Raw genomic sequence first — 139,541 nt, 5'->3', positions numbered from 1 at the left:
TAAAACAAAAATGAAGCGATATAATTTTGCTCACTCACAGAACTCAATAAAATGGAATTCAGAGCCAAAGTTCCTCCATGACACAGATGTTTATTTGCCTCAAGTTCAATGAAGGCAACTAAATGTGGATGTTTGTGCAGGAATCCCTACTTTACCCTGGGATATTCCTTTTTTATGAAAAGTATAGCAATGTACTAATAATGGAAGCTGTAAGAGTGGCCTAGTATCAGAGGGCTGACTCAAAGGGGAACTTGGACATACAAAGTTAATGAAAATTTTCAATGTGCATTTCAGTTTGATTAGGCTGACATAATCTATAAATCAAGTATTCCTGAAAGGTCTTCAGGTACTTATTTTCCAGATGAACTGTGACTCTAACCATCATGGTGAAGAATATTATTTTTCAGCAAGACAAGATACTGCCGTTCATTTGTCTGCACTTTCAGATTTATGATTCTTCAGCAAAGAATGGAGAAAAGTTCCCAACAAGACACCTCCTAAGACCCCAGTTCCAATGCCTACCAGAAACATCAGCAATGCTCTCTGTCGCCAGGAGTAATGCTGCCACTTGAGAAGAGCAATGGTTGTATTTTGTTGGGTTTTGTTCTTCTCAGCTTCTGATTTCTCTTCCAGAGCCAAGGATTTTTCAAAGTTGAGATCCACCAAGTTACCAGGGATCACCCGAAGCCCAAAATAGATTCTCTTGACTAACTTATAGTTTTTCATGAACTGCACATCACATCTATAGGTCCCTGCATCATATTCTTCAGCTGAAGAAAGCTCAATGACATAGCTGGGAGCCTTGAAAGGCACAAAAATAGCATCGTCTGTGGTGATTATACCTCTGGCCAGCCTCCAGGTATAGCTGAAGCTCTGAGTCTCAGGGCCAATCTCCTCAGAGGTCAGGCAACTGAGCTTAAATGGCTTACCGACAAGGACAGTGAAGTGCCGCACTCCACAAAGCCAGTTGGTCAAGCATTCAGATCGCCGTAGGGTGCAATATCTTCTTTTACCATCAGCTCCAATGTCACATACTTCCTCTACTTTATAGCCCAGGCCACAGGTGACACTACAGCTTGTGGAACTGACTGAAAGCCTAGCTGTAGCTGTGCTCATCTGTTTGGGGATGGTTACTGACTCCATAGAAGCTATTGATAGTGGCACAAAGAAGGCAAGCACCAGTGTTCCAAGGGTCAAGTGTGTTTCTGTGTTCATCATGCTTGAAGAGTCCTTTTAGAATCCCTTTTGTAGCCTGGTTAAATATCCTAACTGCCATTCTGCCATATTCTAAAAACTTGACATTTACAGTTGATCATTCTTCTTGCACCAGTTTCCTAGATGTGAGAAATCTTCAGAAAGCAAAGTTGGCTTCAAGTTATATACTGCTAAAGAAAAGGCAATTCAATAAGCAGGCAACTTAAGACTATGCAGGGGTGTGCTATTAGCATTTCATATTAAGCAATACTTTATTTGACAGTTCTGTTTGAGGCAATATATAAAGGTTTGCACCCTACCAACACAGATATCCTTGCATAATGAAAATAATAGATTGAATCCAAAGATGATTTTCTGCTGGCACAATGGCATTTCCACTGGCAGAGGAAGGGGCAATTGCTGCTGATTCTTGCCTTGCATTATAGACTTCTACTTCATTCCCTTCCCATACTGTTCATGGCTCCAAGGAGCAGAATTTCTAAGGTTCAGTGGGATGCAGTGGATGAAGGAAGAAACAAGAAAACTCCATTCTGTGGGCTTTGCTCTATTTGCAGCAATGGAATTTATTTAAGTAAATTTAGCCTTCCATTTTTGTATATCTACACAGTCCCAAATTTAACTATTCAACATGAGCCTTGATTGTTCTCTAATCATGTAGTAACTGTGACTTGAGATAACAAAGGGATAACCAGTAGGAGGGCAGATTGCTACTCAAAGTTCAGCACAAAACTCCCTGTATCATTCCTTTACTATGGCTGCACTCAGATGCCATGATACAATTCTGTAAGGAATATCAGTCTAGGCGGTTGACATACTTGTGTGTTCCCTCCATCCTCCCCAAATATAACAATAAACTTTCTGGTCCTGGAATCCTTCAGTCAATCTCCAATCTGCCATGACATTCCAATGCGGGTACTTGGGCAAATAATAGTTCCATTTGTTCTTCACAAACTGGGATTCTGTGGTTTAGAAACAAACTGCCATGGCACCCACATTTGGAGAACATGCCAAAATGCCTTCACTCAAAAGCTTTAAAAAACAGGAAGCTATAGACCCAAGAAAAGAGAAAACCCTGGTATAGAACAGCACAAAAATTACCATTTTGGTCAGGCTCAAAGAACTTTACTTAATTGTTCAAGGAAATAAAATTAATGTTTTCTCTCAGACTGCCAACACTGACTCATGTATACATTTATTTAGGAGATTTGTATGTCACCTTGCCAGACTCCTGTACAAGGCAGAATACAAATAAAATAAATTATCAATATAAAATAGAACAGGCCATTTTTTAAAAACAAGCCAGGGACATAAAAATAGCAACTATTCATAAATCAGACAACCAGCAGCAGACCACAAGACAGCTAAAAAGATAAAACCCCTAAAGCCTGGGTAGAAAGATGTATTTTAGCCAGGCACCCAAAGACAATAAGGCAGGCAACAGGTGAGCCTCAAGGGAAGAGCATCCAAAGGTGAAAATGTCCTGTCTCTATCCCTTTCCCCACCTCAGGCACAGACAACAAGGCTTGAGAGGCAGATCTTAATTTAGGGGGCTGGACAGTAGGGGAGGAGACAGTCCTTCCAGTGACTTAGCAGGCTGTGGAATCCATGAGCCCCTCAAGTCTACCAGGTGTCATACCCAGCAGACTGGGAAGTTCATGGCTCATTGAGATCATTCTGTAGTATGGAATCAAGATGACTGGCTCCTGTTGGGTAATCAAAACCTATTCTTATATAACAGAGAGCTGTCAATCAATCAAGTAACCTCCTTCAGTAATCAGTAATGATAAAGCCATGTCCAGGCACAGAATTAGCATAGCTCTCTCATTGAGGCAATCTTTGCCCAGTCCTCTTAAATCACATGACTCAGAAATTTCACAGGTATATAGAGATGCTTTTTATCCCAGATTTGTTCCCTCCCTCCAAGAACTGCCTTGCCCCACCTAGCTGCTGCACTTGGGGAAGAGCACATTGAAGATTCTAGATGTGCATGACTCACCTGCAACACCCCTCTTGTCTACTCACTCATGCCTCACCCCTCTGCCCTTTTCTGAGCAACAACCACAAGTCTCTTGGCTGACTTCCACTTCTCCAGTCTCTGCAGTCTAATTCACAAATCATGAGGTCCATGTGGCAGACATGAGAACTGTCAACAGCTATTCTGCTATTGGGAACTCAGTTCCTAGGTGTGTAGGGGATCTGGCCTTAAACTTGGTGTACTGGGATAATAGGATTCATTATCTCCCCCACCTCCCAGTTCTTCTGACCTGAACCATCCCTGTGTATTGTTATTTGCTCCACTGAGAAAACTTACAAGTAGCCCATCAGTATGCTGAAGTTTTCCCATCAGAGAAAATACCTGCCCTGGGCCATTTCAGGATAGGAAAGCAAAGGGGTAGCCTTAAACCCCTCCTCCTCATGTGCCATAATCTCATTCTCAATCAGGCTTTTGGGTGTTTGTTTTACCAGCATAGAATTCCAGGCAGTCTCAGCCCTGCCCTAATTTTTCCTTTCAGTCCTGGCTATGACAAAATGCTGCTGCATTTCCCCTCCCTTATTCTATGCCAAAGGCCTCCCCCAATGAAGGTTTTACTGCTCCCTTTACCTTAAAGCCCATTGTTTTTATCAAGTTGGGGACACTTTTCATTTAACCACGTAAGCACGGGGGGGGGGGGGAGAATTATCAAGCTCCTCATGACAGCAAGTTTTTTCTTGGGCAGGTTACCCAGTTTGGTGTAGTGGTTAAGTGTGCAGACTCTTATCTGGGAGAACAGGGTTTGATTCCCCACTCCTCCACCTGCACCTGTAAATGTCCTTGGGTTAGCCATGGCTTTTGCAAGAGTTGTTCTTGAAAGGGCAGCTTCTGTGAGAGCTCTCTCAGCCCTACCCACCTCACAGGGTGTCTGTTGTGGGGGAGGAAGATATGACAGATTGTAAACCACTCTAGTCTCTCTGATTCAGAGAGAAGGGCAGGGTATAAATATGCAATTTCCTTCTGCTTACATACAGAACTGTTTTTGCTTGCGATGCATTTAAAATTTTGCTTTCCTCTGTAGTCTAATGAAGCAGACTTCTTTCTCCAACACTGCTTCTAAACATGCTTGTGTATATATGAAGAACAAGAGTTGGTTTATACATCCTGCTTTCCACTATCTTAAGGATTCTCAACGTGGCTTATAATCACCTTTGTTTATTCTCCCAACAGGCACCTTGTGAGGTAGGTGGTCTGAGAGAGTTCTGAGAGCACTGTTACTGGCCCAAGGTCACCCAGCAGACTTCAAATGGAAGAGTGAGGAATGAAACCTGGTTCTCCAGATTAGAGTCCACCACTTTTAACTACTACACCATGCTAGCCCTCCTCAGTAATCCATAAACTAGAGGAGAGCCCACCAATATACTTCCCAGACTCCTCAACCCAGGATTCCATTGTGCTGTGTTGCAAGGAGAAAGGGAAAAATGCTTGCAAATATGTCAACAAACCCGATTAACAGTTACAAAGGGCTTTTGTAATGCCTGAATGCAGCATATAACATAACACAAGAATTATCAATCAACACAAAGCTTGGTTTGACTATGTATGTAAAAAGCCTCCAGTAGTTCTGCCACGACAGCATTGTTCCAGTTAAAACAGCTTATGGTAGTAGATATATGTAAATGGAAGTTCAGAAGGGTTAGAAGCATAAGCTTTTTAATTCCTAGAAAAAAATTTAAAAGTTGCCTGTTTCTCTTCTGAAAGTGTGTCTTAAGGTTGAAAAATAATTTCCCAATTATAGTGTCCAGATCACATGAAGTGATGGTATCGCTTTACTCTGCTCTGGTAAGACCTCACCTGGAGTATTGTGTTCAGTTTTGGGCATCACATTCTAAGAAGAATATAGACAAGCTGGAATGTGTCCAGAGGAGGGCAACAAAGATGGTGAGGGGTCTGGAGACCATCCTATAAGGAAAGGTTGAAGAAGCTGGGGATGTTTAGCCTGGAGAGGAAGTGGCTGAGAGGTGATATGATCACCATCTTTAAGTACTTGAAGGGCTGTCACATAGAGGCTGGTGTGGAATTGTTTTGTGGCCCCGGAAGGTACTTGAAGGGCTGTCACATAGAGGATGGTGTGGAATTGTTTTGTGGCTCCGGAAGGTAGGCCCAGAACCAATGGGTTGAAATTAAATCAAAAGAGTTTCCAGCTCAACATTAGGAAGAACTTCCTGACCGTTAGAGCGATTCCTCAGTGGAACAGGCTTCCTCGGGAGGTGGTGGGCTCTCCTTCCTTGGAGGTTTTTAAACAGAGGCTAGATGGCCATCTGACAGCAATGAAGATCCTGTGAATTTAGGGGGAGGTGTTTGTGTTTCCTGCATTGTGCAGGGGGTTGGACTAGATGACCCTAGAGGTCCCTTCCAACTCTATGATTCTATATTTGATACAATTCTACTAATTCCAATTGTATAGTTTTTTGTATCTGTGACCTTCCCTGAGCCTGCTTACAGGATACAAATTGAAATGAATAAATAAAATACAACACAATCCAAAGCAGAGTTGACTTCAATAGACTTAGAAGGGTGTAATTGTTTAGGATCACACTGTTAGATTATTGAAGTACAGGACAGGCAACCACAAAATATATTTTTTCATCTAGCAGAACATCCTGTAGAAGTCAAAATCAACTTTTGCTACATTTAAGAATAAGACCCCTGAACAAACTCATCTTTTTGTGAGATACCAGAGAAATAAGAGGGAAGTGATACTTACACAGCACTGTCTTCACCAATCTGGCTTGTCATTTAAAGAACTTCCAATTACCAAGGCTTGACAAAAACTAGAGTCAAAAGTTTGCAGTAAACAAGTAGCATAGGAAGCACATAAGATGGGGAATTTCTTTTTCTCCAAGGTAACACTACACATTAAGAGAGATTCTACTTCTTATCCCTGTTCTCTCTTCCATGGTGTTAACTCAAGTCACTTACGCCTCTGCGCAACTGATGCATTATCATCAAATTGTGATGTCACAAACCAGGCTTCTGCAGCTGAGCTGTAGCATTACACTGATAAGCCAACATATTACATTCATGTCAGTGTTTGGACATAGTCTTACCTGACACGGCCTTCATCCTGCACTATCACAATGTTGGCATTAAGGAAAACATTCATTAGGAATCTAGGGATAAATTCACTAAAAATTTCACTATTAAGTACCAGGCATGGGATGTAAGTCAGCCACTTCATATCCATGGCCCAATCTTTTAGCAGACCATCCACCAGAAGAAGGAATCCCACATCTACTACTGGGGCCCAGCCATGATGGAGGAACTGAATAACATACTCTGGCCACCTGAGATCCAGCTACTGCAGGGAGCCAACTTCCACCTCCTCCTCCCTCCTAGGGATAATGTCCCCCAGCAGGGTTGCCCACTACAGCTTTTATTCAGTCACACTCATGGCATAGTAGCTAGAATTCACAAGGACAAATGTCCACCTGGGAGTCAAAGTCTCCCATTGCCAAACACTTAGTGCAAAGTGGCCTGGGGTGGCAGTGATGTGCATTCCCCTCCCTCCCATGTATGCAATCCTTGCAGAAACCAGCAAGCAACCCACAGGAAAATGTGTAGAAGTGGAACTGAGACACAATGTCAGGGTAGTGGAGGGAGGAAGTAGGCAGTTGTGCTTTATGCTTGGAGAAAAAAAAAACTGGCTGTGAAAATATTGGCTTCTCAGGGTGAGGATTTGGAGCCAGCTTCCAGCAGGAACAGGCTCTGAGATCTCATGCAGCTCTCTCAGCCAGAGTTGATGGAGAGGGAGGCTGCCTGCTCTCTTGGACCTTGTGTTGAATGGGGGCGGAAAAGTAATGTCATAAATGTTGTGATTTGTAACACTGACAATCACCATGCAATGGAATTCAAAAGACAAACTTCCTCTGCTTGAAACATCTACACCATTTTTGAGTTGGGCATAGACCTCTTTTAACCTTGACTTGAAATGGAGAAAGGGAGTAACAAGTTGAGGTAGATGACTAAAGCTGTCTTTTCTCTTCCCTGTATATTTTCTCTTTCCAGACTTCTCTCTCTCTCATGCCCACACCCCCCTGCCATTCAATTCAGGAGGTAAAGAAAACTAAAATTTCCTAGGAATGGGAGTAGGCACCTAAGTGCTGTTTTTTTTCACACACCACGGTACATTTTGCTAGGACCCCCTTTGATTACTCATGAATGCCTGCCTACTCAGCATTTCCAAGCATTTAGCAGGCACTCACAAAAAAATTCTATGCAACTTTGGGCCAAGCATGCAGATGTTTGCCTATCAGTTATATTCCTGGCTGGTACTGGGTGCTTTGTATGGGCAGTTGCTAAGAAAGTTATCTGTGAGCATCCTCCTCACTAGAAGGTAGTAGTGGGCATTTGGGCCTGTTGATTTTTCATTTAATGTTACTGGAGGTTGCTGAATTGTTGTAGAGTAAGCAAAGGGTACTGATTTGGCTAGCACTAGAGCAACCTGCCATCTTAACATGAGCTTGCTGTTTCAATATGCAGCTTTGGCTCAGTTACATCTGAAATCACTTTAATCTTTAGTGGACATATTTTAGCCATTTCATTTTGCTTTTCTTAGCACTTTACATTAACCTCAATATTTTTGGTATTATTTATACCCCACTTTTCTAAACTACAATTTCTTCAAAGTGGCTAATGAAGTCCAACCAAAGCAACAATTTACAAATTAATTAGAAAATTGCTGTCCAATATATGGCAATAAAACTGGCAGCAGGTAAATGGTATATCACAGCAATCCTAACAAACAGCAAAAGAGAGCACGGTAGGTAGCTCAAACAAAAATTATGGAAAGGTCTTTACCCATTAACTAAACAACAACGGCAAAGCAGCCAGGTGAAGAAAGATGTAATGCCACATTCTTCAAAGCCCTCTCTCTGTTCCTGGCCTACCACAGCATGTTAGCAATGAAAGGGAAGGTTCATACAGGAGTGTCACATGAACTCTACACTCAACTCTACACTATTCATGCTAAACATTCTGCAGGCATTTTCATTCTCAGTTCTGAAGCTTTTTTGTATGTCAACATGAAACAATTAATTCACACTTAACACTGGGTACACCTGAATTTAACCTCCCTCCAAAGGTCTTATAATCTTTATTACAAGTAGAGACCAAACCTCGCCCTCCCCTCCAGGTTTGCAGAAATATCTTTGTCTACATGGTCTCCATCTGCAGATTTAATTATCTACATATAGCGCTATATGTCTATTAGCAATATGGATTATCACCATCATTAACAACTATTAAGCTTTTAATGTTTACTGTTTGCTAAAGCAAAACATTTCTTCAGCTATTTGAGTCAAAGAGATTCCTAAAACAATTGGCCCTATAAAAAAGGACGAATGTGTTTAAGAAATAAAACATACCTCTTTATTTACAAACACAGAAGCTAACATCACAGCACCACTTTACAAATAACTAGCAGGCAATGGTCATCTGTATGGTTTTTGTACAAAATATTGCATTATCTAAATAATTTTTAAAATGTGTAAGAAAATAAACCATGGAAAATGAGGTGGAGAATCTTGTGGAAGAAGGCTGGAGTCCATCTCCCTCCCCCTGTAGAACAGCAGCCTTCAGGTCTTTGGGTGAATTGTCAGACTGTGGGTGGCAGGACTAGATCAAGGCAGGCTGAAGTTGGGGATATCATTAAATTTATAATGTTAGGTTTCAGTGGAGGAAGAGAGGCCTTGAGGCACAACATGCAGAAAGGAAAAGCACTAGAATTAAAACACTTATTTGCAGCTGGAAATTAAGTACCCATTCTTCAACATTTAAACCTCCTCTAGCCCTTGGGAGCTCTTAAGGAAGAAATTTTTCTGGATTTTGTTAGATTATTTTCTACACCTGGGGAAAGGAGCTTTTACTCTTCTATTCTGAAGGGGAAATTATTTTCACAAATTAGGAAATGGCTACAACTTTGTACGAAACAACAAACAGCAGAAAATGAAGATGCATAGGCCAGTGCTTTCTTGCATAGGCCAAGTGATAGAAGTCAAATGCACAAGAAAAGGGTAACTCGTACCTTCTATGGCCATGCTTCAATGTCTCATCTGCACTCTAGAGGTACTCTTATCTCTTGTAGATAGATCTCAAAGTGTGAGGTGACCAAGCATCTCCCTATAGGAGATGTGTTCATTTCTATGGTGTGCATGAGATGCAAAAAGCATGGTGAAAAGTACAAGTCACTTGTGCTTTGGCTGCATGCCACATCCAAGGCCCTCCCTGCTCTATCTAGATTTATGGCTGCTTATCACTCTCTCCCCCACTCCTCAGTTCTTGCAGTGAATACCCATTCCCTGAAAAACCCTTGTGTAATCTGGTCATTCTCTGCAGGCTTCTTGATCCCAACTGTCTATTCCAAATGCATACAAATGGAAGGGCAACTTGGAAGGCAATCCCCCTTCAAAGTTATACAAAGGGAATCTCAGCATTAACAGCATATCTACCAACTACTGCAAGCCAGAGTGTGTAACAGATAAAATAATGAGGCACGCAATAATCCACTTCAATTAGCGACAACACGGTAGAAATGTACTCAGGATCCACAGCACTGTGACAGGTATTTGTGGAAACAAAATATCTGGATTAATCTTCTTCATACAGATTATGTAAAAGAAACATAATGAAAGACAGCATAGTGATTTCCTTGTCCTGTGTTGGGACTCTTTACAATTAGGAAGCTTCAAGCTGAAAGCAGTTCCACCAGGTTCTATACAAACCTTCTTTCCTGAGAGTCAGCACCTTCTTTCATGGTTAGCAAGAGGAGAGGTTCAGAGGGAGCAAATTTTCCTCTTCCACAATTTGCATCTTTTTTAAAAAAAGTCGTTCCCTGTATCCATAGGCAGCATGGTTCCTTGTCCCTACCATATTAACTTAAGGTCAGTTCACTATTATGACAGACCATCTTGATTTTAATCCACATTATGGTACCAAGACAAAAAATGAAAAGGTAGGTAGGGTAGAGGATGTCTTCATAAGAGTTCTGAGATCCCACCACCTGCTGGAAAAAAAGATCAAGCATGGATGACAATATTTTCAATAGAGCTCAAGCAATTATTTCCATTTGCAGAATCTAGACACCACAGAAATACTGACAGCAAATGCAGAGAGGCTGGGGAGATTTTTCTCCAACAGGCTGTAGGTTTCATGCTTATATAGTCCTTCAAAGATTTTAATCAACAGCAAGGAGAAATCAGAAATTGCTTAAAGCCTTAAGAAATTCTGAACTTTCTCTTGGATGGAGTTTCTGCAAACTTCCCAGGCTTAAGCACAGGAAATAAGTGAATTTGGACTGTGCAGACAGTCAGCACACCCAGCTTGTATTGGGAAGGGTCTGTTGGGATGAGGATGTTAGACAAATGACAAAGTGAGTAGGAAAGGATTTCAGCCAAGGGTAAATATAGTATCTGTGCTGTCCTAATTAGAGGAAAGCAGAACTGGGACATACACTCTGCACAAAATGAAGCATACCTGCCATACACAGATACACCCACTTAATTTTATTTACTTCATTTATAGTCTACAGTTCTGGCTGATACTCAAGGTAGATTATATGATGTGCTCAGAAGGGATTAAACCATTTATGCTTGTCCACTCCTCTGCATGTACATATATATAGGGAAGGGACGATGGCTCAGTGGCAGAGCATCTGCTTGGGAAGCAGAAGGTCCCAGGTTCAATCCCTGACATCTCCACTAAAAAAGGATCCAGGCAAATAGGCATGAAAAACCTCAGCTTGAGACCCTGGAGAGCCGCTGCCAGTCTGAGTAGACAATACTGACTTTGATGGACCGAGGGTCTGATTCAGTATAAGGCAGCTTCATATGTTCATATATTTGGGGCAGTAACCCTAATTCTCTCACAGACTCCCACATATGGTCTACATAATTTCCCCAGTACCTCCTGGTTGTAATAGCTGTATGTAGAGGTACCTTTTTGGATCCCTGACTGAATGCTCCATTGGTACCATAAAACAACAACAACCCTTTGTGAACGCAGTGAGGTAATCACATAGATAACTACATTCTGATGCATGGTGATATAATTGATGGCAATGAAGCAAAGGTGAAGTGCACTGGCTTTATTTGCTCTCAATGAGGCTGCAGAGATCAATTTCATTGGCTGATTATATCAGTTCCCTCAAAGAGGAGACAGTTTTTAAAAAAAAAAGCGGCACCAATATTTCTTTAATGAAGAAAGCGGCACCAGTTCATTGTAAAGTAAAGCCTGTTTTGATATTGAAAATGTTCACAACCACATTTTCAACACAGCCTTCATAGTGAGCAGGGAAGCAGAATGTTAGCCCTCGCAATAAAAAAGTTTATTTTTTTAAGAACTGAAGCACAAATTAAATACTGTTTTATATGAGGGAGTCTTGATAGATTTCTTACAACTATATGCAGAAAATGAAGCTTTGTTTACACTTAAAGCATTATTTACAGCTAAAGCATTGTTTGTTGCTTGAGTCAAGAAAATATGAATATCACATTGTCATCTGAGATGCAAACAAGCATGTTCAGAGAGGTGCCCAACAAATAATTTCCTCCTGGGAGGAAAAGATGCTCTGAGGGATTGAAGTCAATCAAGGAGAATGAGTCATAGCTATAAACCCCCAGAGACCGGAAAGCCAGCATGATGAAGTGGTTAATGTTGAACTCAGAACTGGGAGACTAAGGATCAAATGTCCACTTTACCATAGCAGCTTTCTGGGTATCCCTGAACCAGTCAAACTAACCTACCTCACAGGGTTGTTGTGAGGATAAAATGGAGGAGAAGAAAATGGTTATGGTTACCCCATTGGGGAGAACGGCAGAGTATAAACGAAGTAAGTACATAAGAAAATACTTTTCAAGGTGAAGGCTAGGATTCAAAATGGAACTTGAGAGGATTATACATAATTTTGCGGTACAGATCAGCTGCTTCATTGATGACTGGACAGCCCAAAGGATCAATTTGACTATAAAGTGACATCAGGAAGAAGGCTCTCCTCCAGCACTCCAACTGCCACAGAGAGGCTCCCAATCTTGCACAGGGATCTGATTGCATAATTCTATATAGCTCTCTAATTAAGTCACATAGACTTCACAGCAATCAACATTTAAGCAAATCAAGAAAATTAAGTAAAATGTGCTTGGCAATTAACCTGACTCTGCCCAAGGTCAAGTATGTACGTAAGCATTAAATGTTGTTGTAGTTGCTATTAGCCTCACTTGTAGGCTGCTTTTCTCACTGGGACTCAAAGAAGATTGAAAATATTAATAAAATTCAGTCAATCAGCTATTCAGTCAATCAGCAAGCAAATTACAAAGTATGATGAGAACATCTAAATCTGCCAAAGATTCCTAGTAAATATGCATTGCAATAACCACAAAAAATATTACTGGAAGAACTGGCAAGGGCAGAGGAAATGATATTTCTACATGGTAACTCAATTTACTTTGAGAGCAACCATAAAGGTCTACTGAGAAGTAAGCTCCATTTTATTAAATGGCGCTTACTGTCACGAAAGAGTTAGAATCACAGCCTTTAAGACTTTAGGGACATGTATGATACCATTCAATCCCTGAAGCACTTCTACAGAACCCTGAAGATTTGTGCTGTCTTCTTTTTTAACAAGCAAAATACAAATGGGAATAATGGTTAAATGGTATGAGAGACAGCAAGAACACTGTGAAACAAACTAACTTACTACATAATACATATGTTATAATAAAACAATTTAATCCAACACACTGTGAGTTAATTATTGGAATTCAATAGAATACAATGGAATGCATGCTGAAGTCCTCGTATAAAATGCAGAATCACCGGGAAATCTTCTGTGATATTTAGAGCAGAAACTTGTCATCAGCTGAGTAAATCCCGATGGAAATGTGATAAAAGACCATTTCAAGAAGACCCTTTTTCAAGAGCTCCCAGCCTTCTATAAAAGTTGTCAGATATCGCTTATTGGATATATTAAATGATGGAATGTCACTGCCTCCTATCACTCCCAAATGGTCTGCTTCGTATTTCAACTGGGCGTATGTTGATGCTGATCGCTTTTTGGTCTGCTTGTGTCTTGTAAAATATTCCTTGATATATTCTACCTTATATGATTAAGAATTGCTATGCATTCTATTGTATTCTACTGAATCCCAATAATTCTCACAACATATTGAATTAAACTGCTTTATTATAACATATATAATATATTGTAAGCTAGTTTCATGGTGTTTTTGCTGTTTCTTATTCTTTTTTAACATGGCATTCCACGACCCTCAATACATTTACTGCAGTTTAAGAAGTTGCAACATATTAAATTAACTATACACAACACAGCAAACAGGTTTCGTCTGAGAAGGCTGACACTGTATTAGTTGTAAGCAAAACCCCCAAGTGCTGATGAATACTCTAAAAGCAACACAACAGGAGCAGAGCAGGAAGGACAATGAGCAAGGTGGGTAACAGGACCAGCAGTGAGGGGAAAGAAAGGATTTTTAAAAAAAATTTCAATTCTGGCAACTAAATATTCACAGCAAAAGCTACTAAGCTTCAAGGACATACAAAATTTTGCATGTGTACCACATTAGAATGTATTAGGTCTGGTTCCTAGGTTTCTCCTGCATCTCTGAACTTTTTCAAGGCATCAAGAAGGAAGCCATTTTGCATTTTACAACAGAATATTAGAGAATTAAAAACTGGATGTAGTCCAACCGGTATGACACCCATGAGACTACATGTGTGCATGCACACATGGAACACGCACAAGAACCAGTAACATGATCAGGATGATGGAGGAATGGTTATAATTTACTAACAAGCAATAACCCTTAACTCACTTAGACTATGTAAGACAACAGCAAACGTTTTATCTTTAGCAATGCACTTTTCAAATGAAACTAGTCAATGTGCATCAAAGTGGGCATTCAAAGAAAGATCACTGTCAGGAAGTACTCTAGCATTTCTTTAAAGTAAAGTTTACAGGAACTTACTCTGTGAAGCAATATATATAAGTGTATTCTGGCCTATTTGTAAACAGGCTAACTTTGATGCAAAACAAAGCCACAATAAAAAGGGAACACATTTCACAAGGGGATATTTTCATGCATCAACAGAATATGCATGTCTGGAGGTAGCCTATGAATATTTAGCCATTCTAAGACACTGCAGTTTCCAGTTCAGTTTAAATGCCCACTGAATGTGATTTGCATGGGAAGGATGGCATTACAAATTCCATATTTAGAAGCAAGAGGAATTTTCAAATATGTATTGCCAGCAAAATGTCCATCACAACAGATGGTAAGGTAAGATTTTGTATTTCAAGAACTCTGGAGGAATGCAGAGTCTCTCTGCCAACTTCAAACACTTGTACTGTTCTTTCTGTGGATCCTGACAAAAAGGAGCAATCCACTCAAGTGTCAGACAGGAAGGTAAGATTTTGCACTCAGTCACCACATGTAGCATCTTACTTTGCCATACATTTAGGTGAGAAACAGTAAAAGAAGGCACCCTGGGACACTACTGAAGGTGGAGGCTAAACCTTTCCACAGCCCCTGAAAATTGAGGCTGCTCTTGTCTTCATAGCTCCAGTCTTCATTCTGGTTTCTTAGTCACACTGAATAGCGACAGAATGTCAAGAAATGGCTGATATATATTTCAAATGGGTAGATGCCACAGTTACAAAGGCAAGTATGAACTAAAACAGGGATATGGAGTTTCACATTACCACATATTTTTACAAGCAATGCAGCCTAACAATTACTGGGAGGTAGCTCCCCTCCATGTTTTTAATATACTCATAATGATCCACAGAACCTGGTTTTTTGCTTCAGCATGCCCCTTGACACTTTATTTTTCTGTATTTGACCCAGAACACCTTTCTTGACTCCAAATTTGTGTGCAGTCCCAAGTAGTAAGCTACTGAGAAGTATCAACAGTTTTATTGCTCTCTAATACAGCAAAATTATCATTTAAAATATTTGCTATATGTGCAGCACCAAATACCAATGGCTATATTAAGGAGGCTAAACAGGACAATTCTCAGAAGAAAAATAAAATATGCTATATGTGCAGCACCAAGTACCAATGGCTATATTAAGGAGGCTAAACAGGACAATTCTCAGAAGAAAAATAAAATATGCTATATGTGCAGCACCAAGTACCAATGGCTATATTAAGGAGGCTAAACAGGACAATTCTCAGAAGAAAAATTTTGTCCATCCTTGAGAGCAGCAGAGCAGCCAAACACTTAGCAAGCAACTGCCATTTGGAGAACTAAAATGCTAAGACTATGCCATGTCTGTATGAAGCAAGGTCACCAAGCAAGCAGACGCTCACGCTGGGTCCTTACCTGGCAAGGGCTGTCCCAGCTCCGCCTGCACTTTACCCTTCGCTGCTCCTTCCAGAGGTAAAGAACCTCTGTCCCCTTTGTAGAGTTTCGGTTTAAATGGAGAATCTTTCTCTTTACCTTTTGATCCTTTAGGCCTGCCTGCTTGCTTCTTCTTGGATTTACCATCTCCCTTCACACCCAGCAGCGGATGGACTTCTGTGAAGGAAGAGGCATGTTTGGAAAAGTAACTTCAAATCTGCAGTTTTATATAAAACAAAACAGCAAATTCACTCCCCTGTCTACTTTGCAACTCTCTGGTGCTCTTGCCATGACAAGGGAAAGGGGAAACCCATTATTTGGTCTCTCTCTCTCTCCCTTTTTTTTAGGAACGAGAAAACAAAACAGTAGTTTGAGCCAAGTAAGAATAGTGGGATGAGCCAGGAGTTGTGATAAAGTGAGTTAACCAGCTGTTCATTATTTTGAATCACAGGTATGAACTTACTGGGTCACTCAGATCAAGAGAGCACCTGGTCCAGATGCTTTAAAGGAAATGCATAATATCAAATATTACTAAACACACACTTCATCTCATTTGAGATATTTGCTATCAAGTGTTCTCAGCCTGGCAAACTCCTTCCTTTTCTTAGAAATGCAGCTAGATAAACATTCCAAACATCTGGGGAGAGCACTAGTATTCTGCTAGCTTCAAAACAGACAGGGACAAGCAGGGGACCTGAAAGGACTTGCAAGGGAAATCTCATTTTCCCCTCCCCCATTATTTCCTCTTTCCTTCTTTGAAAGCCCCCAAGCCTCTCCCTTTTTCCTGCTTCCTTCTCTGCTCTCCACCAAACAGGCAGACTACCTTTATCTGCCCCTTCCCAGCTTCAGCTATCCCTCATTCCCTCCCCCTGGCAGCCTCTACTCAGAGATGCTGGCCACAGGGCTGGGGCCAGTTGCCCAGAGAAGAACCAGCAAGGACTTTGGGGGGATCTCACTTTCCCCTTTTACCCCTCCCCACACTATTTCCTCTTTCCTCTCCCTGGAAATCTCCATATTCTCACCTTTCCCTGCTTCCTTCTCCTTTCCACCCATCAACCAACCTATTGTTTCCCTGCCTCCCAACTTTAGCTATATTCATTTACTTCAGTTATATCCCACCTTTCTCCACAATAGGGACCCAAAACAGTTTACATCATTCTCCTTCACTCCATTTTATTCTCACAAAACACCTGTAAGATAGGTCAGGCTGAGAATGAAAATGTGTAACTGGCCAAAATCACCTTGTGAGCTTCCACGGCAGAGTGGTGATTCTTACCTGGGTTTCCCAGCTCCTAGTTTGAAACTCAAACCACTACAACCATCTGGGTTTCATGAGGAGGCTGCTGTTCAACAGTAGCAAGTAGCCAGGCTTGGGTAAATCAGCCTAGCCCGATAAGTCCTCCCACAAAGGCTATAAAAGCCAAAATAGCCCTGGAAAGGACCCTGCCCTCTATCCCTTAGTTTCACTGATAGAACCCAAGGACTGGAAAACTGGAAATACTGTTATGGTTGCCTAGTAACCCCCACAATGGCCACTGCGTTTTTCAACATTATAAATGCTAGTTCTATTGGGGGGGGGGGGTTAAATCCTCTTTGTATTTTTTTTAAAGATTTCAGATTTTTCTGCAAACCTGGGGCAAGTTTGTAGAAAGAGCTGCCTCATCTGTTTGTGACTCCAGTCTCTGGCTTTAAGTGTTCACTGACTGGGCCATACTGAGAATTATAGATACTGAATATGATTATGAGAGCTGAGCAAAAAAACTTAGGGATCTTATTTGGTTAACCAGTTTCTCAAACAGTCAGGCATAGTGGTATAAGCTGTTTGTTCCTGGGAACTCATGGCCTGCCATGTCAATATTGCAGTATTCTGGAATACGCATCCTCTCTACATGTTCTGTTATACAATCACAGGATAGGGCAGAGAAATGGTGGGGTCTACGGGCAGTTCCTTTACTAGATCTAAAAGTTTTAAAGCCATTGTAATCTCTGATAGACATAGGTAACAGAGTCAGGGCTTTTTTTCTGGGGAAATGTGGTGGAATGGAGTTCCAGAACCTTTTTGTGGAAACAAAATTCTCAAAAAATGTTTAGAAATTCATGAGGGGCACCTGTTTCTCCTTCATTTCCCTCATGAGAGTTCTGGCACCTTTCTCTCTCTCTTCTCTTTTTTGTTAAAAAAAGCTCTGAACAGAATTATAACAAGCTATTCCAGTCCAACTGCTTCAGAAACAGAGCACTGTAGGATGAATTAGACCTACCATGGTTATCAGACGCTCTTAAAAGCAGTTCTCTGGCAGAGCGCCTGGCATGGCAAACTTACTAACCAACTGCAATAATCCTGTGCACAGGCTAGTGGGTACAGCAGAATGAAATAATAGAATAGGCCGTGCCACTTAAGGTTGTAGGTGGGGAGAGTCACAATTTTAATGCTTTCCTGGGTAAAAACTCCCTGTACATGAAAATTGAGTACCTCAGGATGAAAGAATCTAGTCTAGCCCTTCACTTGGATTAGCTTTCCATTTACAGGGAGTCATTAATGTAAAAGAGGATCAACAAACAACACACATGCACAAAAATATGAATGGGTGCAATCTATTCTATGTCCTCAGCACACTGCCATCTCATTCTGCTGCATTTGTAGACCAGACTTTATATTTGTGAAGATCTATAGAGAGGATTAATTAAATTCCTACATTAAAATTATTTATTTATATTTATTTTATTCAACTTATATCCCACCTTTCCCACAAAGCAGGCTCAGGGCGGGTTCCATCAAAGAATCAAACAAATAAAACAGTTAAAAATAAATTAAAATGACAGTATAAACAGCTAAAAATGCAAACTAAACTAAGAGAAACTCTGCCTCTATAGTAGTGACCTTTCAGTCCAAATGTCCATCAGATCCCAAGTAGCTGGAATGAGAGGAAAGGCCTAATAACAGGTGACGTCCTCCGCCTCAACTGAAAGCCTGGCAGAAGCGCTCTGTTTTGCAGGCCGTGCAGAATTGGAGCAGGATCCACAGGGCCTGGATTGCCAAGGGAAGCTCATTCCACCCGGCAGGTTGGATACTGGATGTCTCTGGGGCCAGGGGCCAGCAGAAGGTGTTGGGTTGCTGATCTTTGTGACCTGCGGGGCTCATACGGGGAGAGGCGGTCTCAAGCAACATTTTAAAAAATATCAAACAGAACTAGTGTTCCTGCCCGTTCTTCAGTCTATAAACATGTCAGATGATCCCAGCATGAGCAAAAGGATGGCAGTTCCCACTCACCATCATTAGGTACTCCCTGTAGTTCTATATTGGTTGTTTTGGGTTTCTTCTTTGGTGGCTGAGGTCCATCAGACAGTGACTGTCTCTTCTTTTCAGAGCCTATTCCCTCATCAGGTATGGCAGTCTGAACTGCATCTGGTGGAGGGCCATAAGGGTTTTCTTCTGGGTCTTCCACTTCAGGAGCAATAGGCAAATACAACAAAGCTTTGGAGTCTTCCAGTTCTTCATCACTGGTAAGGAAATAATATTTTCAATATAATAATATATATTGAATATATATATATATTTTCAATATAATAATATTTTCAATATAATATTGAAGTATGGGCAACCCATGCTATAAGATACCTTTCCCCATTCATCTCATATTTGGTTCTTACCACAGTTTGAAAAAGAAGTATCATAGCCACAGAAATGAACCTCATGGGCACATACTACAGGCCCATTTCACACATTACATAGATGGAAATCCAAGTTCATCACTTAGTGTACATTTACAGAGAGCTGCAGAGAATCACAGCTAACTGATAAATATACTAACACATCTTACTCCTTCTGAATTGACATTTTTTGTGCATAATATGGACCATGGTTACCCAGCATAAAAATAAACACTCTCTGCCAACAAGACTGAAAAAGCAACTGAAAGCTTTGTGAAGAAAAGACAACTTAACTACAGGTTGGAACAACATGCCATATATCTATCAAAACCCCCAAACTGAGTGTCATATGGAGAGAGATATACCAAAATAAATTAATTTTTTAAAGTTTGGGAAGAATCAGTTATGCACCACTCAAGAACAATCTATTCTGAGAACCTGAAAAGGAAAGAATGGAATAGAGCCATAACAATATTTTAAAAGCAAACTACAGTGGTTCCTAAGCAGTGACACCTTCCTAAACCCATTGACTATGGACTTAGAAAGGTTCAACTCTGCTTAGGATTGCACTGTCAGAGTCTAAACTTCCACAATATAACATCCTATATATTTTGGACTGGGGAAGGCAATGGCAAACCACCCTGTAAAAGTCTGCCGTGAAAATGTTGTGAAAGCAACATCACCCCAGAGTTGGAAACGACTTGTGCTTGCACAGGGGACTACCTTTACCTTTTCTTAAAGACCCTTCAGTTCAGGGAACTCCTCTTACAAAATTAGAAATCAGGTACAGAATACTGCCTTGAGGAGAGAATGCTTATCACACAGAAATCACAATGATACATTTATGTTAGGGCTATAAAATGTTGTGGACAAGATGGTTAGATTGTTTAATATGTTTTGATTTAATGTGTTTCAACCATGTCTTTAACTAACTGGCCAGTCTACTCTTAAAAGCTTCAATATTTTTCACACCAATATGTAGAAAATCCATTGGTGGGGGGGCATCAGAAAAAGGCATCACTCCTTTTTCATCACTCAGGAAAGAATATCTATTCTAAGAGCTTGCTTGTTGCAACATGCATGCATCATCAACAAACTTTAATTAACAGCTTGATTAAAATCCTATAATCAACCAAGGTTTCTTTAACTGGGTTAAAAAGCAATTTAAAGGTATTTGCATGATTAGCAGATAAAGCTAAAGGTAGTCCCCTGTGCAAGCACCAGTTGTTTCTGACTCTGGGGTGACGTTGCACCATGACGTTTTCACAGCAGACTTTTTATGGGGTGATCTGCCATTGCCTTCCCCAGTCATCTAAACTTTACCCCCAGCAAGCTGGGGACCCATTTTACCAGCCTCAGAAGGATGGAAGGCTGAGTCAACCTTGAGCCAGCTTCCTAAATCCAGCTTCCACCGGGATCGAACTCAGGTCATGAGCAGAGCTTGGACTGCAATCCTGCGGTTTACCACTCTGCGCCATGGGGCTCTTATTAGATTAGCAAATATATATCCTTTTAGCATCTTCCTGTCGTCATGTTTACCTGCTACAGAAAGCAGCTATGGGGTCTACACTGGTTACATCCACTTCCTCATCCTCTGCTGCATCAGCACCTGCCAAGCAGAGAAAGTTTAAATCTCAAATTAGGGAGAACAGAAGCATCCCCTTGGCAAACTAGAGACTGAACAATAAACATGAATAAGGTCAACATGAGCACTAATGTACAGAATTACACACATGCCATAAATATTTAACCATCAAGCAATGACCATTTCTGAAATGGATGAGGATCTCTTCTCTCTAAGAAGTCAGAATCTTTAGGTAGCAGTTATAATGTTAACTTTGGCTTTATCTAGCGCACCTTCTACTGGGTTGGGCAACAGCCAAATCAGAGATGACATAAGAGATCCCAAAATCTTTTTGACTGAAAAACAGATTCAGGATATTCCAGATGAAACGGAAGCAATGGCAGATAAGGAGTGCAATTAAACCCTTCTCTGATATTGTTTCCCAAAAGTTGCTATTATAGCAAAACAAACACACTTTAGCAGTACTGGAGGAAAGGGGTTCCCCCCCTTATTTGTAGTCCTCCTCTGTCACCAAGACACAGCAGATTAAATGCTATAAAAACAACACAATCTGACATCCAATGAACAATGCAATAGCATTACAGAATTAAAAACAGCATGATTAACAAACTAAGGCAAGCTATATCATAAACAATGCTGACAGTGGATTTCAAAGGAAAAAGACAATGCAGTTAAAATAAGATAATGCCTACAATAAACACTGCCATAGACTACATTGCAGAAGCAAACCACCCATCTCTTATATTAGATTATGCAAATTTGTATTAATGCACACAATTTTATTTTTTTTAGAGATTACCTGTCTGTTCTGGTTCACTCTTATCTTCATCTTCTATATCAAACTCAGATTCCCGCTCTTCATACTCTACATTTTCATCCAGTTCCTTAAAATCAGGAGCGAAGGCACTCCAGTTTTCCTAAAACACAAATCCAAAGAACATTATACTCATTAAATAGCACCAAGGCAATCATATCTTAGCTCTGCACCAAAGATCTCTAACCACATGCAAAATCACAGGACAATTCCATCTTTGAAATTCTAGGTCACAAGGCCTGCTAAATAAGTGGACTCATTAGTTATGCTGGGTTCTCTTTCAAAGCCACACAGGAAAAAAATACTGAAAGGAATGAAACAGAGTCTCATAACTACCTCTCTGGCTATTAGCAATTAATTTTTCCAGTAGACTGGAGTGAAATGCACACTTGATCTTTTAACACACTTATCTTTAGAAGGATGTTTCTTCTTCTGTGAAAAAAGATTACTGAAAGAGTACTGATTCACAATAATGAAAAGGGAGTCATTCAAGGAAATGGAAAATTTTAAAATGGCAAGAAAATACATCGCTATCACCACCTACCACTTGATTTTGAGCCCAAATGGATACCACGCCACTGGAAATGGAAGCAATGATAGGTCGGACAGGATGCCACTAGAAGATACAGAGTAAATAGGGTGAGACAGAAGAAAAGTAATTAAAAACAGATTAAGTCAACTGGTTCTGACAAAATTAATCCACTGAGAATAAGTAAAAGAAACACTCACTGCTACATCCAACAACAGCTCCCCTCTAGTGCCATGAAGGATTTTCACTAGGTTTCCAATGCTCTTCTCCCAGATGTATAAAGCATGCTGACGTGCTGATCCTGCAACAATATATTCCCCATCACCAGAGAAACAGCATTTCTTCCAAGGTGTTCTGCAGACAAAGCAATCCACAAAATAAGTTAGCTTGCTACATTGTGCACTAATGAGAAGAAAGGATTTCTAGGTAAGAGTCAAAATTGGCAACTGTAGAAAGATGCTTTTAGTGTAATGAGTGGCCAGATATGCCAAAGCAAGAAAGAGCATTTTATGCAACTAAATTACTCAAATGGGTTAGTAGGATGTATTTTCTTAATTTCAGTAAATGTATTTGAAAACTTGAAAAAAAATATTTTGAATAACAAGCAATACATAGCTTATATTAACATAATAATAAAGAATAGCTAACCGAATTAACAATTAGTAGGAGAATAAACATGCCATGTCTTTGTAGTATCTACCTGAGCAGGACTTTTTTTGTAGAAAAAGTCCAGCAGGAACTCATTTGCACATTAAGCCATACCTCCTGACAGCACCATTGTTTCACACAGGGCTTTTTTGAAGAAGAAAAAATGCAGCAGGAACTCATTTGCATATCAGGCCACACCCCTAACACCAAAGAAGCTGGAACTGTGTTCCTGCTAAAAAAAAGCCAGCCCTGCACCTGAGACAGAAACTTGCATGAAATCTCATAGTACTAGCACTTTTAATGGATAAGAGTGGTGAAAAAGTGAATCACTGTTTGCAATAAATTCTATTACGGGGTACCATAGTTCAATAAAGTGATATAGGGGCTACTATTAATTTGTGACTGTTGATCTAATATTTTTTTCCATTATGCAATAATCCCAAACACACTGATACCAAGCCACAATCGCTGGAGGTTTAATATTTTTCCATGAAGTGGCTATTACTGACCTTGTGATTGTGTATAAAGAAGCTATCAGACCTATTACCTTCCATTTCATTACATTTTTGCAGACTTGGTGTTCAATTTGTTAGAGCCAGTTTGGTGTAATAGTTAAGTGTGCGGACTCTTATCTGAGAGAACTGGGTTTGATTTCCCACTCCTCCAACCTGCACCTGCTGGAATGGCCTTGGGTCAGCCATAGCTCTGGCAGAGGTTGTCCTTGAAAGGGCAGCTGTTGTGAGAGTCCTCTCAGCCCCACCCACCTCACAGGGTGTCTGTTGTGGGGGGGGGGGAAATAAAGGAGATTGTGAGCAGCTCTGAGACTCTGAGATTCGGAGTGCAGGGCAGGATATAAATCCAAAATCATCATCATCAATTTCCTTATGTTGCAGACCAGGGCATAAATAAATTTACAGAAAAGTATAAGGAGAGAAAGAATGGGCCAGTCGGGGCAAAGGGAGGAACTGTGCTAGAAGTGAAGAAGTTTCATCATCACAGTAATACCGATACCGTTTCAGGATTGTCTGCTAGAGACCATATCCAGCACTTCAGTACAAACATAGCCAGGAAGACAGGGTAGGCCTGGAGAGCCAGGAAGCCATTTCACCTGTATGATCATTCTGGAGTCCACACCTCTGGAATGACATATTTAAGTTTTTGGAGGCAGAAGACCTATAGAATATTTTTCTCTTTCAAGGCTTGCAAAGCAACAACTTACTTCAGAGGACCTACTGAAGGATCCTGTTTTGTAGTGAAGTTGGAACCTGCAAAACAAAACATGCCACTCTCAAGACAGTTCTTTCTTCATTATCCCACCTGTTCACTAAGTCCTGAAGTTTCTGCATTGGCTCTGGTTCTCCATCTCTACCACAGGTCAAAATTTCCCGACCATCATAGACTCTGATTATTCGATCAGCTGTATTTATTAGAAAGCAACTGAGGAATAGAAAGGTACATAAAATCTTGTAAAACATACATAAAATTATACATAAGATACATTAAATCTTGCACTCCTCTATCTTACACAAGCAAGAGAAAAGAGACATGTCATTTCCCCCTTCAAACATCAGCTCCTTAGATCATAACACAAACTACTTTTGAAAGACCTTTCCTTTTAAAAAGCTATTTTCTGCAAAGCACTGAGACTGCTTTTTGAGAAAGCTTGAGTACACAGGTCAATGGACCCCCGCCAGAGTCCTTATTCCTCTGAGTTATAATACAGCCATTTCTCAAATTTTTCAAAACTATGTTTAGGACTTTAACATTCTGCTCTGTCATATTCCAAGAGCCTGGTACTTTTCTACATCTTGTGCAAGCAACAAAGGACATTAAAATTGATAAGCCTGTTTGGAAGCATTTCTGAAGAGCCTGAACACAGCACCTGACTTAAAATAAATGCATCTTGAGCAAGAATAACATTCCAGCACAATCCTAACATAAGCACCTTTTATTCCAAGATTCCCAGTGCCAGAAGGAGAAAGATGATTTTAAAGGCAAACAGAAAAACAAACTCCACCCATAACATGGGCAATTAGCAACCCCAGGAAACGCAGTTGTTTGTGCTCTATTGCTTTCAGTGTCAATTAGGGAACTAGAAGCATTGGGAAAACTCACTTAAAGGGAAAAACCTTATATTTGTGCTCTATCAGTTGTTCTCCAACTCACCTTCCTTTCCGTGCAAATTCTATGGATTTAATGGCCGTAGTGTTGCTGGTGCCTGTGGTTACTCTGAAAGAGGCAACAAGGTCCTGAGTGTCCGTCTTTAAGACCAAAATCTAGAGGGAGAGGGGAAGGGGGGAGGGAGAGGGGGAGAGGGAGGGGGGAGAGAGAGAAAGAAAGAGAGAGAGAGAGAAAGAGAGAAAGAAAAAGAAAGAGAGAGAAAGAGAGAGAGAAAAAAAGAGAAAAAGAGAGAGAGAAAGAGAGAGAGAGAAAGAGAGAGAGAGAGAAAGAGAGAGAGAAAGAGAGAGAGAGAGAGAGAGAGAGAGAGAGAAAGAAAGAAAGAAAGAAAGAAAGAAAGAAAGAAAGAAAGAAAGAAAGAAAGAAAGAAAGGAAGGAAGGAAGGAAGGAAGGAAGGAAGGAAGGAAGGAAGGAAGGAAGGAAGGAAGGAAGGAAGAAAGAAAGAAAGAAAGAAAGAAAGAAAGAAAGAAAGAAAGAAAGAAAGAAAGAAAGAAAGAAAGAAAGAAAGAAAGAAAGAAAGAAAGAAAGAAAGAAAGAAAGAAAGAAAGAAAGAAAGAAAGAAAGAAAGAAAGTTAAAATCCTTTGCTGAGGAACAGTGAGGAAAAGCAGTGAAAAACTGCACAGACCTCAAACATATTACCGGCAATGATTTCTGGGACACTGAACAAAGGACATAACTATCTCTATTAGGGATGGGCACAGACCAGAAAATGCTGGTTCGGTTCCCGAACAGAACTAGTCCAGTTTTTAAAAAGCCCCACACAGGACTTCGAGGCTCCAAAATGGCAGGTTGTCTCCAGATCACTCTCTTCAATGTACGTACCAAGTTTGGTCCACATTGGACTTTGGGGGCTGCATTACAGACCCCTAAAAAAGGTCATTCAGTGCAATGCTTTTCAAAGGGATGTCACCTCTGCTGGTTCAGGAGTAACAAAAACTGACTTGGGTGAGCTAGAGGCCTTCAACGCGCACAATTCCTCCCTGGGGTGATCCTCCACATGGCCCACATGTTACATGCATGTCAGATTTTGGGGGGATCCAAGTAGCAGACCACCAAGCAAGGTGTCCCCAGGAAACTGTTTTGGGGGGAGTTGTCCTGCGCCATTTTGAGATACTACAGTGTGGACCTGGTTAAGCTACAGGCATCAGACTCCCAGAGTACCTCCCCAGGGACCACCCACATGGCTGCAGGGGGCTGTCTCTTCCTGGGACCAGCCACCCAGCCCTGGCAACATGACAACTGATTGGGGCCAAGCCTTCCATCCTACCTGGTAAGGTGACAGGAACAACCAAGCCTGGCAACTGGGACTCACTGCACAGCTGTGGAAGGGGGCACTGGTGGACTAGCTAAGGGAATGTGTGGGAATATGTGGCAGAGGAGAAAGGATGCTTTTTTGAAGGAGCAGAAAGGTGACCCCACAGCCAGGGAAGAGGGCAGTTAGCCAAGCCCCCGAGAAATCTGTAGATAGTTTGGGTGCCTGAGTGGGAGAGGAGAGAGGAAATCTCCCAGGCAGAGACTCAAGCAATGCAGGAAGAAATGAGATGCTTTGTGGAGGAGCAGAAAGGGAGCCCCACAGTCAGGGAAGAGGGCAGTTAGCCAAGCCGCACAGAAATATGTAAGTAGTTTGGGTGCCTGAGTGGGAGAGGAGAGAAGATGGCCCCCAGGCAAAGACTCAAGCAACACAGGAAGAACTGGGGTGCTTTTAGAGGAGCAGAAAGGGGACCCCACAGCCAGCATGCAGAGAAAGGGAGGTTTTCAGAACCCACAAAAGTAAACAGTCTACCCCCAAATCAAATCAAAAACATGTTTTAAAAGAAAAAATCTATCTATGTTTCCCACTCCTCACAGCAAAGAAAAAGGCGGGGGGGGGGGGAATGTAGCTCTGAATGCAAGGAAAGGAGAAAAAAGAGAGGTAATGCTTTTACTCTATAGAGGCCAGGAGATTCAACAGATTTCTCCACTCACCCCAGTAATTCCACCCCCTCCATCCACCAAAAGATATTCTTTCATGTGCAAGGATTTGCAAAACAAGATTTGCAAAAACCAGATGCAAACAGAGGACAGGAATTCACCCCCAATGATTATATATATCCCCCCCCCCCATCCTGAGGAAGTCAGATCGATGCCTGTCACTGGATATTAGACTTGCCTGTCAGCTTCAGACTGACACTACTGGTCCCTCGATGGCCGGAAATATCCCACCCATACCCACTTTTCAGCACCAAACTCCATGGGTGGAGTTTCTTTGCCAATAGTGCACAAGAGGTTATGAACTGAGCAGAAAATTCAGAGACTTCCTGGTCCGAACATGTGACTTTCGAACCGAACTGTCCGAACCTCAAACAAGGTAAAGTCTGGGCCAGATTTTGTTTGGTGTTCAGGTCTGTGCCCATCCCTAATCTCTATCTTCATCTGCTCGCTCTCTCTCATCCATTAAAATATTTAGTGGCAACAGTGTCAATTTACGAACTCTGATTCAAGCAGACATGAAATTAGAAGAGGAAGGAAATGATCAGAATCTCAATCTCTGTAGTCAACTTCATGCAATTCATACAGAAACCAATAATTTTCAAATTGCCTATAATGACATCTTTCATACCACTGAGCACCTGCCCCTAATAATTTGTTTATTTACTTAATCTTGGATATTTCCATCCCACCTCATCAATATCCTGCTCTAGGTGGCTTACAATTAAAATCACAACAATCCCTTTGAGCAGGACTCCACCCCCACCTCCAAAGAGGGTTGTTAAAATCTTGTGATTACATTTTTTTAAATTAGGATTTTAAAATCCCTGTCACTCTTTCCCCCCAAGTGCTTAAAATTTTCTGCAAACTTGGCTTTTCCCTCAGGTTTGTAGGATGATTTTCCTTCTCTATACATAGCTCTGATCTATAGATCTAACAATCCACATCTAGGACCATACTCATTATTATATAAAATGAAACCCATACTTCGCTATGGTATTTAATTACTTTTAATCCAGTTATAGTAGTTCTGGGAATATATTTGTGTGTGTTTTAGGAAGGGTGTTTTGGTTTTGGAATTGGTTTGGTAATATAATAACAGTAGGAATAAGGGGAAATACAACGGGCTCTAGAAAGAGGTTCTGGGCAACTGCCCCCCCCCCTGTTGTTTTCCCACCCACTCACCCAAGTGAAGGCATTCACTCCCCATAACCTTCATATCTTCCCACCCACCCAGGGCACCTGTTTTCTGTAGGGGACTTCAGCTTTCCATATCCCCACCTCTGCACCCTCTATCTAGGAAAAGTACATTCTTTCTGCACAGTGTGGACCAAAGCAGCTTACATAAGTCTCCTCTCCCCCTTTTGATTTTAACAACAACCATGTGAGGTAGGTTAGGTTGAATGTCTGTGACTGGTCTGAAATCACAGTGTGGACCAAAGCAGGAGGGAAGCAAACTCAGCAGGGTATAATGGCACAGCGCTCACCCTGCAAAGCTGCCATTTTCTCCAGGGGGGCTGATCTCTGTCATTTTGAGAGCAGTTGTAATTCTGAGTGATCTCCAGCCCAAACCTGGAGAGTGGCAACAATGGTTCCCCAGAAGGAAGTGGCTGTTTTGGAGGGTGAAGTGAATGGCATTACACTTGTCTGAGATCCCACCCCTCTTCAAAGCCCACCCTCTCCATGCTCCACCCCTCAAATCTCCAGGAATTTCCCAACCTGGGGTTGGCAACCCTATCTCCTCTCCAGTCAACCATCAACCAGCCAACCATGGAAGGAATGCACACCCCAAATTTTGAGTCCAGTGGCAGCCAGGACACCTGGTTCAACTATCTGCAGTCTCTGTTAACTGATTTTCATCTCAGAATACAGGGCTCCACAGCTGACCAATCAGAGAGAAGGGTGTGGAAGCAGGCTGCCAGGCACACAGCAAAGTTTTACTCCATTGAGAAAACATATTTTACCCCTTTTCACCCTCTTAGGAGTGGAATTTCTAAAAATCCCTTAAGAGTGGGAGTTTTCAGAGATGTCAAACTCATTTGTTATGAAGGCTGGATTTGACATAAATGAGACCTTGTCAGGCCGGGCCATGTGTGTCATAAAATGTAATGCCAGATAGCAGAGAGATAAACTTTATAAAGGACACACACAAACACAGTTAAAGCTTTTTTAAAAAACCTGTAAACATGTTTAAAGGATTAGGAGTCTTGCAATATTTTGTTTATTTAACAAGTCTCTGATAACTGACACCTGAATAACTGGAGACAATGTCTGTGCTGTAGCAATCTTGAGTATGCTGTTCAATCTTGTGTATGTGTAAGGTGCAAACCTACTTTTGATTTACTGACATTCATTGCAGAAATCTCATGGTCAATGCTTTGAGCCTAAGACCCAGATGAAAACATGAAATGTTTGGGAATTGTGAGCTTTGTGCATAAGTTGCTTCATGTGCTGGTTAGGCAATGGAGAAAATTTGCTCTGTAGCTCTTGTGTGATTGAGCAAGCCTGGCAAAGCAAGCTGTGATGCAGACAGAAGTAAGAGAAAAAAGGAAGCAGATGACAATGAGGTGCTTGCAGGCTTGATAAGAGTCCTCCAGGGGCCTGATCTGGCCCTCGGGCCACATGTTTGACATTGACACCCCTGGTATACATAATGGAAGGAATGCACTCCCTGAATTCTGGGTTTCTAGGGCAGGAGATTCAGGCTGGGCACTGATGAGTCAGTCAGGACACTTGTTTTTATATATACAGATGATCCTATTAAAAGGTAGTATTCAAGAGAAGCCATGTATAAGACAGTTAAACAGACCACCCACTTAAGATAAACTCAGTGACTTCTTACCTTCCCTTTGGCATTTCCTGTATAAATATATTCTCCTCGCCGGTCAAAAGAAGCCACCACATTTAGATCAGAATCATCATCCACTGGCAGGATGACATGTTTTGAATCAGACAATGTTAGCATGACTGGAGCTGACTTCATTGGACATACCAACACCCTGTTCCTATAAGAACAAGAGAGACATTTTGTTTTTAAAAAAGAAAAATTTGAATATTGCTCTTTTCTTACCTGATCTCCAGAATAATATTCAGAATATTTAAATACTGCCATTGCATTCTGAGTTAGGATTAGACAAGAAAACTGCACAACTGCCAACATACAAAGATTTCTATTCTTTCCCATTTAACTTGTCTTTCCTCATGTTGTCTTTCTAACAACATGACTGATGTTTGTTTACTGAAAAACATAACCTGGAATATGGGGTTAGATGAGAAAAAAACCCTGAAAGTGCTTGAACAATGGACAATGAAAGATCAGGGTGGGGGAAGATTTCCATGCAAATATATACAGGTAATAGAATTTTGCTTTTCTTTGAGTTCCTACATCTTGGTTTGACTCAAATTCAGCCTGTTTAATTTCATTCACGTCTCCAACAGTTTTATAACCAATTGCTGCTGGGTGCTGAATTAATCTAAAACTCTGCATCATCATACTGATTACTGTCAACCCAGTTCTGCTTATTTCTTCTGGTAGTCTCATATAAAAGTTAGCCTTAGTGATAACGCAGATCCATAAAAACCTATTTTCAGGGGGCTGAAAAATGACATCATTGAACAGAACTCTGCATATAATCACAGGGCGGTTGCTGGTTTATCATACTCCACTACTCTACCTCCACCACTCTACAGGAACACTAAGGGGAGGGATGGTGGCTCAGTGGTAGAGCATCTGCTTGGTAAGCAGAAGGTCCCAGGTTCAATCCCCGGCATCTTCAACTAAAAAGGGTCCAGGCAAATAGGTGTGAAAAACATCAGCTTGAGACTCTGGAGAGCTGCTGCCAGTTTGAGTAGACAATACTGACTTTGATGGACTGAGGGTCTGATTCAGTATAAGGTAGCTTCATATGTTCATTAGCCAATTCAAATAGTAACTTGCAGTATAAAATACAAACACGTCCCCTGTATTTAACGATACTGGCTCTGAAATGCTACTAGGATACTCTAGAAGTCATTCAGATTCCAAAACTTCTCTACGAAAAGGGTTTAAAAAATAGCAATGTTACTCACTGATCTCGGGGATGGTACTGGACCTTTAGGATAGGGGAAGGAAACCGAAACCTCTGGTCACAGTCACCAGTCAGAACATCCCACTGAGATACCATATTATCAGTTGATGCACTCACCAATTTGTGACCATCTCGACTCCAACTAGGAAAGAAATATTACAATAGAGATCATGATTTACAGAAGAAAATGTTTTGTGACTTTCCCATTTAAAATTTTACAGAATCCACAGAAATATTTGATACATCATAAGGTTTTTTTCATTTACTGAGACAACATAAAATGTTCAAAAACTATAAGATGAGTAGCTATTACAAAACTGTACAAATGAACATAATGGGTGCTGGAAATGAAAGTCTGAAAATGACCATGGAAGCCAAAGGAGGAACTTTAGACTTTTTCTGAGCTACTGTGCCATCTGCAATCTGCAAGACTGGGTCTCAAATGAAGTCCCTTCAGTGTGCAAAACAAAAGCATGCACTTGGAAGAACAGGATCTTTACTGTAGTGAAACAGTGGCAAGGTGTTTTTGAAATTAATCTGTGGTATGCCACTTTTTGGTCACAGAGGAAAAATTAAATGTTCTAGTGAGCTAAACAAGACAATTCAGTTGCAGAAAGAAAGAAAAATCAATGAAAGCACTGATAAGTATGCATAATTCACTTGAACATTTATGTAGTTTCCTGGATTGTAGAAATAAACAGATTTATCATCTATGATAAAACCAAAAGTTTTGACTCGTGAAAATGGTGTACCATATACATAGAAAATATCCTGTTTCCCACTCAAGCTTCAGACCATAGTTGGGGAATGGACATAGTCAGTGGAAGAGAACACATTTTGGTCTCAGGCACACAGGTCCTCATCAAAGGATCTCAGGTAGCAGTGTAGCAAAAGATCTTTCTCACCTAAATCCTGGAGAGCCTATGACAATCAGAGTAGACAATAAGCTAGAGGGACCAATGTCCTGACTCAGTTTCATTTTTGATCATGGTCAGACAGGCTAGCTATAAATCACATTCAATCTGTGTTAAGATAATTCCTTACCATAATGAACAGACTGGATGGATGTGGGCACTTATGATTTTTGCTATGCCTCTGGTCAAGAAGTCCCAGATGACAATTCGTCCATCATTACATCCCACTGCTAGAAGAGTGCCCCACCTGTTAAAAGTACAGGTAAGGGCCATACTAATACAGTCCAATGTGCCATCAGCTTCCTGAAAACAAAGAATGACCCATTTAGGTCTTCCCTATGTAACATTTTAAATAAGAGGGCATAAATAAACTCAAGGCACAATGTTTACAGGATATAAGATATATAAAAGACATTTACCTCTGGATAATTCTGCCCAAAGGATTCTGAAAATAGAAGCAAAAACAAAAAACAGAAATAATTGTACAATGTTACTTTCTTTGTGTCACAGAATACCTAAGTGCCGAAGCCTGATCCTATAAGCCATGCTGTACATTAGAGGGGGAAGCAAACCCAACTGAGAAGAAAAATCTAAGAAGAGACAGCCATGTTAATATTCTTACCTGGCATGTCAGAAGAAAAAAAAAGTAACTAACAAAATATTGTTGAGAACTTCTCGAATAGCAGAATGCAACAAAAACAGAAACAAGTCACAACAAACCTTATTTGAATACTGCAAATTCCAAAGCACTACAAAAATCCTCTTAAAAATCACTACCATGTCACCTCTTGCAACGATGTCAGGGACATCAGAACCATGGCCTAGCATATTTGATGTGTAGGCAGTGTCCTGAAGAGTCATATAGTAGGTGATGTAAAAGATCTCTACCTTTCACCTTGACAAGCACAGCTGCTGTCAGCCAGAGCAGACAATACTGGCCTTGACAGAAAAATGGTCTGACGCTCTATAAGTTAGCCTCATGTGTTCAAAAAGTTCCCCCCTCTCTCAAGGCATCAGTGTTTGCCACACTAAGAAACTACCATTAAACTGGAGGGACTGTTCATAATCTGATTTACACAGGAGACTAGATAGATGGGAATATAGAATCAGGGCCTCCGCTATACCCAATAGGGTCCTTTTGGAACACACTTGATTATATGAGAAAAGACTGAAGGCCTCAGAGGAATTTATTCCTCTACTTATGTTTTTTTTTTACCCAGTCTTTTCTTTAAGGCACCTTACAGTCAATAAAAAAATGCGTAAATTAGTAAAATATATGAATAAGCAACAGCACACATATTTTTTACAATTAACTTGTGTTTCACAATGTTTTATGATTACCATTTATATTTGTTGAAAGCAATCTAAAACCTGTACCTAGAAAAGGGCAGCAAAATTGAAAAGAAAAATACAGCTATCCCCACCACAATATTCCTTTGGTGAGAATGTGGCTACAATTACATGGCCACATTCCAGGGAGTAAACCCACTGAATAACATGGGACTTACTTTAGAGTAGACCTGATTAGAATTTCTACTTACATTTTGATCACATTTGGAGGGCAGATCAATTGGACTTTCCACTATGTCAAATAGGCTACACTTTTTGGAGGTTTTGCTGTGCACTGATCACTTGCTTAAGTTTTCAATAGCCGGCTGCTCACTAAGCCTCTTTCCACCTTACAAACTAATATGTGACTAGAAGATGGGTGGTCTTGCCTCTAGAGAAGGCAATCCCACTAGGTTATTTTATTCTTCCTAGCAACACAATCACTTAAGTTCCTACCCACAGCTGGGAACAAATGAACGAAATCATTTCAGAAATAAACATTTACCCAAAAAATCAGTTACAGCACAGGCCCCGGAGCCCCCAACCGGCGACGTTCTCTCCCTGCCTCTGCGACAGCCTCTGCCACAGCGATCCAAATCGCGCGGGAGAGGCTGCAGAAGCAGCCGCCGGCCTCCCCGCGCCGTTTAAAGGCCCCGCCGACTAGCTGGTCTTTAGATGGCGCGGGGAGGCCGGCGGCTGCTTCCGTCGGTCCTCCCGCATGATTTGGATGGCTGGCGGGGCGGCTCTTAAGCCGCGGCCAGGAGGGAGTAGGGGGCATAGAATTTTTTAGATGGGAGGAGGCTTTTTAGAAATTCAGGTGCTCCCCGGGATTTTTTAAAAGCCCCCTTAAAAATCCCAGCTATGTCCTTGCTCCCCAGGACGCCTCTGCTTGAATAAAGAGGAGTCCCTCCAGCAGAGCCCCCTCCGTTAAAGTTCATAGGATGGACGCCACCGCTCTTGGACCCCTCCCCGACCACGCCCCCTCCCGCGTTGCCCCCGCCCCACTCCGTCCGCCGCTCCTCTCTGCCGGGGCTCTCCCGCCTCGACCCCACCCCCACTTGCGAAGCTCTGAGAAGGAAACATCAAAGGAACGACCCAACCTACCGAGCAGCTCCAGGTTCATCTCGGCCACTCTCTCCCTCTTTCCGAGCCCGCTCCAGAACGAAGGACCCAGAGGTCCTCACTCCAAAGAGGGCGTCCCATTCCTGCCTGACAAAATACTTGACAATTGCTATCATATTCTCTCATATTTGTCAGTGTGATCCTCGGTGCTTGCCCTCGAAATTCTTGAAAGGCGGCGAGGAAGATTGTGGAAGAAAATTTCTAAGTCATGATAAAGAAACAGGCAGAGCTGTGGACACCCCGATTTGTGGCACCTACATTAATGAAACCCGACTTGAAACAAGGAGATGTGCGAGCAAGGTTCCGCGTCGGAGTGGCGGATGCAGCGTAAAGAACTAGTTCGGAATACGGAAAGGTAGAGTGGATAATCACAGTAATAGCGAAGAAGCGGGTAAGAAGGGAAGCCTACTAAATCAAAGGACCAGTTGGTCGTATGGTATTACGATTGACAGAAGGTTCTGGAATTTCTGGACCAAGAAAGACTACCCCGCTTTTCCTGGGATTAATTTTTGGGTACCCCTCGTTCATCCACACCTGGAGATAAATGCGAGAGAATACAGACGAGAGGAAAGATATTACACAAACTTGTAATATCTTGGCCCTCTACTGTCGCATTCAAAGCAAGGATACCCTCTCTTGCCTGTATTCCTTGGATTCTGTAGAGGTGGCATACGCTTTAAACTGACGCTATTATTTCTCGGATCATATCAGAAGTGAGCTTTGTTTTACGAAAGTTTATACTGGAATAAATGTTGTTAGTCTTTAAGGTGCCATATGACTTCTATTTTGTTTTGGTGCAGTGGACTAACACCACTCTTCTGGACCTGGGGGCTGCAGCTGAAGATCTCATAAGAAGAAGAAGAGAAGCCCTGTTGGATCAGGCCAGTGGCCCATCCAGTCCAACACTGTGTCACACATTGGCCAAAAATCAGGTGCCATTAGGAGGTTCACCAGCAGGCCCAGGGTGCAGAAGCCCTTCTACTGTTGGCTCCCAAACATTTCCCACTATTACAATTGATCTCCAGACAATCAAGATCAGTTCCCCTGGAGAAAATGGCTGCTTTGGAGGGTGGGCTGTATGCAGTTGTGGGATTCAAATAAATTAACAACAGGTTCTATGTCCTAATGACCATTTTAACTATACCAAAAGATATACCGAAAGGTAGTTTAATAATTCAAGCATTAAATACTGATCCGCGGGTATCTGGGGCTCTGGGGGGGGGGCTGTTTTGGGGGGCAGAGGCACCAAATTTTCAGTATAACATCTAGTGCCTCTCCCCCAAATACCCCCCAAGTTTCAAAACGATTGGACCAGGGGGTCCAATTTTATGAGCCCCAAAAGAAGGTGCCCCTATCCTTCATAATTTCCTATGGAAGGAAGACATTTAAAAAGGTGTGCTGTCTCCTTAAATGTGATGGCCAGAACTCCCTTGGAGTTCAATTATGCTTGTCACACCCTTGTTCCTGGCTCTGCCCCAATGTCTCCTGGCTCCACCCCCAAAGTCTCTTGGCTCCACCCCCAAAGTCCCCAGATATTTCTTGAATTGGACTTGGCAACCCTACTCAGGGTTGAGGGGGGGCATGATCTATCTAGGTCACCCAGCCCTATGTTTTGCATTATAACCCAACCTGCCATAAAATTAATCAAACTGAAAGAAAAGACAACTTAAAACTTTCTGAGCCATAGGAGAAAATTGCAATTCAGTTTGGGGCCATGACTGCGAATTGAGAGGGCATCATCTTTTCTCGACAGCACCAACAACAGCTAACAAATTGTCAGGATTGGGGGGTGAGGAGAGAGCTGGGGAAGCCAAAATACTATTTTCTAACTAACATTTTAAAGAAAATATAACAAGCTAAAAAAAAAACCAAAAGGAACCTTCTGAAGGGAAAGAGCTTCGTCCGCTTTTGAGAAGTTCTCCAAGCCCCGGCAGCGAAGCCTCGGTCGGTCTCCCTGGAAATCAGCTGCAGAGGAGGGCTCCTGACTCTGAGGACGGCGAAGGTGATGCACGCACACGGCACGCTGCTTTTAGAAGGCACACAGAAGCCCCGCCCCCTGCAAGCGCGCCAAAAGCGCGCTAGATTGCCTGCTCTCTACTCCACGCCGCGATGCGGCGGGCTGCTGGAGGCTTTGTGAACAAACAAGTCGTTTTTCATGTTGAGGGTCATCTTGCAGACCTCGCAGTGGAAACATGCTTTTGAGGCAGTTGTTCACCTTCTCCGTGGGGTAAACGATCTTGCCGCAACAGGCTCAGCTGGGGTTCATGGCTGCCGGAGCGGAGGGGGCTGCTGCTGCCGCCGTGCTGGTGGAGTGGAAGGGAAAGGAAGCGAGGAAGGCGGCGGCGAGAAAAATGTGAGCACCTGCGGGGGTTAAGGAGGCGAAGAAAAAGGGGGAAGGAAGGAGCCACCCCGGCAACGTCTGGCAGCGACTGAGAGGAGGAAGCGAAGGGCTTCCCTCGCAGTGGAAACATGCCGCGCTGGTGGAGTGGAAGGGAAAGGATCAACAGAGCTTTTCAGTTAGAGTGTTATTTTCAAGAACATGTGATGATGGTTCACAGAAGTCATGTGGAGAGAGCCTAATCTGGCGCACACACACACCCGGCCCGCCGCCCTAGGCAAATGCATAGGTCCAGGGCTTTTTTGTAGAAAAAGCCCAGCAGGAACTCAGTAGCGTATTAGACCACATCCCCTAATATTAGCATATTAGGCCACACCATCTGGGATAATCAAGTGCAAACTGAACTATGACAGTAACTTTTCCAGGCCCCACAGCAATTCTGGTCAGCCAGCCAGGCCCCAGGGAGGCTGCTGCACAGTACATCTGGGCCCTGTTAGCCAGGCCCCAGGGAGGCTGCCACATGGCTCGGTTCAGCCCAGCAATCCCCAAGGGCCACACCAAGTGACCCCACCCCTGTTTTAAATTGTGATGTTAAAACACAAGAAAATGGTGGATTACTTACTTTTAGCAGAAACTTTTTATCAATAATTATGGGAAATTGACTGAAACTAGTATACTAGTTAATCATAAACAGAAGCCACTTCTTGACATTACTCTCAAAGACTGAAGAAATCCTCCCCTGAGGGATTAAGCAAGTGCTAAAGAAAGTGCCTTCTTGCATCCTCTGCTAATATTGTGGGGCTTGAAGCCACTTCTTGGCATTACTCAAAGACTGAAGAAATCCTCCCCTGAGGAATTAAGGAAGTGCTAAAGAAACAGGCAGAGCTGTAGACACCCCGACTTGGGGTACCTGGATTAATGAAACCCGACTTGAAACAAGGAGATGTGCGAGCAAGGTTCCGCGTCGGAGTGGCGGATGCAGCGTAAAGAACTAGTTCGGAACACAGAAAGGTAGAGTGGGTAGTCACAGTAATAGCGAAGAAGCAGTAAGAAGGGGAGCCTACTAAATCAAAGGAAATTTGATTTGCTTGACATAACTCTCAAAGACTGAAGAAATCCTCCCCTGAGGGATTAAGCAAGTGCCTTCTTGCATCCTCTGCTAATATTGTGGGGCTTGAGGACAGGAAGAAAAAGCTTGTTTCCCATTCCATCCTTTGTTTTGATTGCTTCTGGGCTGTACTGAATTCTGCACTCTTGAGCTGTATTGAAGTAAAGATTTATTACAAATAAGGATTGTATAGCATATCTTGGATCTCTAATGCATTCAAGATTTTCCCAAATCTAACCAACTTCTTTTCTCGTCAAGCCTAACCCATAGGCTTCCCAATCCCCAGGTCCCAGAGGGGGATCCCCCGGTTTTACAGGCTTCCCCCCTCCCCCAGCCAGCTGGCTGGCGGGGGAAGCCCCACCCCCACAGCCATCATGCACCTCCATGAACGATTCCCATAGGGAATGATGGGGAATTGAGCCGTGGGTATCGGGGGCTCTGGGGAGGCTATTTTTTGAGATAGAGGCACCAAATTTTCAGTATAGCATCTAGTGCCTCTCCCCAAAATACCTCCAAAGTTTCAAAAAGATTGGACCAGGGGGTCCAATTCTATGAGCCCCAAAAGAAGGTTCCCCTATCCTTCATTATTTCCTATGGAAGGAAGGCATTTAAAAAGATGTGCAGTCCCTTTAAATGTGATGGCCAGAACTCCCTTGAAGTTCAATTATGCTTGTCACACCCTTGCTCTTGGCTCCACCCCAATGTCTCCTGGCTCCATCCCCAAAGTCCCCAGATATTTCTTAAATTGGACTTGGCAACCCTACTAACCCACAAACATTTTTCTGTTCAATCCTGGCCCAACAAACATCTTTTTGAGACCCGAGGTAGTAACTTGTTTCATTCTCTCCACAGTGTTTCTCAGAAGCAACACAATACTATTTTTTTAAAAAAATTAACAGGTACATTTAAACAACTGTGGATGCCAAAAATACAATCCTATTTCATAGCACCACATGAAACACAGGAGGAGGGTGAATGGAAAAAGGTAACCTGCAGAAGCAGGGCAATCGGGAGACATTCTGAGCCTTTGTTGCTAAGCAATCAGTTCCAGGATCTCCCCATAGATACTGATTCTGGACCACTGGAACAAGGGAGTTTTCCTCAGCCTCCATGAAGCTTGAAGGAAATTTCTCAGGCCCCCATGGATGAGAGGATTGAGCTTCTGCTCCCCAATAACGGAGAAGGTGTGTACTGGTGATTGGGGATTCCCTACTGAGAAGGGGAGAGGCTTAAGTGTGCCAACCAGACTTGTCTTATTTTATTAATTTATTTCTTCACATTTCTATCCCACCCTTCCCATACGGGCTCAGGCAGGTCATGTCAAAATAAACCAACTGCATAATTCTAAACAACTAGATAAAACATAAAATCAAACAAATCAATTAGCTAATTAAATAATTAGTTACAGATGCCATCCACAGATGCCCTGGCTGAACACAAATGCCCTGCCATTCTTGTAAGCCGCCCTGAGCCTGCCTTGGCGGGGAGGGCGGGGTATAAATAAAATTTTATTATTATTATTATTATTATTATAAATAGATGAATAGATAATAATGATCAAAAACGGTCACTAATCCTAATTGGGTCAGTACGTGGCAGGGAGGCCATATTAATGGTGCTGCCCACCACCTCAACTAAAAGCCCGGCAGAACAGCTCTGTTTTACAGGCCCTGAGGAATTGCAGAAGGCTTCACAGGGCCCGGATCTCTAGTGGGAGCTTGTTCCACCAGGCGGGGTCAGGATAGAGAAGGACCTGGCCCTAGATGAGGCTAGGTGGACATCCTTTGGGCCGGAAACAACCAGAAGATGTTGCTCAGCAGAGCATGAGGTTCTCTGGGGGGGTATATAGGAAGTAGCAATCTTGAGATATATGCTGTCTACTGGGTGCGCGCATCCAGGACATGACTGAAAGAATAGAAAGACTCAAGCTCATGGATTGTTATCCTTTCTTGCTGATTCATGTGGGAACAAATGCTACTGCCCATCACAGCCCAGAACATATTGAAAGAGACATTGTGACTCTGGGTGAAAAGGTGAAGGACCTGGGAGTATAGATTGTATTTTCATCAGTTCTTCCTGTCAAAGGCTGTGGCTTAGGATGGGAAAGAAGAATACTGCAAATAAATGACTGGCTACATAGATGGTGTCATTAGGAAAGGTTTGAATTTCTGGACCATGGATTACACTTTCAAGATGAAGTTCTTCTAGTGGGAGATGGTTTGCACCTCATGAGGGTAGGAAAAATGTGTTAGGCAAGAGCCTTGCGAACCTAATAAGGAGGGCTTTGAAGTAAATCGTATGGAGGAGTGAGACAAAAAATCAAAACCTAGTACAATGCCAATATGGAGATAAGAATGCTAAACCCAGGGGAATGCTGTAAACACAGTTTATATGGGAATGGGAAACCCAGGGGAATTTTTAAACACAGTTTATCTTCAATAAGGCTTTTGATAAGGTTCCACATAATATTGTTGATAAGTTGGTGAAATGTGGTTTGGATCTTATTACTGTTAGGTGGATCTGTAACTGGTTGACAGATCACACCCCAAGAGTGCTTGTTAATGGTTCCTCATCCTCTTGGAGAGGAATGACAAGTGGAGTGCCTCAAGGATCTGTCCTGGGGCCTGTTTTAATATCCTTATAAATAATTTGGATGAAAGAATAGAGGGAAGGCTTATTAAATTTGCAGATCTGGATGGGTTGCAAATACAGTAAAAGACAGAATCAAGCTACAGGATGATCTTGACAGGCTAAAACAAATAAAATGAATTTTAACAGGGATAAATGTAAAGTTCTGCATTTAGGTAGGAAGAATTCAATGCATAATTATAGGATGGAGGAGACTTGTCTTGGCAGTACTATGTATGAAAAGGAAATTATGGTGAGGAGTCTGGAGACCAAGTCCTATGAGGAAAGGGTGAAGGAGCTGGGTATGTTTTGCTTGATGAGGAGACAACTGAGAGGATATGGTACCTTATCTTCAAGTACTTGAAGAGCTGTTACACAGAGCATGGTGTGGAGCTGTTTTCTGTGGCCCCAGAAGGTGAGACTGGAATCAACAGGTCGAAATCAGAAGAGTTTTTCAACTAAATATTAGGAGTTAATATTTAACTTCCTGACAGAGTGGTTCCTTAGTGGAACAGGCTTCCTCAGGAGGTGGTGGGCTCTCCTTCTTTGGAGGTTTTTAAATGGAGACTAGATGGCCATCTGACAGCAATGCTGATTCTGTGAAAATAGGCAGATCATGAGAAGGAAGGCAGAAAGGGTTGCATCAGTGCTTAGTTCTTGTCCTTTTTTACATGTCCAGGGAAATGTTGATTGCCACTATGAGGTCAGGCAGCAATTTTTCTCCAGGCCAGTTTGGCAAGGGATCCTGGAGAGGGTTTTTTGCCATCTTTTGGACTTGGAGCAGGTGTCACTGGGTGTGTGTGTAGGGGGGAGGTAGTTGTGATTTTTTTCTGCATTGTGCAGGGGGGGTTGGACTAGATGATGCTGGACGTTTTTTCTGACTCTATGAAATTAACAAGAAATTAATTAAATAATTAATTAACTCACCAATTTCTTACTGCAACTGTTAAATGGAAGGATCCAATATCACACTGGTTGGATTTTGTATAAATGTATTTCATTCCTAATTCCTTCTGTATTAATCTCTATCCCTTGCTAGTTTTAAGTATACTTCTCTGATTAATTGCATGCAGCTGCATTACCAGAGCTTTTAACTTGTGAGAAATTTTTAGTGTGATCCTAACAAAAGGCATATACCCTTTAAATCCACTGAAGTAAAGGAGTTTAGAAAAGTGTAAGTGTTTAGAACTGCAGTGCTGCTCTGTTATGAGGCAAATTTGAAATGAACGGCTCTGAATTTTATCTGCATTGGAAAGACTTGAATTTTCTTTGGAAGGCTTCGGAAACTGAAGCATGGATTCATTTCCTTTTTGAAAAAAGGCTACTATTTACAAGTTTACACATCGGCTTGTAAGTTGTCACATAAGAGGACTATTTTTCCTTGAGTTATTGTAAATGTATGACTATATGATTGGTAGCCTATTTAACATTTAATATTTGGTGATATCAGGCATTTTTTATAAGAGTTGGTAACAAGAATTTTGTTATACATTGTCCTATTGAACTGTTTTGATTGTGGTTAATGATTATTAGTAATTAGTGGTTGCAACAGCCTTTGGCTTTCTTTTTGCTCAACACTATTATTGCATCCCCGCCTGGCATTTTTGTTGTTTTTACTGAGTTTTGGAGGAATGTTAAAATATTTAAAATAAATGTAATAAATATTTGGAATACTGAAGTTGAAATGCTATGTGAAAATAAGTTTAAGAGAACTAACTAGATTAGGGTCAAATTTCTTAGTAAATGTTTATGGCTTCCAGTTGTGGACTACCAAGAAAGGGCAAGGTTTAGATTGGTCTTGCCTAACATAAGTGACATATTTTTTAATATACTTGTTTCATGCATTGGCTTTTCATTTGCTTCGGTATAATTCAAGGTGCTGAATTAGTCTTTAGAACTTTGCAAAGGTTAGGATCCGATTGGCAAGCTTACCGCACTGAGATCATTGGGATTTGAGGCAAATATGTTGAGGGCCAAGGTTAAAGATTACTTCTTTCACTCTGACAAACTTATGAAAGCTGGAAAATTTGTCATTCTCTAAGGTGCTGCTGGACTCAGATTTTGTTCTTTCATCATATACTTTCCTGAAAATGAGATTGTTCAATATATTTTTGCATAGTCCTGCCATTTTGGGAGCAGGGAGTTGCAATTCCTTCTTGTGTGTGGTGTGCCACAAGGGGCAATTCTGTCCCCGATGTTGTTCAACATCTACATGCACCCCCTTGCCCAGAGGTTTGGGCTGGGATGTCATCAATATGCGGATGACACCCAGCTTTATCTGCTGATGGGCGGCCAGTCCAACTCCATGGAAGATCTGACCATGGCACTTCAAGCTGTGGCAGGGTGGCTCAGGCTGAGTCGACTGAAGTTGAATCTTGACGAAGACAGAGGTCCTGTACCTAAGTCGTGGTGGTCTGGGAACCGAGGTCTTACTACTGACCTTGGATGGGGCACTACTTACACCGGCGCCCAAAGTCAAAAGTTTAGGGGTGCTCCTGGAACCTCTTTAAATATGGAGGCCCAGGTGGCAGCCACCGCCAGATCAGCCTTCTATCATCTACAGCTGATGGCAGTTGGTCCTCTACCTTGAATGCAGCAACTTGGTGACAGTGATCCATGCCCCGGTCACCTCGAGATTGGTTTAATGCAATGCCCTCTACATGGGGCTGCCCTTGTCTCGAACCCGGAAGCTTCAATTAGTGCAGAATGCAGCAGCCAGGTTGCTAATGGGCCTTCCTATACTGGAGCACATTCAACCTGTGCTGAAAGCGCTGCACTGGTTGCCAATAGCATACCGGGTTTGTTTCAAGGTGTTGGTTCTCACCTTTAAGGCCCTATATGGCCAGGGGCCTGCATACTTGAGGGACTGCCTTTCCCTACATGTTCCCTGGAGAGCACTTCGGTCTGGTTCGCAAAATCTACTTACAATCCCGGGCCCTAAGGAGGCCAGGCTCATGACAACTAGAGCAAGAGCCTTCTCTATATGGCCCCACGCTGGTGGAATGAGTTGCTGGAAGAGGTCAGGGCCCTGCGAGAGCTCATACAGTTCCGCAGGGCCTGTAAGATGGCACTCTTCCACCAGGCATTTGTGAACTAGACTGCTGGCCATTACAGTTCTAAGCAATATATGAACCACCACCAATAATCTGCTGAACAGCAGCTGCAGAGAGGACAACTTAAGATCTGCTGCACAGAGAATTACAAATTTGGAAATTGTAAGATCATAGCACCGAAATATTTTTATGCATTTATGTTTATTTTACCCTACGTTTTATGGTTTTAATGTTGCACTATTATGTTTATTCATGCATGCACATGTCTGTGTGAGCCACCCTAACCCTGCATTAGCGGGGAGGGTGGGATATAAGTGGAACTAAATAAATAAATATAGCACTTTGATTATATGAAATAATCATATTCTTGAAATTCCTGCCCTGTGTCATTTCCTCAGCATTTCATACTTTACACAAATATAATCACCATTCAAACTAAGTGCCATTGCATATACAGGATTTGCCAGTGGTAGCTGAACACTGGAACAACTAGCTGCCTCTCACATTGTATGAGGGCAGTTTTGTTGACTTAAAGGAAATGGTACAAATCCTATCAAAATGGCTTATACTAGTTAAGAGGACTATACATGTATTTTTGTGTTATTTGATTTGTACATTCAATGGCTACTCCATGAACAAAGCCAAGGTACTGAACACATACTGAAGATACAACAATGTAGTAGGCTTTTGCCCTAAGCCAACAGTGAGTCAGAAAAGCTGCAGAAGTTGCATTTCAGTTAAGTTGTTTCCACCAGTTTTGAAAACTTGGGATAGCTTCTGAATAACAGTTTAAACTAAAGACTGGGGAGAAGAAACTGATATTAACACCTCCCTAGTCAAGTTGCTCCTGAAACATATCTCTAGAATGTCTACTTTAAGAATATCCAGATGTTTAATGATTTACAATATATTTATGCAACAACTACTAGAATGGTGTCTCCTTTGGGCCACAGTTAATTAACTGTTGGCCTGCTTTGGGCATAGGAATCTGATCTTTCAAGGAATGGATTATCCCATCTTGAACTACTGACCCCTCACATGACATTTGGTTATTTAATTTCTGCTTTGAATGAATGTTACATGGGAATCTCAACCCACAGTTGTTCACTTTAGAGGCAGTAGCCAGTTCCGTTCTGTACAGAACAAAGGCATGCCTCCTGCCCAGAGGATTTATATAAATGCTATGAATTACTAGCAGACCTTTCAATACTGGCAACGGATACAAGTTCTTCAATAAGCTAATTAACTCACATTAATATTACTGTTGTGAAAAGAAATGAATACCACATTACATTTCTGCTTATAAGTGATGAACCCAATTATTTTTTCAATGAAAATAAAAAGGAAGGGGGGGAGCAACTTTCAATTAATCTACCAAAAAGTTTGTTTGTAGTAGGTATGCTTAACTTTGTGTTATTATACCAGAAAGCAAAATGACTTACTGAGGCAGTATAAGAACATAAGAGAAGCCATGTTGGATCAGGCCAATGGCCCATCCAGTCCAACACTGTGTCACACAGTGGCCAATTTATGTGTGTGTGCATACACACACACACACACACACACACATATATATACACACACACACACTGTGGCTAATAGCCACTGATGGACCTCTGCTCCATATTTTTATCCAATCCCCTCTTAAAGCTGGCTATGCTTGTAGCCGCCACCACCTCCTGTGGCAGTGAATTCCACATGATAATGTGGATAAAAAGAAGTACTTCCTTTTATCCATTTTAACCTGACTGCTCAGCAATTTCATTGAATGCCCATGAGTTCTTGTATTGTGAGAAAGGGACTCTCTGAGCTGTTCTGTGTGGAAGGCAGAGAACATGCAGTGATCAGGGGCTGCAAAATGAGAAACTGAGCCATGTAGGAGGTTTGCTGGAGTCCCAGAGAAATGAACACAATTACTCTGCAGTTGGGCTTAATTCTATGCCATTAATTCCCAAACCGGAGGCAGATTTCAATGAAAGATTACATATTTTTGTCAGGAGATCCACAAGTTCAACTTTGAGTTCTTTCAAACTCATCCGGACCTGGTGACTTATTAGTTTTTAATTTGTCAATCAGTTGTAGGACCTCCTCTCTTGTCACCTCAATTTGACTCAGGTCTTTCAACACCCCTTCCAAAATTAGTGGTTCTGGATTCGCCAAAGCATGTGTTCCCTTTTATTAATCTCACTTGAACTAGCTTTCCACCGCTTAAAGGAGTCCTTCTTACCTTTTACAGCTTCCATTACTTTGTTAACCAAGCAGGCCTTTTCTTATACCTGTTTGTGCCTTTCCTAACTTGTGATATATATTTTTTCTGACCTTCTAGGATTGTAGTTTTAAATAGCCTCCAAGCTTCCCCAAGGGTTTTGACTGTATTTACCTTTTCTTTCATTTTCCTCTTCACATGCCTCCTCATCTCAGAGAATTTACCCCTTTTAAAGTTAAACGTGGTTGTGCTGGTCTTTTGGGGCAACTCCTTATTTATACAAATGGTGAAATCAATGTTATGCTCACTGCTCCCATTAACACCTCACTGATTTCAACATCCTTTCTCCTTGGATTATTATTGCACATGTGGGTGGTCTGGGTGTGCAAGAGTCCCTTGACTAAATAAGAGCATAAGAGAAGCAATGTTGGATCAGGCCAATGGCCCATCCAGTCCAACACACACAGTGGCTGAAAAAAACAGGTGCCATCAGGAGGTCCACTGGTGGGGCCCTCCCACTGCTGCTCCCCAAGCACCAAAAATAAAGAACATCACATGCCCCAGAGAGTTTCATCTATACCTTGTGGCTAATAGCCACTGATGGACCTTTGCTCCATGTTTATTCAATCCCCTCTTGAAGCTGACTATGCTTGTAGCTGCCACCACCTCTTGTGGCGGTGAATTACATGTGTTAATCATTATGTTCTGATGCTACAGTTCTCACCATGTCATTCCTAAATATTCTCCTAATTTTTATAATTACATAAGAACATAATAATTATTTCTGACTGGGCAATTCAAGGTGGAATTAAGTCTGGAAGTGGGGTAATGGTGCTTTTAAACAAAGCAACTATATGGGAGGGGCTGAGGCACCCCCCACACATATTATGTGTTTTGTCAAATGTGGGCAGAAATAAACAGTATCCACTACTTTATAGCAATGTGGCAGCAAACCTGGTTGGTACATGAGATAGTTGCTGTCAAGGCCATTTTGTTTAAAGCTGAATTTTCAGTAATCTAGCACTATTACATCTAGGGTAGCCTAGATAATTTTTCTACTTTTGTATTTTACTGCTATTGTATTATTTCAAAAGGATTTTTGGTAAAAAAAATATTTTGTCAAACTATTTGTAGAAGAGAAAGGGGCATTCTCTCATTATACACAGGAACTTTTTTCAGCATCCATGTTTATAAGAAAGGATTAACACATTAACATGCTCTTTCAGAGGCCAGCCACTTAGATTTCAACTTTGCTGCAATACTCTTATGACCCATTGATATGAATCTCAGTGCCACTCTATAATCATAAACTCAGGTATCTTACCAGCACAGCAACATGGGTTAACCATCACCAGATACCAATACATTTGCAAACTCTGGCACATGGGGGAAGAGAAGCAGGGTGAAGAGAACCATAGGCTGGAAGGGCACATGGTTGGGATTGTTCATTTGTCCATTATTGCTAAAGGCATTCCACCAATCAACAGAACTAGTTGGATAGGTGCTCACTTACATATATGTAGCAGTCGTTTTTGTAATGAGAGGCTCACAAACATAAAACAACAAAACTACCTCACTGTCATGTAGGAGGAAAAGCTATAGCTTTATCAACACCTTGTCAGTTATCTGTTGGAGTGTAGAATGCCCATTTAATAGGTGCTCTCTCCCTTCCTTCTTACCCCTCTTCAAGTATGCTTCACAAGTATGCCACATTAAGAACTGCTGAAAGTTCCTATTGTATATAATGAAAGAACAAAAGACAAAGAACCCTAAAACATTAACGCAATCTTTATTATACAGCACAGCACTTGTGTATTCTGTCTACTAAAACAGACTTTCATTATGTACTAAATGAAGTCTTGACCCACAGTCACGTCTCTTAAAATACATGTAATGGTGGGGAAGGGGCAGCAGTTTAAAGGAAATCAGTATTACAGAATACAAGAGAAGTAGTTCATAATCATTTCAATTTCCATGTTATTGCACTTTTCCTATACAGTTGGTAAGTTTGTTACCTTTAATATACATTTTTTTAAAAAAAATTAAAAAGTAGTACAAAATCTATAGGCATTAAAATGGAACTGTACAACTGTTTTATCATGTTTCTTTCTTCCTCAATAGCCAAAATGTAACAGCTGACCATCAGTTTAACAGAACCAGACCAGAAGGAGGAAAGGTTAAAAGTTTAAGAAACGCAGTGCTCTTTACGCACCCCCCTCCGGAGTGTCAAATGCAGATGTGCTCTCGTCCTCATCTTAGAAGGAAAAAAATCACACTATTAAAGATTTTCAAAATGAGAAAAAGGGATGTCCTCTAGCTAGACATGTACAGACAGAGCTTATGTACATCTCTTAAAAGGAAAAAGGAGCATGGCAAAGAGCCATGTTAAATAAGGCTGCAAAGTTGCTGCCCTTTCTTTTAAAGTCTATCACCCTGTAAGAGCCAACATTCAAGTGTCTCCTCCCCCAACACTGCCAAAGAGGGAGGAGCAAGAAGGACAAATATAACAAAAGTGCTATAAAAAGATAAATAAAGAATAGCTTGCTTTTTAATTAGACAAGCTAGAAAAACTTGCATGGTAAGTCAGTAAACCCTCCTAAGTAGTTAAGATGGACAAAAAAATATTGTCAGTTGCCCAATAAACTTTCTACCATCTTGTTTACTAGACAGTGACATGATAGGCAACAGCAAGCCAAGGGTAGCACTCTGAAATTGCAGTCAAGCCATGCTTTAGCTCATGCATCTCCTATGTAGTGTTTGTTCTGAGCCTCAATGGATACACCTTCCAAAGCAGAAATAAATTCAGGTACTAGGTCAGCTTTGAACAGTTCCATCTTTGAGCCATCAGGTTCTAGCACCAGTACGGATGCTTTGATCCCTCTCCACTCTCATCTTTGCAGGTATACTTGTTTTGTAAACTAGTTTGATTTATCAGGATTCCAGCTCACTAGGGAAACCATCTTTCAGAGCACCTACTATAGCCATCAAGTTTGTGGCAACATGTAAACCTTGCATAAGTACAATTCAGTAAACAATTTTCTTCTGAGTCCTAGAACAAAGGGTTGTGGTAAAGACTAGATTATTGAAAAGTGATTTGATGGATTGGAGTGGGAGAACAGGTAATTTGCAGTGCATGCAGAATATATCAAGCTACGCTGGCACAACAACAGCTTTAAAAAAGACCTACTGTTATGCCTTTGGCAGATCTCCTCCAATTACTGCTTTTGTAAAGACACTTGGGAGTATAGCAGGAGTGACTGTGAATCTGTGCTCATCACTGGCCCACTTTACAATATATGATACAGCCATTTCCCCTATCATCCCTAGTAGCCACACCTTAGTTTACCCCTATTGCTAGCTGCAGCTATGAAAACATTTAGTGTCCATTTCATTCCAAACTTTAACATATAAACAGATCTATAGCACTGCCAATAGGAATAAGGCTCCATGTTTTAACAAAACTATGTGTCTTACTTTGGGGCAAGTCAGGGGCTGTGAAATATACTCCAAAATTAAATGTATGTCTTAAAGTGTGGCTATGCATTGTGTAGGGAAGGTGCAAGAGGCCAATTTTGTACATGCAAACAAACAGCCCCAGTGAAACCAAGACTTTGAATCAGTATTTAAAAGGCACAGAGTAAAGAATAAGGAAGTTGCTACTTGGGAAAAGCTATACAAGACATTTTCAAATGCAGTTTATTTCATTTTATTTCACATAAACTATTTTTTTACTTTCAAAAATACTGACCTAGGCTCTCCTAATTCTAAACAAGGTTACTAGCCACCATAACAGAAAATGAATATGAAAATGAGTAATACTGTTAAGTGATGGGAACAGTGCTCCAGATACATGACAGTGCCATTCCTAGGACTTCCTATTTGAGAATAGATGTGCTTTTTTGTGAGCATGGCTGGCAGCTGTTCAAGTTGCTAGATGCTACAATTTGTGGATGGAAGTGCCTATATGGTTTAGACCACCACATAACAATGAATGCCCATTAAATAGAAAGCAATAGTTTTAAAAGCATGGTTTTAACGCACACAAAGAAGGGTTCATCTAGGCTGCTAAGTAACATTGCAGGGTTATTTTTGTCTAGTGGTTTCCATGGATGTAAACAGGCCAAAACTGCATATTTGCTTTGTACTATTAAGCAAACTTCAGAAGCAAAATGTTGTATGTCACAAGTCTGATCAGCTTTGCTTAGCACAACCTAGATTATCCTATAAAGCTGGAACCAGTGCACATCCCACTGTGGGCAGGAGGGAAAATGCAATTGCATCCATATTCCAAGCACCTGGTGAAACACTGGCAATTGGTCCCTTTCCTCAACCATCTTGGGTGCATTCGCCATTTCAACCTACACGCCACTTAAAATATTACTGGAACAAGAAACTAGTTTCTTGCACACAGACAAACACACACATAAGAACCAAGTCAAGGATGTGTAAAATACATAAGATGGAGCCTATTTCAGAAATCTCTGGGCTTTCTTTGCCAAATGCTTCCTGCAACAAGCACCTAGATCAGCACAGCCAAATTGCAAATGCCAAGGAAGTAAATGATGGACAGACACAGCAACCATGCATGCCTATGGAATCACAAAAGTTCTCTCTTGGGTCCTCTTCAAGGACATGACATAAAATATACAGCTGAACTTATCTTTAAAAGTGTCTGTCAATATTAGGGCAGAGTTTAAAACAGTCATTGCCTTTGCACTTAATTCAAAACAAGAAAACCACTGTAGATAAAACATGATACTGGTAGTTTGCTAGTTAGATACAGACCATGGTTAGTTGCTAGGAACTTGTGTTTCTGTCTTTGTAGGTGTGAAGTTTTCTGGTGGTATACCAATTTCACTGTCAGATTGCACAAAAATAAAAAGACCATATTTGCTCATGTTTTCCAAGAACTACTGTTATGCATTTACCAGAAGAGAGATTGGCTGACAAGACAAAGAACAGATAGCTTATACTGTAAGGGTATTTCCATTGCAGCAGAGGCTTCCCCTGAAGAATATGGATTCTCTGATCCCTCCATGTAAACATACCAAGTATTATGGGAAATTACTGAATCCATGCCTTTCCTTCCATGTTCTGTAGTTAGCAGTTACCCACCCTTATTTCTTCTGTTCAGCCACATTCATCTTGTAAGACCTTCCGGGAAGCTTCTGTATCAGAGTGTAGATGGAGAAGAGGATTCTCAAAAGTCTCAGCTGTGCTAGCTGCCAGTCTACTGAAACGCAGTGTATTGCTTTTACTGGTGCACAAAAGGAGTAATTAAAATACTCCTTCAGGTTTGAATTCCTCACCTTTTCATTACCTGTAAAAAAATGAGGAAAGTACTGCAAATTTGCATTAGTAGTGTATACTGGAGTGGAATGTTCCTGGCTGCTATACGAGGTGGAATTTCAATCTCCTCTCACCCTAGAGTACAGTTTCTGATTGGGCTCTCCAGAAGAGCTACACCTTGAGTTGCTGTTGGCAAGGTGAGGGATCAGAGTTCTCACACAAAAGAACAGCTCCCCCATAGCTTGGTTTCAAGTAGAATCATCTAAACCTTTGCTCAACTGCTCAGAGTTTGACTTGCAAAGTCTGTCCATTATGCCCTGCAACATGGGTTGGACTATGCCCAGAAGTGGGCGCCGGGATGGGTCTCCATCCCAACTGGCTTCCATAAGCTGCCAACATTCTTCATCAAAGACAGACAGACGCTCTGGGCGTACTCCTGGAAAAAGAAAACAGGAAATATCATTAACTGAAGGGGAGTGTATTTTGATCTTGGCTTTTTAATTTAATTTATTTTTTATTTATTTGCCTTAAATTTATATTCCACCCACTCCGCAAGCGGACTCTGGGCAGCTAACAGTCATGTTAAAACAACAATTTCAGTTACAATTTTAAAACTATAAAATTTAATAATAACAATTTAAAGCTCAATATTTGGTGCTATACAAGAATTCTGACATAGGCGGATTAGATTATTTTTGATGTCACAGTCCTTCTGATTATCTGTTAGTGGTTCTTCTGATGGTATTGCTCAGCAGCATAGAAGAGGCAGCCTTCTCCCACTTAGTTATTATAGGCCTGTCGGAAAAGTTCAGCGTTACAGGCCCTGCGGAATTGGGAGAGACTGTTTTAGTGACAGCAATCAAACATGTAAGCAATTTCTTCTTTGGGGGGGATTTGACATAAAGCTCCAATTTATAACGTAACATCTCTGATACGCATGGATATTGAGTTACTTAAGTGGTCTATTCACAAAAGTCACAGCACCAGCTTCCATGGGCAGGGTACCTGAATGTGTGGCTCTCTCCTCATAAAAAGCCACAAAGTTTCTTCAGCATTACCCTATTCAAGTGAGCACACCACATCAGAGATTTGTCACAGATTAGTTCTTAGAAACATGCCTTCCAAAGCTGCACTACTGGTGCTTGTCTCTCCATCACGTGACACACAACTGTGACCAATGCTCCCAGTTAAGGTAATCTATGTGGTAGAAACTTTGTAATCTTTCAAAAGAATACGAACTTCACCTTGGAAGATTAGGAAATTGCCTTTGGGAAGGAGGCTGACTGTTAAAGTAATATACCTGAAAGAATGAAACATAGTATGCACCTCCCTCCCTCCGCAGTGCCATGCTCCATGGAACCGGAAGTGAGGGGAAGTGAAGCTTCCTCCAGCACTGGCTTCAAAAAACACGCAGCTGCCTCCAAGCCGGTAGAGCCCAGCCTCGTTATGGTGAGCTGGGAGAAGCACGGTGGCAGGGAGGGGCTGGTGGTGTTGACGGCAGTGGCAGGGGGAGAGAGGCAAACTAGGCATTTGTCTTGGGCACCGGGGGGGGGGGAGCCCAAATTGGCCCCCCAGCACCAAGGCAACTGCCTAGTGGGCGAGCTGGACCTGCTAGTAGCAACTAATGGACTTTCACAGATAACATTTATTTTATCCCGCCCTCTCTGCAAGCAGGTTCATATTAACCATGGTACATTAAAATGTTTACAGACCTTTCATTTCAGACTCCCTGTTCAATGTGATCTAAACCCTGCAGATTCTCAAGCACTTGAAACGATACCTTAATGTGATGTTGGTTTTGAAATCACTTAAGCAATTAGTCATGCATTCTCTTGAAAAGTTTCAACTCCTTTTGTCTTGTTCAAAGAAACTGTTGATTTTACCAAGCTTGAAGGCATTTTATGTTCTTACAAAAGTTAAAAGCATAATCCCAGATATCAAAGCCCTGATAACATTCCTTAGCCAAAAAAGCTAATGGAGCTGTTGTTACCATTTCACTCATTTATACTTAGAGCTTACCACTTTTTCTACTATATGTTATCTAGAATTCCAAAAGATTTGTATATAATTGGGAACTACTTGAAAAGTCCTTTAGCATACCAAAACCAGGATTATTTCTGGGGAAGAAATTCTCACTATGTTATAGTAACCACCTTAAAACATATATGCAATGATGAGACTTCTAAAATATAACTAAGACAATAGATAACAAATATCAAAATTACTATTTTTGTTCTGGAGGTAACAAGCTCCGAAATAAATACATCACAGTCACATGAGAAAGACCTCATGGGACTCACAGTGGGAAAGTCAAGAAGGAAAGTGATCTCCATTTACAGCCATCTCAACTATTCTGCCTAAGCAAAGCAGAATAGGGGCTAAAACCCATAATCAGTACATTATATATGGGGCTAAAACCCATAATCAGTACATTATATATGGGGCTAAAACCCATAATCAGTACATTATACATGGGGCTAAAACCCATAATCAGTACATTATATTGCCATTGCTGTTGAGAATCTCAGATGCTGTAATATCAGACTGGAAGTGTGATGTTATGAGACAGAACCAAGAGGCTCCCCACCCTTTTCAATTTCACTCAGCCTGTCTTCCCTGTTACCAAACAGCAGCATGAAAGGACTCAAGACCACTGCTGCCACTTCCACACTAGCTTCTCCTGCAACCACAGTGTGGGCTTAAAGAGGTAATGGAATGGCTTATTCACATGGTCTGCTCTTTCTAAGCATTTAAACACAAATAAAAAACTTTTATATCAAATCTTACTCCCAGATAAGCTGAAGTCTACTATGTGCAGACAACCTATTAAAAACACTGCCATACTTCATCCAACTTACTGAAATCAGCTCCCACCACCATGACTTCACTATATCAGCATGCACTGAATTATGCTATTGAAGCTGTCCTGAGCTTCAGGGGGTGGCTTGTGAGGCACCAGAAGGGACTTCTATAGAACAGAATGACACAGATGTCCAGTGTGTACACACATACTGCTGTTTCTGTCAAGAACTTCTATGTAGTCTCCATCCCTTTACAGAACTGCATAATTCCCTTCTGTATTGAAGTCATGCCTACCTCTTCGCACATTGTTCCACAAGTGGTCCTTGCTTGCACATCTCTCAAATGCCTCTGGTAACTTCACATGTCCTGAACAGATGTACCAGAACAAGATGCCAAATGCATATACATCCACCGAATTATCATATTTGCCTATGACAAATCAACAAGGAAAATTGGTTTAACAGAATTTGCAAGGGAAGAAGCTTTCATTAGCTATTACACTATTATATGAAAACAGAGGCACACAGACAAATGAAAGTATATTTCCCAACAGAATTATTACCCAAAAAATCCTAGCCACAGCTGCACATTCCACTAAACTACTGTGACAGATGGACAGAGGTCCTGCTCCTTGTGGCCAGTCAACAATTCCCCATATGCCCTTTTGGTGTGTGCACAAAGAGCAGCTAACAACCAATCAGGGCCCACAGATGGACCCTGATGGCTTGAGGGGGGGAGGAAAATCTGCTATACTGCCAGTTCAATTCAGATACAGTTTGCATCTCAAGGGTCTTAATTGGGAGATAACCTGACTCAGGAGACTATAGGTCTCAGAGTCTGCCCTGTGTGTGTCACCAGGCTAAAATAGTGAATATTTGGAGTTCAGGCTTAAGCTTACCAGAGCTGATAATCCTTTCTCAGGAATTTTTGGAAGTCTCAAAGTCTGACTTTTGAGATAGTTAGTTTATATAGCTTATATGTAATAACTGCATTTAACAGAACATGTAGGTTCACTCTTTCAGTAGAAGGATTGGGTAGAGAACACTCTGGTTGTATTTTGCAGCATACAACCTTTGTTTAAACAGCATTTAAAATCCAAACCTTTACAGCTACAAGAATGTGTAAATTCCAACAGGGGTCCACTGGGACATAGTAATCATGTCAGTGAAGTGTTTCCTGAGAACAGAAGGCAATTACGTTTACTGCCTACACAAGCCACATGGGAAGAGCACTTGAACTACCTTGTAAGCCTACATGGTTCTGGTCAGGCAGCTGCTATTTTCAACAGCCGCCAAGAAAAACAGAGAATGTTTGGATTTGGCCTTAGCAATACATTTCATGGCATGGCAGGGAGAAAGATTTCATTTCTAACATCTCAGATACATTGCTAACACTAAATTACAGTCTTATTTCTAGCACTGATTTTATTTCTTTTTTGTGCCACATTACATTCTGGGACACCTTCAAAAATACCATTTGTCAGGTTCAGAAAATTTTTCAAGTGACTCAGCACCAAGTCATGGAGTTTCTTCTTCCTGGAGATTTATTGAATTCCAAGATGAAGCATATTCTTGAAAACTGTGCAAGACCTATCTGCCTGGGCTGGCTTTCAGGATGATGGACTTCTAAGATGAAGTTTTTTTTTCAATATTTGTTATTCGTACCTAACCAGAGTTCTTCAGGCTGTAATGGGCTACAAGTCTAGAGACTTTTAATACTATGTACTAGGTAACTCTACTTTCAGTAAAAATGAAAAGGAGTCTTATGGTACCTGAGACATTAACACAGTTACCCCTCTGCAATTTTTCCTCTGGGGAAAAAAAACCTGATAATGATACAGGCAAAATCAAGTGTCAAAGGAGAGACCCAAAAATATTACAGAAAAAAAAACTTATGATTGTTTGAGGGAGGGGTGGGGGGAATCAAACATCCACATGTTTCTGTTTAACACATATGCTTCAAGCTTACCCAGATGAAAACGTCTTATGCTCTGTGACATTATTTTAATTATGTGCTATGCAGAGGAATTCTAATGTGTTCTCATAGGCCGTTTTCGCACTAGCGTTTACTCCGGCGTAGCACCCCATTTACCTCCGGATCTTTTCCTGGTTTTCGCACCTGTTGCTCCGGCGCTGCGGTTTGCTCCGGCGCTGCAGGGGTTTCACGCCGGAGTATCTAGATCCACCTCCTTCCGGAGTTTTTGAAAACCTCCGGATCCACACCGGATCCACTCCTCGGAGTTTGCTGTGGGAAATCCATCCACGCCGGATCGACTGCTTTGTGGGCGTCACCCTCTCCCTTTCCGTCCTCCCACCCCATCCACCCCCTTGGCCAATCATCAGCCGTTCGCGGCGCTTCCCAAAAGTGCCCGCACGGCCATTTTTTTTTTTAAACTTCATCTTTCTTGCGTAATAGCGATATTTCGAAATTAACAAATAGAAAAAAAAAACCCTCCTGGAATAGCCTCAATTGCCACTTCAATTGGTTTCGTTAGAATTTTTTATTATTATTATTGACTTTAGTTGCGTTATTTCGCTGTTGCGTTATCTCGCAACTACATTATACATTGTTGGGGGGGGGGGAAATCTAGTGCCGGCGCGGGCCAAAGCGTTCATGTGTGTGTGTTTTAAAAAGGCAATGCCTCCCTCAGCTGTGCCACCAGGATTTCTGGACCTGCACAAAATCGCCATGTATAAAATGGGAAGTTGGAGTCCTTCATTCTTCTCCCTGGCTACATTCCGCTTGGTTAGAAAATAGATGCGAGCTCGCTCTTCACACGCACCACAGAAGGGGAAGGAGAGAATGGGGCGGGGGGGGGAGCTCTGGCGACAGGAATCAGTCAGGTCCCCGTTGCAAGCGCCAGCCGGGGAGGGGAAAGAGCGCGGAGGAAATCCCAGCTTCACCACCCGGGAGGGAGCGAGGCTGGGAAGGGAAGAACCTGCCACACACACACACACTAGTGCTGGGAGGCTTAAATGTAAAAGCTTTCTCCAGTTTGAGCAACGTGTAGTGTATCGCCATAACCATTTCGTTATAACGCAACCATTTCATTATGCCGCAACCATTTCGTTAGTTCGTTAGGTCGCTGTTGCAGCTGCAAGCGCCAGCCGTGGAAAGGGCAGAGCGCGGAGGAAATCCCAGCTTCACCACCCGGGAGGGAGCGAGGCTGGGAAGGGAAGAACCTGCCACACACACACACACACTAGTGCTGAGAGGCTTAAATGTAATAGCTTTCTCCAGTTTGAGCAACGTGTAGTGTATCGCCATAACCATTTCGTTATAACGCAACCATTTCATTATGCCGCAACCATTTCGTTAGTTCGTTAGGTCGCCGTTGCAGCTGCAAGCGCCAGCCGGGGAAAGGGCAGAGCGCGGAGGAAATCCCAGCTTCGCCACCCGGGAGGGAGCGAGGCTGGGAAGGGAAGAACCTGCCACACACACACACACTAGTGCTGGGAGGCTTAAATGTAAAAGCTTTCTCCAGTTTGAGCAACGTGTAGTGTGTCGCCATAACCATTTCATTATGGCGCAACCATTTCGTTATAACGAAATAGCTTTAGTCCACACAGCCAGCGGAGGCGACTGGGGACACCCAGACGACTCCGCGGAGCGCGCTGAGCACCCGCCAATCACCATCAGTGGCGGGAAGTTGACATCCAGATTCTCCACTGTGAATGCTTCTGTTAACACATAAAGGGCTGTGGAGGATGCTACAGCTGCAGCCAATCCATAAGCAGAAGCGGCACACGTGACCCTCTTGTTACGTTGTTACGTCCTTACGCAACCAGACTTGCGCTTAAAAAAAAATGATTGACAGGGCATCGAACTCAAGTCGATGCCAGTGGGAAAACGATTTGAGCCGGGGCTTCAGGGAAGGCGACTCCGCAAAGAGTCACTAGTGCGAAAACGAGAAAAATGATCCGGACATAATTGCGCCGCGGAATAAGGGGAGCAAACGCTAAGTGCGAAAACGACCCTAGTGAAAAAGCCTGGAATAGAAGCTCAGAAGTGCTGTACAGATTTTTGTTGTCAGCTTAATCCTAAGCATGTTTACTTAGAAGTGAATTTCACATAGCTCAGTAGGTCATGCTTCCTTGTAAATATGCTACCCCAGGCTATACATGTATAGCTACCCAAATAGCAGAAGTGCCCCTATCAAGACTGCCCTTGGATCTCCAAAAATCTCCATAGCTATTAGTAAACAGAAGTCCATGGCAAGCTCACCTGTGAAAAGCTCAGGAGCCATATGGATAGGGGTGCCAACAATACTACCAGACATCATTGCTTCAGGCTTGCAAAATCCTAGGTCTGTGATCTTAGCTCGATTGTGTTTGTCAAGCTGCAGAGGATATAATATCATACTCCATCATTAAGTGTTGCCCCCCAAACTGATTTTTTTAATCCTGTTCTTCCTTCCAAGATGCTTAAAGCTGCATACTGGATTTTCTCTTCCACACCCATTTAATCACAACAATTCAGTAAAGTAGGTCAAGCTCAAAGACAGCAACTTGCTCAAGGTCACCCAGTGATGCTAATGGCAATGCAGGGATCTGAACACAGGTCTCCTCAGACCTGACGACGCTACTACTATACTGTCTCACCACCACTAAACATACCCTAACTTTGGTAGAAAATGTCTTTTAAGAAGCACAATTATCTCTCATAAATGTATCACTAGATCAGCCTCATTCTCCCAGAAGTTAACAGATGATAGCAAAATGGAGACATTCAATCCATACTATTTGTCCCCAGCAGCTAATTCAAGATATAGTCTTTTTAACAGGGAGATTCCACATACCTACTGAAGGCACGAATTTAGTTATAACCCTTTAAAGAAGACATCTGAACAGGATCTCCACATCTTGTAGCAAGGGAGAGCTGTGGTTGTTTTCTGTCCTGACACTACTGCTAATCACTGAAAGCCAGTACAAAAGAACAGTTTCTGTTAGTATAAACCTCTATCATGATACTTTCTTGCTGCTCCCTTTAGGTGTGGCTCAGTTTATGATTTTTCAACTGGCTTTAGGGTGCTTCCAGTTATGTAAATTGGTATGGTTATGTTTATACTATAAGAAATTGTGCTTAATCATGTGAAGGCCAGACACCCAACACTAGTCTCTCTAAGGCAGTTCTGCATACAAAGAACTGAAAAAATACAACCGTTTTGTGCTTCACAAGATCACATTACTCATGCCATATTGCAGTTCAAGGAAAAATGCCTTTTCTTTTTATGCAGAGCTCAGAAACAGACTTCCATTCAATCAGGGAAAACAAAACTACTGGCAGAGAAGTATCTCTTACCAACACATTCTTAAGTTTGATATCTCTGTGGACCAACCCCTGGCTATGAAGAAATCGAATCCCTTCAACAACATCCAAGGCAATCTGCAGCCTCGTCTCCAATGTCAAACCAGCCTGAAGGAAAACAAAAAAGCAAAATATTACTGTCCATTAATGGGATCCATATTTAACTAAGTAGCACTAGTTACTTCAACAGAAATCCCTTAGAAAATTCCTCTTAGCACAAGTAGGTCAGAGCAAAGAGCTTTCTTGTGCTTTTCCCCTGAAGAGAGATTTAGGAAGCAATCCTAAGCAGGTCTACTCAGAGGTAAGTCCCATGCTGTTCAGGGTGTCTTCCTCCCAGGAAAGTATCCTTAGAACTGTAGCCTTATAGCTGTAGCCCCACATGGCTAACAATAGCCAGTTGCCCTCTCACCCACCCAACCCATGCATCATTTCATTTGTGACCTGTTTGGACCTCCAAGAATGACAGAAGGGATATAACCATTAAAACGCTAAGCTACTATATGTATGTATTAGAAGTTTTGCTTGCGATCAACTGAACATTAATCCTAGATTTAGTGTTCCTGTCAAAGGCAAACCAGTTGAGAACTTTTGGTGTCATACTTAAATGGATCTTTGGATAAGTCTTGGGTGAGCATGGAAGCAGATGGGAAACATCTGAAATTAATTGATAAAACTGACTTGGGGGGGAGAGTAAGAGATATAAAATGCATAGAGAATCCCTTTCTATATACCACATTAAAAGTTTGGATTAAATGGAAAAATAAATTGATCCCAGAGATGTCTCCACTGCTTTCTTTCATGCCGCATCCCAGTTTTTCTTGTCTGGATAAACCAGAAAGTTATGTTAAATGGAAAAAAAATGGAATTTATAGAATGACAGACTTTTATGTAGATGGGATTCCCCTTACTGTAATGCAGCTAAAAGAAAAATTGCAAGGAGAGTTAACAATTTGGTTTCTGCTGTATCAATTACACTACTTAATTATAAAATCCATGGTAAAGCAAACCATGACTGGAAAGTTGCTGAAATTTGAACAAATCCTTATGCAACATGTGACCAATACAAAAAGAGTAATCTCTAAAATATATGCGTACTTAATTGATATAGACTGAAGTACACTGAATTGTTTAAAAATATGGGAGAAAGATATTGCAATAAAGATAAAGCAAAATATTTGGACTAAGATATGGTTCACTCAAACTAGGAAGACTGTATAAGTAGTTCTTAGAACTCCTTGAAATTATTACATAGATGGTATCTTAGACCAGTATGCCTTGCAAGAATAAGTAACACAAATTATAAAATATGTTGGAGAAACTCTAACCAGCAAGGCTACTACATTCATATCTGGTGGTCATGCCCAATAGTGTTACAGTTTTGAGAGAAAATCTTTGTAGAAATGGCAAAAATTACACATCAAACCATCTGTGTTACACCAGCTTTGGCTCTATTAACAACATGGGAGAAACAAAATGAAAAAGTGACATCTAAAAGATTAATTGCATTTATGTCAATAGCGGCCCCTAGGACAATAGCTAAAAGTTCAAAGCCAAAACTTCGGATTTCTTTGAAATGTATCATGACTTTATTTTATACGTAACTCAGAATAATACTCAAAATGTTTAAGGGATTAATGGGGGGGGGATCAAGTAAGCCTCTCTCCATTGTTTAATTATATTTGTTTAAAGGTAAAAAAGAAAGAAATCCTGAATGCTGAGCTTTCTATCGATGCATCAATTTTTTGTTGTTATACGTTCTCTGTAGATTGGTCCTTCTTTTCATGTGTGCGTGTGCGTGTGTGTTTTCTTTTCTTCATTTTTGGGGGGAGGAGTGTGCTTATGTTTGTATATGCATCCTTTTTATGTTTCCTTTAAAATTAATACATTTTAATTTACAAAAGAAAAAGAAAAGGCTGAGGGGGAGAAAACAGCATTTGATGAGCTCCCAATGGAGATCAGGGCCCTGCGGGATCTATTACAGTTCCGCAGAGAGACTGTAAAATGGAGCCATTCCACCAGGCCTTTGGGTGAGGTGGCAGACATCCAATTAATCTGACCTCTCCTGCTTAAGCAGCCCTTTGAGTTGAATGGTGATGATTCTACCACTCTGAGAACCTGAACCATTTGTGCCTCTATCTACTTTGAACAACGTAAGTCTTTGAAAATGCATCTTATAATTGAGCTGGAATCTGAAATAGCTGTTTTTAGGGTTTTAAACTGTTTTATTTCTTGTTCAGTATACTGCATGCTGTAACCCAGGGGTGGCCCACAGTAGCTCTCCAGATGTTTTTTGCCTACAACTCCCATCAGCCACTGGCCATGCTGGCTGGGGCTAATGGGAGTTGTAGGCAAAAAAACATCTGGAGAGCTACAGTTGGCCACCCCTGCTGTAACCCACTTGCAGGGAGGGCAGGCTAAAAATCAAACCACAGGAGATCTGTGATTTGATCCTTTTTGGAAGAAAGACAATGCCAGCTGAATGGAAAGAAACTCCAATTTCGCCTCCTTTGCATTACCAGCTGTATGTCACCTCTTCTGCTTCTAACAGCAACACAAAATGTTATCCCAACCAAAGTGCTATGGGTTTTTTTTTTGCACAATGCCATTAAATGGGGGTGGGTGTTTTGCCTCCAATTAGTTTTTTTTTTCAGCTGTGATGGGCCACATTATGCAGATTTTGTTATCCAAGCAGAACTCACCCTTTGGCTATTACATATAGGGAATGCAGCTGAACACATTCTTTATTCACTGGGATCATGTAAAGAACAATATTTAATCCTTCCACACACACTCCCAACATACCCCCTATAATTTCACCTGTCAAAATTAACCCCACTTCCTGCACAAGGAAATGATTTTGGGAAGGGAAAAAGATGGGCATCTCTGTCCCTCCTCCCTTCCCTTCACGGGCTAACAGCAATGACTTTTTCAAAATGCTGGAGAGAACAGATCACAGATCACCCAGCACTTTGTCTAGACAAAGATTAGAATAGTATAAAAAGCACAAAGCTACAGGAATCCAAAACCATGTAATTCACTTATAACATAATATGAGAAATGCGCCTGCAACTAGGGAAAGAGTTATCATAGAGGTTAACTATTAACACTGCCATTTTAAGGAATGCTATTTCTTGCCTTCAGTCCTGTATAGAGGTCTCTGTGCAACTGTTCCATTATCAGCAGAACAGCAATGTTAGAACCTGCCCCATACCCATAATCTATCACTGATCCATGAAGATCTACCAGCCGCTCATGCTTTGGCAAAGACCTAAAGAAACAGATACAGAAGAAAAGTTAACAGTGCTTACATAGATGATAATTCTATATCCATTTAGCTCTCAATCTCCCATTCACACCTCAAATACTGAAAAAAGAGGTACCAATCAGCCAGCTCGTCAAGCAAAGCTGACCATTACCAGACCTTAATTTTGGCCATTCATTCCTCAAACAGCAGAAATTATGCACTGGGTATCATCACTCTTTTTTTGAAGTTATGATTTTCACATAAGAAATGCATCAGAATTCCAACTAGTCCTTGGCAGATGAGCAGCATTTACCATCAATCCTCAGACAAGATTAACTCAATGCTACAAGAGAGCTTTCAGATGTTTGTCTGTACATTACATTAAAGAGTTTAGTGGCACATACCTCATGTAGTGAAACTCAAGTGCAAGATCATTCCAGTGCTTTTCATCTGGTGGGACCACAGACTTGAGTGCACAGGGGAAGTGGCCCCCCCAAGCATTGCACAAGTAAACTACTCCATACTGCCCTCGGCCCAACTCACGGCCCAGCTTTGGTTTACCTGAAACAAACAGCTGCTTTGTCAAGGACAGCACTTCCTACATTTTTTTCCAGTAGCATGCATTTCTCAAGTTTCATTTACTCAAGTGATATGTTGCAATAGTACAGAATCCCCATTGTGGGCATCTCAGTATGTAAGCTATTGGCAGTACTGAAACCCAATATGAATACACTACAACCCACAATACCTCCTGGGATTAATCTAGCCTATTATGAGTGCCAGAAACATCTTCCTTCATTGACTATAATTCATTCTACATTGTATGGAAGTACATTATTAGGACTGATTTTCTTCTTTAACATGCATCAATAATCAGTTCAATGCATGTGTCTTTCTATTTTTGTTATTTTGAGAAACTGGTTTTGTTTATATATAGTCTCCAGAGGAATGAGTCAGTCTTTAAAATGAAGGCCCATTTTATTTAGAAGTAATTTTAATTTAGAAGTAATCATGGGAGATTGCTGATTTGACTGTGGAAATAGTATGTAACTCTTCTCACACACAGTTTCCCTAAATTTCCACCCTGGAGTTATCAGTTCCACCCACATGCTTATAAGAGGTTGGAAAGAATTCAAAAGAGACATCAAAAGATGGAATAACCAACCAGGGCCCAGCTTACCATATAACAAAACATCCTGCAACGACCTGCTTTCCAATGACAGACGTGCAAGCCGAGGGGCATGGTCTTTTCGAACTTTCAGCCAAAGATCTTCTGTTTTCTCCAGCCTGCCTGAATGACCAGCCTCTAACTAACAAAACAAAGTAAGACCAACTATAAGCGTAGCTTTGCTATCCTGCAGTCACATCTAAATGAATTTTTCACAATCCAAATCTTTAGAACTCATCAATTTCAACAGATCAGCCCAAGTAACATATGCTAGGGCATATTCTTTTTCCAGTCAAGTTATGGTTGGATCCAGTCAGGTTTTCCACTTGCAGAAAGTGAGAAGGAATTCCTGTTTGACCACCAAAAAGGTTGTGCTGAGGATGGAACAGGTAGACAACAGGTATGTGAAACAAGGGAATTACTGAAGAGGGGAATTGGGCAAGATTAAGTGGAAAAACTCACTAGATCAATGTCTATGTATCCCTTAAAAGAAGAAAGCTATATATGGTTTTTACTTGTGACAAGTCTCCAAATCATATGATTGTAGTGGTATGTTATCTGAAAATGAATTTTTGTATTCCCCATTTGGAATTCAACCACTGCAGAAGGTAGGTAGAATGGTTTTCACAACACTATGAAATCCTCCAACTACATCTGATTATACCAAGCTCCAGAGCATGAAAGACCATAGCAACTACATCACAATAAGAAGCAACTGAAACAACTAGAAAGTACAGTGGTGCTATCAGGAAAAGTGAAAAGAGCATAGAGCATATCCTTTTCTCCAAGCATCCTCAGCCCTGAGGTCTCAATACAAGGTACTACACTAAAATTCCTCCATGGCTTCAAGAAAAGAACAATCAACTGCTTTTAAAGCCACTGTATATTATGTTTTCCTATTTGCTAACTGCCATCTACAAGTTATGTCAGAGGGTACTGTTGATTCTTCTAACCCCACAACATTAATTGTATAATCCCCCAAATATTGCAGTTTAGAAATGAGATTTGCTCAGACATTTCCTCTATTATTTTAATCAGAAGATGTAGGATGTCACATGACCTCATACTGTCAGTGAGCCATCTATCTAGCATAAAGTCTGTGTGAGCGTGAGTATGGAAGGTCAAGAAAAGAACTCCTCTCACTTATTGCCTGACTTCCAATTTCTTTGGGGAAAGTGCATGGAGTAAGGGAAGAGCTTACATAAATATTCACTATGCCTGCTATTGTCTCACCTCATTGGCCATTTCATCAGGTCTTCAGAGCTGCACAAGTATAAAAAAACAGCTCAGTGGGCATTAAAGTAAACATAAGAACATAAGAGAAGCCATGTTGGATCAGGCCAACGGCCCATCAAGTCCAACACTCTGTGTCACACAGTGGCAAAAAATTTTATATACACACATACACTGTGGCTAATAGCCACTGATGGACCTGTGCTCCATATTTTTATCTAAACCCCTCTTGAAGGTGGCTATACTTGTGGCCGCCACCACCTCCTGTGGCAGTGAATTCCACATGTTAATCACCCTTTGGGTGAAGAAGTACTTCCTTTTATCCGTTTTAACCTTTCTGCTCAGCAATTTCATCGAATGCCCACGAGTTCTTGTATTGTAAGAAAGGGAGAAAAGTACTTCTTTCTCTACTTTCTCCATCCCATGCATTATCTTGTAAACCTCTATCATGTCACCCCGCAGTCGACGTTTCTCCAAGCTAAAGAGTCCCAAGCGTTTCAACCTTTCTTCATAGGGAAAGTGCTCCAGCCCTTTAATCATTCTAGTTGCCCTTCTCTGGACTTTCTCCAATGCTATAATATCCTTTTTGAGGTGCGGTGACCAGAACTGCACACAGTACTCCAAATGAGACCGCACCATCGATTTATACAGGGGCATTATGATACTGGCTGATTTGTTTTCAATTCCCTTCCTAATAATTCCCAGCATGGCGTTGGCCTTTTTTATTGCAATCGCACACTGTCTTGACATTTTCAGTGAGTTATCTACCACGACCCCAAGATCTCTCTCTTGGTCAGTCTCTGCCAGTTCACACCCCATCAACTTGTATTGGTAGCTGGGATTCTTGGCCCCAATGTGCATTACTTTGCACTTGGCCACATCGAACCGCATCTGCCACGTTGACGCCCATTCACCCAGCCTCAACAGATCCCTTTGGAGTTCCTCACAATCCTCTCTGGTTCTCACCACCCTGAACAATTTAGTGTCATCCGCAAACTTGGCCACTTCACTGCTCACTCCCAACTCTAAATCATTTATGAACAAGTTGTAAGCCGCCCTGAATTTGTTGTAAGCCGCCCTGAGCCACTTGTGGGAAGGGCGGGATATAAGTTACGGAATAAATAAATAAATAAATAAATAAATAAATAAATAAATAAATAAATAAATAAATAAATAAGTTAAAGAGCATGGGACCCAGTACCGAGCCCTGCGGCACCCCACTGCTTACCGTCCTCCACTGCGAAGACTGCCCATTTATACTGACTCTCTGCTTCCTATTACTAAGCCAGTTTTTGATCCACAAGAGGACCTGTCCTTTTACTCCATGACTCTCAAGTTTTCTAAGGAGCCTTTGATGAGGAACTTTATCAAAAGCTTTCTGGAAGTCAAGGTAAACAACATCTATCGGGTCTCCTTTGTCCACATGTTTGTTCACCCCCTCAAAGAAATGTAACAGGTTAGTGAGGCAAGATCTTCCCTTGCAGAACCCATGCTGAGTCTTCCTCAATAACCCGTGTTCATCAATGTGCCTACTCATTCTGTCCTTGATAATGCTTTCTACCAACTTTCCCGGTATTGAAGTCAGACTGACTGGCCTGTAATTTCCCGGATCTCCTCTGGAACCCTTTTTAAAGATGGGGGTGACATTTGCTACCTTCCAGTCCTCAGGAACGAAGGCAGATTTCAATGAAAGATTACAGATTTTTGTTAGAAGATCCACAAGTTCAACTTTGAGTTCTTTCAGAACTCTCGGATGTATGCCATCCGGACCCGGTGACTTATTAGTTTTTAATTTGTCTATCAGTTGTGGGACCTCCTCTTTTGTCACCTCAATCTGACTCAGGTCTTTCAACACCCCTTCCAAAATTAGTGGTTCTGTGGCGGGCAAAAAGTTCTCGTCTTCCACAGTGAAGACGGAGGCAAAAAATTCATTTAGCTTCTCAGCCATTTCCCTATCCTCCTTCAGTAATCCTTTTACCCCATGGTCATCCAAGGGCCCCACTGCCTCCCTGGCTGGTTTCCTACTTCTAATATATTTTAAGAAATTTTTATTGTTGGTCTTTATGTTTTTTGCAATATGCTCCTCATAGTCCCTTTTTGCCTGCCTGATCACAGTCTTGCATTTGATTTGCCACAGCCTGTGTTCCCTTTTACTAATCTCACTTGGACTGGTTTTCCACCACTTAAAGGAGTCCTTCTTACCTTTTACAGCTTCCATTACTTTGTTTGTTAACCACGCAGGCCTTTTCTTATGCCTGTTTGTGCCTTTCCTAACTTGTGGTATGTATTTTATCTGAGCTTCTAGGATTATAGTTCTAAATAGCGTCCAAGCTTCCCCAAGGGTTTTGACCGTATGTACCTTTCCTTTCAGTTTCCTCCTCACATGCCTCCTCATCTCAGTGTATTTACCCCTTTTAAAGTTAAACGTGGTTGTGGCGGTCTTTTTGGACAACTCCCTATTTATACAAACGGTGAAATCAATAACATTATGGTCACTGCTCCCAAGCGGCGCAATCACTTTTACATCTCTCACCAAGTCTTGGGCATTACTTAGGACCAAATCCAGGATCGCCCCACCCCTGGTAGGTTCTGAGACCATCTGCTCCATAGCACAGTCATTGAGAGCATCAAGAAACTAAATCTCTTTCTCTCGACCAGAACACATATTGACCCAATCAATCTGTGGGTAGTTAAAATCACCTATTACAACACAATTTTTACGTTTAGCCGCTATCTTTAAGCCTTCCATCATATTATAATCGTCCTCTCTCTTTTGATTTGGTGGGCGATAACAAACTCCCATAGTTAAATTTCCTTTTGGGCCCTCTATTTCAACCCAAATAAAAGAAAAGTAGCTTTGATAATGCTGGTACAGACCAGATCAAGACATTGTGCTGGTCTGGCTTGTTTGCATTAACTCAAGAATGGCTCTTGTGATACTTGGGTTTGCCGCACTCAATTTGCCCTTGTGAACAGGCCTGTAGCCAAGCAGGCCCCCGGGGGGACTAGGCCCCTCCACCCAACTCTCCTTCCAACTATATGGTTCCTCCTTTTACTGCCCTGCTCTCGCAGCCCCACTCTCCCCACCGCCGCCATTGCTCTCCCCACCGCTCTTGTGACCCCCCGCTCTCTCCACCGCTGCTACTCTGTTGGCCCCCGATCTTTCCACCACTCTGTTGGCTCTCACCCTCCTCCACGGTGCCTCCCCCTCCCACCCACATGCTCTCAGCACATTCAGCACTGGGGTGCTGGCGGCAGGAAGGTGGGCCTTAGTGCACTTTTCCCTCCGATCAACTGATCAGCAGAGGGGGGCCTCCTTGAAAGAGCCTTGGGAGCTGGCGCTTTACCAGGTGGGTGGGTGGAGAGGGGAGGCGCTGTGGAAGAGGGCAGGGCGGACATAGTGGTGGGGAGATTGGGGGCTGCCAAAGCAGCAGCAGCAGAGAGAGTGGGGGGCCCCTCCACCTAAAATTTTATTCCCTGTCCCCCATACCTAAAATTTTCTGGCTACGGCCCTGGCTGTAAATGTGTCAGTTTCAGCAGCAATTGCTAAACAGATGAAGAACAGATGGTGGGTAGCACCTCCTCTCACATTCCGTTTCTTTTATAACCCTTCTTCCCCTCCTTGATGGCAGACAGCACCATTGCTATTGTTAACTTAGCCTTTAAAACTGAGTGAGGCAGTATATAGCAATGTGGAGGATGTACCTTTGTAATGTTTGGTACTATTTGTAAGAAATTAAAATTATATTAGAAGACTCATAAGGAGGGATTAACTAATTCTGATGCCCAACACTGCAGACAAGTCTTGTTAATTTCAATCTACTATAAAGACAGGTTGCTTACCTGTAACTGTAGATCTTCGAGTGGTCATCTGTGCATTCACACTCATGGGATAGTGCGCCTGCGCCGATCCCCGAATCGGTATCTGAAAAAGCCCGGGATTTTTCCGCGCTCGGCGCCAACGAGCATGCGCAGGCGACCCACTGCGCATGCCCACCAGCGCCCGCGCGGCAATCCCGCCAGTTCCTCCCTGACCGCTGAAAGCCCCTTACTGAAGAGAGACCGTCAGCAGCGGGGAAGGAGGGCGGGTAGTGTGAATGCACAGATGACCACTCGAAGATCTACAGTTACAGGTAAGCAACCTGTCTATCTTCTTCGTGGTCTCTGTGCCTCACACTCATGGGAGATTAGCAAGCAAAGCATACCTGGAGGCGGGAAGACGGTCAGCCTGAAGAAACAGCTTGCAACACCGCAGCTCCCAACCGAGTCCTCTGCTGAGCATGCACGTCCAGCGCGTAGTGCTTCATGAAGGCATGCGGAGAAGACCAGGTAGCCGCCTTGCAGACATCGGAAAGGGACACCCCCTTCAGGAATGCCACCGACGTGGCCATCGCCCTTGTGGAGTGTCCACGAACAGGTCCAGGCAAAGGCTTCTTAGCCAACAAATAACAAAGTTTGATCGTCTCAGTAAGCCATTTGGACAGTCTCTGAGAGGAAATTTTGGACCCTAACTTTGGGGCAGAGTAGGAAACAAAAAGTTGATTGTCCTTACGAAAACCCCGTGAACGATTCAAATAAAACAGGAGGGCACGCTTAACATCTAACGCGTGCAGTCTGCGTTCCTCATCCGAGGAAGGACTAGGGTAAAAGGTGGGCAACCAAACTTCTAAGTTAAGGTGAAACTGGGAAACCACCTTCGGGAGAAAAGTAATGTCTGGAGCCAGAGAGACCCCAGCCTCCCTAAAGGCAAGGTATGGGTAGTCACAACGCATCGCTGTGAGCTCCCCCGCACGACGTGCCGAAGTTATGGCAACTAAAAATGCAGTCTTCCAAGACAAAAGTTGCAGGGAACATGTCGCCATAGGCTCAAAGGGACGACGAGTCAACTTGTCCAGAACCAAAGTCAAGTCCCACAGCTGTGGAGGGGATCTAGACGGGGGATGAAGGCGGAACAACCCCTTCATAAATCTCTTGGACTGCGGGTGAGCAAAGACGGAGTAACCCTCAACTGAACCATGAAAAGCAGAAATAGCTGCTAAATAGACCTTAATGGATGAGAATACCAGCCCCTCATCCACCAAGGACAAAAGAAACTCAAAAACTGTGGGCAGCCCCACAGTGTCAGGTGACATTGGAGAGTCAGCCACAAAGTCACTAAACCTTTTCCACTTCCTCTCGTAAGAGGCACGGGTGGAAGGTTTCCTGCTACTCTGGAGCACTTGCTGAACCCTGGTGGAAAAGTCTAGTGGTCGATGAACCACGCTGTCAGCTTCAGGTGCGGCACGTTGTGATGGAACACGTGCCCTCCCTGGGCCGACAACAGGTCCGGTTCTGCCGGGAACTGGTAAAAGGTCCCCTTCGACTGCTGGAGCAGGATCGAAAACCAGCTCTGACGGGGCCACCACGGGGTCACCAGGATGCAACGTGGCTTCTCCTGCACTAATTTGTGGACCACCCTCGTTAGCAGAGGTAAGGGCGGGAACATGTACAGGAACCAGCCCTCCCACTGAAGTAGAAGTCCGTCTCCCAAGGAAGCCGGATCCGCACCTCCCCTGGCACAGAACAATGGGCACTTCTTGTTCTGCGCTGTGGCGAAAGCGTCCAACTGTGGGTAGCCCCAAAGTTGGAACACCGGCTCTAGGAACCTCCAATGCAGTTCCCATTCGTGAGGGGAGGCTCCACCCCTGCTGAGCGAGTCCGCCTGTATGTTGAGGACCCCCGGCAGATGTGTAGCTTTTACAAAAATGTCCCACTGGAGGCACTCCTCCCAGAGGTCCATCGCCAGCGAGCATAGCCTGCGAGACACTGTCCCCCCCTGTCGGTTTATATAACACAGGGCAGTGGTGTTGTCCGTAAGCAATGCCACAGTCTGTCCCACCAGCAGCGGGCGGAACGATCGAAGGGCAAAGTGAACTGCTAGCAGTTCCAGATAGTTTATGTGGCACCGGCTCAGTTTCGGTGGCCACTTGCCCCCCACACATAGCTCTTCCAGGTGGGCTCCCCACCCCCACATGGAGGCATCGGTAGCGATGGTTACTGTAGGGGTCGGCAGATGAAAAGGGGCCCCTTGACGGATATTGCTCTCTGTTCCCCACCATTGCAGGGAGCGGAGAGTCCCGGGTGGAATGGTGAACCTCTTCCGAGGTGAGTCCCTGAGAGGTCGAAAATGGCGCAAGAACCATATCTGTAGGCCTCTCATGTGCAGTCTTGCGAAACGTAGCACGCTTGTCGTCGCGGCCATCAGCCCCAGCATCCGCTGAAGCTGCTGAGCCGTGCCCCACTGCCGCCTTTGAAGTAGCTGTACCAGAGTGATAATGTCCTTCGCTCTCTGCGAAGGGAGGAATGCTCGATGTTGTTGAGTGTCCAACAGAGCCCCTATGAATTGAACTGTCTTTGAAGGAGTGAGATGGGACTTTTCCAGGTTGACTTGCAGGCCCAGGGTGCCAAGAAGACGCAGAGTGATAGCGATGTGGGTTGCTAGACTCTCCCTCGACTTCGCCACAAGAAGCCAATCGTCGATGTATGGAAAGACAACGACTCCCTGCAGACGAAGATGGGCAGCCACCACACTCATCAGCTTCGTGAACACCCGAGGAGCAGTAGACAGTCCAAACGGCAGGGCCCTGAATTGGAAGTGACGAGCACCCACTGCAAACCGTAGAAAACGCCTGAACGCTGGATGGATGCTGACATGAAAATAAGCATCCTTGAGGTCCAGAGTCGCCATCCAGTCTCCCTGATTGATGAGGGGCAGGATTGTTTGCAGCGTAGCCATTCTGAACTTCTGGTACAGAATAAATTTGTTCAGACTCCGAAGGTCCATGATAGGCCTTAGGCCTCCGTCCCTTTTGGGGACCAGAAAATACCGGGAGTAGAAGCCTCCCGTCCTGGCCTCCGGTGGAACTACCTCTATGGCTTGTTTCTGTAGGAGGTTGTTCACCTCCGCCAGCAGAGGTGGGGAAGGGGGAGTGGTGACTACCACGGACTGGTTCGGGGTCTGAACAAACTCTATTTTGTAGCCCTCTTCTATGATGGACAGAGCCCACCTGTCTGTGGAGATCAACTCCCAGGCCGGTAGGAAAGGGCGTAGGCGGATGGATGAATTCCCAATGGGGGCGATGACGCGTGCTTGGAAGAAGTCAAACCCCCTGCTTCTGGGAGCGAGCCCCCTTCGACTTGCTGGGCGGTTGTGACCCGTAACGGTTCCTGCCGTTGCCTGAGTAGGGTGATCGTTCGGATTGGGCAGGGCGAGGACGCCACTGCTCTGGGGAGAACTTCTGGTAAGGCTTTTTGGTCCAGGGTTTGGACCATTGCTTGGATTTGGAAGCCTTAGCAGCAGATTGGACACCCAAGTTCTTAGATGTCTTAACGCTCTTGTCGAACTCCTGGAGGGCCGAGTCAGTCGTTGTACTGAAGAGCCCGTCACCCTCGAATGGCAGATCCTCAATGAAGGTCTTAGTGTCCTGGTGGAGCGTGGTAGACCTGAGCCAGGAGTGCCGTCGGATACAGACTGCAGACGTGATCTGTTTGGCTGAAGCTTCCACCATATGTTTTGCTGCGGCCAGTTGTTGTCTGGCCACAGCGAGACCTTCTTTCTGTAGCCTGGTTGCAGCAGCTCTCTTGTCCTCGGTTAACGAGGAAAGGAAGGGGGAAAGTTGTTCCCACATGGCATACTGATATCTAGCCATGCAGGCGGCATAGTTAGACACCTTTATGCCGAGTGCCCCCGCGGAGTAGACCTTGCGGCCCATTCCATCGATCTTCCGCCCTTCTTTGTCCGGTGGGGAGGAGTGGACCTTCCTTGCCTTTGAAGAGGAGGAAACTACCACCGAGTTCGGGCGCGGATGGGTGAACAAAAATTCAGCCCCGGGCTCCTGGACCCTATACATATGGTCCAGTCGTTTGGATGAGACTGGCGTCGAGGAGGGTCGTGCCCAAGGCTCCTTGACCACTTGAAGGATCACCTTGGTCACTGGCAGAGCCACCGCAGTGGATGTGTTCCGTTGCATTATATCGAACACGTTGTCGTCCACTACAGGCTCTGGTTGCGTTACAGGCAGCTTGAGGGTGGCAGCAATCCGCTTCACAAGGTCCCCATAGGACTTCAGATCCTCCGACGGTGAGATCGGAAGATCCTCGGCCGTCTGGGAACCCGGTGAAGGCTCCAGTCCCTGGACTTCACTCTCCGATTCCGACGACGAGGAGTCTCTGTGTGTAGAGTGCTCCGAGAGCATCGGGGTCGACTCTCGCGGTGGAAGGATTGGTGTTCTTCGATCCGCATCTACCGGAACCAGCTGTCGATCCGGGGGAACCGATGCCGACGCAGAAGCCTTTCGGGACCGATGGGAAACCCTCGAGACCGATGAAAATTGGGATGCCTGCTCCCAATCGGGGTAGTCGTCCGGGTACCAACGACAGGTCTCGAACCGGGAGTAGGGAGGCTGCCACCTGCGTTGCTCCCACGATGGTATCGGGAAGCGTTGAGGAGGGTAGAAAGTTTCTCGCCTGACTCGGGGCTTGAATGGTGGATCGATCACCGGTGCCGACGCGTCAACCTCCGAGGTCGATCCGCTTTCGGAGCGACGACGGGAGCCCGAAGACGAAGACCGCTGGGTCAAGTCGATTTCCGGCTCTTGTTCCGACGCCGACAGGCGCTGCTGGTCAGCTGGGCTACGGCGCGGAGGCGTCCGAGGTTTTTTCGGGGGTTTTGTCGACGTCGATGCCGACGTACCGCCCGATGGGGAAGGAGTGCGGGGTCGCTTTCGCTTCTCCTTCGACTTCGCCTTTTTCGGAGGTCGGGTCCCCGAATCCTCCTGGCGCTTTTTAGCAGGCATATCCACCGTGCCCTCGAGGGGACGTTTAGTGGAGCCCCGCTCTTCCGGCAAGTCCAGAGTCAGTATCGGAGCCGCATCGGCCGATGCGAGCTCCAGTGCCGGGGTTTCGGACGACTTCGGTGCCGATGCCTCCATCGGTCGATGGGGTCTAAGCGCCGATTCGATCAGTGCCGCCGATAAACGAGCCGCCCGGTTCTTTCTCGTCTGCTTCGAAAAGCGGAGACAATGCGGGCACGCGTCTACTCGGTGGGCCTCTCCCAGGCACAGTAGGCAGAGGGAATGACCGTCTGGAGGGGCGATCTTCTTCCCACACGCACGGCAGCGTTTGAAAAACCCCCAGCGACTTTCCATAGAAAGTAGCCGCAAAAAAACTCCCCAGAACAATCTGAGCGAGAAAAAGAAGAGCGGGGGAAAAGCGCGGGCGAAGCGCCCCGAAGGGCCGTAGCCTGACGAACACAAAACGCTTTTTTTTTTTTTTTTTTTTAACTAACTAACTAACAACTATAAACTACAACTAACTACTAAACAACAATATTAAACGGGCTAACAAGAAGAAAAGGCGAAGCCAAAAACTTCTCAGCGACCGGGGAAAACGGAAAGGTAAACCTCTCAGCGCAGCGGTCAGAAAGGAACTGGCGGGATTGCCGCGCGGGCGCTGGTGGGCATGCGCAGTGGGTCGCCTGCGCATGCTCGTTGGCGCCGAGCGCGGAAAAATCCCGGGCTTTTTCAGATACCGATTCGGGGATCGGCGCAGGCGCACTATCCCATGAGTGTGAGGCACAGAGACCACGAAGAAGATCTAACTCTTCACAGTACTGTCACAGAGGAACAAAATCTATTCTTGTGTGTTACATCTAAGAAATATTTCCGCAATATACTCTCAACAAGATTAGAGGTAATGATCCATTTGCGATTTTTAATGCTTTAAAACAAAAACTCACAGATCAGTATGGTTTCTAATTTGTATTTAATCCTGCACCAACTTGCTTGAAACCCCATACTATTTTTCATATTCTAAGCGGTAGCCCTTTTACCTCAGTTTTCTTCTTGTACCATTTTTTTCCCCCAGTTGATTCATTTGTCACTTCAGAATCATTACTGGCAGAAAGTGCAGGGCATAAATCTTTCAAAGAAAATTACACCGCCATAATTCACAATTTTCCTATCATTAAAGGTCCAGAGAATACATTTGCAGTAACATCCTAACATTTCTATTCTACAGAACAAGCTCTGTGTGCCCCTGCACTCATCTTTTCCAGTCTTAAAGGGCAGGAAAGGCGAGCCAGTATTTAGGTATTGTTCTTGGTGACAAAGAAGCAGGAATGGCAAGTGAGGACACCTCTCAAAATTACTTACTTGAAAGGCTGATGTATAGGAATGGGTACGAACAGCGTTTTTGCAGAACAATTCAAGGTTTTGGGATGAACCATGAATCTATATAAACCAGGAGGTTGGTTTACAAACTGAACCAGTTCATATGGGTTCATGACTCCTGCATTTTCTGCTACCTGCCACTTTTTGCAGGGAGCAGAAAGCAGTGATTTAAATGGCTTCTATCTTTTTTATTTTTTGTGAAGAGCAGGAAGCTTTCTGTTCTTCACAAATCACCACAAATTGTATCAAAATTTGTGAAAGTTCATGGCAGTTCTTTAGTTCGCAAACACCACTTCACAAGCAAGTCAAAATTCATGACGAACTTTAGTTAATCAGCAGGTTCATGCTCATCCCTACTGGGGTAAATTTGCCAGTCCTCTGCAGTTCCCCTTGTGGCAAACTTACCTGTCGCAAAGAGGCTGCAAAAGCTTCATGAGAACTGTTTAGCCTTGTACGGAACTGACTGCAGATGCTCTTAGCCAACTTAGATGCACTAAGACTTTCTATAGCATCCTGGGCTATTTTCCTTTTCCATTCTGTCGTGATAGCTGGTGGGCTCACCCATGTAATCCGTTGTATTATCTAAAAGAAGATAGTTAGTTGTATCACTGTCAAGAGCATTAAAATCCTTTACCTGTATTGTAATTGGATTATTGACAACTGACAAAACTGAGGTCAAAATTATAGGGAGTGAATGAATTTGTATACAAGTTATTTTAGCTATGATTTAACGGTGTGGTTTTTACCAGTGGATAGTCTTTAATCCACTCTGTAAGCAGACAATGCTGATTGACAAAACCAAGCATTCCGCAAACCTCATTCCAATGTGATCATCTGAATTACGACAGACTTACTGAAGATCAAACTTACAACTAATGGTATCAAAGTATTAATACCTGCTTGATCTGTTCCCACAACATTCTTGTTACTGTTGAACCAGAGTGAAAAGTGACTTCAACATGGTAGGCCGCATTCAGTATCTGTAAGTGGAAAATGAATCAATCATGTTCCAACCTATGAAAGCACAATTGCCAGTTCTATGGACTAAAACATTTTGAATGACTGGACAAGAGTTTTCATTAGATCTCTACAAGCAGGATGCAACGAATTTGAGTATATTCTTCCAGTCACAGATTAGAAAGATAGCTTGTTCATCTGTTTTGAATAATATAACACTAACAAATTCAGTTATTTCCATAATCTAATTACCTTTGTAAGTACAGGCTTCAGCCGACCACCATTCTAGAAACATTTTTAAACTAGTTTATTAATTCCCATACTTCCTTACCTGTTTTAGATAGTTGCTTGTAATATGCACTGAAACATCTTGCTGAGATTTCTCCAGACTCTTCAGACATCTTTCCAGAGTCCCTACGAAGCTCTCACGCAGGTAGTCCACAGAACTGATTAACTTGTTTGCAACTGCTTGATTTAGTCGTGAAATTATCAACTCCTGGATTTGCTTAATGCAACATTTTATGTCTCTGGAACTAATAGGCTCTCCATTCTCAGGAATAATAATATCTGAAGAAAGGGTAAAAACAGAATGAAAAAAGATGCATGACACATAGTATATCAGCATCTATCCAGAATCATGGCAACAGCAGCTTTAGTTGCTGCCCTGAAGCAGCAGGTTTCAAGGCACTACCCAGACTGATTGCTGTCTGAGGCATTCTACACATATGAATGAAGTCTAACATCCAGACAAATTAAGTGTGGTGTCACTTATGTCAATGAGACATTCAAGCTTCTGCTTAACTCTTCCATTTAATTTACTATAATTCAAAGGGTTAAATCTGGATCATACCCTATATCAGGGGTGGCCAACAGTTGCTCTCCAGATGTTTTTTGCCTACAACTCCCATCAGCCCCAGCCATTGGCCATGCTGGCTGGGGCTGATGGGAGTTGTAGGCAAAAAACATCTGGAGAGCTATCGTTGGCCACCCCTGCCCTATATTTATATTATTTAAGTTTATTCAAAGACATTTCTACAGCTTGTTAACAATATATGCGTATTTACTATTTTTGCTAAATAAACTGGTTTAAATGAAACACCCCTATGAACAGCATCAGGACACTGTGGTGTACAGCAGGATGGGAAAGGCAAGAAAGGTGCACTACAAACAGAAATCGTCTGTTAGAGCCAACCCATTAAGTCACTTTATGCCAAAAGTGTTTACAGTTTTTTTTTTAATCCAGTAAAGAATTCCACCATACAAAGGCTCACTCAGAGTTCAAATACCTGCATACAGCAGCTGAAAAGGAGGCTAGAGTGAAAAATAAATCCACCTCTTCAGAAAGTCCAACCAATTATTTTATTTACTAAAGTACTGGTTTATTCCTTAAAGGCAAGCTTCACATGCCTATTTTACAAGAATTTACTTCAAGTGGTAAGTAACTGAGGCTACAGTCCTAAGCATACTTACTGGGCCTTTCATGTAAACATTCTTAAGATCAGGTTAAGTCTGCTTAAATGTTAGTACTTGTTAGTGTACAGTTCTGACATACTACAGACCTGCCTGCCTTTAAACAGACAATTAACTAGGCTCCATTTTGCAGAAGACCGAGGCTTTTAAATTGCTGACTTTTTTTTAAAGGAGAGTAACTTGAAATTTGTAATTCTTCACAGAATTAAGTCTGTAGTATCTACATTCAACTCTATTGCTTCAAAATGAAATTCCAGGCAATCACTGCTTGCATGTCACTCTCTTGCATCACAAAGCCTGCTTCCTGAAAATAGCATATATAAATAGCAACATTTTGAAAAGAGAAATCTACATGTTACCATTTTTCCTGAAGTGAGTAATACATTATAATACAAGAAAATGCTTTGTTTACAAAGCTGGACTTGTACTTTTAGAGGCTCTGTGCACAGACCTGCAGCGATGCCAACAAACTTTTATCCTTGTAGCTCATGCTGATGACATATTTACATGAAGCACAAACAGCACACTTCCCACGGAACTATACACTGTTTGCATGTTATGTCATCTTGTCATCAGGGCAGAACCACATTTACACCCTTATAGCTGTGGGAGTAATGGTGAAGGAGGCAACACTCCTGGCCAATCTAGGTGCATATCAACAGGATTTCATTTACAATCAATAAGTAAATATTTTGTTTTTTGAAAGGCAAGAAGGAAAAGCCAGGTACTTTGCCAATCCTTTTTTGTTTTTCTGGATATTACCTTTGAATTCCATATTAGCAGCATCTTCCAGTAGCTCTTCTTTCATGTTATTGAGAGTTTCAATTATCATGTCCTTCATCTCCTCTTGCTTACGGTTGGCTATGTTCATCAGAGAATCATACAATTCATTTTCTTTCTTCCGTGTGTAGTCTAGCCGCTTTGGAGTGATTTGCAAGTCTCGCTGCATGTCAAAGGCCTGGTTGATGAATATGTCCAGACAACGGCAGTGCACTATGTTCAAGATTGTGGCTGCATCAACCAAGTGCTTCTGCAACACCTTTCTAGCAAAAGTGCTAAGCAGGCGAATCTTATCAGATTGTTCCACCAGCATGCTCTCAGCTTTAGCATCAAAGCCAGAAACTCCACAGCTGCAGTGGTTGGTGCTAAGGTAGTCTAGGTCTAGCAACTGCCGATAAAGCAATGATTTTTCATTTTCTGTGTCTCGAGGGGTTATTAGTTCTGCCCCCAAAATGGACACCTTAATAAAAAAGACAGGTGGAGAGAATTTCTCTTTAATCTCCCGCAGTTCACTCATATCCAGGGCAGAGAGCTCTGCTTCGCTAGTGGCAAAGGTGATGACTGGAAGGACATGGTTCATGTACTCCCCCAAGGTGACCTCTGCTGACTGGAATCCCCAACATGGAGCTACCACAATGTCCACCTCCTGAAAACAGCAACACATTATGAATTTAACATTAAAATTATAATTGGGAGTTTTCTAATCAGGATTTTTTCTCTTCTTCATCAACAGCAACAAACGTTTTTCCCATTCCCTTCTCTCAAGAGGAATCTAAACCAAAGAAAGATGCAAACAGAACAATATAATTCCACAGTGGGTGTGAAGAAAGTTCTTCCTCTATGGACTAACCCCACCCCCCCCAGCTCTAGGAGCTTCATGGCAGAAAAGGACTATAAACATGGGCCTCCAGATACTAGTTCAACAGTTGCACTTAACTGCCTAGGAGGATTTTTGTGTGTGTATGGAAGAACATTCAGTTGTAACTGCCCACATCTGCAGTCTGATGCAGTACAGCCTAGGTACAGTTTACATCCTCAGCAAAAACTAGGCATTCACCTCATCCTCAGTTCAAACAGTCTTTCAACACTTGTTAGTCAGACCTATAAATCTGGAAATTTGCTCTGTTGACTTCAGTTTAATAAACGTATTACTTCATACATCCAATATTCTTTAAGTTACCTTGTTTTCTTTTACTAGTACAAAAATGGACAAGTATGCTATAATATTTAGTACACATGTATCCCACTCTTCCTCCAAGGAACTCAGGACAGTGCACACAGTTTTCCCTTCTTCAACAACTCTGTGGGGTAGATCAGGTTCAGACAACATGACTGACCCAAGGAAGCTCACTGTGTTTTGTGGCAGTGTGGGGATTTGAACCCAGGCTTTCCAGATCCTAGTTCAACACTAATCACTGTACTACACTGGCCCTCCAACTAATAATGTTTGCTTGAGCTTTAGCTACACTATTATACATATACCAGAGTCAGTTTGGTGTAGTGGTTAGGAGCAGCAGACTCTAAACTGGAGAACCAGGTTTGATTCCTCACTCTTCCACATGAAGCCTACTGGATGACCTTGGGTCAGTCACACTTCCCTCAGAGCTCTCTCAGCCCCACCTACCTCACAGGGTGTCTGCTGTGGGGAGAGGAAGGAAGGTAATTGTAAACTGCTCCATTACTCCTTTTGAGTACTAAAAGCCAGGGTATAAAACCATCTCTTCTTCTTTCATGCCTAGTCCCACTCAACATTTCCAGTGCACTTTCCAGCAGAAGCCAGACAATGTTATATATCTTTCTATATTAAGCCATCATCTTTAACCAAAGGAATGCTCAGTGTAAGGACAGAGTAGATAGCCAAGTAATAACAAATGGTTAAAACCAAAACTATACGCCAAGAATCACAGCCAGTTACACATCAGTACTGGTCAGCTATCCATGAGGTACACATTTTTTATAGAATTTATGACCTAAGTGCCAGGATATTCCATGAGAGGGTAATTTTTTGGCTGCAATAACATTATGACCTCTTAAGGCTGGCCTGTGGCCTCAAAATGTGTAATGGCAAATGAACAGGCAGGTGAATTGGTAAAAAAAAAAAAAAGAAACAGGAAGAAGAAAGGACCAGTTCAGAGGCAAGATTAAGTACTACAGATGCTTTGGGTGCTCATTTTTTGCAGCATCACTTAAAGAACAAACATCTGAATTTCCCCTGATAGCCTCAGAGCTAAATATATAAATAAGATATTGGAACTGGGATATAACTAAGATATTGGAACTGGTGGCAAAGACATTTTAGTAAAACCAACACAATACCTATTTTTAAAAAAGTTAAATCCAGGGTTCCTGGAGGTTTTTTTTGCCATCTTCAGGGCATGGAACAGGGGCCACCGGGGTGTGGGAGGTATCTGTTGGACTAGATGATCCCAGAAGTGCCTTCCAACTCTATGGTTCTATGATTCTAAGTAGCCTCAACCATGCACTACACCTCTTCTCCCAATGTCTAAAATAAATTGTTAGCTGCCGTTTGCCTACTATGACTATCATGGGACTCAAGCATGGAAATGCACAAAACTATTGATGTAGCTAGACAAGAGTGAAAGTTGAAAGCAAAGCTAGATGTGCCACTCTTAACATTCACCATGAGAGATGACTCACTTGAATGGCAGTAAACAAAGGAGGAAGCCAGTGCTGGTCTCTAAGAGACATAAGTAACGGGGAGTAAAAGTTAAAGATAAAGTCTCAGTATGAACAGATTAATCTTGCTTGTACTGCAGTTAAAGGCTATCTACCAAGAATACCGAGCAAGGCATTATCAGCCATTTCCTTTTAGTTTCAGCATCTTCTCAGACGACTGCTGAACTGTTTATATGAAAGAATTCTTCTTTAACAGAAAACATCTTATGTTGGAAACTTACTTTTTTAACTGTTCCTCATTATTTTCTTAATTTAAGAAAAGAGAGCCATATAAGTCAACAGGCAAGTTTAAATGTATTGATGGGAAAAACACCGAATTCACTTCAAAAAAGCAGTCTCACTGAATGAGCTTTTCATACATGCAAAGCTTGGGGCAATGACTTCAGAGAACAGCCTCTCCTTTTAAAAGCCTGTTTCTAAAGATAAACATAATAAGTTAGAAACATTACTGTTGTACATTTTAAAATAAACATATACCATACAGGAGGAGATCCACAATTATTGATAATAGTGAGTAGGGGGCAAGGTGGTCCCTATTCAGCAAATTCTCTTGCTGCTTTTTAGACTCCTTCAACTTTGAAGGTCAGTTTACAGCCCCAGCATCAAAAGGAGGGGCACCTAGAGGGAAGAATTCATCTATACCCAACTAAATACTATCCTAATTTACAGTTTCAGTTGAAATAACACATGCACAATATTTTAAGAAAAGTGGAATAAAATTGGCCACAACTTTATTGGTTACAGCTGTAGTAAGCCTTGGCAGAGCACACGTTACAGGATCAAGTTCATTGACTGATCTGCCTGCCAGTCAATGATCCACTCATCATGTTGGGATGGCAGATCTCCAGATCCCATAAGGACGGATGCCCTGTGGTGGTCTCCCCTGTCACCTGAGTATAACGGTAATCCCCAGATATGCCCCTGGGCTCGGCATACCACTTGCCCCTCATGCCAAGATCCCTTAAGAGGATCCCACACTCAGGAAATGGGCACACAGGCTGGTTTGCCTGAGAATGGATTCTGCCCCATGCTGATGCCACCAAAAGAGCCAGGTCTCTGAATGCTGGCTTCCACCAAAGCCGCTACAGCTGTAGTTAAGTGCATAGGGCATCCCTAATGCTGTGCAGTCATATATCTATCCCCCAGTCAGATAAATGAACCCTATCGACCTGAGTTCGATCCCAGCAGAAGCTGGATTCAGGTAGAAGAAGATTTTTTTTGGATTTATATCCCGCCCTCCACTCCGAAGAGTCTCAGAGCGGCTCACAATCTCCTTTACCTTCCTCCCCCACAACAGTCACCCTGTGAGGTGGGTGGGGCTGGAGAGGGCTCTCACAGCAGCTGCCCTTTCAAGGACAACCTCTGCAAGAGCTATGGCTGACCCAAGGCCATGCTAGCAGGTGCAAGTGGAGGAGTGGGGAATCAAACCCGGTTTTCCCAGATAAGAGTTCGCACACTTAACCACTACACCAAACCAGCTCTCCTAGCCGGCTCAAGGTTGACTCAGCCTTCTATCCTTCCAAGGTCAGTAAAATGAGTACCCAGCTTGCTGGGGGGTGGGGAGTGTAGATGACTGGGGAGGGCAATGGCAAACCATCCCATAAAAAGTCTGCCATGAAAACGTCGCAATGCAATGTCATCCCAGAGTTGGAAACAGGGGACTACCTTTACCTTTTTCTATCAGGGCAAAACAGGGCCTCCAATTGTATTGAGATGTCCTGATGATGAATCCAGAAGCCCCCCATAGCTTCTGCAATTATACCCAGACATCTGGTTACCTCATGCCTTGCCAAGTTGACCCTGGACCCTGAGGGTGCCCCTCACTAGCTGTGGTACTGCAGACAATCTAACCAGCAAAAAGTCACAGTCAGGAGTTCATCCCTCAGTGTACGTCGGTCTTCCACAGCCAGGTGAACCAAATCAATGCCCAAGTGGGCCCCCAAGTAATTCTCACCAAGTTGTATCATAGTACATCAGAAGGTCTATGGTTTACCAAAGGGGATCATACCCTAGGGAAGAGGGCAGCCCACTTCATTCCTCGCTGGCCCAACCAAATGACTCCCACCTTATCTTGAAGTGCAAGGTCCCTCCCCCAACCAGATATGGTAACATAATGCCCTATTCAGCAAATACTGCTTTTTAGATGCCTTCAACTTTGAAAGCCAGTTTCTTATTAAGGGATCTTCTATATTAGGGCCTAGCCTAGATATCTGAAGAAATGTGTATCTGAAAAAGTGTGTGTGCACACAAAAGCTTATACCTTGAATAAAACTCTGTTGGTCTTACAGGTGCAACTGGACTCAAACTTTGTTTTGCTGCTTCAGACCAACATGACTACCAACCTGATTCTGTTTTAAGACATGTTTACAATGCAGTATCCTTTGCTGGAAGAAAAATGTTTACTCTTCAGTATCCTTTCTACTTCCAAAACATTATTTTGCTGTTCCCTTTGCACCATAAAAGACAGCAGAAGATGCAGCTTAGCTTGCAATACAAAGCAGCAGCAAGGCTCCAGTTCACCACTTCCATGGCAAAGTCCGAAAACATGCATTCAGAAATTGCAAGGAAAAAGCTCCCTGTAACAAGGAACACCGTCAAAACAAAGCACAGGTGCAAAGTAACCATCACCAGTCAATCCAGGATGCTGGTATTTCCCTTGTTCTAGATAGGGCTGTACAACCCTTAAAGGATCAGGCATGAAGTTTGTTCTTGTGAACAATAAGTTCCAAAGGTGGAATTGGGGTAAATCAGTGCAATCTTATATTTGAGTTCAGCACTCCTCCCCTTTTTTATCCCTTTTCCCTTGCTTTAAAAACAACAAAATCTAGGTTCATATATTTGAAAACAGCAATAACATCAAGCTCCCTATAGTACATCTATCTCTGAAAAACTAACAGTAGCCAAGAAGGCAATGCCTTCTTGATAGATGCCCTCATCTGGAGAATGGAGGACAGGAGACTTTTCACAAGACTGGAGGAGGGCGAATGCCATCTCAATTTTCAAAAAAGGGAGGAGGGATGACCAGGAAACTACAGGCCAGTCAGTCTGACCTTGTCCTAGGGAAGATACTGGAGCAGATTTTAAAGGGATCAATCTGCGAGCACCTAAAGGACAACTAGGTTGGGGACCCAGCATAGATTTCTCCCCAACAGGTCCTGCCAGACCAACCTCATTTCCTTCTTTGATTAAGTGACAAGTATACTGGATCAAGGGAATGCTGTTGATGTTGTTTACCTAGATTTCAATTAAGTTTTGACAGGGTTCCCCATGATGTTCTGAGGGTAAACTAGAGGACTGTGGACTGGACTCTAAGACAGTTAGGTGGATAGGGAACTGGTTGGAGAACCACACTTCAAGAGTAGTTGTCAATGGCATTACATCTGAATGGAGGGAGGTGTCTTCCAGTGAGGTGTTTTCACTGTTTTTAACAATGATCTGGATGAGGGTGTGGAGGGGATACTCATTAAATTTGCAGATAACACCAAATTGGGAGGAGCAGCAAATACACTAGAAGGTAGAGTTAGAATTCAACATGCTGGAAAAGTGAGTGGAAGTGAACAAGATATAATTTAACAAGGATTATTATTATTATTAATTATTATTATTATTAGTTTATTTATATTCCACCATTTGGATAAGTGCCAAGTTCTACATCTCAGTAACAAAAATGAGAAACACACATACGATGGGGAAATACACTTTTTTTGTTTGTTTAAAGGTTTTTATTAATAAGAAACATCTTGTAACAGTCTAGTATATTAAAAGATTGGTGTGACTATATATATCAAATATTTCAGTATTATATCAGAAGTAAACTTATATGTACAAATGTACCCAGGGATATACTTCTGAGTAGCAATGTGTTTGAACAAGATCTTGGGGTACAGGTGGACCATAAATTAAATATGAGCAGCCAATGTGATGCAGCAACAAAAAAGGCAAATGCCATTTTGGGGTGCATCAACAGAGGCATAACATCCAGATTGTAAAATGTCATAGTTCCGCTGTACACTGCATTGATCAGGCCACACCTGGAGTACTATGTACAGTTCTAGAGGTCTCACTTCAAGAAGGATGTGGACAGAATGGAGTGGGTGCAGAGGAGAAGAACAAGAATGATCAGGGGCCTGGAGATCAAGCCCTATGAGGAAAGGCTGAGGGACCTGGGAATGTTCAATCTGGAGAAGAGGAGGTTGAGGGGGAACATGATTGCTCTCTTTAAGTATTTGAAGGGCTATCACTTAGAGTAGGGCAGGGAGCTGTTCCTGTTGGCAGCAGAGGAGAGGACTCATAATGGGTTTAAATTAAGGGCGGGAAGGTATCAACTGGATAGGAAAAACTATTTTATAGTAAGAGTTGTTCAACAATGGAATCAGCTACCAAGGAAGGTGGTAAGCTCCCCCTTACTAGCAATCTTTAAGCAGCAGCTGGATGAGCACTGGTCAGGGATACTGTAGGCTGATCCTGCATTAAGCAGGGGGGTGGACTAGATGGCCTGTATGGCCCCTTCCAACTCTATGATTCTCCTCTGCACCTTTATACCCCTGCATGACCATACCACCAAGACTAAGTGCTCCATGACTCATCTCTCTGCTGAAGAGTGAGAAGCACAAATGGAGCAAAAGGCAGGAAAGAGATTTTTCTAATGCAACCACTTTAACAGAATAAATTTATTGGAAAGATAAACAAAGAACTCATGGAAACAGCCCTCAAAGTTATAAGGTTTGACCTGTATCATTATACAAGGTTTCATACTGAGTCTCAGTTTAATAAGTAGTGAAGAATATTATTCTAATTAGGGATGGGGACAAACTGGGAAACTGCGGTTCAGTTCATGGCGGAAAACAAACTGAACCAGAACATTTTTCGCGAACCTAACCAGTTTGTGACCCTGCAAACCGGTTGAAAGGGTAAAAAAGGTAAAGGTAGTCCCCTGAGCAAGCACCAGTCATTTCAGATTCTGGGGTGATGCCACACCACAAGGTTTTCATGGCAGACTTTTTACAGGGTGATTTGCCACTGCCTTCCCCAGTCATCTACACTTTACCCCCAGCAAGCTGGGTACTCATTTTACCAAACTCAGAAGGATGGAATGCTGAGTCAATCTTGAGCCACCTACCTGAACCCAGCTTCCGCTAGGATCAAACTCAGGTCGTGAGCAGAGCTTGGACCCCAGTACTACAGCTCACCACTCTGTGCCATGGGGCTCCTAGTAGTCCTTTTCAACGAGCTTTGCAAAAAACCTGAAAAACAGCTCAGCAACAGGGAGCAAATTGCTCTTCATTGCTAAGCTGCTTCAGTCTGTCTAAAGTTTAAAGAGTCTGCAGAAGACCCCCCCAAAAGCTGAGCTGGTGGAAGGCACTCCCCGCAGCTGTTTTTCGGGCTGTCTTTTGAGTGGCAGCAAGGGCCTCCCTGCCACTCAGCTGTTTTTGCAGCTTTCTCAGGGAACTCTGTCCCTTTAAGTGATTTGGTGTCCCTTTAAACTTGTGCTTTCTGCTTCATCCATGAACTGCTTTACAAGTTCATGGAAGTTCATAACTGCAAACCACAAACAGGGCAAAACTGGTGACAAATTTTGCTTTATGGTTCGGTTTGTGCCCATCCCTACTTTGGATGCTTTGAAACAAGTGAAAATTTGCTAACTCTGATTTGGAAGTAGGAAGTCACATGACTCAAAGTGTCCTGCAACAGCATACATACTTGCAGGAAAATGTCAAATATTACTTCCTTCAGTTACACAAGTATATATATATTTGTTTTAGAATTCTGTAGTTTTGGAATATCAACCCAAGTGTACGCTTGTCCCCTTTAATGTTTAAAAAAACCTGCACTAAAGTGATTGGAGAAAAGCCAATAATTAAGTCTTTAACAGTTTAATAAGCAATTTTTTAAAACTCAGAAATATTCCAGTTAACGTATGTATTCTACAATTTATACTCCCCCACAAAAGAGCCTTGGAAATTATACATCATTGATAAATAATACATTCTACCATATTTTTTGCTCCATAAGACGCACCTGACTTAGTTTTTCCTGTTTTCCTCCTCTAAAAACTAGGCAAAGAGAGCTCCAGCAGCAGCCGCGGCAGCAGCCCCAACGGCTGCTGCTGGCCCGAGCCCTTTAACAGTTTAATAAGCAATTTTTTAAAACTCAGAAATATTCCAGTTAACATATGTATTCTACAATTTATACTCCCCCACAAAAGAGCCTTGGAAATTATACATCATTGATAAATAATACATTCTACCATATTTTTTGCTCCATAAGACACACCTGACTTAGTTTTTCCTGTTTTCCTCCTCTAAAAACTAGGCAAAGAGAGCTCCAGCGGCAGCAGCCCCAACGGCTGCTGCTGGCCCGAGCCCTTGGCCCCGGCGGCGGCAGGGGGAGGCGGCAGTGGCTTCCAGGCTGGCTCCAGGGCTTGTTGCGCAAATATGGTATTTAAAATATTTTTTTAAATTAGAAAGAGAAGTTTCTTGTAAGATATTCAGGTATAATTCAGGTTTCTTGTAAGATATTCAGGTATAACTTAATTAACTGGTTTCTATGTTTAATTTCTTTAATTGTTAAATTTTAAAGTTTTATCTTTGTTAAATATGTGAAATGTTGTTAGCCGCCCTGAGCCGCCTAGGCGGGGAGGGCGGGATATAAATGTAAATATAAATAAATAAATAATAAAGGAAAAACCTTTCCATTTTTCCAACTCAAGATTTTCTTATTGCATGTATTAGAATCCATAAAATGAACAGGAAATTAACAAAATCTGAACTCTTGCTTGCTGAAAGAAGTAAACCATGAAGAAAAGTGAGGTGTAAATGTTTAATAAAAGGGTCTGTTTTGACCTCTTCTTGTTACACTTCAATAAAGAACCAAAATTTAAAAAGAGCTTGAACTAAAACAACAATAGCAGCGCCTGCAGAACTTCCCCCTCCCCAATATTAGAATACAGGTATGTACAACCAGGTGAAGTTTAAGAGCACAATGCCCCAGAATGTTAGGTTTTTCTCCTAAAACACATTCCAGTCTAATACTTCTCAGTTTAACAGATGGATAAGGATATAACTGGGGAAGGCAATGGCAAACCACCCTGTAAAAAGTCTGCCAAGAAAACATCATGATGTGATGTCACCCCATGGGTCAGTAATGACTCAGTGCTTGCACCTTTACCTTTAAGGAAATCTGACTCCCATGATGATCCTGATTTACCTGATGCAAGTTCAGTCGCTGCATATCTCAAATTTCATTGTAAAAACCAAAGCAGTTAAGTTCTAACAAGCACAGTGTTTTCCATTTAATTTCCCATGTTTGAATATTGCACCACTCAGGGAGAACAACTTTGTGTAACTTGGCTTGTCTAGCTTTTCTTTCTGAGATCCTCAATATAAACAACTCTGTGTATACTTGTACCTAGCATTAATACAATAACTCAGCTCTGGTACATGAAGTTATTCATGATCTGCCCAACTCTAAGTGGCCCAGAATCCTTGAGATATCATTCTGTTAAGCAAGTAGATTTCTATGTTTAAAAGGGAGGCCAGACCAGTGACTCCCCTGATCTCTCCATCTCTCAACTGCCTGCATACAAATCAGTTTGGCTAGAACTGCTTCAATCTAGGAGTGGGCAAGAAACTGATGCAGTCAATGAAGTGAACTCTAGAGCAGGCAAGGACTATGCAGTACAAGCATCCTCTTTTCTGAGAGTCCAAGAGTAACCAGGGAGCATATACTACACATGTCAGATACTACACAATCAATCAGCATATAGCGTTGGAGAAACACCTACAAATTATAAAGCAAATCACTTTCACTGAGAGCTCACTGATCTTCCTGTTTCCTGGAAAGATTCTTTAGAACAGGTGTCGGAACAATCCTGCTTCATCAGATATACACACTCACAAAAGATGGATCCTACAGAACTGTATGTTCCTCCCTCCATGACAATCAAGCAGATAGCAGAAACTCTTTTAAATGGTTTTCAGGACTTTTACGTTTTTGGCCCTGCTTGATAATTTCTTATTAGTCATCAGTGAAGAAAAACATCCAAAGCAATCCTTTATTCTGCTATTTTATGTCCACCTTTTTGCTTCTTAATAAAATATTATTAATTTTAACTCCTCTTGTCTAAAGAGCTATCAAGTTGTACAACCACCTAGTCATTTCAACTCTGGGTCATATGGGGTATTGCTTTCCAGGAAACAGAGCCTGGAAAAATTAAAAAGTACACAAGCGCCAAAACACATGTAAGATTGACACAGTAGATTGGATTCATATCCTGCCCCTTACTACCCAAAGGAGCCTCAGACTAAGTTTACAATCTCCTTTCCCTTCCCCTCCCCATAATAGACACCCTTGTGAGGTAGGTGGAGCTGAAAGAGCTCTCCCAGAACTGCTTTTGAGCAGAACAGCTCTGTGAGAACTTGTGACTGGCTTAAGGTCACAACAGCAGGTTCATGTGGAGAATCAAACCCGACTCTCCCAGACAGGAGTCTGTGCACCAACTTGCTCTCTTAGGACCCTGAAAGGAAGAAAACCTTTATAGCCGTGTGGCCTTAGCAAGCTAGTGCAGAATGGCATTTGCAATTAATGCCTGCCATCTGAATTTAACTAGAAGGAAGAATAGAGTGAGAGTAAGGATAGCTCAGTATCCAGTTAACTTTGTGGACTAGGCTTGCTCTTTCATAGCTTAAGTTCTGATTAGGAAAAGGAATGGGTGTGTGTGTGTAGATCCAGACAAGATATTACAACCAGATTAGGCTCATAGCCAGTGGTATAAAAACAGCTGTTGCAAGTGATCAGAAAACCCTAGGGGGCAGGAGTGAGAATGGAAAGTTCGGTTCCCAAAACTGGTCTCACCAGGCAGTGCTGTTGTATTCATTGGTGGAACTTGCTGTCAAGGCAGCAAGAATATGCCCATCTATAAGCTGTGCAAGGCTTTGGGGTAAGAAAAATCAGAATCAATTTGAGGAGGGTTTTGGTCTGGTGTAATGCTTAGAATAAATATTGTATAAGTAGGGTGTATAGAATTTTTGGTGAACACCATCATTCTTTAAAGAGTTTACTTCTGGTGTTCTCATGAAATTGCTGGATAAGGAAAGAGACAATATATATATCCCAGAACAATCCTCATTTCTTACCAACACGTTTTTTCCTTTACCCAACTCTCTCATCAGGCAGTTTCAGGGAGGAAATGTTTTCCTTTGTAAAGTGATCTCCCCCCCTTTACTCTGGGGACTCTCTTTTCATCATCCTACTTGCAGGCTACTGGGCAGCCACAGTAGCGGAAAGCAACACTGGTGTAGGAGCTGCTACACACAGTGACATTTCAGCTACTCCTAGTTATTACTGCATAGAAGGCTTCTATGCACTTCTATGCAGTGCACTTCTGCTCATCTCCTATATTGAAAGCCCTATGATGAGACAATCCCCCTCCTCCAAAAAAAGACTCAGCAATGGAAGATAGAACTCCCAGGTCAGATGGCACAATCAGCTACTGGGGAAAAAGCAAAGAACAACTATGAACAATGCTATTCTTAATGACGCAACTGGATTAAAGCTGAAAGGATATTCAGCTGTTGGCATGAATGGATGCAAAAGATAAGTCTAAAGCAGTTTGCCACAAAGAATAGGAGAAATATGAATCAAGGTAAGCTCAAAATCGTAAAATGAGAAATTGAACATTTAAACATTACAATCCTGGGAATGAACTAAACTGAACTGGATTAGGACATTTTCAGTCAGAAAAAGATGAAGTGTTTTAATGTGGAAGTGACAAACACAGAAGAAATGAACTTGCTCCAATAGTAAGGCAAGATGCAGCACAATAGGTCAGGGTCATAATGCAAAGTCTCACCAAATAACATCAGTCAGGCTTTATGGAAAGCCTATAATACAACCATCATTCAAGCTTATGTCCCACCTAAAGAAGAAATGGAAAGCTTTTATGTTCTTTGCCAGGAACAAATTGATCACTCACCTAAATAAGACATGCTGACTGATAATCACAGGTGAACAGTATGCAAAAGTAGGACACAAAACAGAATCAGACAATATCAGAAGATTTGTGCTAGGGGCAAGAAATGAAGCAGGTAATAAAAGTCTGTGAAGACAACAAATTGTTCATTGCTAATACATGTTTCAGACAACCCAACAGACAACAGTATATGTGGACATCACTGGATGGCCAGTATAGAAATCAAAAAGGAAAACAGAAATCAGATTGGAAGCAGAAAGTGGAGAAGCTGTCCTCTCTGCTAAAACAATGCACCCCTAAGAGCATTGTACTCTAGGAACAAAAACCTCCTGGTGGTCCCCAGCCTGAGAGAGAGCTGGGTGCTCTCTACTACTGGCCCCTACCTGGTCAAACTCAGCCTGAGAATATCTGCATCCTGCAAGATTTACTACCTTCTGCAGGGCCTGCAAGACGGAGATGTTCTGCCAGGCATCTGGTTGAGGACAGCAATGGTATGGCACTCTTACCCCCACACTCCCTCCATACCCACTCCATCCTAGAGGGCCTGTGGGAGCTGAAACTGGAAATTTTACCCACTATCTTGGATATAGCATGGATTTACAGTTGTTATCTCTAAGGTTTTTAATGTTGTCTTGATTACTACTATTTACTGTGTTCTGTTTGGGTTTTTTGTATGCCACCCTGAACCCTGTATTTCAGGGAAGGGTGGCCTAAAAATCAAATAAATAAATATCAGGAGCTGACTATGATATAATTAATTGTTAATATTGAAAATTAAAATAAAGCTGAAGAAAAACACCAAAACATTCAAGGTGCCAAAATACAACTGAACCAACATTCCTAAATAATTTAAATACCGCATAAAGAACAGATCTGCATCACTAAGTTCAATTGAACATGAACCAGAAGAACTATGGGTTGAAACAAGACATACTATCAAGGAAGAATGCGCAAAGCATACTCCTCGAACCAAAAGAAACGAAAAGCCTTGATGAATGATTGCTGATTAATATGTGCAGGTATGAAAGCTGGGCAATGAAGAAAGCCGACAGGAAGAAAGTTGGTTCCTCTGGAATGTGATGTTGCAGGAGAGCTTAAATGATACTATGGACTGTCAAAGAGACAATGTCTTTGTGGGCCTATTTATGCCTCAATAGGTCAGCTGGGAGAGAATTTCACAGTGGGTGATAGTTCCGAAGCCTTTTCTAAATCCTGCTTGTGCGGGATGAAGAATTTGCTCCTCAGTCACCCAATCCTCCAATTTTGATAGCAGATGTTTGCTATAAAGCTTTGCTGCAATATCAAGTAAGCTTATAGGTCTGTAATTTTGTGGATCTAGTTTATTGCCTTGTTTGTGAACGGGTACTACAATACTCAGTTTCTAGCCAGGAGGAGTTGTCCCTGTAGTGTTAATCTGGGAAAAGATTCTGGCCAGAATTGGGGCCCACCAGTTAGGAAAGGCCTTATATAACTCAGGGGGTAGCATGTCCTCTCTGGGGGATTTTCCGGAGGCCAGTGAGGCTATTAAGCCCTCTTACCACTGATTCAGAGACTGGTGGCCAAGTTGGTAAATCCTTACAATCTAGGGAGAACTCCCGTGAAGGATTATTATTCTCTCCTAAGGAGAGATGAGGCCCAAAAACCTTGTTAAAATGAGAATACCAATCATGGCCAGGTATGTTATGTGTTCATCTGAGAGTAGGAATTTCCTCTTTTATTTGAAACCAAGTCCCCAAAAAGAGACTCATTTTTCTCTGAAACTGCCCGATCTAACTTGCTCCAAAGAAATTTGGCATGCTCAAATTTCTTTTGTTTACTTTGTCCTGAGTTGTAATAGGTTTGACATCTGCATCTTCTCTCCATGTCTCCTAACTTGCCTCATAGTTTAATGCAGTTCTTTTTAAAGGTCTTTGCACTCACGGTCACACCAGCTGTTCTGGGCATGCCAAATCTTATTTGTATGCCTGTTGTTAGTTAGTACGGGTTTAAGGAGGGTATTAATCTCAAATATTTTAAGTACATTTGGTTTGTTCTGCAGAAGATGTGTCCTCAAGCTGTTTGTATCTGGACTTGCCAAGGTATGAGATAGTGTGTTATGTATCTTCTCTGACCTCGTAAGTCTCCTACAACCAGGTATGACATCCTCTGCAAAGTCTTGGGCTGGTTTTGATAAAACATTATCACTAATCAGAAGCAAACGTAAAGGACAGTGGTCACTCAGGGTAAGATCTAAGACTTCAAATCTAGTCACAAAATTCATTAGAGCTGGAGATACTGCAATATAATCTACAGTGCTAGCCCTACAAGTTGCCACAGAGGTAAAGGTACCACCAGTTAAATCAAATGTGGTGCCATGTAAAATATGCAGGTTGGTCAACGAGAGATGTTCCAGCATTTTCAGACCAAACATTTACAGTTAGGTCCTTTGAAGAATGATCCAGGAGGTGAGCATGTGATGCTATCTGCTTGTTTATACCATTCCTCACCTCTAAGTGACCTGGCCCTGTTCTTGTATTAAAATCGCCACATAAATTGACATAGGCATTTGGGAAACGTACAATTAACGATTCCAGTGTTTCCGTTAGTAAGTTCCATATGCTTCCACCTTGCTGGAGGGGTAAGTCCTTAGGGGGGATATACACATTTAGACATAAAAGACTTCTAAAATGGGTTCCTTTAAAAAGCAAAGTCTGAAAGTTATTGGGACAGTTGTTCTCCAGGACTTGTATATCTACTTTTAAGTCTACTGAAACCAGAGTTATTAAACCCCAACTTCCTCGACCCTTCGAATGTATTCTAGTTGCATGAACTGAATAGGCTGTATATCCCTGTAAGCCAGGAAAATCAGAGTTGCATATCCATGTTTCCTGTAAACAGAGAATGTCATGCCCATATAGAAATGATAAAAAGTCTGGCTCATGGAGCTTATTATACCAAGTGGGTTCTAGATCAAATCAAGTTTCAACTCTCCCTAGAATCTACACTGAGGCTATTGTACTTCGGCCACATTGAGAAGACAAGACAATAATGCAAAAGAAAAGCTGGAGGCAGCAGGGAAAGAGGAAGACCCAACATGACATCGACTGACAACAAAGGGAGCCACAGCCTTCAGTTTGCAAGACTTGAGCAAGGCAGTCAACAGCAGCATATTTTGGAGCACATTAATTCATACCATCACCATGTCAGAAGCGACTTGACAGCACTTAACACACAAACGAACAGGCACTTGACAATAAAGATCAGTTTTAGATAGGAGCCCAAAAGAAATGGGGAAGACAGAAGAGACAAGAAACAGTGGGAAATGTCTCCCAAATTAATATTTCCCACCTCAAAGAGAGATATTGTAAATTCTCAGACGCTTGAACAGCCAGAAATTTCAGTTGCTCTCAATATTCTAACCTCACTTTGTTTGTGGACAAATTTCAACAATTTTTTGATTGGCATAAATAGTCATTATAGTAAAGATGAGGTCATTACGTTAAGGTCTCCTGGGGCAGAGGAAATCCAGGCCTCCTGTTGGTCCTCACTTCTAGAGATGTAAAATTTCCAAAAGTTTAGATGTCACCCCCCCAAAAAAAACCTTTTGGAGAGAAAAACAGAATTGGGGGGGAGGGAGAGAGAAATCAAAACATATGCATAACTTACTGTCCTATAAGACCTAAACTAATATTACTGCTTTTACAATATAAAGTGCATCATTTATAACCTACTTTGAATATAAAATTACAATATTTTATATTCTAATAGTGAAGTTAGTAAACCTTTGGATACTTAAATTTGGTGAATGGGGCTGTGAATATTCTAATAGTGAAATTAGTAAACCTTTGGATAACTTAAATTTGGTGAATGGGGCTGTGAATAGACAAGACAGATGTTTCTACAAATCTGATACAAGGAACACCTGTAGCTTTAAAAAAAACTAGATTCCCTCAGTGGCTGTTGCTAGGCCGTGGCAGGGCAGTGGCAGCGCCCCTTCCAGGACTATTTTGGCTTTTTAGGGAGAATTCATTAGGGCCAGACCTGACTAGGATTGCTTTGTCCAGGTTGGGAAATTCCTGGAGATTTTTGGTGGTCTGGTTTGAGGAGGGGAGGGGCCTCAGCATGGTATAATGGTACAGAATCCACCGTCCAAAGCAGTTATTTTTATTTCAGGGTGGCAGATCTCTGTTGTCTGGAGTTCAGTTGTAATATGGAGGTTCTCCAGGTCTCACCTTGAGGCTGGCAACTCTAGATCTGAAAGCAGCCTCTGTGTGAGTTGATACCACCTAACTTGTATAACACAACTAGGCCTGGCTGCTTGCTATAAAAGCTAGTGTGGTTTAACTGTCAGAGCTTAAGAGTAGGGTCTGCAAGACCCAGGCCCAGATCCCATCTTGCTGTGGAAGTTCACTGGGTGTTTTTGAACCAGTCACATATTTTCAGCCTACCTACCTCACAGGGTTGTTGTGCAGATAAAAAGTTTATATATTGTTTATAAAAGCTTCTTCAAACCTCACTAAAGCTTTTCTGTATGCCTCAGGCTCAGTGGCAGAGCCATATCTCTTCTGCTTGTAATAAAAAGGCCAATGCCATGCTGGGAATTATTAGGAAGGGAATTGAAAACAAATCAGCCAGTATCATAATGCCCCTGTATAAATCGATGGTGCGGTCTCATTTGGAGTACTGTGTGCAGTTCTGGTCGCCGCACCTCAAAAAGGATATTATAGCTTTAGAGAAGGTGCAGAGAAGGGCAACTAGAATGATTAAAGGGCTGGAGCACTTTCCCTATGAAGAAAGGTTGAAACGCTTGGGACTCTTCAGCTTGGAGAAACGTCGACTGCGGGGTGACATGATAGAGGTTTACAAGATAATGCATGGGATGGAGAAAGTAGAGAAAGTAGTACTTTTCTCCCTTTCTCACAATACAAGAACTCGTCGGCATTCGATGAAATTGCTGAGCAGACAGGTTAAAACGGATAAAAGGAAGTACTTCTTCACCCAAAGGGTGATTAACATGTGGAATTCACTGCCACAGGAGGTGGTGGCGGCCACAAGTATAGCCACCTTCAAGAGGGGTTTAGATAAAAATATGGAGCACAGGTCCATCAGTGGCTATTAGCCACAGTGTATGTGTGTATATAACATTTTTTGCCACTATGTGACACAGAGTGTTGGACTTGATGGGCCGTTGGCCTGATCCAACATGGCTTCTCTTATGTTCTTATGTTCTTAAAAGGGTTCTGCCAATAGAATCAAAGGCAAAAGTGGGGTAACCTGCCCCCCCTTCAGTAAAGCAAACCCTCCAAATCCACATTGGTGGCATGACCCAGTGGGTGATGGAGGAAGCAGAAATGGGAGGAGGGGTTAAGAAAAAGGCACTCTGTGGCTGATTCGTCCCACTCCAGGGACCTGTACTTCCAGGACAGTGGGCATACTGGCTGAGGATGAGGAGCTTGCCATCTGGGTGATGCCAGTTAACCGAGCATTCTGGATAATCAAGTGCCAAATAAAGCTTTTACTGCAGGATCTTTTTTTATATTATGATTTCAGTTAATACTGTTCAGCACTGAAACACTAAGATGATAGTTATGTATTATGTATGCAATGTATGCTGATGCCAAGCAATGCTATAAAGCTCAATCCTGGACATCTTGGCCGATACAAAAATCATCAGGGCTCAAAGACTTCCTCCCCACTGTTTTAAGTCAATGAGTACAGTAATGATGAAGCCAACTGATTCTCTTGTGATCTCACAGAGGTTCAGCAGTAGTGGGCTCTGCCCTGGCTACCTTTCCCTATAGGAGTCAATTGCACCTTTAAGGCCAACTTAGTTTTATGCAGAACGTAAGCTTTTGTGTGCATGCGCACTTCTTCAGATGAGGAATGAGGTACGTTCTGAATAAAACTAAGTTGATCTTAAAGGCACAATGAACTCCTATTTTGTTCTACTACTTCAGACCAACACAGCTGCCTATTTGGATCTACCTTTCCCTATGTTCAAGCTGGCTGTCACTAGCTAGTAGTATGACCAGGGACCAGGTGGTTCAGGTTGGGTCCAGCTTTGGAAAGGGGGGAGGAGGAGAGCTGTGAAAAGACTGGACTTTGAGCTTCCCCACTGTGTTGTTTACTGACAGACAACAGCAACAAAGACAAAAGCTTTACAGCAGCAGCTATTGAGAGAGGAGTTGAAGACAGACCAAGGAAAAGAACATCGGTATTAAGGGGACAGGGGCAAGAATACAATGTGGTTCTCTAAATACCAGGGCAAATTCCCAGTTTGTTTGCTAATCATTAGTCTTCAAAAACAATGATAAAAGCAGAAATGAAACAGAAGGCTTTTTAAAAAAAATATGAGGAGGGGGAGAAAGAAAACACAGAAATTCTATTATATCTTTGGTTCAAGGCAGCAATCTGCAACATATGGCTCCAGAGACAAATTTCACTCTGTAACAAACTAAAGATGGCTCTTTTAAAATATTTAATTGTACTTTTATATAAAGTATATTGAAGTGGTAGGTGTGATACTAGAATAGCCCATGTATAAAGGGAACAGCAGACAAAGATTTTTATGGGGCTAGAGAGTTGGGGGGGATTTAGAGATGTTTTACAGGAAGGGAAATGAATATAAACAGTTGCTGGTAACCAGTCTCCTCTCCACAGCTATTCAGTTGATTAAAAACTTACTTTGCTTAGCCATGCAGTTAGTTATGATTTTTTAAAGTTATTTTAAGCTGGTATTTTAAAATTACTTATGTTTTTAACTGATGTATACTACCTTGGACAGCTTTGAAGGACAGCAGGATAAACTGGCTAAGATTAAACCTTATTTGAGATTTAAGTTAAGAATACTGAACCAACTGTGGGCAGTTATTAAGCATAACTATATTCATCAGCGGATGGGAACTTTAGTGACTTACTAGTGGCTGGTCCAAAGAAGCAATGCATAATAAAAAGTGCACAAACTATTGTATTGAGAATGCCTGTTGAAGATGTTCTCCCACTCTCCTTACAAAGAATAACAGCATTTCACAATTACAAATTCAATATAAAGAGATAATACAAATGGATAAAGTTTTACATTAAACCCTGTTATTTTAAAGGGAGGAGCTTGCTATAGCTAAAATATTACCTATTTAAATAAACATTTATTTTTATCCATTCTGGCACCAGTCTTTTTTTTTTAACCTCTTAGCACATTGGGGGGGGATGGTTACAAGAGCCACTATTCAGGGTTAGAAGGGCTACATCCTGCCCCTCTTAACTTGCACAACACAGGAATACTGCCCCAAGATCTCCAGTCCCTCTTCCCAATTATTTTTCATCAGAAACAGATCATGCTACCCATTTCTAATTGCATTCATCTGTTAAGTCCATTCATAACTACTTGAGATCTGCAAATTCTCATTAATTTATTTCCAAAACAACTCTTTCGGATGCATCTGTTCCTTACACTAGGCATTTTTAATTCATTTCCATCATCTAAATAAGATTTTATTAAACTCTAGTATAGCATTCATACAAGCTTCAGTGATACCTCCACATCTTCAAAGAAAAGACCATAGCAAATTGTGAGTGCATGGTGTCCAAACTATAACAGTACAATGGGAGAGATTAGATATCATCTTTACTACTTGCAGGATGCATGAGATAGGAGCTGTAACTTATGATTTCCATGACTCTTGGTGCATAAGTGTTTTTGCCAAGAGCATTAACATTTCCTTTGAACTCTATGTTTCTTAGAAAAGATTGATCTTTTCTGTAAGTGGTCTCAGACAATAACGAGGCAAGGATAGGTTTTCAAATCAGTTTAACTGATGTCTCTTTTCCAGTTCCAACTTAAATAGAAGTTTCTGTAACAAAGTGTTTCCCCCAGTGATAATGTAGTCAGTTTTCCATATTGTTGTGAGAAGTATGTTAACATCCTTCAAAATTCCATTTTAAAACAGACATTTCAATCAAAACCTTGTCATATTAGCTTTCCTAGTCTTTCCCCCCTCTAACAGAACACAGTCTTAATTTCCTACTCCTTCCCAATTTGGGTGGCTGTTTTCATATAATTTGTCCTAGATGAATCTGGAATCTAACAAAGAGATCTTTGTCACTGGTTTTGCAAAAACTTTTGTGCAGGCCTGTATTAGCTGACCTATATAATATACATATCTGGTTGAAATACACAAAAACAAGTCCAAAATTTCTTATTTCAGCTTGCGTTCAGTGCCACTGAATAAACCAGAACAGAGATATACTCAAGAAAGACAGGTTGCTTACCTGTAACTGTAGATCGTCGAGTGGTCATCTGTGCATTCACACTCATGGGATAGATCGCCTGTGCCGATCCCCGAATCGGTACCTAAAAAGACCGGTGCGCATGCTCGCCGGCGCCAGCGCAAGGATCCCACCTTCCTGACCGCTAGAAGCCCCTACTGGAGGGAGACCGTCAGCAATGGGGAAGGAGGGTGGGTAGTGTGAATGCACAGATGACCACTCGAAGATCTACAGTTACAGGTAAGCAACCTGTCTATCTTCTTCATGGTCTCTGTGCTTCACACTCATGGGAGATTAGCAAGCAAGACATACCTGGAGGCAGGAAGACGGTCAACCAGAAGAAACAGCTTGCAGCACCGCAGTTCCCACACAAGTCCTCTGCTGAGCATGCATGTCCAGCACGTAGTGCTTCAATAAAGGCATGCGGAGAGGACCAGGTGGCAGCCTTGCAAACGTCCATCAGGGAAACACTTCAGGAACGCCACCAACGTCGCCATTGCTCTCGTAAAGTGTCCGCGAATATGCCCAGGTAACGGCTTCTTGGCCAACAAATAACACAGTTTAATAGTCTCATTGAGCCATTTTGAAAGCCACTGAGATGAGATCCTGGAACCTAACTTAGGAGCAGCATAAGAAACAAAAAGCTACTGGTCCTTACAAAAACTCTAAGAGTGACTTAAATAAAACAATAAAGCACGCTTCACATCTAGAGCATGCAACCTACGTTCCTCATCTGAGGAAGGTGTAGGATGAAAAGTGGGCAACCAAATTTCCAAGTTGAGGTGGAACTGAGAAACTACCTTGGGGAGAAAAGAAATATCAGGAGCTAACGACACTCCAGACTCCTGAAAAACTAGATATGGGTAGTCACAACGCATAGCCGTGAGTTCCCCTGCACGGCGTGCTGATGTGATGGCTACCAAAAAAGCAGTCTTCCAAGAGAGAAGCTGTAATAGACATGTGGCCATCGGCTCAAAAGGACGTCGAGTCAGCCTGTCCAGCACTAAAGTCAAATCCCACAACTGTGGGGGTGATCTCGATGGAGGATGAAGCCTAAGCAAACCCTTCAAAAACCTCTTAGAATGAGGGGGTGCAAAAACAGAGTGCCCCTCAACTGGTTCATGGAATGCAGAAATTGCTGCCAAATAAACCTTGATGGAAGAAAAAACAAGGCCAGCATCCACCAGAGATAACAAAAACTCAAAAATTACCGACAATCCCACCCCTTGGGGTGAAACTGAGGGATCGACTAAGAACTGCAGAAACCTCCGCCACTTCCTATCATAGGAAGCGCGGGTAGAAAGCTTCCTGCTGTTCAAGAAAACATATTGGACTCTGCTAGAGAACCCACAGGGTCGATGAACCACACTTTCAGCTTCAGGTGGGGCACGTTGTGATGGAGTACATGACTGTCCTGAGCTGACAGAAGGTCCGGTTCCGCCGGAAACTGGTAGAAGACCCCCCTCACCAGTTGGAGCAGGATCGGGAACCAGTTCTGGTGAGGCCACCAGGGAGTCACCAGGATACAGCATGGTCTCTCTCTCGCGATCTTGTTGACCACCCTCGTCAGTAGTGGCAGAGGTGGGAACAGATAAAGGAACCGACCTTCCCAAGGGAACAGCAGACCATCTCCCAACAACTCTGGATCTGAGCCCCCTCTGGAGCAAAACAGAGGACACTTCTGGTTTTTGGCTGTGGCAAAGACATCCACCTGGGGATACCCCCAGAGCTGAAACACGGGTTGGAGGAAGCGCCACTGTAACTCGCACTCGTGCGGGGAAGCCGCACCCCTGCTGAGGGAGTCTGCTTGCAAGTTGAGGACCCCTGGGAGGTGCGCTGCCTTCACAAAGATGTCGTGGTCCAGGCACTCCGACCACAGATCCAGCACCAGCGCACAAAGCCGTCGAGAGACTGTCCCTCCCTGCCTGTTGATGTAACACAGGGCAGTGGTATTGTCTGCTAACAGAGCAACAATCTTCCCCGCCACCATGGGGCGGAAAGACCAAAGAGCAAAATGAACTGCCAGCAGTTCCAAGTAATTTATATGGCAGTGAGCCAATTTCAAAGGCCAAGGGGCCCCCACACACAGATCGTCCATGTGGGCCCCCGAACCGCATACTGTGATGGTCACAGTTGGTGCAGGTAGATGAAAGGGAGTTCCCTGACAAATGTTGTCCTTTGAGTTCCACCATTGCAGCGTTTGAAGTGTCACAGGTGGAATTACAAACCTCTTTCAAGGTGAGTCTCGTAATGGCGAAACAGATGAAGAGCCTTGGGTGAAGCCTGCTTCTACACCTGTGTCATCGCGAAGGTTGGACCATATGTACCGTGTCCAAGAGTCCGGGGCTGAGTTCCTCTTCATACACCCGAAGCCAAATTCGGTGGTCGTTTCCTCCTCGTCGAAGGCTCGCAAGACGCACTCCTGTCCACCAGACAAGGAGGGAAAGAAGCTGGATAACGTCAGGAGGAAGTTCTATTCTGCTGGGGCGCTGGGAGTAAAGGTGTCTAACTATGCCGCATGCATGGCTAGGTACCAGACAAAGAAACCAAAGCTGTAGGCCTCCCACCCTCAGCTTCGCAAAGAGCAGCACGCCTGTAGTCGCCGCCATCAGCCCCAGCATCCGCTGCAGGGCAACCGCTGTAGATGTATCCCGTTGCATGATGTCAAATACGTTATCGTCTACAACGGGTTGCGGCTGTGACACCGGAAGCGAGAGGGAGAGTGCCATCCTCTTCACCAGGTCCCCGTACGACTTCAGATCCTCCGACGGTGAGATGGGAAGATCCTCATCCATATGAGACACCGATGAAGGTTCCAAAGCCCAGTACAGATCGTCGGTACCGACCTTAAAGTCCGACGATGAAGACTCTCTGTGTAGAGACCATTCTGAGAGCACCGGAGTAGACTCTCTGACGGGCAACCGGATCGACCCCGACGACCGAGATTGGACTTCCTCCATCACTACACCGCATCTGTCAGGCGGGACAGCGATCGATGCCGAAGGACACCGTCTAGAATGTTGAGACAGCCTGGACATGTGGGATGCCTCGGACTGCTAGTCCCAGTCTGCGAACTCGCGAGAAGGGTACCATTGGTACGGTGGGTAAGGATAAGGGTAAGGAGGCTACTGGCGCTGCTCCCATGGCGGAAGCGGTGGGAAGCGATGAGCTACTGCAGTCGGTTCCAGCTCTCTCTGGCCTCTCACCTGATCCATCGGTGCCGAAGGCTCCATCAGCGCTGACCCCTCCACCTCCGAGACCGAGTCGCTCTCACTGTGACACCTGGACCCTGAAGAGTGGGAGCGCTGAGTCAGGTCGATGTTGTGCTCCGATGCCAATAGGCGCAGCTGCGAAGCACTGCCTCTTGACACCGAAGGGCTACGACGTGGGGACGCCAAGATCTTCCTCGGTGGGGCTGCCGATGTCGAAGCGTCATGCGAAGGTGAAGGGGTGCGGGATGGTCTCTTCTTCCGCTTCTCCTTTGATTTCCCCGTCTTCGGTGTGGATGATCGGGTCTCCGAATCATCCCAATGCCTCTTAGCCGGGGTGTCCACTGACCCTTCAGGAGGCCATTTCGTGGAACACCCGTGCTCGACCGGCATCTCGGTCATGATCGGCGAAGTCTCAGCCGATGTGACCGTCGGGGCCGCGACCTCACCCATCGGTACCGACAGGCCCGATGCCATTTTCTGCGGACAAAGTGCCGACTCGACCAAAGCCGCCGAAAGCCTTGCCACTCGATTCTTACGAGTTTGCTTCGAGAAACTCAAACAGTGAGCACAAGAATCGACTCGATGTCCCTCGCCCAGAGGAGACAGAGGAAATGGCCGTCGGGGGGGGGCAATCTTCTTCCCACAGGAACGGCACCTCTTAAAAAAAACCCAACGTCTTTCAATAGACGCCCAGGAAAAAACCCCGCCCAGGAAAGTCTCTGAGGGGGAAAAACGGGGGGGGGGGGGGAATAGAGCCTCGAAGGGCAAGTCCAACAAACTTTTTTTTTTTAACCAATACTAACTATACCTGGGGAGGGGAAGGTATGACGGTGGGAATGGACGGAGGTGTAAGGGAAGGAGGCCGAGACAAAACAGTGCTCGGCCCCCTTCCAGTCTACTTCCCATCCCAACGGTGACAGGTAGTTGGACCAAGAGGAATTGCCCGCGCCCAACATTGGTGTTATGCAACGCCAGGTCTGTAAATAATAAGACCGAGACCCTTAGGGACTTCCTGCTCCGGCAAGACGTAGACCTGGCTTGCGTGACCGAGACCTGGGTGCAGGAGGGGGAGACGGTAGCTCTCTCCCAGATGACCCCCCAGGGATACTCGGTCTTCCACCAATCGTGGATTAGCGGGCGGGGGGAGGGGTGGCGCTATTCATACGGGAGGGTTACTCCTTCCGGGCTCTCCCGGCCTCAACGATCGATGGCATTGAATGCGCCGGCCTGGCGTGGGATGTCAGAGAGGGGTTGGCGATCTGGCTGGTGTACCGTCCGCCTAACGCACCAGTCAGTGCCTTACCATCCCTGATGGAGGCGGTGTCGGGCTGGGCGTTGGGAGTACCCAGGGCTTATGGTCCTGGGCGACTTCAATGTCCATGCCGATGATGCGGCCTCCAATCGGGCAATGGATCTAGTGTCCTCCATGGCAATACTGGGACTCTCTCAATTTGTTACGACTCCTATGCATCAGGCGGGCTACACATTAGACCTGATCTTTGCGTCCGGGATTTGGATGAGCAAAATTGCAAGGGAGGCGGTGCCATGGTCGGATCACCTAGCCCTCAAGGCCCGTATGGAGACGTCACCCCAACCCTGTAAGGGTGGAGAGCCTATTTTGGCTCGCCCGCGGAGCCTGATGGACCCGGAACGGTTCCAAATGGTTCTTCAGGATCCCTGGCCCCCTGGCGATTCCCTTGACGCCCTGGTTGATGCCTGGCAAGATCGGCTGTCCGGGGCAATCAACGAGATCGCACCTCGACGTCCTCTACGCCCTCGTTTGAGGCTGGCTCCATGGCACACCTGGGACTTACGCTGGCTGAAACAAGGACTCAGAGGACTAGAGAGGCAGTGGCGGCGCACTCGTGACGAAGCGGCGAGAACATCCTATAGATCGTTTATGAGGTCTTATGAGATGGCAGCCAGGATTGCGACTGCAAATTCGCGCCCGGCACAATTGTTTAAAATAATTGGATATTTAACTACACTGCCCCAGGGCAGGACAAATGTTAGAGAATTAGAAATAGGCTGTGAGGCTTTTGTGAATTTTTTTGCGGACAAAATCACGTCGCTCCGCCAGGACCTGCCCATCACATTGGATACAGTACACGAACTAGAGGCTTCGTGCCTGTCTTCTGGTTTAGTCTTGGATCACTTCGACCCACTCAGCCTGGAGGAAGTTGACGGAATTCTCTCCTCTGCGTGCCCAACAACTTGTGATTTGGACCAGTGCCCCTCTTGGCTAATTAAATCTTGCCCGAGGTTGCTCAGATGTCCTTTACGGGACATCATAAATAGATCCCTCCTGGAGGAGCGTTTTCCAATGCCCTTAAAAGAGGCTCTGGTCTGCCCCCTCCTGAAAAAATGTATAGCAGACCCGGCCGAATTGGCAAACTACCGACCGGTCTCTAATTTACCGTTTTTAGGTAAAATTATAGAGAGGGCAGTGGCGCTGCAGTTGCAGAGTTTTCTGGATGATGCTTCCATACTAGACCCTTGCCAGTCTGGCTTTCGCCCGGGCCATGGGACGGAGACAGTGCTGGTCACCTTGGCAGATGATCTCCAGCGGCATCTGGATTGAGGTGGTGTGGCAGTGCTGATGCTGTTAGACCTGTCGGCTGCGTTCGACATGGTCGACCATCGGCTACTGGCCCGCCGCCTCGTCTATGTTGGGGATGGGAGTCAGCCCTACAATGGCTCTCCTCCATCCTCGAGGATCGGGGACAAAGGGTGGCAATCGGGGGTGAGCTGTCCCAGAGTACATTGTGGGGTGCCTCAGGGAGCAGTTCTCTCACCGATGCTATTTAATATCTACATGCGCCCCCTTGCCCAGATCGCCAGGAGGCATGGGCTTGGGTGCCATCAGTATGCAGATGACACCCAGCTCTATCTGCTAATGGACGGCCGGCCTGGCTGCGTCCCAGAGAACTTGGACCTGGCACTGCAGGCCGTGGCAACCTGGTTAAGGCTGAGTGGGCTGAAACTGAATCCAGCGAAGACAGAGGTCCTTTGCCTGGGTCGGGGCGCTCTGGGAGGGGAAATACCTCTCCCGGTTTTTGACGGGGCACCATTGAAAGCGGCATGCCGAGTCAAGAGCCTGGGAGTTCTACTGGAGCCTTCACTATCAATGGAGGCCCAGATAGCAGCCACTGCCAAGTCAGCCTTTTTTCATCTGAGGCGGGCAAGGCAGTTGGCTCCCTTCCTAGAGCGTTAGGACCTGGGAACAGTGATTCATGCAACGGTCACCTTGAGACTGGATTACTGTAATGCCCTCTACATGGGGCTGCCTCTGTGCCGAACCCGGAAGCTGCAGTTGGTGCAGAACGTGGCTGCTAGACTGTTGCTGGGACTCCCAAAGTGGGAGCACATACAGCTGGGGCTGCGTGAACTGCACTGGCTGCCAGTTACATACCGGATTCGTTACAAAGTGCTGGTTATCACCTCTAAAGCCCTATATGGCCAAGGACCTGCCTACCTTAGGGACCGTCTCTCCCCATATGAACCCCAGAGAGCACTGAGGTCAGCAGGGAAGAATCTGCTGACTATTCCTGGGCCAAAAGAGGTAAAACTACAGAGTACCCGTGCCCGGGCCTTCTCTGTTGTGGCTCCACACCTATGGAACCAGCTTCCGGAAGAAATGCGGGCCCTGCGGGGTTTTGAACAGTTCCACATGGCCTGCAAGACTATCCTTTTTCGAATGGCCTTCACCGACTAAAGAGAGAGAATGCTAAGTAAACGTACCATCAGTACAATAGCACCAGCATATTAATATTAATTTTATCGTTTTAGAATTTTAATAGAATTTTAATTAAATTGTTAATTTAGTCTTGTCAATTACTGTATAATGAATGTATTGATTTGTGTTGTTAGCCGCCCTAAGCCTGCTTCGGCGGGGAGGGCAGGATATAAATAAAATGATGATGATGATGATGATGATGATCTAACAACTAACTAACTAACTACACTAAGAAAATAACAAACGGGCTATATACAAAGGCAAAAAAGCAATCCAAGATTACTTTACCGACCGGGGACACGAAAGGTGATCCTCTCAGCGCAGCGGTCATTAAGGAACTGGCGGGATCCTCGCGCTGGCGCCGGCAAGCATGCGCACTGGGACGCCTGCGCATGCCCATTGGTGCCGAGTGCGAAAAAATCCCGGGCTTTTTAGGTACCGATTCAGGGATTGGCGCAGGCGCTCTATCCCATGAGTGTGAAGCACAGAGACCACGAAGAAGATCAAACTGACCCTCTACGGTTAGTGACAGCATGCACATAGGGACAAGAACCCCAAGGAATACTTATTCTCTGTTACCTACAACACAGTAGCCCCCAGCTAGAGAATTGTTTAAAGTGTTTTCACTTGAAAGTTAAATGGAGGAGGGGAAAAACTATAAGGATGGATCCAGGAATTAGTCAGTAGATGGCACTAATAGCATCTCCCACCCAGCAGTCTTTTCCAGCCCCTGGAAAGTTTATTCCTGGAGTCATAGGACCTGGATGGATTAAGGGTACAAGGACTGGGAGGCTGAAGGAGGGAGAGAGAGCTGTAGCGCGGCGACCTGGCAACAGTGATCCACGCAACGGTCACCTCGAGGTTGGACTACTGTAATGCCCTCTACATGGGGCTGCCCCTGTACCGAACCCGGAAACTGCAGCTAGTGCAAAATGCAGCAGCCAGGCTGCTACTGGGACTGCCTCGGTGGGAACATGTGCAGTCTGGGCTCAGGGAATTGCACTGGCTGCCAATTGTTTACCGGGTTCGTTAGAAGGTGCTGGTCATTACCTTTAAAACCCTACATGGTCGAGGACCTGCCTACCTTAGGGACCGCCTCTCTCCATATGTTCCCCAGAGGGCACTGCGATCAAGCTCAAAAAATCTTCTTGAAATCCCTGGGCCAAAAGAAACTAGATTAAAAGCTACCAGAGAACAGGCGTTCTCTACAAAGGCCCCCCCCCAATGGTGGAATCAATTGCTGGAAGAGGTCGGGCCCTACGGGATCTTAACCAGTTCCGTAGGGCCTGCAAAACTGCCCTCTTCCAGCTAGCTTTTTAAGACAGAACTCCTGATAAGATCAGTAATACCGAGCCATCTTATACGCCATTCAATTGTATTTTAATGTCATACTGTTTTATTGGTTTTATTGTCTAAATTATTAATTATATTATCTGTTATTTATCTGTATCATGGTTTACCATGTCCTGTTAGCTGCCCTGAGCCTGCCTAGGTGGGGAGGGCGGGGTATAAATAAAAGTTTATTATTATTATTAGCTGTACTTATTGCCTTCTTCCTTCTGTCTACTATAGCCTCCCAATTTGCAGGGTCATTAATCCAAGAAGGTCCTGTAACCCTAGGAATAAACTTTTCTGGGGCTGGAAACTTGGAACAGATTGCAGGAAATATCAGTAATTCTTGTGTCTATTGATTGCTCAATCAAGCCTATAGGGTTGGACATAAAAATGTTCTTCTGTCAGCATAATGGCACTTATGTGGGCAGAGAAGGAAAGCAATTTTGCCTTTTCACCTCTCACACTTCAAATTCCCTCTTTGCACTTCATACTGTTTGTGAGATTCCCTGCCCACCTACAGGAGCAGAATGGGGGGGGGGGGGTGTCAATAGATTTCAGCAGCAAGGAGGGGGCTAGGAACTCCTGTTCTTCAAGCATTGCTGTACTACAGTATCCAAAAATCTAATCCTTGCATCCAATCTACTTGATTTTATAAAGCCAACTTAATGTTTTATCAGCTCAACCCATCTGATTACTCTAGTCATCTTCAGGGGCTCTTTGTTGGATTTCCTCAGCATGTGAGACAAGATGGGTGGTAACCCTAGAAATGGCCTTTTCAGTCCTGGCATCAAAACTATAGAATCCCTCCCTAGGGAGATAATGGCTGTCCCCCCTCAACCACTGCCAGCAGATGCAGGCACCTGTTTTGATTGGTGTTTTCAAAGTGACCTTCCTTCCTGCTCATGTGTTTTAATTGGGTCATATGCAGTGTTCCCTCTAAGCTGAATTAGTGTGAGCTTGCTTACAATTTTTTAGCCTCTTGTTCACAAATTTTTGTCTTAGCTCAGGAAAGATGGCCCCAGAGCACACTAATTTATGCAATAGCAAATCACTCACTCACAACTTTAATGCCAGCAGTTCATGAAGTAGAATTTTTGCTCACAAGACTCCATAGCTTAGAGGAAGGATCAGTCATGTATTCTAATATAGGGGTGTTGAACTCATTTGTCAGGAGGGCAAGATCTGATGCAAATGGGACTTTGTGGAGTCAGGCCATTTGTGTCATAAAATGTAATGTGAGGTAGTGGTGATATAAACTTTATAAAGGACACAGAGAAACACAAAGATATTTTTAAACTTAAAATACAACATGCTTAAAACTCTTGCAATATTTTGTTTAAAGTGGAAAGGTGGGGTAATAGTGGGATTTGGCAATGCAATTTTTAAAAATAAAACATCAAGAAAAAGCACGAGGATCACAGCAGAAACTAAAAATATAAAATGGTCTGAGGAAACAATGAAATAGCATTGAAAGCTCACCCCCGCTCTGGGTCTACTCAGACTGGCAATGGCTCTCCAGTATCCCCCTTTGGCTGTGGATTCGCAAGTTAGAGTACTCACTAGGTCAGGTCGATTTAGCACAGACAAGCTGACTCAAAGCATTAACCCTTTATTTGGAAGGACACAACTCTAAGAAACAGGAGTTTCAGCTGGTTATAGGAACATTGAAAGTGAATTGTCTCCACTCCATTGAAACACATCGCAACACAGACAAAGCTGCAAGGAAAATGTGGAATGGATTTTCCATTAAGTTCTCTGGCCCTATCTATCTGGGCACAGAGATCTTAACAGAAAATCCATTCCACATTTTCCTTGCAGCTTTGCTTCCTGCTGCAGCTGGCAAAGACAAGGCAGAAAGAGCCAGGAACTGAAAGCGCAGGGAACTTTGTCAGCCTTGTAGCTTCAAAGGGTGAGGGGACAATAGGAGGGGGGAGAAAAGAACCCCATGTGCCTGATTAAAGCCCTGGGCAGACTGTGTGTGGCCCACAGGCTGGACATTTGACACACCTGCTCTAATATGTATATTTAAAAGCCTACTTTAAAGGTTGTTCACCACCTTGGGGAGCCCAAGTTGGGTGGTAAGGTGGCAAAAAGATGTTCTAAATAAATACTAAAGAAAATAAAGATTAAATGCTAGTTGTACAAATGGCCCTCCATGATGCCATTATTTTCTCCTCCCTCCACCCCCTTAATCCTTTAAGCTGTTTTGCACTTTTTTGGGGGGGAGGGAGCGGAACTCTCTGAAGCAGGATAGGACAGCAGAACTAACTGACAAGCCACAGTTTTCAATTACATAAATTTTCATCCTTATGAAATTCTAAGTTATTGACAGTACAAGAGTATACTGTAACTGAACTGAAAACTGGGTTGAAGAAAAACAATAGGTGGGGGGACAATGAAGGAAACCTATCAGGAAGAGGAAAGGTTAAGCACCATTCTCCCACTCAAACCGTTTTTACAGTATGTAGTTCCCTCCAAGTCCTGATTTTAAACTGGAGAAGTGATTTCTTAAAGACAAGAGTGAAGCAGAAGAACATATAATTCTGCCCTTCAAGTAGCATTTAGGAATGCAGGCCACACTGCCATCTTCTCAGCATTCTTCTTGGGTTTTATGCAGAATTTATTCTGCCACCATTACAATCTACCGTACAATAGAACAGCGCTTCATGACAAAGCTCAGTCCATCAAAAATTCAAACAAGAATATATAAGAATGTTAGTACCTGCAGTAATGTGTGATTCAGTGTCACCTCAAGCTCCGCAATCTGGTGCGCCAGATCCTCATTATCCCCATGGATTTCTAAGTCCTCCTCAGGTATTGTTTCCCATCTACCTTGGTGAGCTACCAAATTATGAACTAGTTCATACTGTCCTGGTAAAGCCAAACTAATCCGTGTTTGTCTTCCATATCTGAAGTGGATTCGACGTCTTTTACAGTTCTCCTCACTGCTAACTTTGTTGGTGGGAAGCAGTCTTTCTCCCAAAAGCATGTTCAGCAACTGGCATTTGGCATTACAGTTCTGGCCAAAGATTAAAAGGCATGGGCGACAATTTACTGTCAGCTGAAGGTACTCCTCCTCATGTCGCGGAAAGGAAATCGAGTTCAGCTGCCCTAAAAAGCAAGGCACAAAGATCTTATTAGCAATTACATATGCTCTAGAGTTCTACACATCACATTTGCCATCCAAGGATTCTACAGATCTACCGTATATCAGCACAGAGAAGCCAGGTTTTGACCCTGAAGGAAGTTCTTATGTCAAAGTTGGGGATTTATGAATCAGGTGGGTGCCACGTAGAAGACTGGTCAAACAAGTTCATCTTCTTCTTGGGAAATGAAAGATATTTGACAGCAGAGACGAAATAGGGGAGGAAAAGAAAAGAGGCTGGTTGATTCTACTTTTGCCTTTTCAAAATGGCCCCTAGATGCTGACCAAAAACCTTGTGCCTTTTAATTCTCTATGTGGCAGGAAGAAATTCAACAGGCAAACTTTCTCCCATCAACATACTGCTGCAAATGAAGTAATTGGCTCAACTGATAGACACAGATGTTACCATCACCTATCCAAATGAGAAGGAGGTTACAATAAAGAGGCTGGTTTCTATTAAAGAGAACACTTTTCACTTCCGCAGTATGTTCTTCTTCAGCACAGACCTCTCACGCTCCACAGAGTTATGAGTACAACACACCCATGGCTAAACAATACATTCTCTCTGATCATTTATTCTTTTGATCAGAGACCTCAATTTCTCCAGAGACCTCAATTTCTCCAGATTATGAAGTCACCCTCATCTTATTCCTACATCAGCATAACAACTTGAAGTATTTATAGTTGCTCTTCAGCTTAAACAGGTAAAATAAAGAGATCCTTATCTATTAGAATCTCAAGCCACTATTTGTTAATTGGTTGAACAAATACTTTCACCTGGAGATATGCTTGAAATTGTTTTTACACAGCTTTTTTGCATGTTTGCCTTAGTCATTCAAGAGGCTAATATACAGGACTACTTGGGAACCTGCAAATACTTGTGGTGGACTTGTTGGGGAAACATTGTTTTTCCTCCTCACCCACGATCTCCTCTTTCCTTTCGCTGAACGTCTCCATTGCCTTTCTTTTCCTGTTTTCTCCTCTCTCCTTTCCACCTCCCAACCAAACCTACCCTTATCTGCTCCCCCCTGCAGCTCTTCCTTCTTCCCTCCTTCTGGCAACCTCTGCCTAGAGAAAATCACTTACACCTTTCTAATTGATTCAGCTTTATCCTCACAACAACCCTGGGATAGATTAGGCTGAGTGTGTATAACTAGCTGAAGGACACCCAGCAAGATTTCATGGCAGAGTGGGAATTTGAACCAAGGTCTCCTAAATCCCAGTCTGAAACTCTGACCACTATACCACTGTGGAATTCACTGCCACAGGAGGTGGTGGCGGCCACAAGCATAGCCACCTTCAAGAGGGGTTTAGATAAAAATATGGAGCAGAGGTCCATCAGTGGCTATTAGCCACAGTGTGTGTGTATATATAAAATTTTTTGCCACTGTGTGACACAGATTGTTGGACTGGACGGGCCATTGGCCTGATCCAACATGGCTTCTCTTATGTTCTTAAACCATGCTGGCTTTTGTGGGGTGGCTTTTTGTTGAACAGTAACAAGCAGTCAAACCTGAGTGAAATGAGGAAGTAGCAAGACATTTGGTAGCTCCTACTGGGTATGGTTCCACTGAGTCCTCCCTCAAAGGCCCTGCCCCCTACTCCCATCTTTTACCTACAGAAACCAATGCTTCAGCTGGCAATTAAATGGTCACAGAAGGCATTTGTTTCTTAAAGCTACACATTATCATCATCATTAGATTTTTCTGTAAACGGAGGTATTTCTTAGCCCTGCAGAAAGAACTGTCTTGTCTGGCCATGGCTCCAGTCTCTGGGTTTAAGAATCCACAGATCTGGCCACATTAAGAATTAAATATATTGCATCATTCCCACCTGGGCTGGTTCCACCAAGCCTATGGTTTGGGCAGTTCCCTAATTATTTTAGTTATTTTGCACAATAGCATGAGTTTGCACATGAATGACAACAAATGGCAGACTTTAAGAATAAAAAATGTATATTCAGTAAACAGCATTTTACATGGGGAGGTATTAAAAACATAATTTCCCCCCTCTTGGCAATTTGGAAGGATACAGCCCATTTTAACCACCTCAGAAGTCTAACATCTCATTCTGCTGCCTGTGGGCCAGACCTTGCATTCTGCCATTAGCATGCAGTATTCAATGCAGGAAGCCTTTAACTGTCTCCTGGTATTTGCAGCTGCAGCTTCAGTCATAACAATCACTTTGAACAAAGTATGAGATGAACACCCACAGAGCAACTAGTTATGATAAGAGTAAAGGTAGTCCCCTGTGCAAGCACCAGTCATTTCTGACTCTGGGGTGACGTCGCATCATGGCAGACTTTTTACAGGGTGGTTTGCCATTGCCTTCCCCAGTCATCTACACTTTCCCCCCATCAAGCTGGGTACTCATTTCACCAACCTCAGAAGGCTAGAAGGCTGAGTCAACCTTGAACTGGCTACCTGAACCCAGCTTCTGCCAGGATCAAACTCAGGTCATGAGCAGAGAGCTTGGACTGCAGTACTGCAGCTTTACCACTCTGCACCACAGGGGTCCCTAACTAATGGTACAGAATACAAAAGAACTAGGACAAAACATTTAAGTTTGGCATTCTGTTATCATGAACACTAAGTGGCAAGAACATATTGAACAGTCACTTAACAGCTATATTCAGACATCATACTTTCACTGTGAAAATAAGAATGGCTTATGCATTCCCTGCTTCATGTATGCACAGAGCCAAGAAGCAAAATTTTCTAGTTTAGGATACCTTTTATCTAATAACTACTTGTTGCAATGGTCAAATCTGGCTCCTTTAATTGTAGGGTTGCCAGGTCTGGGCTGGAAAATATCTGGAGACATTGGGAATGGATCCAGGAGAGGGTGGGGTTTGGGGGAGGGGAGAGGTCTCAGCATGGTTCAGTGCTATGGAGTTGACCCTTCAAAGCAATCATGTTTTCCAGGGAAGTTGATTTCTGTTAGCTGGAGATCAGTTGTAAAAGCAGGAGATCTCCAGATCCCACTTGGAGGCTGGCAACCCTATTTAATTGGGGTTGGCTTCCTATGCACAAAATAAAATTCTCAAACATGATTGAGCTGTGGTTTACAATTAGTATGTTATACTAATAAATCATGAAGGGCAATTTCTTTCAAAAAGTTTTTTACACATTTACTTCTCAATCCCTGCTATGTGTCATGTTAGTCATAGCCTTTCTTAAAAAGCTTACCTTGAGCCCTGCAAAGCATTAGATCTTCCCCAATACTCTGCTAGACAAAAATTTTGCTACTAAGTTCTTTATTAAATCCACTGCTTATTTAATAAGATTCATAATCTTCTTGAACAGCTCTCTTAACAACTCATTCATTTATATCCTAATTTAGGTACTCCTAACATCAAGGAAGTGGCAAAGAATTAGAAAAATCTAATTTTCTAAAAACAAGAATAGTTACCTATAAACAGAAGGAATAATTTACTAAATGTCTGCACTTGGCTAACATTGTGTCCCTAAAGAGTTTTATTGCGTGTGGGAAGAGAGGAAAGCTCTCCTATGGGTCCGTGTGAACAAGTATACACAGATAGGAAAGTAAAATGCAACTCCTTCAAGTCCTTTTGGCATCAATAGCCTTAGGAAAGAAGAGTAACGCCTCCTCCGGGTAGTAGGAATGTCCAGGAAAAAAGTACACAGATCTTTTGAGCCCTCCAGGAATGCTCCTAGGTTTTGAAGATAAGCAACAAAGCTGTGTTTCACTGCTTTCCCCCAGGAGAGTTTCTTTCCTCCTTCAAGCCCTGTCAGCATGCCACAACAGCACATTTGCTCCTTTCATTGGGCTTCATCCCTTCAGACACTGCAGGGTCCTATATTTCAAACAGGAAATGTGTTCTGGGGAAGCAGCAGCATGCATGCCCTTTCAAGTGCCACCAGGTAGCTAAAAGCAGCAGGCCTTTCTGTTGCCCCAGCAATTATGCAAGCATATCAACCCTCCAGAATACCATGATTTAGACCAGAGGTGTCAAACCTGCAGCCCCCAGGCCACATCCCTCCGTTGAACAATTGGCTGGATCCTGCTTCCTTCTCCAGTTCTACTTTGGCTGCATCACAGCTTGCTTTGCCAGACTCTCTCAATCACAGAGGAGAGATGGATACGCACACCTCTGTTCTCTGCACTGGTTGAGGCTCCTCCCCCTGGCTTGCTTCCTGGCCAGGCGCCCTCAAATCCACAGGTGACAGAAGCATGCCTTTCTTCTCTTCCACTGGCTGTGGCTCCTCCCCTTCCTCCTATTTCCTCAGCTGCCTCAATCACAGAGGAGATATACAAAGCACCTTTGAGACCAACAATTTTTTATTCAAGGTATATGCTGTGTGTGTGTTTTTATACTGGGCTGTGGCTCTCTTGGGTACAACTGGGTTTGCCTTCCTTTTATCACAGTATTCATGTCCTCATGATCCAGTCTTTCAGTAGGAAAGTAAAGTTTAAATGAGGAATAACAACAAGCCAGCAAGATGGATTAGGCCGAGTGTATGTCCAAACCAAGTTCACCCAGCACATTTCCTTTGTCAACTGGGGATTTTGAACCTAGATTTCCCAGATAACAGGCTCATACTTACCACTATACATGGCTATCTCTCTGTTCTTGCACTGCCTCATAGGAGTTGCAGTTATTTTTCTGGGGAACTATAGTATTGTAGACAAATGCATAGCCCTCAGTCTGTATCACGGTGCCTTCACATGTTCTTGACCAGCATACAAAGCAATTTACATACAAAAGCTTGCTCTGGGTCCTAGCTCTGAGCATGAGATTTCTGTAATGAATGTCAGAAATCAAAAGCAAGTTTGCAGCTTACAGATACACACCTAAACAGCATACTCAAGATTGCTACAGCACAGACATTTTGATGCAATAATGCAGAGCAAGAGTGTCAGAGAGTGTTAACCACTAATGTTGTACATTCGCAAATCAAAATGGCACTTTAAGGGTTACACACTTCCTCTTTGGTGGAAGCCTCCAGGAGGTGGTAGGAGGAACCTTGGGAGATGTTATAAACTTACAGGTCTCTTTACCTAGCTCCTCAAGGAGGCAGTGGCGACACCCCTCCTAAAGAGTCATTGTTAGATGAGAGGGACCTACCCAATAAATACCCAGTATTTAATCTCCCATTTCTGGGGAAAGTGATTGAACAAACAGTGGTTGAACAGCTCCAGAAATTCCTGGATGCGACATCTGCCCTAAATTCCTTCCAATCTATCTTCCAGTTGGGGTTTGGGACTGAGCTCTAGATGACGATTTCCAGTTACACCTTGATGCAGGTGGGATGGGGCTACTGATCCTGTTAATCTGTTGCCTTTGACATAGTAAGCCATTTGGTCCTGGTCAACCAACTAGCCTCCCTAGGTGTGAGATGCACGGCCTTGAGCTGGTTCTCCACATTCTTCCAGGGTTGGTCCCAGGGTGTAATAATGGGAAGTCCTCACTATAGATCCTAACCTGTGGAGTTCCACAGGGGTCAATTCTCTCCCCAAGGTTATTTAACATCTGAATACACCCTCTGGAAGAGAGTTAAGGAGGTATGGAGGGGGGTGCCATTAACATGCAGATGACACCCAGCTCTACCTCTTACTTAAGGAACAACCAGAAGTGAGAATTACAGTCTTGGTCTCCTGCCTGGATGCAGCAGTGGAATGGCAAGAGCCGATTCAAGCTAAATCCATCTAAGTCAGAAATTATGTGGCTGAGGAAGCCCAGACCACTGAGGTGGCCACTTCTACTGATCCTTAATGTGATCTGTCTTTCTACAGTCGCCTTTAGTCAGGAATCTGGGGTATGGCATGATTCTTTGCTCTCCATTGACAAGCATGTGTCTTTGATGACAAAGGCCCTTTTTGAACACAGAGCTTACTTCTGATTTTTACTGAAATCAAGTCAGTTGGCGTTTACTTCCAACGTTATACCTCTCTTTCTCTCTCCGAGTATATATTCTGCATGCCAATGAGAAAACCCAGATAGTGTTGCGGGTTAGTCTCCCCGAATGGTCAGTTTCACACTGGTCATCTTTTGAAATAGAAGACACTTCCCGATGAATTTATTGCGGGGCTGCCATTTGTGTTCTCCCCCCACTTTTATCTGTAGTCAAGGAGTTTAACGCTCATCCAGGATGGTTGAAGAAAAAAGTCATTGGCAGGGAATGCTTTAACAGTTAAGCAAGAGGAGATGCCAACCACTTGGCCAGAGAGGCAGCAAGGAGGCTGCTATGTGGCCGCTTGGTGAAGACAGTTCACAAGGGGGGAGGTGGAGACATCGATGCTTTGCAACCTGAGCTCCCCCCGCCTCCATATTATTTGGAAATGAGATGACAAAAGAGGAAAACCAAATGTTGAGATGGACCAGACTTAAAAAACAAAAATAGGCTGCTGTTGCCCCAGAGCAGGTTCCACAGAATTACCCTTGTGTTTGAAATGTCTGTGGTCAAAGTCAATTTAAAAGAAAATCTTTTTTCCTTGCAATTAATAGCACTGCATCTTAACCAACTGAACTAACTGGCCATTCCTGCTAAAAAGTCCGACAAAAGCAATTATTTTCTTAATCTCCTACTTCAAAAGTGCAAAACTGACCAATAAGGAAAGACCACCTGGCCTCTGAGGGGACGGGGAGGAAAGCCCAAGGAAATGTGTATGCTTTTAAATTACCTTCAACTTGGAAACAAACTAAGGGATAAATTGTCACAAAAGGATTCTTGAGAAGACCCGGTGGAAAAACTGACTGCAAATGGGCTCAGAGCTGAAAGGGTGGAGAGGGAATCAATGCAAAAAGAAAAGCAAAACATGGTTGGAATGTACAAGGGAATGCAAAAGGGGGAGGGGAACCCAATGGTGATGCACAGTGAAAGCGAAATGGAGGTGCAGAAAGGGTCAAAGACTGCGTTTTACCATCTATGCCTGGCCCAAAAATCTTTATCTATCTCAGGAGGATTCTGCTAAAGTAATTCACTCAATAGTCACCTCGAGACTGGACTACCAAAACATGCTTTATGCAGGGCTACATTTGAAGATGCTTTGGAAGTTACAAGTAGTTCAGAACACACCTGCCAGATTGCCTATGGCAGCTGCACTGGCTCCCAATTAGTTTCCAGTGCTAGTTCAAAGTGTCGGTACTTATCTTTAAAGCTCTAAATGGCCTGGGACCCTCATACCATTGGGACCACCTCTCCCAGTATGACCCCCCCCCCCATCTTCTCTAATATTCTAATCTGCCTCCATTCCTGAGGACTGGAAGGTAGCAAATGTCACCCCCATCTTTAAAAAGGGTTCCAGAGGAGATCCGGGAAATTACAGGCCAGTCAGTCTGACTTCAATACCGGGAAAGTTGGTAGAAACCATTATCAAGGACAGAATGGGTAGGCGCATTGATGAACACGGGTTATTGAGGAAGACTCAGCATCGGTTCTGCAAGGGAAGATCTTGCCTCACTAACCTGTTACATTTCTTTGAGGGGGTGAACAAACATGTGGACAAAGGAGACCCGATAGATGTTGTTTACCTTGACTTCCAGAAAGCTTTTGATAAAGTTCCTCATCAAAGGCTCCTTAGAAAGCTTGAGAGTCATGGAGTAAAAGGACAGGTCCTCTTGTGGATCAAAAACTGGCTGAGTAATAGGAAGCAGAGAGTGAGTATAAATGGGCAGTCTTCGCAGTGGAGGACGGTAAGCAGTGGGGTGCCGCAGGGCTCGGTACTGGGTCCCATGCTCTTTAACTTGTTCATAAATGATTTAGAGTTGGGAATGAGCAGTGAAGTGGCCAAGTTTGCGGATGACACTAAATTGTTTAGGGTGGTGAGAACCAGAGAGGATTGTGAGGCACTCCAAAGGGATCTGTTGAGGCTGGGCGAGTGGCTGTCAACGTGGCAGATGCGGTTCAATGTGGCCAACTGCAAAGTAATGCACATTGGGGCCAAGAATCCCAGCTACAAATACAAGTTGATGGGGTGTGAACTGGCAGAGACTGACCAAGAGAGAGATCTTGAGGTCGTGGTAGATAACTCACTGAAAATGTCAAGACAGTGTGCGTTTGCAATAAAAAAGGCCAACGCCATGCTGGGAATTATTAGGAAGTGAATTGAAAACAAATCAGCCAGTATCATAATGCCCCTGTATAAATCGATGGTGCGGTCTCATTTGGAGTACTGTGTGCAGTTCTGGTCGCCACACTTCAAAAAGGATATTATAGCATTGGCGAAAGTCCAGAAAAGGGCAACTAGAATGATTACAGGTTTGGAACACTTTCCCTATGAAGAAAGGTTGAAACGCTTGGGACTCTTTAGCTTGGAGAAACGTCGACTGCGGGGTAACATGATAGAGGTTTACAAGATAATGCATGGTATGGAGAAAGTAGAGAAAGAAGTACTGTTCTCCCTTTCTCACAATACAAGAACTCGTGGGCATTCGATGAAATTGCTGAGCAGACAGGTTAAAACGGATAAAAGGAAGTACTTCTTCACCCAAAGGGTGATTAACATGTGGAATTCACTGCCACAGGAGGTGGTGGCGGCCACAGGCATAGCCACCTTCAAGAGGGGTTTAGATAAAAATATGGAGCACAGGTCCATCAGTAGCTATTAGCCACAGTGTATATATAAAAATTTTTGTCACTGTGTGACACAGAGTGTTGGACTGGATGGGCCATTGGCCTGATCCAACATGGCTTCTCTTATGTTCTTATTCAGATCCCTGATCTACCAACTGCCCACCTGGTGTCAACAAGCACAAGGGCCTTCTTAGTAGTGGCCCCTGTTCTATGAAACCAGCTGCCTGAAGAGGCGCATGCCTTGCAGGACCTCCACAGCTCTTTTTCAGGTGACCTTTGAGTGATTATGATCCACCAGACAGCTGGTATACTTCAGTCATGCCTCTTCACCATCCACACATCCTACCCTGCTTCATAGTGGGTAGATTTTAATGAGCAAAGATTTTTTTAACTGTTTTACATTTTAAAAATATACTATATCTTTGTATTATTTTAAGTCATGTATTTTAAATGCTGTTAGCCACTTTGAGTTCTGTTCAGGGGAGAGGGAGCAGGTTGTAAGCTTGATAAATAACAGGCACAAAAACATTAAAAGAAATAATTGCATTACACACAGAAAAGAGGACTCCATGGTTTATTCCTTTGGTCCAACTCAGGACAACATTTTTATATTCTTCACTCCCAAACTGCATGCCAAACTGCTTCACAATTATATTTTGCTTTGCGGAGGAGGAGGAAGAGGAGGAGAATGCAGATATATGCCCTGCCCTTCTTTCTGCGGCCCCGTGGTGCAGAGTAGTAAAGCAGCAGTACTGCAGTACTGCGGGTCTGAACTCTCTGCTCACGACCTGAGTTTGATTCTGGCGGAAACTGGATTCAGGCAGCTGGCCCAAGGTTGACAGCCTTCCATCCTTCCAAGGTCGGTAAAATGAGTACCCAGCTTGCTGGGGGGAAAGTGTAAAAGACTGGGGAAGGCAAAGGCAAACCACCCCATAAAAAGTCTGCCGTGAAAACGTTGTGAAAGCAATGTCACCCCAGAGTTGGAAATGACTGGTGCTTGCAAAGGGGACCTTTCCTTTTATTTCCTTCTTTCTGAATCAGAGACTCAGAGCAGCTTACAATCTCCTATATCTTCTCCCCACACAACAGACACCCTGTGAGGTGGGTGGGGCTGAGAAGACTCTCACAGCAGCTGCAAAAGCAAAAGATAACAGAAAACACCCAGTGAATGGCAGAACATATTCTGCAGAACACTGTTAAGATGACAAAGGCCCCTGTCTCACCCACAGTCATGCTAGCAGCCACATTTTGCTGAAGAACCAAAAATCAACATTTTAAATGAAGATGAAGGTGCAGTACAATAGAGCTATAAGCTCTCAGTGACTTCAGCTGGTATGTGTTTTCTTCTATGCAGGTCATACCTAAAGAAAACAATCGAAAAGGAAAGCCGTGTATGACCGGAACTGAAAAAAAGCACAAGGTTCACAGACAGAGTACTGCAAACAATAAAACAGATTTATAAATGAATGAACCTGATTTGAACAATAAATTCACATGCACAAATGTTGCAAATTTTACAATGTTAACTCGGACCAAATAATATTGACAGTGTCCTGCCACTGCTTAACAGCGAATGTCCCTCCGCTTGCGTGGACTGCATGGCGATTAAAGCCGCAGTTCTTTGTAGCAGGTGATGATTTCTGTACAGTTGTCCCCAAAATGAAAATAGTGCAACGGTGAACCAGTAATCAGTCCATTTCCCACAAATGCTTCATCTGGCGCAGATCCATAGACTGGGACTAAATTTTCAGCGATGCAATCGCACTAGTTCACCTTGAGTCAAAATCCTAAGGTTGGCATTTCTTTAGGATTTTGACTCAAGGTGAACTAGTGCGATTATACTTAAAGCACAGGCGAAACAACATCATCTCTTCAGTGGATTATGATCAATATTATTTGTTGAGTCATCATAACATTAGTATTAGTAATAGCTCTAGATAATGTGTTCAAGGGTGTTGACTGACTTTTTATCAACTTTATACCCTGCCTTTCTCCTCAATAGGGACCCAAAGAAGCTTACATCATTCTTCTCTCCTCCATTTTATCCCTACAACAACGCTGTAAGGGAGGTTCGGCTGAGAGTATATCATGGCCTGAAGTTATCCATCAAGCTTCGATGGCAGAGTAAGGATTTGAACCCAAGTCTCCCAGATCCTAGTTTGACATTCTATCCACTACACCACACTGGCTCTTAATAATTGTTTCTGATAATATTTGGCCATATAAAAATGTAACAGCAAGAAGTCATCCTTGCTGTAACAAGTGATCTAATTTATCTGCACAATACTCTTATACTGCAAGTATATTTTCTTGGGATTCGTGTATAAAGGGAGCCATAACACAGACATCAAACAGGTCTCCAGACAGACAGCTCACTGTCACTAATTAATACTCATTAATATTTTAATGGTACCCACATCTGTCGCTTTGCCAGAAAAGCCTACAGAATAAAACCACAGAGGAATCTTCATATTATGGTCAAAATGTTTAAAAGATGAAGTCAAGCAAGACATGTCTATTTCCTCTGACACTGTGATAATTTTAGGGGGCTGAACAGCTGGGAAGTTACTGAAAAGTTAGTCTCAACAAAATAGTTTGGAAAAGGACTTTTGTTGACAGCTAAATGCTACAAGAGTTCTTATGTCAAAAAGACTTAACTGGAGGAAGCATTCTGCATCAGTTGAAAACAGCCATGTGATCAGCCCTTCAAAAGAATCCAAACACATCGGTCCCAATTATGCCATTCCCAAGAGGAAGCAAGCTAATTGATCTAAAAATAACAGCAAAAGAATTACAGTGCTATCTGCTATAACAAATCAAACATAGTCAAGAAATATCTGGCATGTGGGAAATTCTTAACTCAGACAAAACTCTGCTCTTCTATATCCGATTCCTTCAAAGCAGTTATGGAAATCTTTGGTATCAATTCTTAAGTGTAGACAGATACACATTACAGGTTTCAATTCTGCCCAAATGGTTCTAACACTGCCCTGTAAAGTTAAAACAAAGAAAAAGGGCACATACACTGACAAGCTGAAAAGTGAACAAAATCACAAAGACTAGAATCTAAACAGAGATTAAGGTTCCTTGAATGAAGAATTCTTTGAAACCAAGCCTGTAAGTTGTATATTAACTCTTGAGTCTTCCCACAGATATACCTATTAATGAGCACGAAGTCTACCCAAATAAGAAAAAGCCTGCAAAAACAGGATGGAAGAGACCACTTCTTGATTCTCTGATACAAGCAAGTCCCAATTGTTACACAAAGGACCATAAAGGAAGCGTATATTGGCAGTGGCATATCAGGTCAATATTCTCAAGTTTTTCCAGGGAAAATTATTTAATTTATTTAGTTTCACAAGCTTAATTTTGCGCAGGAAAGTATCTTCTTCACCCTTCAATCTACCTTTTGCTGTTATATCTTAAAAGTATATAAATTTAAGAGAAAACAACCCAAAGGTGCTCTGTTCCAACTGAGCAACTTTACAGATTCCTTTACTAATTAACCAATACATCCATTAAGAATCATGATGGCCAGCACTGACTTGCGTAAGCTCAACCACAAATATGCAGGGAATGTGAATGTGCCTAAGTGTTTCACAAATCTAGCAGCACAGACCTGAGCAGGACAGATATACTCAAACTCTTTATGGAAAAGAAGAAGAACAACAAGAGCCAGGAATGTCAGCTTTTAAGGAAAGGCTATTTTCCCAACAGGATGTTGGAAAACATCAGTTCATGAGAAATACTAGGTCTTCGGAAAAAAAGCATTATTGTAATGTATACAAAGGGCTTCTCCACACACAACTTTAATACCAGAGATCTCAAATCAATCATGATCCATCCTAAAGCATCACACTATTCATGAATGCAACTACTAACTGGGAAAGGAAACTTTCATTTGTCTTGCATGAAGTAAAAATTAAAGTATATTCCGTAGTTATTCCATGTTAAAAGTATACTCCATAATGCCATTACAATACCTACTCACAGCTGTTGCTTCACTCTTCACTGCCATAACCTACAGAGGTGTCAAACTCATTTGAAATGAGGGCCAGATTTGACAGAAATGAGACCTTGTTGGGCCGGATCATGTGTGTCATAAAATGTAATGCAAGGTAGCAAAGATATAATCTTTATAAAGGGCACAGACAAAGGTTTTTTAAACTTAAAATATAACATGCTTAAAACATTAGCATGCTTGCAATATTTTAACAGTCTCTGATTACTGACACCTCTTGCTTTGAATTTATGCCTCAAAATCTGGAGACAATGTTTGTGCTGTAGCAATCCTGAGTATGCTGTTCAGGTGTGCATCTGTAAGTTGCAAACTTACTTTTGATTTATTGACATTCATTACAGAAATCTCATGGCCAATGCTTTGAGCCTAAGACCCAGAGGTAAAAATGAAATGGCTGAGCATTATGAGCTTTTATACATATTGCTTCTTGTGCTGGTCAAGAACATATGAAGGCACCATGTGTCAAGGTCCTTTGCCATGTTAATGATGTATTCTATCTCTGTGCTGTTCTGAAACACTTGCTATGTGGCTGGGAAACAAAAGTATGTGGGTCTTCTAACAGTCTCTGTCTCTCAAGGTCACCACTACCTGTTAGAATGTTGTGCTAACCATCTCATAGTGTAAGAATTTCTGCTTTGCAACAATTTACAGTTTTTAACTTATCTCGCACCAGAAAATTGGGCGCGCATGTAACGGGTAACTGTTTTCCTATATATATATGCATTCCCTGGCCTCCCGCCTTAATTTCGCACTGGCTTCATCAGTGGTACTATCCTGTCTTACAATAAATGCTAATCTTAAAGAAATGAGAAAGTCGTTATTATTGAAGATAGCTGTAGACCTGACACTGTGACACAGACTGAGGGGTATGCATTTGTCTACAAAAATATAGTCTTCCCCAGAGAAATTACTACAACTTCTATAAGGCAATGCAAGAATAGAGAGACAGCGATGTAAAGTGATCAGTATGAGTCTACTATAGTTCAAAATCCCCAATCAAAAGAAATATAAGGAAAATGTGAAAGAAAAATCAAAGGAAATGTGCTGGGTGAACTTGGTCTGGACACACACTCTCAGCTAATCCACCTCATCGGCTTGTTGTTATTCCTCTTCTAAACAGTTCGCATGCTTTCTTGCTGAGAAAAACTGAATCATGAGGGCATGAATACAGTGATAAAGGGGGAGGCAAACCCAGTTGCACCAGGAGACCCCTGGCATAATGAGCCAAAAAAACACACTCAGTCTTTCTGTTACCAAAGAAAAAAGGCTCATACCTTGAATAAAATGTTGCTGGTCTTAAAGGTGCTTTCTTTGTATCTCTCCCATGCAATCGATCAAGGGAACTAGGCAAAGGAAACTCTTGCTCATTCCCTTCCTCCCCAGGGTACAAGGAGGGGGATGAGCCTCAGCCAACAGAAGGAAGAAGCTTTGGCTCAGTAGCTCTGCAGTGTGATTGAGAGAGCCTAGCAACCCAGGCTCTCTCAATCACACTACAGAGTACACAGTCAAGCTCCTCCACTGCCTGAGGCTGCTCTTCCCTCCTCCTCCCTTTGGGAAGAAGAAAGGGGAAGAGGGGAAGAGATGCTGCTTGGCTTGTCCAACTCATCACAGGGGAGAAATAAAAAAATACTGACTGAAGTAGACAACAACCAGTTTCTTGCAGGCCTGATAAGAGTCCTGTGGGGGCCAGATCAGGTCTGCAGGATGGACATTCAATATTCCTGGCCTAAGCCATTTAAAACTGTAAACTGTGACCAGAACAAAAGCATGCCAAATGGTGCTTCTCCTATGAGAACCCATCAATAATCAGATGTCAGGCCCCTTCCTAATCAAGCCACCATTTTCCAGGTGGCTACTCATTACCTCAGTCATATTCTGTAAACAGGTTCCTATACCCCAAAATATTGTATAGTAAAGCACATCTACATAAAACTCTTAAACTCACATGAACATTCAACTAGGAGAATCAGCAAGCCTGATAGGCATTGTATTTGACTACTATTAGCAGTGAATTTAAGCATACTGGATTAGTTTAGATGTCCAGAGTTTAACCAACAAGGAATTTGCTAATACTAGAAACTGACCAAGGATGCTGGAGATTACATTCTCCTGAGGCATTCCCTCATTACTTCAAGGAGAACTGATATAGTTTGAGAAAATTTTAGTTTGTTTTCTTACATATTCCTTGCTCTGCACATAACTCACACATAGCAAGCCTTATCTTTATCAGTTTCACCAAGTCCTCAGATTTTAACATTGTGTTGCCTAGAACTTATCTTGCCTTAATGTGCAATTTATAGAGCAGTTAAGTGAGTCATGAATTTTTGGTTATCTAGATTTTAGCCCATTGATACTTCCATTATACACTCATGAACATATGAACATATGAAGCTGCCTTATACTGAATCAGATCTTTGGTCCATCAAAGTCAGTATTGTCTTCTCAGACTGGCAGCGGCTCCCCAGGGTCTCAAGCTGAAGTTTTTCACACCTATTTGCCTGGACTCTTTTAGTTGGAGATGCCAGGGATTGAACCTGGGACCTTCTGCTTCCCAAGCAGATGCTCTGCCACTGAGCCACCATCCTTCCCCCCAAAAATAAAGAAACCTTAGTAGCATTTGAAACAAACAATGAAGGGCAAGAGAATTTAGTGTATGCTCAAAGAAAGCACCAATTTCCAAAAGAAAATCAATCTTTCACATTTAAAATCTGGAAGTTCCTTATCCCTTTAGCACATCAAACTGGCCTTTCAAAATAAAGCAAGTTGATGGCCAGCCTGCATCAAGAACACTCAGAAAAGAAATTTTGATATTCCGCCAGTCCCAGCAGTTAACAGCAGACTGGGAAGAAGAGAAATTTAAAATGGAGAAAACAGAAGAGGGAACAAATGAAATACACTTTTCCTCAGTTTTCAAGGTATAAGCTTTAGAGCAGGGGTGTCAAATGTTAAGCCTGCGAGATGGATCTGTCCCCACCAGGAGTCCTATCAGGCCCACAAGCAACTCACTGTTGTCAGCTTCCTTCTCCCTCTTGCTTCCTTCTGCATCTCAGCTTGCTTTGCTGGGCACTCTCAATCACACAGCAGAGCTACTGGGCCAAGCCTTTCTTCCTTCCATTGGCTGAGCCTCCTCCCCCAGGGAAAGCCAGTTTGGTGTAGTGGTTAAGTGTGCGGACTCTTATCTGGGAGAACCAGGTTTGATTCCCCACTCCTCCACTTGCACCTGCTAGCATGGCCTTGGGTCAGCCATAGCTCTGGCAGAGGTTGTCCTTGAAAGGGCAGCTGCTGTGAGAGCCCTCTCCAGCCCCACCCACCTCACAGGGTGTCTGTTGTGGGGGAGGAAGGTAAAGGAGATTGTGAGCCGCTCTGAGACTCTTCGGAGTGGAGGGCGGGATATAAATCCAATATCATCTTCATCTTCTTCTTCTTCTCATCCCCTTAGTTCACCCAGTTCCCTCAATCGCAGGAAGAAATACAAAGTGCCTTTAAGAACAAGAAAATTTTATTCAAGGCATAAGCTTTTTTCCGAGAGAGAGAGTTATTGTTATGCCAAGGATCTCCTGGGGGTAACTGGGTTTGCCTCTCCTTTTTCACTGCAGTCATGCCCTCATGATCCAGTCTTTCTCAGTAAGAAAGCATGTTAACTATTTAGAAGAGGAATAACAAGCCAGTGAGGTGGATTAGGCTGAGCGTGTATCCAGACCAAGTTCACCCAGCATATTTCCTTTAATTTTTCTTTTACTTTGGTTGATTGGGGATTTTGAACTTAAGACTTCCAGATAGTAGGCCAATACTTATCACTATACATGGCTCTATAGAATATCTCTATTCTTGTGCTGCCTAGAAGGAATTGTAGTTATTTCTCTGAGGAAGACTATATTGTAGATAAACACATAATCTGTGCCATAGTGCCTTTTCATGTTCTTGACCAGCACATGGTACAAAAACTCACAATGCCCAGCCATTTCATATTTCCCCCTGGGTCTTAGGCTCAGAGCCTTCACCATGAGACTGCTATAATGAAAAGTCAATAAATCAAAAGTAGGTTCACAACTTACAGATACACACCCAAACAACATACTTAAGATTGCTACAGCACAGACATTGGCTCCTGATTTGGATGCAATAATTCAGAACAAGAGGTGTCAGGATACTAGAAAGCATGTAGAGAAATGGATAATGAATAATAATAATAATAAAAAATATATTAAAAAAAGAACAAGAGGTGTCAGCTATCAGAGACTGTTAAATAAACAAAATACTGCAGGAGTGCCAATGTTTTACGCATATTTTATTTTAAGTTTTAAAAAATCTTTAATTTTATTTGTCTGTGTCCTTTATAAAGTTTACTTCTCCACTACCTGGCATTACATTTTATGGCACATAGCACAGCCTGACAAGGTCTCATTTAGGTCAGATCTGGCCCTCATAAAAAAATCAGTTCGACACCCCTGCTTTAGACTGTTAACGTTCTCTTCATTAGGCATCTGATGAAGGAAGCTTTGACTCTTGAGTAGCAATCTTGTGGTGCTACTGGACTCAAATCTTGCTCCTACTGCAGACCAACACAGCTACTCTCCTTCAACTACCTTCCCACAGTATCACCATTCCAATCAATTTACAGCACTCAATGATTGCTTTAAACTACTGATCTTGGAGCTCATCAGTTTCAGCCCAAATGCTGAGTCTACATGAAGATCATTTCTGATGTGACATTTTAACTACTCAAGCATAGAAGACAAAATATAGTGTTATACGTGAAGTCACCACAAATGCCTATTTTGCAACCTGTGCATATGGTGAAGTTCTCAACAATGTGTGAATTATTATTCTACAAGCCAAGCCGAGAGAGAGAGAACTGTGTATATGTTTTCCTTTTGCTGTCATGTAGGATAAGTATGAAGAAGCCTTGTATGAAGTCAAGTAAATATAAACTCCTACAAGCCACACTGAACTGCTCCAACTGACTTTCCTTTTTTTTCATACACAGAGCTAAGCACATTAGTGACTGTAGTATACTGATTCTGTTTTTAGCCAAATCACAGCAGACTATTCTTATAGTCTCCTGTAGTCTACAGCAGCTACAGACATCATGAAATTTAGAGTACTTTCCACTTGAGTACAAGGCTTGCTAAAAGAACCCATCTATAAAACAAAACCCTCAGTTTTTATTAAAGAGGCATCATGTGGACACTTAAGAGTCAAATGCTCCAGGACAATTCTTGATCCACAAAAGAAAATGTCATTTAATTTCTTAAATAAGGGAATGCTCGATGAAATACTCAAAGCAGACATGAATGCTGAAGTCCTGAGCAGCCATTTTTTTCTGAAAATAAAACTGAGATAGATCTCCATTAATTTACATAGTTTAAACAGACATTTTGCCTATTTGTCTCATAATTGTTTGCCTATTAAAACATATCTTTATTTTATAAAGATAAATTGTTGCATAAAAAAAAATACTGCAGATTTTCCCACTGGTTAACAATTTTATTATAATTACAGCTTGCCCAAAATGTTGTAGACACTCTGTTTACATAAAAAAAGCATCTATCTTCTAAATGAATTCCTTAAACCTCACTTAAACCTCAAGGTAGAAGACAGCTCTCTACCTTGTTTCAACTGATCTGGCCATATAATGGACATCTAGGGCAGGGGTGTCAAACATGCAGCCCAGGGGCAGAATCAGGCCCCCGGACAGCTCCTATCAAGCCCCCAAACAACTGGCTATCATCTGCTTCCTTCTCCCTATCTCTTGCTTCCTTCTGCATAACAGCTTGCTTTGCAAGGCTTGCTCAATTGTACAGGAGCTGCAGAACAAAACTTCTATTTTCTCCATTGACTGAGTCTCCTCCCTTGGGAAGGAAGGGGGAAAGGCACAGATTGTTTTTTCAGACTCTCTCAGTTGCACAGCAAAGCTACTGAGCCAAGCCTCTTCTCCCTCCCCTGGAGAAGGAAAGAGCCAGAGCATCCTTTGCCCAGTTCCCTGGATCCCATGGGAGAGATACAAAGAAAGCACCTTTAATACCAACAAATGCTAACGTTTTAAGCATGTTTTAAGGTAGGTATATAGGTAGCAGAGATATCAATTTATAAAGGACACAGACAAACATATATATGTTTGTCTGTGTCCTTTATAAATTGATATCTCTGCTACCTAACATGGCCTGGCCCAACAAGGTCTCATTTATATCAGATCCAGCCCTCATAACAAATGAGTTCAACACTCCTGATCTAGGGTATAATATCGTAATGCATTCTGGGTCATCATAAATGTAATAAAAACTAGCTGAACCATATTTTCAAGATCTTCCAGACTTCAAACTGAACAAAGAAACAGTTAAGGATATTATATAAATACAGCCACAACATCATGGCTATTCATTTATGTGACACCTAGAGCAAACAGCAGTGAAACTACTTGCTCACAAATTAAGCACTGTCATGATTCAACAAATGAAACAGCATTGATACCACAAGTTGTGCAGTCAATAAATTTGCTGTATAAACTTAAATCTTTACCTAGAGTTTCCCATAGATTCCAAATAAACCATTCCCAAGTAATTTCCCACTCCAGAACATAGCCTTGGGAAGAATTCATGCAAGTGGTACAAACAGTGCATTTCCTTCAAATGAATACCAAATTCACATATGCCAGTCCTTTGGCTCCCACACATTTACAACTATGCTGAGAAACCACAGTGAAGGCATACATTTGACAGCAATTGCTGAGAAAAGCACTACCAAAAATCACAGGAATTGTTGCAATCACTTACAGTTCACACTGCACTTCTCCATGAAACTGCAGATACAAACATTCTTTATACAATTGCATGCAGGAAATTTGGCAGCATGTGAACATGAAAACAAATTTTCAGTAAGATGAAACACAATTACAGTGGAGAGGGAATCCTCAATTTTTTAGTTTAACAGGCATGCAATCAGCCTGGTCCCGGGCATGCTTCAAATCCCATGAGTTCAACTGTAACCACTCTCAAAGACGTGTGTGTAAAACGGCAGCTCAAGCCTCAATGCTATGCTCCACCCAACCAGTATTTCAAATTCATTTGAAAAGCTTTTAAATATCTCAAAACTTAACCTGTGGTGGGAAGATTCACAGAACTAAACAGGATCAGGAAAGAATCATTCAAACTATTTACACATTTAGCATAGATTCAGGGTTGAAAGCATGCAAAGTGAACCACTAAGAACATAAGAGAAGCCATGTTGGATCAGGCCAATGGCCTATCCAGTCCAACACTCTGTATCACACAGTAGCCAAAAATTTGTACACACACACACACACACACACACACACTGTGGCTAATAGCCACTGACGGACCTCTGCTCCATATCTAACCCCCTCTTGAAGCTGGCTATGCTTGTAGCCGCCGCCACTTCCTGTGGCAGTGAATTCCTCATGTTAATCACCCTTTGGGTGAAGAAGTACCTCCTTTTATCCATTCTAACCCGACTGCTCAGCAATTTCATTGAATGCCCATGAGTTCTTCTATTGTGAGAAAGGGAGAAAAGTACTTCTTTCTCTTCCATCTCCATCCCATGCATAATCTTGTAAACCTCTATCATGTCACCCCGCAGTCGACGTTTCTCCAAGCTAAAGAGGCCCAAGCGTTTTAACCTTTCTTCATAGGGAAAGTGTTCCAAACCTGTAATCATTCTAGTTGCCCTTTTCTGCACTTTTTCCAATGCTATAATATCCTTTTTGAGGTGCAGTGACCAGAACTGCACGCAGTATTCCAAATGAGACCGCACCATCGATTTATACAGGGGCATTATGATACTGGCTGATTTGTTTTCAATTCCCTTCCTAATAATTCCCAGCATGGCGTTGGCCTTTTTTATTGCAATCGCACACTGTCTTGACATTTTCAGTGAGTTATCTACCATGACCCCAAGATCTCTCTCTTGGTCATTCTCTGCCATTACACCCCCCATCAACTTGTATTTGCAGCTGGGATTCTTGGCCCCAATGTGCATTACTTTGCACTTGGCCACATTGAACCTCATCTGCCACGTTAACGCCCACTCACCCAGCCTCAACAGATCCCTTTGGAGTGCCTCACAATCCTCTCTGGTTCTCACCACCCTGAACAATTTAGTGTCATCCGCAAACTTGGCCACTTCACTGCTTACTCTCAACTCCAAATCATTTATGAACAAGTTAAACAGCATGGGACCCTGTACTGAGCCCTGCGGCACTCCACTGCTTACTGTCCTCCACTGCGGTCTGCCCATTTATACTCACTCTCTGCTTCCTATCAGCCAGTTTTTGATCCACAAGAGGACCTGTCCTTTTACTACATGACTCTCGAGCTTACTAAGGAGCCTTTGATGCGGAACTTTATCAAAAGCTTTCTGGAAGTCAAGGTAAACAATATCTATCGGGTCTCCTTTGTCCATATGTTTGTTCACCCCCTCAAAGAAATGTAACAGGTTAGTGAAGCAAGATCTTCCCTTACAGAACCCATGCTGAGTCTTTCTCAATAACTCGTGTTCATCAATGTGCCTACTCATTCTGTCCTTGATAATGGTTTCTACCAACTTTCCCGGTATTGAAGTCAGACTGACTGGCCTGTAGTTACCCGGACCTCCTCTGGAACCCTTTTTAAAAATGGGGGTGACATTTGCTACCTTCCAGTCCTCAGGAACAGAAGCATATGTCAATGAAAAATTACATATATTTGTCAGGAGGTCCACAAGTTCAACTTTGAGTTCTTTCAGAACTCTTGGATGTATGCCATCCGGACCTGGTGACTTATTAGTTTTTAATTTGTCCATCAGTTGTAGGACCTCCTCTCTTGTCACCTCAATCTGGCTCAGGTCTTTCAACACCCCTTCCAATAGAAGTGGTTCCAGAGCAGGCAAACACTTCTCATCTTCCAGAGTAAAGACGGAGGCAAAAAATTCATTTAGCTTCTCAGCCATTTCCCTAACCTCCTTCAGTAATCCTTTGACCCCTTGGTCATCCAAGGGCCCCACTGCCTCCCTGGCTGGTTTCCTGCTTCTAATATATTTGAAGAAATTTTTATTGTTGGTCTTTATGTTTTTTGCAATATGCTCCTCATAGTCCCTTTTTGCCTGCCTGACCACAGTCTTACATTTGATTTGCCATTGCCTGTGTTCCCTTGTATTAATTTCACTTGGACTAGCTTTCCACCACTTAAAGGAGTCCTTCTTTCCTTTTACTTTGTTTGTTAACCATTCAGGCCTTCTCTTATACCTGTTAGTACCTTTCCTAACTTGTGATATATATGCTTCTCGGATTGTAGTTTTAAATAGCCTCCAAGCTTCCCCAAGGGTTTTGACTGTATTTACCTTTCCTTTCAATTTCCTCTTCACATACCTCCGCATCTCAGAGAATTTACCCCTTTTAAAGTTAAACGTGGTTGTGCTGGTCTTTTGGGGCAACTCCCTATTTATACAAATAGTGAAATCAATAACGTTATGGTCACTGCTCCCAAATGGTGCGATCGCTTTTACATCTCTCACCAGGTTTTGGGCATTACTTAAGACCAAATCCAGGATCGCCCCATCCCTGGTAGGTTCTGTGACCATCTGCTCCATAGCACAGTCATTGAGAGCATCTAGAAACTCAGTCTCTTTCTCTCGACCAGAACACATATTGACCCAATCAATCTGCGGGTAGTTAAAATCACCTAGACTCCTGATGAGTCAGCAGTGATATGACATACATTCATTTGTTCAGACGCTCACCCCAATTTTAGCCTTACTTTATTTTTCATCCCAAGGCTCCACTTTGTTTCACTTCCTCTTTTACAAGCCCTACAATATGCGTCCAGACTATATACCACTTCCAATTATATTCATCAGATTATTAATTGCAGGATTCTACAATGCACTCCAGCCCAAGAACTTCTACCCTTTTCAGCTTCAACAGGCATTTCTTCTCACCTACTCAGAATCCAATTAAAACAGTCCACACGTGGGGGAGACAACAAAATAATATCAGCATGAGTACTACAATAACTGGAAATTCAGCAGATAACTGTTTGAAGATTGCCAGCCACGAAGACTACACAAGGCCCACATATAAAATGCTAACAGCATCTTTACCTTCTGTCCTGCTGTTGCTTTTTTGGAGTCACTATATTAATGTGATGATTACCTTGCATGACGTCTTGGAGTAAAGGACATGATAGGACAATAACAGCCACATACCACAAGGTGGGAAAGGATGCATTGAAAAATAAACAGATGTGTCATTTAAATTGCTATTCAGAGAGCCAGTCTGGTGTAGTGGTTAAGTGTGCGGACTCTTATCTGGGAGAACTGGGTTTGATTCCCCACTCCTCCACTTGCACCTGCTGCAATGGCCTTGGGTCAGCCATAGCTCTTGTAGGAGTTGTCCTTGAAAGGGCAGCTGCTGCAAGATCTCTCTCAGCTTCACCCACCTCACAGGGTGTCTGGGGGGGGGAAGGTAAAGGTGATTGTGATCGCTCTGAGATTCAGAGTATAGGGTGGGATATATATCCAATATCTTCTTCTTCAAGCAGATCCCCCAGAAGTAACAGTGTTAGTCTGTAGCAGCAAAATAAATCAGGAGTAAGGTGGCACCTTAAAGGCTAACAAACCTTATGTTGCCCTAAGCTTTACTATTCTTTAACAATTGACTTCTGTTTATTCAAAGTAAAACAAACCATGACAATACAAGACATACTTCCCATTTTGCCCTGACAGCTCAAGGAAGGGGAAGGGAACAGACTATGCAATTGTCTAGTGGCAGCAGTGTCATTCTGATCAAGAATGCCCCAAAGGAAACTGGCTATCCTCCTTAAAAAGAGAGAGAGAAGAACATCATGCAAACATGCGCACACACATGCAAAGAAACAACATCTATTTAAAACCAGCATGCCTAACGGAATATGGCAACGCTTAGGCCTGCTGCTGTGGCTTTTCTCCTTGGCTTTGGCCAGCTTGCTAGAGCACATACCTGCCAACGCAGACCCCTTTCAGCGCCCGTTTGCCAACGGTTAATCCGGAAATCCCCACCCTCACCATATCAGCCCCCCATCAATTGCATCCTTCGTAGCGCAAAGCCCTTCAGCTGCCGGAGATCTGCCTCTCCCACCCCATCCTTGGAAAGTAAGCGCTCCTGAAGTCATGCAGCCAAACAGGATTCCAGTTAGAATATATTACGTAGTTAACTTTTAAAATGCCGCTGGAGTTTTGCTTTATTTTGCTGCTACCCATATGGAACACACAGGGCGGTGCGGCACCGATTGCCTAACGGGGGGAATTCCGCCAAACTGGGCCTTTTCCGTTTAGGGGATGAGAAAAACCGCACCTGATGGGATTTTCCCTGCCGTACTATGGAGCTGGAAACCCAACACAGATTGCCTCCCCTCCTCCCAACGCCCTTCTCCCCCCACCCTCATAGGCCAGGGCGCCTTACCGGCTTGCAGGGAGGCACCCCCACCACTAGGGGCACTCTCAACGGCTGAGGGGGCGGGCTGTGGTCGAGGCGGCTCCTCCTCGGCGGGCCCAATGCCAGAGATGGGGAATACGGCGAGCCCTTGGGAATACTTGATGTCGCGGAAGAAATTCTTAGTGTCGCGCAGATTGTGCTGCAACCGCCCCAAGTGCCGGTTGTAGTGGCCGAACGTGCGACACAGCTCGCGGCTTAACCCGCCACCTCCACTGACAGAGCCCCGGGCCGAAGATACTTCCCATCCCCCCGACATGTCGTCCTCTGGGGCGTCCGTCCCCGAGTCCTCTCCCCACCACGTCGGGGACTCGGACACTGCCAGGCTGCTGCTGTCACCGGGCGGGCCCCAAGCTCGGTCTCCTAGTCCCCTGTCAGCAGCACCGAACCGCACTGCGCACGGAACGGAACCTTTATCCGGGCGCTCTGGCGGGGAGGGGGAGGCAGCCGAGGGGCGGACCCCATTCCGTTCCCTTGGTCGCTTTGCACTGTGGGGAATGTAGTCAGGCTAACAGAGGCTGCCACTCCCTCTGTTAGTTGAATGGCGGCATTGCAATGCTTATATTTGCGAAGAAGATGCTCTGAGCGCCTTCTCGAAATGTACCATGGGATTTATAGTCGTGAATGTTTCCGAAATTCCATTTAATAAGCATTTGGCCCGTTTGAGAGAAGGGCGGGAGTGGGATGAGGCCCTGAATTAAATTATATCTACACATTTAATTCAGGGCCTCATCCCACTCCCGCCCTTCTCTCAAACGGGAATTTATATCTAAAGTGGATTTAAGTGTAGTTGAGATTTTTTTGTAGCAGGAACTCCTTTGTATATTAGGCTACATGGGGCGGGGCGTGAGGGGGGGGGAGAGTTTACAGGGTTTACAGATTGTGCTGCAACCGCCCCAAGTGCCGGTTGTAGTGGCTGAACGTGCGGCACAGCTCACGGCTTAACCTGCCACCTCCACTGATGGAGCCCAGGCCGAAGAGACTTCCCAGCCGCCCCCCCGCCCCCCATGTCGGGTAATAATAGCCTAATAAGCTCTCCCCCGATGTAGCCTAATATGCAAAGTTTACAGGGCCTACTGTAAGATCCAGGAGGATTGGCTACATCGGGTGTGTGGCCTAATATGCAAAGGAGTTCCTGCTACAAAAAAAGCCCTGGTTGAGAATATGAGAATCTTCTATGGTCTGGGAAAACTTGGCGGGTTTCTAGGAAGTCTGACTTGGTTTAGTGCTTCCATGCATGCTAAATAATACCGTTTCAATCCACTTCAACTGTTTGCAAGTGGATTTTGCCGTTTCATATAGTAAAATCTGGTTCCAAAGTGCATTGAAAGTGGATTGAAAGTGCATAAGAACATAAGAGAAGCCATGTTGGATCAGGCCCAATGACCCATCCAGTCCAACACACTATGTCACACAGTGGCAAAATATATATATATATTATATACACACACACACACACACACACTGTGGCTAATACCCACTGATGGACCGCTGCTCCATATTTTTATCCAATCCCCTCTTGAAGCTGGCTATGCTTGTAGCTGCCACCACCTCCTGTGGCAGTGAATTCCACATGTTAATCACCCTTTGGGTGAAGAAGTACTTTCTTTTATCCGTTTTAACCTAACTGCTCAGCAATTTCATCGAATGTCCACAAGTTCTTGTATTGTGAGAAAGGGAGAAAAGGACTTCTTTCTCTACTTTCCCCATCCCTTGCATTATCTTGTAAACTTCTATCATGTCACCCCACAGGCGACATTTCTCCAAGCTAAAGAGCCCCAAGCGTTTCAACCTTTCTTCATAGGGAAAGTGTTCCAACCCTTTAATCATTCTAGTTGCCCTTTTCTGGACTTTCTCCAATACTATAATATCCTTTTTGAGGTGCGGCGACCAGAACTGCACACAGTACTCCAAATTAGACCGCACCATCAATTTATACAGGGGCATTATGATACTGGCTGACTTGTTATCAATTCCCTTCCTAATAATTCCCAGCATGGTGTTGGCCTTTTTTATTGCAATCGCACACTGTCTTGACATTTTTAGTGAGTTATCTACCACGACCCCAAGATCTCTCTCTTGGTCAGTCTCTGCCAGTTCGCACCCCATCAACTTGTATTTGTAGCTGGGATTCTTGGCCCCAATGTGCATTACTTTGCACTTGGCCACATTGAACCTCATCTGCCACGTTGACGCTCACTCACCCAGCCTCAACAGATCCCTTTGGAGTGCCTCACAATCCTCTCTGGTTCTCACCACCCTGAACAATTTAGTGTCATCTGCAAACTTGGCCACTTCACTGCTCACTCGCAACTCCAAATCATTCATGAACAAGTTAAAGAGCATGGGACCCAGTACTGAGCCCTGCGGCACTCCACTGCTTACCGTCCTCTACTGCTCAGACTGCCCATTTATACTCACTCTCTGCTTCCTATTAATCAGCCAGTTTTTGATCCACAAGAGGACCTGTCCTTTTACTCCATGACTCTCGAGCTTTCTAAGGAGCCTTTGATGAGGAACTTTATCAAAAGCTTTCTGGAAGTCAAGGTAAACAACATCTATCGGGTCTCCTTTGTTCACATGTTTGTTCACCCTCTCAAAGAAATGTAACCGTCTCTGCTTCTCCAGGGCAGTCACCTCGGCTCAAGGGTACGAACTCGTTCCCTGAGGACCAGGAGCTCCTTGCATCAAGCACACACCCAAGACTTCTGTCCTGTGGGCAAATAGTCATACATGTGACACTCAGTGCAAAACACTGGAAAGCCATAATCAAGGGGTGTTTCTTGTGGAGAACAAACTTCTTTGTGCGGTTTCTCCACTTTTTGATTCTGGCCTCTAAATCAATCAATTCTATGTAGGTCTTAAAGCCAATAGTCTGTTCAATCAGAAAAGGACAGCAGCAGGCCTTGAATTCAGCAGGAGCTCACAGGAGTGCAACAGCTCCTGAACCTTTCTGAGGGTTCCCGCTCCTCTTTCCCACCTACTTACCTTGTCCATTGAATAGTAGGTGTAGCTGTATAACAATCCCTGGATTAGCTCCACCACCTATTTTTCTTCAAAATGACCCTTGGACAGCAGGATAACAAAAAAGTTATTGCTGTTCAGTGTTCATTAAAAACAAACTGTTTAATTGCAGCAGCTATATATTTACACACATCTAATGTTATATTAAAATCCATGTCTGCTAACAGTCATTAAATGATAGTTAGAAGAATTAACAGGCTTCTTATTCAGATGAGGATCCAGACATTTTCTTCTCAGGTCCAAATAAATGACACAGAGAAAGAAGAAATGCTCAATAGTTTCAGCTGAAGACTTATCACAGATACAAACTCTAGATCTTCCTTCTTGGCCTGCAAATTGTCCAAGTAAGATAGCAAGTAGAAGTGTATTCATTATTGCAAAAAAAAAATCCGATAGCATGGTACCATAATACTATAGAAATAATATGGTAACTGGTATTGATGTAACTAACATGAATTTGAATGGACTTCAGAGGATCGTGGAAGACATGAGGGCCTGGCATGACTTGGTCCATGGGGTCGCAAAGAGTCGGATTCGACTGTGCGACTGAACAACAAACAACAAATTGATTAAAGTATTAATATCTAAAATACATGGGCGAACATACGCACCTCTTCCCTTCCTGGAGACTGCCAATCTTCTGTCATAAAGTGGCTACTAATCCAACTATAAGCACCTGTCTTGCCTAAGGTACTGACCATTATATAAGGAGGTGTCTTAGAATCAGTGGGTTTAGAATGGTATAACTTTAAAATTGCACTGTACTTCTAGTATACCTTGAATCTAAAGCATGTACACTGACACAAAATTCTTTGTTTCCCTTCTCTTTTCATCCCTCAGCCTCCTATTCCAACAGTTATTTAGGGTTACCAGATGTCCTCAGAGAACATGTCCTGGTTTTTTTAATGCTATCTTCTGTGGGGTCTTTGTAAAGAGCTGATGAAAATGTCCTCTTTTGGGGTTGGAAGGTTAGGAATATTCTTTGTTAGTAGCACTTATCACAGCTTAAATATTTAGGGGTGTTTAAAATAAGATTTGTTGCATAGTAATCACTTGTTTGAAGTAGTCAGTAGGGAAATATGACCTCTTTTTTGCTTTTCAAAGTATGGTAACCTTAAGGTATCAATATATATGTGTGGACTGCAGATATATAATATATAGAACTGGATTTGTGAGATGAAATGTTTCATAAAACATCATTTGATTGCTATGGTGCTTCTGGTTTCATCACCCTACTACACTGACCTCTATAGGAAAAGTTATTGAAAATAAATTATGTAGAAGGCAGAGAACTTTACAAGTGTGCAAGAGGTGGTGGCAAGGTAGTGATAGTGGCACAGTAACAGCAATTGGGTTTGTATGAGAATTTCCCTAATTTCATCTGAAAAGCCTGAAGATATGCAATCTTACACATGTTTGTTTGGAAGAGAGCCCAACCAGGGTTGCCAGGTCTGACTCAATAAATATTTGGGGACTTTGGGGGTGGAACTAAGAGCAAGGGTGTGACAAGCATGTTAGAGACAATTTGGCTGCCTCCCCTGGCCCCTCCAGGAGATGCAAAGAAAAAGAGCTGTCAGTCGGGAGTCTCCTTTGAAGTATACAACTTTATTGATATCAAGAAAGAGGGGAGTCGCTTTTCAACGAGCTCCCTGATTAGTTCCATACATGCCATTTTATCCTTTACTCCCGACCGATGAGTCCCTCCTCCTTTCCCCATAGGCTGAGGTACTTAGAGGGTACAGGCTACCCGGCACGCCTACTTCACCCCCTCCTTGATATGTACCCCTCCCGTTACATACATTGCATGTGCATTTAAATTTACCTTTCCCCGAGGTGGGGTGTGTCAGTTAATATTCATTACTTGATTACGCCTGCGTACTTGCTGCTTATTAATCTCGATTGCTATTAATCTTTACTGTTGCCATGGCTTGTTCAGCCGTGTTATTTCTTTTCGGCTTCTGCGTTT

General features: G+C 43.0%; 3 protein-coding genes across 6 annotated transcripts; all 3 read right to left on the bottom strand.

Annotated features, from left to right (window-relative positions):
- Positions 1–426: 426 nt before the first annotated feature.
- Positions 427–1,400, bottom strand: TMEM81 (transmembrane protein 81). Its single transcript, XM_060233263.1, has one exon. It carries the CDS (start codon positions 1,216–1,218, stop codon positions 427–429), a length of 792 nt encoding a protein of 263 aa, XP_060089246.1. The 5' UTR covers positions 1,219–1,400.
- A 7,194-nt stretch (positions 1,401–8,594) lies between these two features.
- On the bottom strand, positions 8,595–34,494 carry RBBP5 (RB binding protein 5, histone lysine methyltransferase complex subunit). 4 transcript variants are annotated; one of them, XM_060231328.1, is made up of 14 exons: positions 34,385–34,494; positions 32,371–32,396; positions 32,082–32,254; positions 31,039–31,179; positions 29,813–29,975; positions 24,990–25,099; positions 24,141–24,260; positions 22,376–22,529; positions 22,191–22,262; positions 21,632–21,749; positions 20,787–20,856; positions 18,868–19,097; positions 15,582–15,776; positions 8,595–10,250 (listed from the first exon to the last, which is right to left on the bottom strand). In XM_060231328.1, exons 1-14 carry the CDS (start codon positions 34,401–34,403, stop codon positions 10,222–10,224), a joined length of 1,620 nt encoding a protein of 539 aa, XP_060087311.1. In that variant the 5' UTR covers positions 34,404–34,494; the 3' UTR covers positions 8,595–10,221. The 4 variants fall into 4 exon arrangements, with proteins under 4 accessions (XP_060087311.1, XP_060087313.1, XP_060087314.1 ...); XM_060231330.1 differs by having other exon boundaries at positions 15,699–15,776; positions 34,385–34,471; XM_060231331.1 differs by having other exon boundaries at positions 8,595–10,247; positions 15,699–15,776; positions 34,385–34,438.
- Positions 34,495–47,505: 13,011 nt separating this feature from the next.
- On the bottom strand, positions 47,506–134,966 carry DSTYK (dual serine/threonine and tyrosine protein kinase). Its single transcript, XM_060231332.1, has 13 exons — positions 134,522–134,966; positions 110,110–110,498; positions 78,176–78,839; positions 76,275–76,510; positions 75,883–75,966; positions 75,392–75,568; positions 63,558–63,687; positions 62,782–62,938; positions 62,269–62,401; positions 59,128–59,241; positions 58,051–58,165; positions 54,121–54,255; positions 47,506–51,460 (listed from the first exon to the last, which is right to left on the bottom strand). The coding sequence occupies exons 1-13, from the start codon at positions 134,808–134,810 to the stop codon at positions 51,273–51,275; spliced, it is 2,811 nt and encodes a 936-aa protein (XP_060087315.1). The 5' UTR covers positions 134,811–134,966; the 3' UTR covers positions 47,506–51,272.
- Positions 134,967–139,541: the final 4,575 nt, after the last annotated feature.

The sequence above is a fragment of the Heteronotia binoei genome, chromosome 2 (genome assembly GCF_032191835.1).
Source record: "Heteronotia binoei isolate CCM8104 ecotype False Entrance Well chromosome 2, APGP_CSIRO_Hbin_v1, whole genome shotgun sequence".
NCBI classification, from domain to species: Eukaryota; Metazoa; Chordata; class Lepidosauria; order Squamata; family Gekkonidae; genus Heteronotia; species Heteronotia binoei.
Note: the sequence above shows the minus strand (reverse complement) of the source record. Positions and strands in the feature narration are given on the sequence as shown.

Bases quoted from the DNA above. Each gene is read 5' to 3' on its own strand.
- TMEM81 (XM_060233263.1), bottom strand. From the start codon at position 1,218: ATGATGAACACAGAAACACACTTGACCCTTGGAACACTGGTGCTTGCC.
- RBBP5 (XM_060231328.1), bottom strand. The intron at 24,261-24,989 runs GTGAGTTGGAGA...TCTATTCCTCAG, and splicing joins GAATTTGCACGGAAAGGAAG to TTGCTTTCTAATAAATACAG. The intron at 22,263-22,375 runs GTGAGTGTTTCT...TGTATCTTCTAG, and splicing joins AGCTGTTGTTGGATGTAGCA to TGGCATCCTGTCCGACCTAT.
- DSTYK (XM_060231332.1), bottom strand. From the start codon at position 134,810: ATGTCGGGGGGATGGGAAGTATCTTCGGCCCGGGGCTCTGTCAGTGGA. The intron at 78,840-110,109 runs GTACTAACATTC...TGCTGTTTTCAG, and splicing joins TGAATCACACATTACTGCAG to GAGGTGGACATTGTGGTAGC. The intron at 62,939-63,557 runs GTAAGCTGGGCC...TGTTTGTTTCAG, and splicing joins GCAGGATGTTTTGTTATATG to GTAAACCAAAGCTGGGCCGT.